We start from the raw sequence: 144,179 nt of genomic DNA, 5'->3' as shown, positions 1-144,179 counted from the left end.
GCTCTTTCAAAGCTGTGTTTTTTGAGCCCTGGAGCTGCCCAAAGAGGGTTTGGGCTTTACTGGGGATGCAAGTATGCTTTAAAAGAGGGAAGTTTGTTTTATTCCCCTGTCCCAAAACTGCCAGGAATATAACAGTATAACTCCTTTGCTAAGTGAATAGTCAAAGATGCCTCTTTCTTGACAAATGTTCTGAAAGGTATGGCACAATAACACTACTTGAATTTATTTCATTTATTAAAAAGAAATATGACTTTGTATGACAGATATGAGTTGATGCTTTAATAATACATGCTACTGGATGCAAACCAGTGAAATATCTCTAGTGAAATATCTCTACTGTAACCTTTTTCATTCCATTGGAAAAATATAACCTTGTGTTGGGGTGATCTCTTTTTTATCATGGCATTGGTCAACTAACCTAATAAAAAGAGAAAGGACAGTCTAGGCTAGATAGTATCTTAGATTAGATTTCTTTGCAGAGGTTTCTAAACTTGCATGACGAATGTCATGGTTACTTTAAAATCTATGCAAGTGCTGATGAACAAATGTATTGTAAAAACCTCTCAGTGTGACTAACTTCTATGTCTTCTATGTGGTCTGTAGCACAAGGTGTGTGGATATGCATTTGTCACTGATTGGACTGATTAGATCTTGTTAACCCTTCTGCATTGTAGAAGCACAAACATTACATGCTGGGCTATAGGGTGTGTATATATACAGGAGTGCATTTCTCTAGGAAAAAAATTATGTCTTAATATTGTAAAAAAAAAGAAAAAAAAGGCACAAAGGTGGTGGTAGACCAAGACAACAGAGAGAAAAATACATAAACCCATGAACCCTCTGCCACTGTGAATTAACTGAGTTAAAATGATGCAGTGTTTTAAACATGTTTTAATTAAACAAAAAACCAACCAATAACAACAAAACAGACACCAAACAAACAAAACAAAAAAAAATCTCCAGTTCCTCATCTACAAGGACTCCTGAGCCATTGCTTCCTGGAACAGTACAGACATGTCAGAACTGGTGCAGAGCTCCAAGGGGAAACACAGGTTGCATGAAATAATAATCTGGGAGAAGAGCCACAGAGTCAGTTTTATGAACATGGATGAAATGTGCACAAAATAAATGCAGCTGTAATGGCTCTATTTATAGTTCTTTTATTAAAGAACTGGTATGTTGTTTTTGGCTGGGGTAGAGTTAATTTTCTTCACGGTGGCTTGTAAGAGGCAATGTTTTGGATTTGTGCTGAATGCTGTGTTGATGATATAGAGATGGTTTTGATATTGCTGAGCAGTTTTTACACAGAACCAAGGCCTTTTCTGCTTTCCATACTGCCACACTGGCAAGGAAGTTGGGGATGCAAGGGAGGAGACATAGCCAGGACAGATGACCCCAACTGTCCAAAGGGATATTCCAGACCATAGGACATCAATCATACTCAGTATATAAAGTGGGGGGAAGAAGGAGAAAGGATTTGGAGTGATGGTGTTTGTGTTCCCAAGGTGATGTTATGCGTGACGGGACCCTGTTCTCTTGAAGATGGTTGAACACCTGCCTGCCCATAGGAAACAGTGAATTAATTCCTTGTTTTGCTTTGCTTGTGCACACAGCTTTTGCTTTCCCTATTAAACTGTCTTTATCTCAAACCATGAGTTTTCTAGCTTTTACCCTTCCTCTTCCCTCCCCAGTCCTACTGGTGGGGGAGTGAATGAGTGGCTGTGTGGGGCTTGGTTGTCAGCTGGGTTTAAACCACGACAACTGGTTTAGTTTGGTAACTATGGAATCCTTGGATTATACTATTATTATACTATTACTTAGTATAGGCAATATTAAAGAGGATAAACCTCTCCTAGATCCAGTAGTCATAGTGTACTATGTGAAACACAGATAACTGTGAAAACTAATCTGAGACTGAAGATCATGTTTTAGCTTGGAAATAAGAAGGGAAATCAGCCCAAGCATTATACAAAACTCAAAATTCCCAGAAAAATTCTAGCTTGAAGTGAGCAGGGATGCTTGATGTTGGGGTGGAATCCAGAGCACTTTCAAGTGAATGGAAAGATTCTTGTTGTCTTCACTGGTGACTGGATTAGGATTTTGAGAAACTATAAAGAGTCTGAGAAAGATAAACCTTTCATTATATTAATTAGATTTCCATTACCAGTTACTGAAATAATTTAAATCTCTGTGTATCAGATACACTTTTTTAAAGTGGCTATAAGAACTTATGATGTCCCTTTTTGTTTTCTGCCCCTATCTGTTGTATCTATTAATGTTTCAAAGTAGTTTATTATTTTACATAGATCCAGTATAAAAACTCAGGAGGACTTTTATGTTGGCCATGACATAGCAACACAGCTGACATGCTGGTATTCTACTCTGTGCAGAGATATAATGCTCAATAAAAATAAAGGAGACAACCTTTATGTGGTCCTATACAAGGGAGTGAAAAGTAGGTACATGCTATATTCCTCACACTGGAAGAGATTAACCTTTAATGCTGGGTGTGACCAATCAATTTCACTGAAGTAGCTTGTGCATTGAAATAAAAACCTTTCAGAAATGTTTGGAGGATAAGAAATCATCTAGTTTCTGAATATGTATTTTCAAATTTTAATTGCATGGTTTACAGTTACTTATTTATGTAATTCTGACAGTAGTCCAGTGCTGTGTAGAACTGAAAGAAATTCCAGGTCTCCATGCCAAATCATTATTTCTAATATGTTTAAGAACTTTGTTTGTCTACTTCCTGGCATCGAAAATCCAGTTGATAAATTAGAAATACGATATTTTATTTCAAATGCTAAGAAAAATAATTTCTGAGAAAAACGAGACAAAATTATCTTTATGGTGTTCAGACTTGCTAGGAGTAAAAATAGATGATTGTCAAATATTCATCGGTGCTCACTGGTTTCCATGGAACCTTTTTCTGGTAGAAGCAAAATTTTTGGTGCCCTGAACACAGTAGCACTACACTTATTGACAAAAGGTGTCACATTTCTGCTTTGCAGTAAACTTGGAGAAAGTCCAGTATGTTGCAAGAAGAGTGGGGTTTATATAAAGTTGTGTTAAATCTGTCTCTGATACTCAGATTTGATGAAGTGTTTTGTTCTTCTAAATTTAATGATCAATTAGGTGGAACTTCCTTTCCTGCTGATACTCTTTTTAATAGGTAGCAAAATTTCTTTAGCCTTGTTTTGTGTATGAACATCTTGGTAACAACATGAAGAAACTCAATACCTGTAAAGGCAAGTTGTCCCCTTGATTATGAGAATTATTTATAGAGATGTTGCAGCAGAAACTCCAAACTTCATGTTGCAACTGAAGCCTTCCCTGCTGCTATCTCTTCTCTTCCCTTTTGTCATGGTTTGAGATAGTCCCAAAATCCAATCCCCTAGCTCCATTCCCCCCTCCCACATCTCAACCTAATGTGAGATGGGTTTTTCCAGACAAAACACACCAGACTCAAAGTGGGGGAAAGGGAAATATATTACAATGACTGTACAAATAAATACCATATCACATTATACACACGATCACAACTATCTCTACCATGACATATAGTATTTACAATGGATCAGATCTCTTCTCCCCTCCAAATAAAAGTCCAGGAGGGAAAGAAGGACAGATCCCTTCCAGTCCTTAAGCAGCAGCATCTTCTGAGGCAGCACTCTGTCTGTCTTCTCCACATGCAGCAGCTGATAGCTGGCTTTCTGCCAGCATCCACGAGGGAGGTATTCAAACCTCTCTCGGCCCCATCGCCTCCAACCGAGGGGTCTTCCGTGGGCTTCGTAACCCCAGACAAGGTCGTATCACCACGTCATATCACGAAGACACAGGGGGGTCTTCGTGACGGTCTGGTATCTCCAGGAGACTCAGCTCCTTGCAGGGCCTCTGTGCCCTGCCTCAGGCTGCCACCGTGGCAGCAGTGCAAGGGGGGGAGAGCCAAGGTCAACTCCCCCCGCATTCCTCTGGCCGTCCCGGTCCAGCTCTGGGACGCTCTGAGCTTCTCAGCTCCTCTCTCTCTCTGGTGCTGCATACTCGAAGGCTCCTCTAAAATAGGAGTCCATCTCCCTCTTTTCTCAGAGGGATCTCAAAGGAGTTTGGGGGTCTGGTACAGTCTTACCCCCAGAACTCTGTCTCTCAGCTGCTGGTTCTCTTTCTCCCGGCTCTCCTTCCAGGAGTCCTTTCTCTGGTGCTGCATGTTGCTTCTGCTGCTCCTTCAGTTCAGGTGTTATCTGCTCTGGCTCTCTGCCACCGTTTCTCCGGCCAGTGCCGGCTGCTGCTCTGTACCCATGGAGAAAACATCTCCCGGCATAACTACAGGCACCTAGCCCAGCTTTATGCTGTTCCAGGTCCCCGCAGCCCCCCAGCCAGGGGCTGGAAGGCCCCAGAGGGCCCAAGGGGCTCAGAGCCCCTTCCTCGTGGCTCTACAACATGGCCACCTCTCCTACAACAACCCAACTACCACTCATCTCTTCCGGTGAGCTTGTGGGATGTTGACATTTTTGCAGGAGCGCCCATTGGCTAGAACTCCAAAACTTCCAGGGGTTTCCACCCCTTGGGGTCTACCACTTTTCTTAGCCCCTGGGGGAACACAAAATTCAAACCACGACACCTTTGCATTTCAAAAACATTGCAGCAATCCTGTTTCTAGAACCGCGTATTTACCTTTTAATTGAAAATTCACTAAAATGTATAACAGATTAGATTAGTATGAAAGTCATTCCATTAACTTCAGCAAACGTATTCCTGCTTTCTATCAATGTGCAAAAGGGCACAATTTAGTTCTGGTTAGAACTGCCCTGTACATGCTGGATAGATCTGTTCTGCTGAAGACATAATGTTTCTTTTTACCCTAGCTATCCAACTTAAAGATGGCAAATATAAAGGAATAGGTTAATACATTACAATGACAGGGTGTGCTTCCCTAAGATGGTAACTATGTTTATTTCTAATTGAGACCATTTAGCTCTTCTGAAAATTAGTCATTATCTTCAGCCATCTAAACACACAGGACTGATTTAAAGACCTATGATATCAGGTATCTGGAGTTCCTATTGATTTAATGTCTGAAAATCTCACCTTTTTATTTAACTGCTAATTGAAGCTAAGCCACTAACTTAAAGATGTCAAGTTTGAGAATTTTGCTTGGGCTCTTGAATACAAATGGTTTTGTAAACTTGAAATGAAAATGGAGAAACTAGGATATCCTGGGTCATTTTACTGGATGTCTCAAGTATTTCTTTTTGATTACTTTCAGTCACAGTCCTGCTCTATTTTAGACAGGTGCACGCGTTGACTTCTCCAAAACATGGCGAAGAAACCAAGGGATACTTTCCAAGGCACAAAACATTGTATGAAAGTTGAAAAGGATCAACATATTTGAAAATACACTGAATAATACACTGTATAATACTGCTCTGGAGGTGTGTTAATATACCACTAATGTCCCAAGGTGTTGTTCTTCACCATAAATTACACATAAAGTTTTCAAAATATCTGTATCTGCTGACTCAAGGTAAAAGTTTTCAGGTACAAAAATGTTGAACAAAGTATGTTGTCTTGAAAAGCTGCCTATAGAAATAATCAAATGAATTACATTAAAAGACTGATCTGCATGTGTTTCAGAAGGTTTATTTGCCAAGTACTGAATATTCATTTAAAAACTGCAATTTGAACTGTGTGTTTTAGATACATGATATTAAATGGAAAGACCTATGTTAATACAACATTCAGGCTGAAATAATTCAGTTGGTGGGTGTGAAAATGAGTGTTTCCCGTAATATCAGCATATACAAAGTTCATGATACAGTAGCTGTATGTCTTAGGGAATAGATTAACAACAGTAGTGAGCAAAACATTTAACCCAAAAGACAGAGAGGGAAAATCGTTGGTGACATGACCTAATACTCAGCCAGATACTTATGCTTGACTACATAAGCAGTTCTTCCTGCTCTAAATGGATGCATATGATGACATACAGACAGAGGCATTTCTCTATCAGGATTCTGCTACGGGGTTTGCCTGTCTTCTCTAGGTAATTACCTATTTTTTAAATTTCCATCTTTACATGTATGACTCTATGAAATCAATCCTACGTAGTAGGGACATGCCATTATTCTTGTAGTCAGGGATAATTTTATTGTTGAAAAACTAAGAAACAGGGAGTCTTTAGGAGGGGAAGAAGGAGAATTCCTCTTTCATCTGAAAATTGTCTGTCTCTGTGGTCTTGTCATCTAGACTTGTACCATGCTTCAGTAGGTTAGGCATTCATCCTGTGACAGGCAGGAATAAATACTATGGAGGCACTGGTCTCTCTTTCCTGATGTTAAAGAAGCACCTAGATGACTTCTGTATACTAGATACTGGAATTTTCAAAATGTTGAGGAGAATCCTTGTCAAATCACTAATCTAAGTCTGCAAAGAAAATTCTGTGGTGCTGGATCTTGTCTGCTAGAAGCTCATGTTCTCCCCTTATGTGTTCTGATCTGTCTTAAGGATGGCCACCTTAAGTGCTGTTCCTTTCATTTAGCATTTACTGAGACATTTAGCATTTACTGAGACTGCCTGTGTTTGTAACTATGCAAATTTCATTGAGGATTTAATAATAGACTAGCCACCTGTGTGGGGGGAGAAGTGCACACAGATTTCTTTTTTTTCCCTAGTGTTGGATGTTTGGGTAACGACTTGCCCAAAAGTTCTTCAGCTTGAAGAACTTGATGGTCTGGTTCTTTCTCTTTTCCAGAGAACTTAAAAGTTTAATAGCTATTCAGCTAGTAAGTGTTATATTTCTGATAGAAAATATGAAAAAATCAAAATATGGAAAGGGCTTTTTGCAAAAGCACTAGTTATTAGTCTTGCCCTACTCCTACTGATGATGAATGCCCGGTAATTTCAATGAGAGAAACATTAATTCATTGTCAGTAAGGATTTTTAGCTGTTCCATGCTTCCAAGTTGAGCATGTAATTTTTGTACCAACATGACTATTACTTTAAAGTGGTATGTGTTTGGGAAAGACATTTTTGTGAATTTGCTTTTTCTTATATAAAAAGACTGATTTGACATTTGGTGATGTAAATAACAATGTTCTGTGCCTAGACAAGTCTATTGCAAACAACCTATCCAGGTTTAGCAAACAATAGGTCCACCACAATCTTCTCTGTTATCTCCACAACAGCAGACTTTTAGTCCACTATGTCTCTGATTCAAAACCGAGTAATATTCTTAAGACAAACATGGGTAACTGTTAAATGCAGTGCACCTGATTTAAAGCTTACTGCAGTTATTGTGGGTATTTCTATTAATTCCCATGGGCTTTGGATTAGGTTGTAGGTTCCGAGAGTTTCAGAAGCACGTGAGTAAAATAACTCACAAATACAAATGTGTTTATTGTATCTTCCTTTTTCCACACAGTTCAACACTCCCTCGTAACTCTTCTCTATAGAGACAGACCACCATCAGGCAGAAATTTAAGAATACGAAGTTTTACTTCAAGAAGTGAGTATTTTCAGAAAGCTGTGAATGCATTAAAGTAGTGTCATAACATGGAAACTGCCTTGCAGTCTGAACCACTGTTGTCAGTGATGTTACCTGCTATAATTTACTTATCAAAGTGAGTTGAAATGCTTATTCACTTGGACACTTCAGAAAAACTGGCTTAAGCATCAGATCAAGTAGTCAAAATAACTTTGCATTTTGTCCTCGTGATGATTTCAATATCACAAAATGGATGACCTGCAGCATGTTTTAATTTCCCTTTTGCATCTGCAAAGTCTTATCCTTTATTAAAGAGTAATCACTTGCCAATTAGATTTGAAGAACATACAAGAACAAATGAGTATCTGAAAAGAAAGTACATAAATGTTGACTTTGAAATAGGTTAACCAAATAAACCCAAAATGACTGAGGTATTTTGTCCATGAAAAGTGTCTGCACTGACATCATGCATATCATAAATAATTCTGAAAAAAACCAAGACCAAAAAGCCATCAAGGTATCATTTGTAGTAACCATGTACTCTCACTACTTGATTCCAATGTGTGTCTTTCGATGTATGTCTATAATTTCGATGTATGTTCTGTAATAGTGATAGGGAAACCTTACCAAATGGACCATTTTTGGGACCATTCACCACTCACATTTAGTGAAAATTCCTAGGACTCTACTGTGGTCATTGCTAGTTTAAGTAGATTTCTTTCAGACGTATTCCCAAGAGGGTTAGCTGAAGCATCAGTATTTTTCCATAAGGTAGAGAAAAGATTACTTAAAGTGGTATGAACTAAAGACACAAAAAGTCATGATGGCAAAGCAAAAAGAAGCAGCAGAGGAAGCAGCAGTTAACATTTGGTTAACCGAATTGCTCAGGTTAGTAAAGCCGGAACGGCAGAGATCTCCTGTAATAGCACCCATGTGTGATGTACATTAGTATTGTTGAGGAGTTTAGCCAACATGCTATTTCAAAGAAAGCTAGCAGAGATCTCTCTTAGCAACCAAGGGTGCAGTTTCACATTACACCTAATACAGTGTGACTGCAGGCTGCTAAGAATATGAGCAGTCCCCATCCATTACCCACAACTGTAACTTCCCACACTCTTCCTCCCTTTCAACCTAGTGATTGTGTGGCCATGGGGCAAAATGCTTCAGCTTTCTGATCTGAGGCAAAACAAATCTTTATCCTTCTTTCTCTTCCCCCCACCCCGCTTTTTCTTTTGTCCTTTTTTTTTCTTTCTCTTTTCTGTGAAGGATGAATATTTGTCAGAGCAGCAAACCAAGCGATCTCCACTTGCAGCTGTGTGACTACAGGAACCAGGGTAAATGTAGGGGTGGAAACCCACAGCTGGGCCAGGAGAGCTCTTTAAAGTGGTCCCAGATAACATACCAGATCTGCCAGTAAGGGAGGAATCAAGTTCAGACCTAGCTTGCAGCTATACCACAATCAGTAGCTATGATGACATCAGATAAAGCTGTATTATACTCAAGCTTAAAGTCAATTTTATTCTCCTTTCAGCACATTTCCACATCAGGCTACTACACACTGCTTCAACTCAGAGAGCATTCTCACGTGAGAGGGCTTGTTATCATATTTGTTACCCCAAAAAGGGGACTGAAATATAGGTCTAAGTGTTTTCTTGAGTCAGGATTTGGAATCACATCCTGCTGTAGCAGGGTTACTTATTGTTCCAAAAATTTGGTTTATCTGTCTTCTCTGATACATCTGCGACCAGTGAGTCAGAATGGCTTTGAGAAGGGGATAAATTTTAAACAATTCAAGTTTTCTTGCTATTAAAATACAAAATAGTTGAGATAACCAAAAATATCTGAATCCCTCCAAATATGAATAGCTCAGCAGATCGGATGGATTTACGATCTCACGCAACGCTTCTGTTTCAATATGAAGTTTGAAATGTGGCCTGAGCATGACTGATTTCTTCTTACTAATATCTAAAATTCCTTTTGGTCTCAACACACTTCTAAGAAAGGATAAAGGATTTATCCAAACTCAGAATCCTTTAAGGAAGACACCATAATGGAAACACAGAAAGAAGTGTGCAGGCAAAGAGGCAAATTGGATGTTTGGTAGGATAAAAGAAATATATCCATTTTTGCAAGTGGAAGAATGCAGGAGAATGAGAATTTACATAGGAAGCCCCAGGAGGAGAAGGAATTGAATCTAGCTATTTTGAATGCCAGCCCAGAGGTTCATCTTTCCATCTTATACAAGGAAAAAAAATGAACAGGGGAAAAAAAATGCAGTTTTGTATAATTTTCTGAGATTTCAAAATGTTTTTCCCATTCCATAAAAGCCAATAGCTTTTGCAAATTTTGAAGTACAAGCCCAAAGATTCTCTTCTGGCATACTGTATTTTTAATGACTTGTACAAACTGAAAGTTTCACCAAGAAAGCCTAACCTCTGATTTTCCTCATTCTGTTGCTTTTCTGTAATCTTCAGGGCGTTTTATGGCTTGTCCCTACGATACTCACCATCCTGCAGGCAGCTTTTAGCACCATCGTATAGCACAGACAGTTAAGCAGTATACTCTCAATAGGTATTGTCCTGATGTAAATGAGCTGTGGCAGCAAATCCCAACTTTTATATCTCACATCCCATGCCAGCAGTCCAATCACTGGACCATACGTTATCCTAGGGCAAATGAATCAGAGATTCTCCTTTCAGTTGAAGGTGTCATCCTTGTCAAAACTAGGAGCACAGTCTCAGTTGTCACAGTGGGGGTAGTAAAAGTGGTTTCTGGGAGTTTTTCGGATACACTCTTTTAAAACTGAAAGATGGAAGATGCCCATCAAGTTGTGTCAATGAACAGATCTTTGTTTCTAATAAAAAGACACTGTTACTGACACTGTGTGCAGGGCATGAGGAGACAGACAGATTGCTGCCTAATTCTCCAGAGTAGATTCGAGCTATGCAGAGTCCATATTAGCCTGGGATACGCAGAGAGAAAAAGCTACACCTGGCCCTGTTGCACGTCCTTCACACCAGGACTTGCCACTTAAGGGCTCCTTTACTTCAGAGGAATTATAGCTGTTTAGGGGCGTGAAATAGCTGTGAACAAGGAAGGAATGTGATACAAATTGTTCGACACAGAACTCAAACTTGGCTTGTCACTGCCTCTGCAAGTGCTTCTGCAACTGCCATTTGCAAAGTCCGGCAACAAAATGCCTGAATTATGAATTTTTACATTCCCTGGGTAGCTAAACTATGCCACTGTCTTCAACCAAAGTAGTGTTGACCTCATGAATACATTACAAATGGTTTGTTAGGGGACCACCAGGGTTTGCAGGAGTAGATGACTGCTCAAACTGGAGCTTTAAGGAAAAACTGTACTATCTCTCCTTCTACTCTCTCACCCTCTCATGAAAAAAAAAAAAAATTACTGGGAGATCTTTGCATAGAAGAGCATGCAATGCCTGTATTACTAGAGGTGGTTGCTGCAGGGAGAAAGAAGGCTTAAAGACCAGAAAAGGGAAAATGACAAAACTAAGCCCAGTTACCAGAGGGACTTTGAGGAGTTAACACCAGGAAGATATCAAAAAACCAGATCTCTGAAAGTCCTCCACAGAGGTGAGGATTTGTGTGGTTAAATCTGATAGAAGGATTTAGTGGAAAGGGTCACTGTCTAAAAAAGTAAGAGGAGCGGAAAATCTTTCAGCAAGGAACAAAGCTGCAAAATAAATCAAGATTAGATCAAGAGTGAAACCAGAAGGAGATTGTAGAGAAAAATAATAAAAGAAAAACTAATATAAGGGTGAGGAGGAGAAGTTCACAGGAGGTGTAAAGAAGGGAGTTCCTATTAAATAATTCAGGTGAGATCTTCACTTCTTTGTGCAACTGGAAACAAATCCAGCAATCACTGTAGACCGAGGCCAGAAAGCTCTCTGTACCTCTGCCAAGAAATTAATAGTATGAAGATTGCACTCTTCTAAACAGAAGGATAAGATTCTGAAGAAGGCTGTAGCATTTTTGCAGAGAGGATATAAACCAGAAATGTTTCAGGGTTTATTTCTGTCTGCTTTAAGGGAACAGGAAGAAGTGAGGAATATTATGGCCTACATTAGGACAGCAAATATAAAATATAGTGTTTTCGTTTCAAATACCTTATTTTATATCAAGGACACATAATAAAAAAAGAAAAAGGAAGAGATTAAATCCCTGAAGTACTGAATGGTTTTGGAAAACTGTGTAGAAATACAATCTGAATCTCATGTAGACATCAAGAGACAGCACCATGGTACTGCATAGCAAACTTATAGTTGAAATTGAGATGAAATTTAAGAAGGCCACAAATTAAAACCCAAAAAGTCACAGATGGATTTGATTAAGACTGCAGAACAATATGAAAGAGAGAATAAAAAGTGGAAGGTGAAACATCCCAGGAAATAATAGAGATTAAACTGAACACCTGGAAATGGATGTGGGAAAAGGGATTTTCTAAGGCTGGATGGAAAGCACTGGGAAGGTGAAAGTGCAATCATAGCAGAGAAGTGAACCAAGATGCCAGTCTTCAACAAATATGTCACAGCCCACAGCTTCACCCATGTTCTCAGTCAAGAACCTCCACTGTTCCCTTGAGAATGGGCTAGCAACCCCTCCCTAGAAGAGGACTCAGGAAATTGAATTTTTATCCTTTTTCTACAGTAAGGAATATAAGCGTTTCTTGGAAGGTGACAAGGGGAATGGATTAAACAGTCAGGAAGTACTGACAGGGAAGTAAATTCAGGCTAATTGTGACTTCCATCAGCAATTTTAGGGCTCTAATATATATTAGAAAATACTTTGGAAAAAAAATGAACAATACATTAACAAGATCTAGAAGAAAGTGAGATTTTCAGTGGTTCTTCTAGAGAATGAAATTATTAATGAACTAAAATCCTTATTGTTGAATATTCAAAGTTTTATCAATATTTGTAAGACTTAAGTTGAGAGAAGAAGAACTGTGCCTTGAAAATAAATTAAAAAAGAGTAAAATAATAATGGTAGAATGATAGAACCAATGAAAATTACTTTTATAAATTTTCAAGGATCTGGCTGAAAGAGGACTTCACAAAAACTAGAGTAGTAGTCTCCTGATATTTTGCCATTACAAGAAAAAAAAATTTAAAAAGCATGAAAACTGAGCTTTGCTCTTTCTTGAATGGGAGAGAGGTGTGGCAATTTTACTGGTTCAATTTATTGTGTGTCTTAAAAATCAGGTTGCTAGATGAAGGATGTAGATGCTTCTGATGAAAAGTTACCTGAAGAGAAAATTAACAAAAACTCTTATCTTAAATATTTCCTCCTTCTTTTTTATTTTCTTTGCCTAGCTTTTTAGTTTTCTTTTAGTATACAGGAAAGAGGAAGTTACCTTCCTGGAGGAATTTTAATGAAGGCCTATGTTCATTTGATGAGCGATCAAGATAGATGAGTACTGTCCAAGGCAGAATATTTAGAAAGGTTACAAATTTGTTAAAAGCACTGGATCTGAGTAATATTTGGAGTGTGATGAATCATGATTTTAGAAACTGCATTTCTTATTTCATACCACATACTACATATATCTTATAATGTCTTGAAGGATAATATATATCCTTTTTGCTATATCAACTTACCACTGAATCTATAGCAGTGATCAGATGGTCTGAACATTTCCTGATAGATCTGATCTGGGAAACCATTTGGATTGAACCAAGCTGATATTCATAGACACTGAAGGTAGTTTCCTTATGTGACTAATTAAAAGTAGAAGAACTAGGGAGTGATTCTCAGAAATATTTCAGAACCAATGGTAGAAGTCGCATAAAAAAATGGAACATGTGCTGGCAAGAACAAGAATCAAGCGGCATTATTGTCTGTAAAGCTTCCTTTCTTTAGAAGCCCGGAATCTAAGAGGGATAATATTTAATAAAGGCCTGTTTTGGAGAGAAAGAAATTTTAAAGAAAGGAGTGAATATGCCTTTAAAAACCTAAGATAACTGAGGAAACAACCCATGAAGGCTTAAAGGCTGAGCTTTACAAAAGCTTTAAGTAGAATTTTCACTCCTATATAAATGGGTATTTAATGTGATCAGGCAAGGAGAAGATGATGCTTCTCTTAGAAAGGAAGCGGGGAGAAACATACCATGTAAAGTGAAGAAAGCGTATGGCAACTCTTTGTTTTACAGGTTTTTGCCAGGACATTAGTGGATTGAGAAATGGGTATTCTACCAGTGACCATACAGTACGAGGTGTTTGTAATCTTACTTGTTAAGATTGTTTTAGACAGATGAGTTGTGTACAGCAAAAGGAATGTCTCAAACAGCTGTATTGCATTGTGTAAAACCAACATTTCTCTGCGCACCCGAAAAAATGTGCACTCAAATGGAAGGGAAGATCAATGAAAATTAGAATCTCAATTGGATATCAATACCAAAAGGAAGATGTATTAAAAAAAATGGTTTTGGAAATACATGAAAGTTTTCTGCTTTACACAAGGACTCTGTAACTTCAGAAAAGGAAGTGGGTCTTACCCTGGATTAATTTAGTGTAACGAAAAAGGAATTACATAAGACAACTTGTACCAAGGTATGCATTGTTGCCATTGTACTTTTTGTATGGGATCAAGTTTTGCCCTGAAAGGCAGTAGATATAATTGAGGTGAGGCAGAAATGCAGACTTTACACATCCAGAAAGATGAATTTGGAATGTTTTGTTAAGTTGGAAGCATTCAAATTGATGGCAATAATAAACAATCGTTAAATGCATGCTACCACTGCAGTACCGTCATATCTTGAATATAATTTTGTGACCTGTTGTTCACAGCCTTGCACAACCCTGGATTTACTGTGACCTGTTGTCCTCCTGAGAGCTGGGATATTGCTATATGTGACCTATCTGCTCCAACAGTGGGGAAGGAGACTGGCTGCTCCAGGCTACACCTCCCCTCTACTCTCCTGACTTGTGACTCTACCAATTCTACTAGGAAAACATCGTCACAGAGCAAAGCTTTTGTGTACATAGTCACTGGGTACCAGTAGGGAAAAGTGGAGTGGAAAGGATGCTCTGGGGAAAGGATTGTTCTCTGCCCCAGCTGGTGGACAGGAGGTAGTTGCTGCACTCCCCTGTAGCTTGAAGAGATGCTTGTTCAGCCCCAACTGAGCTCGGACTACCTAGGCATAAAGGCTACTGAGGGAAGAAAAGACCCGTTCCCACCACCTCTGGAACCCCACTGACTTCCTATTCAAAAAGCTTGACATTACTATGATCTTGTTAATGGGGAGAAGTATTATTCAAATAATCTTGCAGCCTATAATTGAATGTTGCCCTGAGGGAAGTCCACTGCTGGATGGGACAAAAGATGTCAGGTTGAGTTGCTACAGGAGAAGCAAAGAAGAGGAACAGATATTGAGAAATAACAGAACCTGACCTCTGAGACAAGTAAAAGTTCATTATGCAATTTGCCTAATCTAGCCATTTGTTTTATTATTAAAGAAAAAACAAACCCACAACCATACTTAGGAGGTTTTCCTACATGAGATGCTTACATCATAAACATTTCTCCTTACTATTCCTCTTTTAAACCTCTAATACCTTCACTTCCATGTAGTTCCTGTGCACTCACTTCTGTTTGTACACCATTGTGGTTTGCTTGTATTTTAGTCTCCCAACGACTTTTTAAAATGTCAACTTGTATTTCTTCTTTGCATCCTAAAGACAGTGTCCTCCTGCAGTCTATGAGACCCCCGCTTAGGAGGGCGTAAACAGCTACCAATGGCAAGTGATTGCAAAATCAGGATAGCAGTAATTATCCTCGAGAATGGTAATGCCTTGGACCTGTTCCAAACTTGCAGACAAGGAAGCCGAAGTCCCAGCTAGTCATACCCTTTAGAAAAAGACTGTATACGGTTGAGCAAAATCTCTGTATGAGTACTGCAGTGTGGGACAGGTTCTTGGAATAGTTTCCTGTGGAAAATTTGATTGCTAGTGCACACTGTCTTCCATCCAAAGTATCCATGGCAATATAAAATATGTTGCAGCTTGAGTATGGAGAGAGAAGTTGAGGCTGGAGTGAATACAGTTTAAACAGGAAATTCACATTTCAAAATGCTGTATATGTAAAACAACTCCTTTTTCACTGGTTTCTGTCTCAGAGGCTGCTGTTGTTTAGCTTGCCTTCTCATTATTTGCTTTTATAATAGCCTATATATTTACAAAGGATCAGTCTACTACAGGCCTCATTTAATGTCCATTTGCTACCATTTGCACCACATTACAAACTCATTTACGAAGTGAATGTGAAAACAAATGTGAGCCCTATGGAAAGCCTTGCTGAGCCTGTGTGCGATTGCAGCCATACGTAACAGCTCATAAATGGTGTCAGCTAGAGACTGTGCTTAAGTACTACAGCACAGGAGCTTGTCATTTTCTTAACCAGATCGCAGCATCTGTATTTCTCTTGCCCTTTTCCTGGCGCTGTTAAGCCAGAGAATTCTTTCTAGAGCAGTCATCCTAAAAGCCAAATAGCTCCTCTGGAACAGTTCACAATGCTGTCATCTTTAAAATATGCCATTGTGCTCTAAAGCACTCTTAAGGGCTGCATACTAACACTGAGGTACAGAGGAAAATCAAAACCAGAGTCTCTGAAACAGTTGCACTGCCAGATGAACTGTAGTAGCAAAGGCAGAATTTAAGCAAATAAGAAGTTCTTATGTTCTCAACCATCACTCTGGAACCCACCATGTCCCAGCTGTCTGCATCTGTGTCTGCCATCCCTGAGCTCCCTTTCATTACAGTCAGGCATGTACCTCTGGAGGACCGAAGATCACATAACACTTTTGCATGTATGAGTGCATATGATATGCAACAAAGTGCCTGAGTTCAGAGATCCAGCCACACTACCAAGGATTAAGGCCTTTCTTCAAGGTTGTTTCCTTGAAGAAAGGTTGTTTCCAGAGCTTTGCAAAAAAACCATCATTCACCTTGCAAACAAGCAGCCTCAAAAGACAAGTATCAAAACCAACCTCAGTCACTTTTGGATAATCATTCATTTTTTGTTTAAATCTTCAACTCTTTTCATGAAACGTGAGTTCTGAGAGACTTCCATGTGGCTGAGTAGCACTGACTCACCTTGAACACCAAAACTGATGAAGAATATGAAGGATTCAGGAAAAGCTGAACCCATCCCTAGGAGCAGAGCTGCATACAAGTACATGTGTCTTGCTCACTAGAAAGAATCATCTGGAAGAGAAAAAACAAAGCCAAGAGAACACCTAGTGCAATTAAATTAAATTAAACACTTATTCTCTGTTATACAGCTTAACCACAGTGCTTGTATGAATCCTTACTGCTTATTCAACAGATATGAAACATATCCAATGTGCTTAAAGTTGATGAAAGAACTCTTACGAACTTGATTGGGTTGAGACTTGAGGTGTTGTGTGAAAAACAAATTTGCACAATCAAATTAGGGATAATAAACAGAATACTGTCTTTTGTCATAACAGATGCCCTGTGAGTGTCAGTAGCCATTATGCCTGAGATCATCAGATGGGATTTGGACCCCTAGTTTAATGGCATATGCCTTCATTTATCAGGAACCCTCCCACTGAGCAATCCACTAAGTTTTCCCCATTGAGCAACCTGCTAATTTTTCATCTGATGCTTTTCTCATATTCACAGAGAAAATGCAAAGTCAGTCTTGTGGTTTTATGGCTGAATGTAAGTTCTCTGTTTTGCAGCCTTTTGTGCAGGACTCTTTCTTTTCCAGTCAGAAATTTCATTAGGCCCAGTCCTGACAGAGAATGCAGGCAAGACTCCCACTGTCTTCAATGCTAAAATATGATTTAATGCTTACAAAACCTGAAGAAAAGCAAATATATTTCCAGTTATACAAAGAATCATGCAGGAAAACTGCTTTTTTTTTCCCATTTCTGATCATAGATGGGCACGTAAAATAATCTTTATTTGACTGCTACACACAGAAAGGCAAAAAAAATTCTGCCAGAGGATAATATTATACATAAATTTCCACTAAGTATTTGCATAAGGTCTTTCACATAACAGTCTTCAATAGGACTAGGAAAAGTCATAAATCTTTCATTTTCAGTCTGCTGGCTGAATTGTTTCTGCTTTGTTCTTGTTGCTCTGAAATTTTTTAAAAGGTGATGTCTTCTCATCTATCACACACTGGTGGTGAACCTAGTGAAGTTTGAATTTTGCTGTTTGTATTTTTGAAATTTATCTATAGGTTTTGACATTTCCATAGGCATTTTGTCTTCACCTCTTCCAGTGATTGGGATGAAAAATATGGGAATTATTGTGCTGTTGAGTTCAGTTGAAAGAAAGGAATGATTGCTTACATTTCTTCCTAGTTCTCTCTAAAATGAGGATGTATTGAGGTAGCTGAAAATATTTGTGGGTGAGGGAAACATGCCAGGGCTGGCTGAATTTCTTTGAACTTCTTTCTGGTGGTGTTTTGAGGTTAATGTTAAGGGTTAGACCGGTTCTTGCATTATTCAAATAAGTTTGCCTGGTCTCTATAGAGCTCTTGAAGCAGACAGTTCAGTGGGATATGATGACTGTCTAAAATTATTTCAGGATAAGAGAGATTTAATTCTTTGTGAAAGAAGACAAAGGGATGTTTCATGTTTGTAAATGTGAGTTTTTTCTAGAACAACTTCATTTAAAGTTAGGACACTACTTTTTCAAAAGATTAATTCATTTATAATGGGAAAGATAATATCCCATGGGCCAAACTGATGTCAAGTGTTGCATTATAGATCCAAGAGCCACAATGCTGAGACAGAACAGATAATCCTGTGATATGAGAAAATATAGCTGGAACAGATGTATGGCACCCTATGGGAGTGCTCACAGCTATTTGTGAGCCAAAGAAGTACAAGCATTTAACACTGTCTTGCTCTTTTTCTGCATTTTCTTTGCTGCTTTTGAAAAATCAACTACATTTTGAAGCAGCCCTTACCTCCTGCTTGATTAAATGAGATAGAAGGTCTGCTATCAGCTTTTCAAAGACAAAGTTGTAGCCACAATGAACAGATGTGGGACACTTCTTTTAGAAAATATAGTTTGAAAGACTCAAACTTGGAAAGCAAGCAGGAAAAGAATAGTTATTGAAGGAAAATTAAGACTGATGATAGCAGTACTATGTTTTATCACTGAGATCCGTGGGACCCTTTAATGATCTTTTAAACCATAGACTTTAAATGGCACCTGCTTTCCACAGTATGGTTGCAGGTTAAAATGTTTTTTTGGTCAAGCGATGAGTTTTGCATTTTTTGTGATAGGTTCCCTTGTTCTTTATTTATTTTATCAAATGAAATTTAGTAAATACAGGACCTGATGAAGCAAATATTTAATCTTACAAGCAGGTTAACATAAGTAACTGTGTCCAGTTCTTCTGTAGCAGTGCTGATACTCAGACTCCTCCAAATAAATTATTTTAAAAGGTGAGCCTGGAAAATGTCTTCAAACTAAATACATTTTGGGTGGAAAAATGCAAGTGAAAGAAGTTGTACTTTCAATTCACAGAAGAATAAAAAAGACAGCATAGTTGCTCTTCAGAAAGCATTTTCATAGCTGTATTAATAACATTTGGGACAACCACCACATATTTAATATATTAAGAAATCTGAGCACACTCTTCCTGCTTTTTCTGCCAGAGGGAGTGACATAAGAAGAACCTTCAACATAGCTTTCCATTTTAAGCCTAATTTCCATTTTCCTATTTTGTGGTTATGGTCACACACTCTGGCAGTCACAAAAGTAGTAAAATTACATTAATCTGTTAATCAAAATACTTCTGTCTTAGGGTGGGTTGTTTGTGGCTCTCTTTACCATTGTCAGCCTCTCTAATATTTTCAGGGGACACTTATTTCCTCTTCTCAATCCCCTCTAGTTCTACCCCAAATCACATAATTAGTCCATGAGCTCCATCAAGCAAGGACAAGGAGAGAGTACCATCCAAACACCCCATCATCAGTACCAGTCATTTTAATGAAATAACATACTATTGAATTGAATGCATACAACCTATCTAAGAATGGCTGTCTGCTCTCCAGACTACTTGTGCTTTAAAAAAAAAAAAAAAAAGAAAAGCCTTTAACCAGCCTACAGGGTAAAAAGAAAGAAGAAAGGAGAAAATACTAGGAAAGAGCTAGCCAAAAAAAAGGACTTGCCTGAAGAGCTGAATAGATACGGAGACAAATAACCCACCAAATGTGGATGAAAGAACTTCAGTATATGTCAGAGAAAGCAAAGGGGAGGGGGGGCACCACAAAAAAGAAAAGATAGTGATAATGGACAAAACCCCTATGTGCTATTTTTCAGCAAAGTACACCAGGAGTGAAAGTCAAAGCTATACAGGGCCTGTATATAAACTTCTCAAAATCACGGAAAAGAAATATTAGTCTTGCTTTGCATGGTGATAGGGAAAAGTGCTAGAATTTTTGGGTCTACATTTTCACACCTCACTGGATCAAAATAGCAAACTTTATACTATGAAAAACATCATAGCACATGATTGAAAGGCAGGAGGAAAGGTTAAAAGACAGCTGTTAGCATGGGAGAGTTAGAAAGATTGTGTTATGAAGAAAGCTGGGAACATATTTGTTCACACATGCATATGCACCTGCAGGGTTTTTCCAAAACATCCATCCAGACTTCTGACCTGAGATTAAAATGTGTGTCACTGCTGTCATAGTGACTATTAGGTTAAGCAATCACTTTTTGCGAGACTTTGCCCTCTCATGGCACCATTTACCTATGCAATCATGTAATTAATACTGTCTAAATTATTGACTGAGACCCTTAGAGAAAGACTGCCTCTGTAAAGCTTGGGCTGAACCTCATGGCAGGAGTTTCCCAAGCCCTTAAGCATCTGTGGGCTACTGGAGAGATAAAAATAAAAATATGAAAAGGCACCTGCACTAATATCTAGCATATTCTTCTGAATCTTACCAATATGAAAGTCTGTCATCTGACTTTATCTCTGATTCCTTACACTCTTAAAGTGCTTACAGAACAAAATCGTGTCATCTCTATGTAGATAATCCTTTTTCAAACACATCATGAAAGGGAATTAAAGGGACATCATCAATGTATTTTGTGGATACAAAAGGAAAGAAATTCCACAGGACTGCAGAGCAGATGATTGTATAACCAGAAGCAACTGACTCATGCTAAAAAAAAGAAAATTTGGGCTGTATGTTAGGAAAGCTTTTTGTCAGTGATGTTTTTGGATCTTTAAAATAGTCCCTGTTGAGAATAAATGCTGGCCTTGAATGTCCAGTTTCCTGAAAGAAGGAAAGGGTGAGTTCTTCACTTGGCTCTGTGCTCTTTGCTCTTTCAAAAGGCCCTTTCCTCTGGGTGAGGGAGAAAGCCTGGAAGGGCCAAAGCAGGGCAATGGCCAGGTAGGATGGGATGGGACAAAGAGATGCCATCCCTGAGGCACACTACTGCAGGATCCGTGGCAGAGTTCTAGTTGGTGTCGCTGAAAAAATTTCCTCTACACAAAAGCTTTCTGCTGAAGAAATGTGACTTCATTAAACTCACAATAATTTCTGATATAATACATTCGCAATCTGCTTTTCAGTGCCAATGTTTTCTCATGGTTGATACTATTGCCTGACTCGTCCTAAAGTACCTAACATACGTTAAAGCTATTTGCACATTATATCTATAGTTCTTTTGCTCAAACCTGCCTTCACTGGGAAAAAAAGACTCCCATTGTGATTCAAGGACCTGTACTTCTGACCTATATACCATGAAAATTCATGGAATTTATGCTGTAGGATACAAGGGTAAATACTAGGGCTTTTATAGAGGCGTGTCACAACTCATAAATCTGTTAAAACATTCTGAAGGAGGTAGATTCTCTAGTTATCAGCAAAGTAGATTTCATTTGCAAAAATCATTCAACAGAGACTCGCAAATGATTCATATGGAAATGAAGCTCCCACTGAATAGAATCACACAATCACAGAATCAGAGAACCAAATATGTTGGAAGAGTCCTCTGAGATCATCAAAGTACAATCTATGAGTTAACACCACCATGTCAACTAGACCATGGCACCAAGCGCCATGTCCAGTCTTTCCCTAAACACTTCCAGAGACAGTGATTCCACCACCTCCCTTGGCAGCCCATTACAATATCTAATCACCCCTTCCATGAAGAAATTCCTCCTAATGCCCAACCTGGACCTCTCCTGGCACAGCTTGAGGTTATGTCATCTCATCCTATTACTGGTTGCCTGGGAGAAGAGGCCAACTGCCACCTGGTTATAACCTCCTTTCATGTCACCCCTAAGCCTCCTATTCTCCAGTCTCTTCTCTAAACAACCCCAGCTCCCTCAGCTGTTCCTCACAGATTTGTACTCCAAACCTTTCTCCACCTTCATCGCCCTTCTCTGGACCCGCTCCAGCACCTCAATGTCCTTCCTGAATTGAGAGGCCCAGAACTGGCCACGGTACTTGAGGGAAGACTTTTTTGTGTATTAGGAGCTGACTACTAGGTTATCAAAGCAGATATTTAGAATAGTCTGGTGTTTCTGATGGATTTTCCTGAGCATTTGTGTTGGGACCACACAGCTTCTGGAATGATCTGGGAAAGGAGGTAAACAATGAGAAAAGTTGCTTGTAGAAGTACCCTGCAACATCATGTAGCCAGTTTATAGCAGCTGGAGGGAAATATCAACAAAAATATCATTCTTTGTTTGCTCTGTTTCTTTTATTCTTTCTGAAATATCTGCTGTTGGCTACTGTCACAGCTATTGAACTATTGGCCTTTTGACTCAACCGTCATGTTTGTCTGAGTCAGGCAATTTGGAAATGTGTGAGGTTTGTCCTTTGTAGAGTGTGGATTCATTGTGATCTTCAGGTACAAACACTTTTACTTAAAAGCTCCTCATCAAGATTTTACTGTGCTGCCTTGCTTTTTCCCATTACCAGTTTCTTATACTCTTCATTTCTGGAGCAGAATTTTCCTTCTTCCAGCTGGTTTTATCCATTCCAAAATGCAGAATAAATATTTAAGTGGGAAAGGGGAAAAAAAAGCAATCTTCTGTAACAGGGGAAAGGAAATTTTTACTTTCTGAGAGTTTTATAGATCCTTTCACATTTGCAAAGTTACCCACTGACACGTCAGTGTTACACAGAAATAATGCTCACGTGTGTATGTATGTGTGTGTGTGTAAACATAGACATATAAAATGGTGGTGGGATATGTAAAATGATATCATTGTTTGCATCTGCTGTATTGGTTGCATGTATGCTACCTTTGCTCCAGCGTATTAGACAATGAACATTAGATGGAAGTTCCCTCACTGTCAAAAGGTTGTGGTTTTCTTCTGCTTCCTTGGGCCATGGACATTCCACAAAGCTCTTCAGTCCCTCAGGAGTTAGCCAAATCTAGACTGATACAGGCTGTTCACTAATGCCAGCAGTGGTGAATTGTTAATAAGGATGTTTGTCCACTACTCACGTTGATTCACCAGTGGTGACAAACTAAGCTTAAAGATCAGAAGCTGTCGCCACCTCCCTTTATCTGAATCATAGAATGGCCTGGGTTGGAAGGGACCTTAAAGATAGTTTAGTCCCAACCCCTCTGCCATGGATAGGGACACCTTTCACTAGATCATATTGTTCAGAGTCCATCCAGCCTGCTCTGAAATCCTTCCAGGGATGGAGCATCCACAGCTTCTCTGGTCAACCTGTTCCAGTGCATCATCACCCTCACAGTAAAGAATTTCTTCCTGGTATCTAATCTAAACCTACTCTTTCAGTTTGAAGCCGTTCCTCCTTGTCCTATCATTACATCCCCTTGCAAAAGTCTCTCCCCATTTTTCTTGTAGGCTCCCTTCAGGTACTCGAAGGCCACTATTAGATCACATTAGTCTGTACCAGCCCTTCTTCAGTGGGTCCTGTTGGGGGATATACAGCAGAAATAGGTGAAGAGAATAGGCAGCAAAAGAACCTCCAAGGCTGACAATCTTGCAGCAGCTCTGATTTCAATTTACCCTAACCTTCACCTATAAATCATTATAAATGTGAGGGTATAGGAGATGTTATACAGCCTTTGCAACTCTCCTTGCATGTGAAGCAGCAGCCTCCAGCAAAGAGTAAGCAGGCAGCCAGGATCTGTAAGTACTTCAGTCACTCTCATTTAATCTGCTATTGCATGTGAGCTGACATCCTGAGCTCACTGAAATCATTCCACACATAATGCATTCCTAAGCTTTCCAAAGAGCTGTAGTCTCTTCACTGTTATAATATTTTCTGTTTCTTGCTGTCTGTAGGAAAGGGGAAGAATGAAATGAAACTATCCCTTCCTACAGGCTAGAAGCCCACTAACTTTCAATCATTTTAATAGTCAATTACAGTCAAGAATATTTGGTTCTCCCCTTCTCCATATCCTCACATATAGGTTTGCCCTGTCACAAATCATTCACTGTGGTCTTAGGGAAATCGCACACACGACTCCCAGCTTGGCAATTAATGTCATATCATAAGCCATCTATAGCCTTTTCTTAAATGAATATTCAGATAACAGAGAAAAAATGAGCCCTGTCAGTATGTCTTCAGGTCTGTTTCAGGGCTTGTGAGATAAATTACATGTTAAAAGGCTTGTGAATTGTATATGAGCCAGTTGTCACATGAATAATGATATCAAACTTCAGCCTTTGTAAACAAAACCATATCAGTGGATTCTGCTTTGATTTTGTTGTAATTGGTTTTAAACAAATCTGTAACTGCTTAGCATCTGATGGCAGAAATGAAAAGTATTGATGTTAATAACAAAGCAAACCACTCACTGCCAGATCCTGATAAACTATACTGTATCTCACTCCAATGGAGTCACTTAAGGAACAAGGTGCTATTTAAACATAGTAAGAGTTTAAGCATCTGGTCCAAAGTATTTCAAATTTATATTTATAGTTGCCAATCCCTAGAAAATCTCAGGTATAAAAGATTTGTATAGTAAAAACCAAGTTTATGCATAAATAAATTGTGTTCTGGCAGATGTGAAGAAAAAAAAGTCCCTCTATGAAAAATGTTTTTTTTTTATTTTCAAACCAAATTACATGTTACATTAAAACAACCCTTGAAACTCCCTCTGAAAGAACTAATCAAATTCCCCTACTTCAAGAAATATCTCTGTTCCTCAGACTTCTGCTTCCTTTGGAATAGTTATCTGCTTTGACAATTTCCAGTGAGTACCAATTACCAGCAGAAAAAATAACAGAACAAACCACATCCTGATGAGTAGAAGGGTCATTCCTACTCTCTATTCATCTTGATAATTTCCAGTGCTATGCAAATAGTGACAGACATTACCATGATTCATGTGGAAGAAGTTATCAGCTGAACTCTAACTCCAGATAAATTCTTCCTAAATATGTGACATAATTGAAGGTAACGAACAGCAGAAATATGAAGACATTTATTTTCCAGTTCTGTAGTGAACACTCCCTCTAGAATATTGCAAGTGCATACACACATCAATAGAAATACCTGATGTGATCAGACAAATAATCAGACTAGCAATGTAAATATAAGTCTTTATTCACTATCTTAAGAAGTCTTTCCGCTGTGCCATTTGCACCCGGACGTGTCTATCTCGCATTGGCCTCTTTAGCCACCAGCTCACTTGTAGCAAATGTGGGTAGAACCCTTCCCAAATCTTCGTTCGCGAAGCCCAGCCATGATTCACTAACTTATTTCCTCATGTAACTGCTGGCCTCAGTCCAGATGAGGTTAAAGATGTGTGTAATTTTCAGCACATCTGTAGCTCCATTGTAGCCCGTGGAGAGTAAATTACAACTTGTAGTTCTTTTTCCACGTGTACTGTAAATAGTATTATAGTAATGTGAAAGCAGATGATTCATACAAAAGGTTTGTGTGTTTCTTGTTTTAGTTCACCATACTATTAAATATCAGCACAGAGGCCTCTTTCTTCCACTTTCCACCTCTGCAATTGATGCCTGTGTGATTTTGAATGGGGGGACACAGTATGAAGTAGTTAGCACACTGTAAATTGTACAGCAACATCCTTGTATAGATAGGACTCCTGTGGCTCTTCAAAGAGGTAGATATGCTCAATACCTCTGGATTTGAAAATCTACTAAATACATGGAGTGAGACAATGTGGTCACCCAACAGAATGCCTTGCCTATTGGTCAGAGATCAGGGTGACTGATCTGAATGCTACTGTCAAATGAGACTGAGATGTTGACAAACTGGACAGTAATTTTCATCTTTGCACCATAATAATTTCTTCATACTACTACATATGCTCAACCTCTTTGAAAGCATGTTTACCTGACTTCTTTTAGTTGTGTAACATACTCAGTGATAGAGTGGTCATGAAAATAATATTCTAGAGATACTAGTGTACACAAATCTGGTCACATGAAACCTCAGCATTTTCAGAGTCTGGTGCACTTGGACCTCACCTAATTAGGAAATTTATGTTGTATGTTGTGAATCATAGCCTGCACCTGCAGTTCAGATTCTCCTTATGCTGTAACATAATCTGGTTGCAGTATTCTAGCTTTGAGCAATCTGGAAGTATTTTAGGAAGATAACAGTATAAAATATGGCTGTCAAATGGTAGGATTTTCAGCAGTTTGCTGCCAGCAGGCTCTGTGTTTTCTGCTGTCAACATGCCACAGAGTAACAGGGCTGACCATGTGAGATGTCAGAATATTAGGAGAGTTGAACTAAACAGAGGACTAAAGAGAGAGTTTCAAATACAAAAGAAGGTCAGCAAGGTTTTTATATCCATGACCCTTTTGTCTCCAGTGTCTCCAGAATAGAAATCTGGTAGGACATTATTAGTCAGTATGAGTAAAGCAAAATACTGGATGTGATTTGCTGCATGTTGGCTGCTAATGTAGCATGAGGTGAGGAGGTCAAAATTGGAAAACTACACTCCTTCCTGAGTAGCAAAGTGGTAGCAAATGTTTGAAGATTGTGCATGGTAGGTCCAACAACTTTGTCAATAGGTTTTTGCAGGTCTGGACGTTGGCAGCCAGTGTTATAAGCTGGACAGAGATCTACCAAGAGAAACTATGAGTTAGACCACGTATGGACTGTATCCTACTAAGAAACTAAACTTAAATTACAGGAGAAATTACAATAGTGAAATATTCAGCTGCAAATGCCAGTTATGACAGTGTTACTACTGAATCAGTTTTCAAGTTATATTCAAGTTCAGAAAAGTCCTAAGAATTAATGCCCAAACAGATGTCGTCAAGTCAGAGTATTTACAAGCTCAAAATTCAGGGAGATCATTGACATACTTGTTTAAAAGAGCTGGCACTATTTCAGAGCCTAGGTAGTTCTTTGAGTTTAAGGTTTGCTGAGTATCATTCATGAACACTTCTGAGCAGTGGTTATAAAAATAAGCCCTAGATTTAAATGAGCTAATTTAGTCCATTTTACTAGAGAACCAATGAGCCGTGCCATGTTTGTAGGCAGAAGTAAGATGCAGGACAGTATCACATTTTACCTTTTTTGTTAGTTTTCACTGTGGACTGTTGGGGGAAGACAGTACCTACAGCAATCATAGTGAAAATCATCTGTCTCTGCAATGAGAAAGCTGCATATCATTGAGAAGATCCACTGAAGAATAAGATATCCTCATGCTTTGTAGTAAACAACAAGCAATATTACAGCATGATAATTACCTCTCTGGCATAGATGATACCTGCTTTTTACAGTCTGGTCATTCTGTATTTAGCAGTCTGTGTCTAAGTGTAACGGCCAAGATATTTGAGAAATTGTCCTGAAGAGGTAGCAGTTTTTGAGTTCTTGCATGCTTTTTCTAATCTATTCATCAAGATACCTTCTTGAGTATTAATATATGCAGCATTACCATATGGACTAGTTAGATGGATCTTAAACTGTGACTTAGAGGATACCAAGTAATCCCAGCTTTATCTGTGGCCTCTTGGTGACCACCCACTCAGAGGTTTATGCCCTCTACAGGGCTTGTAGAACATTTCTGGTCTGGTTACCAGTGTCCCAGTGTTGAGGAGAATCTCAAAATGTTAGTTTTATTAAAATAAATGTCAGGAACACAGACAGGCAGAGAATTAAAAATAAACAAAATACCAGGGCCAGCATTCATTTTAATTATATTTACTTATCCCCATATGAAAGCAGTAGCACTCACCATCTATTTAAGTCACTTGCTAACTGCATGATTCATAGGGCTAGGTTAACCTTGACTGTGAATTTCCTTTGGAAACTGGATGTCCACATGTTTGAAGTTCCTTTGTTCCCATCTGAATGGCCCTGTAGAGGGAGTGCTTCCAACTTATTTAATGAGATGATCAGTCCTTTCAATTTATTCTAATTTATTTTATAAACAGAGAATACAGTGCAGAATAGACTGATCTGGGATTGTACCAGTAAGAGGATATCATTTGCATGCAAAAGGATTTTTATCTTCTCCTGTCTCGAGTCCACTTATTCCTCAAGAATATAGACCTGTCAGATTGATGTAAGAAGAAACACTCCTGAATAGTTCCTTGAAAGAGGGTAAAAAAGGTAGGAAGGGAAAGAAATGTTTATTGGGGTATTATACTTGTAACTATTTCACATATGGACATATATGACTATATATATATCTTAGGTATTTTCAGTCCATGGTCAGATACTTCTAAGTGGTCCAACAAAGGCAAGTAAAAATCAGTAGGCTGTTGTCAGTTAGTTAGAATTCACTCTTCAGGGATCTGCACTTCCATAAGAAAATACTGATGAATCAAAAACTGGACAAAACTTGCCAACTACTGGTCTAGATAATATTTTCAATGTGAAGACAGGTCAGTCAATCAAAACCTTCTGCTTAGAGAAAAATGGCCCCCAAGGACTCTGCAGTGTAGATGGGATGTTAATATTAATCATTGATGGTTGTCTGAACTTTTTAGAAAATAAATCTAACCAGATTAGCCTAAACCCTATCACCCATGACCTCATCAAACCTCTTATCAAACATAGCCTGAAATAATTTTTTACGAGGAAGATAAGCAACTATCTACTGTGAATCTGCACAGCTTTTTCCAATTTAAAAACAGATTTAAAGGCTTTTCTTCTCACTGGTTGTAATCTTTCTGTATCTTCTCCAAATAACTGCTTACCAGCTCAAAGCTGAGAGTTTTCTTGAGAGTTTGGTGGACTTCTCAAGGTACAGCAACAGAGCTAAGGGCTTTGGCACTGCTCTTTGTCTTCAAAGCCTTGTTTATCTCCTCTGGTTGAGAAGGATAGATAAACCACACCTACAGTTCTGCTGTGAGAATTTGCAGTTGTTACAAAGCCACACATTTCCTCTGTGCTACATGGTGAATCATTTTTGTAAAGTATAAGTCAAAATTTCAGAAACTGCTCAGTGATTGCTTTTTGATTGGTAATAACTCACCTAATGCAAACAACATTGTTTTCAAACCGATTGGGTTCTCATCTTTACTCTCCATGGAGTAATTCTTTTTTTCTCAAAGCCCCACAGGACTGAGCTTAAAAAAAAAAAAAAAAGGAGCAACCTCAGGTTGGACTGAGAGAAACCTATTTGCTTCATGATAGTGCTAAACTGTTTGTGTAAGATTTTGTTTGGAATGTCTCTCAGAGAACTGTGATATAAAGCATTTCCCTAAATCTCTGACCAGATCCCACTGGTCCTCTTCCTCCTTATTGAGAGCAGAACAGTGCCTGATTCTTCTAAACCGTCTTTCGCATGTCCTATACTCTTTCTTTCCAAAAGAAAGAGTGTTAGTCTCCATCTTCCTAGAGGCTGAGTTTTTCCAAAAAAAAAAAAGACAGGATCTTTGATGCACAATAAGATATTGTACTTGGCTTAATACCATTATTAGGTATAAAGTCCATTTCATATTCAGGAATGGTGCAGAGGAAGCTGTCTGTGAGTAGGTAGAAGGGAGAGGGGGGAAGAAAACCAGGTATTTTTAATAGAATACTAACATTCTCAGATAAAACATTTAATGGTTTATAAATATTGTTTTGAACAAGACTTTAGCTTATTAAGTCCACTTGTGAGAGGCGGCTGAACTGAAAAGCTCCTCCAATAGATGGAAATTAGCACTGCATTATTCAGACATGAATTTCCTCGTGAGTTTTCATTTTATACAAATAGGCTGCATGCTTCCAGATTTACAGTAAAGCCCAGTGCTAGAAAAATCGTCGAGGCACAGCGAAATTGCATGAGGAAGGCTGGAGGATGGACTGAAAGTAGTGTGTAGCTGAATTTAAGATATCATCAACTACAGAATTCTTCCTCAATTTTCTGCTAGATATTGCCAGTGCACAGGGATGAAAATAAGGCAGGAATAAGGCAGGTGGAACAGTCAGACTTTTAGTACCACTTTACTGCCGGGAACTGTAAGAAGAAGAAGGGAGAACTCAGGCAAAGCAAGTGTATTCGTGCTGTGGATACTCTGACCCAGTAGCAGCAGCCGCTGAAACCGGTCCTTGTTTTCTCTGTCTGAAACAAAGAGCAAAGATCAAAGTTCAGTCGAAGTCTGCTACTTTTCCCTACCCATTTGCTCTTCCACCTGCTCCCTCTGCTGGTAAAGTCAAGGACACCTAAAGAAAAGAAAATGAGAGTTTAAAGGGAAGACAAAATGGTGGGTTTACCTTTTAAAGTTTGACGACGAACTGAGAATTGAATTGTAGTAACCCATCTCTAAAAAACAGTTGATGTCATCTTGTCTTCATGATCTTCGCAGGGAGGGATTGTCTGTTGTAGTAATACTGGATTTCTTTCAAACGTTTTCATAAAAAAAAAATTATCCTGTTGCCCTTTTTAAGTTTTAAAGTTTCAAAGTTTCAGGAAAGAAAATAGTGTAAACCAGTTTCTGACTTCAGTGATGGTTTTCATACGTTGAATTTCGTCCTCTCTTCCATCATGTTCTTAAAGCACATAATGGAAAATCACCACCACTTGTTTTTATCTATCATAATTGAATCTTACATGTTTTCTTAAGGATGAAATTCTCCTACTGCTGTTTAAAATCGTAAAACCAAATCAAGGTATTTGATGCAAAGGAACATTGTCTTTCCTCTTTTTTAAAGGTGAATTTTCACAGTGCAGCTGTCACAAAATGTATCAGTCCCCCTTGTCCCTTTCTCTCCAACACACTCTCTTATTGCGTGTCTCATTCCTTCCCTTGCGCTGGCTCTGGCATTCCTCCAGCTGCAGACTGAGCCAATTCATCTTCCTAAACAAGCAAAAATTCTGTTTTGGGTTTTGCTAGCTTCATTTTATTCCATTTCAATGAGGTGAATAAGCTGAGCACAAGATCAGAAGACAGCTAGAGACAGCTCCAGAGATGGTGCAGAGTCATGCAATGAATTATGAGATCTGCTCAAGCAGTATGGTGCAACTTTCACACCAAATTCTGCTGGAAAGAGACAGTAAACACTGCTGGTGGGTAAAACTCACTGAAGACTCTCTCCATGTGAGCAACTGGTCCTTTAATAGGCTTGGAATGAAATGTAAGACTCCCTGAACATTTTGATTAAAGCTAGTTGCCAGTAGCATTAGCTGATTAGAAGCCTGACTAAAAAGGCAAAGTGATCTCTTGCCCTCCCTCACTAGCTCCTTCTGCTAGAGTTTGTCAGGCTACATGTTATATTAAAGGTTCAGTACTGATGCTACTGTGTTCTCCTTAATCATTAGCTGAGGTCACAGCTCTCCTTTCTATGCATCCCCTCTTCAAGATCACAATTCTCAAGCTGTTTCTCCCTGATCTTCCCCCAGTTTCATTTTGTCTCAATAATACTCTTTCTGGTGCTGTGTCTGAAGTCTGTGATGCTTCTTTTCACAAGGAGGTTCTATTTTCAGCTTCCCTTGTTCTCAATGACCAACCATGCATGCTCACTTTATTTAACACTTTTTTACCTCAGTGTCATCTTCAGATATTTTCTCAAAGTCATTTTTGTCATGAAGTAATACAAGAGGGTCAGATGCTCCTTGTTCAGCTACCTCAATTACGAGGGAGTGAAAAACAGCCTCTCTTTTTTGTGCTGAATCTGACAAATAAGGAACACTCTCAGTACTCTTAACAGGAAAGGCAAGCACTGCAGAAAAGCATTTGATTGGTGAAAGATGAAGAATATGTGATTTGTATGGATTTTAGAACACAGGGAAGGGAGCTCTTGAGCTCTGCAGTTACTGTCTGCTTTCTATCAAACTACTATGCAATTTCTGAGTATCATGTTAGACTTCAACTAAATAGCCAGGTGAGTGTGGAGGATACTGGAGAGTTTAATGTACAACACAGAACAGAGCATGAGGACAGTGCTTTTAAAATTCACTTTCTGCAGACATTATATCACCTGAATGTTCTTAGACAGCAAACATAAAAGGACATGAGAACAATCAAAGTTAATTCTCTTTTACATTTAAACAAAGTGACTCATGGAAAATATTTTCTGTGTGGAATAGAAGGCTGCCTGGAAAAACGATTTTGTACTGCGAGAAGCCCTGTACAGGATGTGCCTTACTATGGATGAAACTGTCACCCTACATGTTGCCACCTGTGTTAGACACATCCGTGATTTTGTGATAATTGACAACAATAATTTTAAACTAGCCCATAAATTTATGTTTGTTTTCTATGTCTTTTGTTTATAAATAAATATCTGTATCCTTAAGTAGAATCAGAACTGTTACTGAATTACAGGGACTATTAGGGCAAAGTGTTACTCTATCACCTAATTTTGGTTATTTTCAACACTTTTTAAAATTTTTTTAGATAGTCCCAATTCATCTTCATTTCATCAGTGACAGTGGATGTGGATTGTACTGAGTTTCTTTACACCAGTCTTCTTCTGTCTTTAGATTTCCTGTGTGAATGTCTTGTAGTGTATATGCTACCTCTGTCCCCATTAATTCTGTAAAGGTGGGATTCTTTTTTGTTTTTATCTGAGCAGTTTCCCCACATTCTGTCAGTATGTGTTTATAATTTCCGCCTTCATGTCAATCCAGCTACACTATTTGCTATACACACCATACAACTCCTAATTAGTATATGTTTTCTAATACTGAATTCATTGTGATCATGAAGATGAAAGGATGAACCTAACAAAATTATGACCATCTGAGAAGCGATTAAACAGGAAACTCCCCTGCATTGTGATTGAAAGGAAATGAGTGGGTGTCAGCCTACTGAGTTGTTCCATATGAATCAAGCTATGATGGGTCTGTTTTTCATGTGTCTTAAAGGAGGACTCAGATTCATTCTTTAAATCTCTTGTCTGTTGACAATTTAGAGGAAAGTAAGCTCACACCTCTGCATTCCCAGCCATACAGTAGAAGCTGACTTAAGAGTGAAGCAAACTGATGAAAAAGGAGTGAGGGATTTTTCGCGGTCCTTAATACTTCTGCTGTGTTATTGCAGTCTCTGCTTATCAACTGCCCTTTCCTTCCTCTAATTGTCTGATGTAATAGCCTCTTGTCCTAAATTTCTTTTGTAGCTCATCTGTTTCGAACCTACAGTCTGTAGCTGACCTATTTCTCCTTTTTCAATCTTAGGTGGAGAATATTTTCCTTCAGTAATTTTTTTTGAGGTCCTAAATAACACAGCTGGGTTTTGCTATATCTGAGCTTCACCCTTACAGTAATTTTTTTCGCTCTTGCAATCAGATCAGATTGATTAATTTGGTTTCTTTGTGAATTATCTTAACACAGAATATTTAAGGATTTCCCTGGCAAACTGTCTCTATCGTTTAAAAAAAAATGTCCCTTTTTAAATATCTTAGTAATCTAAAGAAGCCCTATGGAGGACATTTGTGTAGGATAGATTCACTTATCTGGAAACCTATACTCTTTCAAATTGAAATGATTGTTGAATGAATGTCATCACTGTGGATGGATGCAGTGTGTAAACATAAAAACTTAGGTGTGAAGAGAGAATCCATGAACAATCCAAAGATTGCTGGAAATGAACACGTTATTAATAAATGGTTAGCTGTTCAGGTCAGTCTATCCTGACCTATGTATCATATGTAATGACTTATGGACTTTTCCTTTTATGTCATCACTGGTCTTTAATCACAATGCTCCATTTCTTTACCTTTCAAGCACCTTCTTTAAACACATCAATTATTTTTATGAGTTACAGAGAAGAGAGTATTCCCAATGAAACATGAAATAAACCATGTGTTGACTATGTTATCAATATCAATATCAGCAATAAATACAGGAACCTAAGTGCAGCTTGTGTAGTCCAGTCAAATGAGAAGAACACATATTTGGTTTTATTTAGCATTCTAAATGTTTAATGTTACAGATTTAAAATTAGATGCTCCTTACTTTTCTTTTTAAGTCTCATTTTATTAGACTCAATTTTTGAAAAAAAGTAGTTCTTCCATTGTCTATAAAAAGCATACATGTTGTGAAATCACTCTCCCTCTGAAAGACAGATGGAGAGAACCTAAATAGCAGGATAAATGCCAGAGGTTCCAACATCTGCAGTTAGTGGAAGACCTGGACAGTGAATTATAAGCAGTGCATTTAAAATGGAATTGTAATTGAGATGGGACATATGTTGGCAGGAGCTGATTCCCAGGGAAAAAAACCCCAAACCTACAGCTATAAGAAAGAAAGAAAAAAAAAGTTTGCCATGGCTCTCTTTGGCTTCACACTTGAAGAAATATCTAAAATATGCCAGTCAAATTCTGTTGTCATATGGTAGGAGTATGTGTGCTTTTATGAAAATGGCCTATGTCCAGGTAGGCCCCAGTAGACAGTGATTTATAGTCAGAATTTTACCTGAATGTGAGCTGGATATTTTAGTAAAAGCAGTCAACTCATGTCTTTGAAGGCAAGATTTCCCAGGCCATAAAGGGAAGAACTGGTTCTACTGGTTCCTGTGGCTGGTGCTCTCAACTCTTATTCGTCCACCACACCCATTTCAGGCTCTCTGCACCTCTGAAACACAAACAGAGATTTTATCTGCTGAAATATTTTCAAAAACTCTGGATTTTTGTCTTTCAAGTTACCGGTCTCTATTACTGGGAAAGTAAGGATTATTTGGACAGCTATTGCTGTCTGCAGAAATGTTCACATACTCAAAATAACCTCCTCTTTTTTAGCGTAGCAATTGTTTGCTCTGAAAATACGGGTGTATTTTTAAAGCACAGTATTCATCTCCAATTTAAAAATTTGGCCTCAAATCACCAAGCAGAAGCAGTGCACTGAAGGATTTGGGCACAGCCTGCCAAATATTGTCACACAAAGTACAAATGCACTTGAAAAACATTTTCACACAGGTTACTCTCCTGATTGGTTTTGTTGATTCATTGTATGTACTGTCATTGCTCATCAACTGCAAAAGTAACCCAAGTAAGATTCAACACGAGTTACAAACTTGTTACAAACTGATTTAAAAATATTTACTATAAAAGGCAAATCACCTTCAAGCAGTTACTGATAAAATCTATACGTTTCACAAACTCTGGGGGAGTGCTGAGTTATAATAAAGACAGAACATCAAGAGAATGACATGGATTATTTGGTAAGACAGCTGCAAGCAAATCAAATGTATTTCACACAGACATCTTAAAGGTTATAGTCCATCCTTACGGAAGGTGGGACAATAGTATGGAAAGTAATGACTGGAAAAATTAAATGTTGTGAGTAATAGTAAACTGAAAACATCTCCATAGTATGATGCATTGCTAATTGAGTTAGCACTGCTGTAACCATTGGTAGACTGTCTACCAAAATGCTTTCTATCCACAATATGGTCCCGTGAAAAATGTTAAATAGTATCTTTGGAAGAAATGCAGATGATTAGAGAAGCATGACTTACAGTGGGAGAAGAGAAAAAGCTCACTGATACAGAGGTACAGGGGTGATTTGATTGCTGTCTGTGAAAAACATGCACTAGAAGGCAGTTCTTATAACTAATAAGCAAAATGTAAGATGATCTGATGTTGAAAGTCACAACTAGAAATAAAATTAAAATATCTCAGGATAAGAAAAATCAGTACCAGAACATCTAAGCAATAATTGTGAGAGGTGTGTCACTGGAAATTTTCAAAGAAAGTATGCTCTTGGAATTGAAGCAGGAATTAACTGTAAGACTTGTAGCCTCTTGTGGTACAGGGAATCAATGGTACAATATTGTGTCTTACAGTATTCTCTTCCATCTTCAAAATCCGTGAAGTTGTGCTGCTAGTAGACAGATCTACTCACAGTCTGATAAACATTTTGGATAGCCTGACAAATACATTACCAAGTATTCATTGAAATAAAAAGTAAGAGGTCTCTAACCACTTTTCTGCATTCACCATTAATTCTCTTTGAGCTTGAGCATATTGAAAAGTGTTTTGAAAACATGTTTTTAAAATTATGACAATATATCTTAAATTACTCATCTGTCACTGCGAATATTACTGAAATGAAGATAATTCATACACAGAAAGATTCTTAAATATTTGTCTTCTAATGAAATACTACCACATAAAAGCACTTGCATAATGCACCAATGACATTAACCTATGCTTACCCAAAACTCAAATGATTAAGCAATAGCTTAGGTGGCAAGGTTATGGTCACAGTATGAGAACCCAAACAACATAAATTCAGCTAGTTAAGCTTGTCATAAGGACTACAGAGATGATGGAAAAGACTATATAGTAAAAGAAATCTATGGCTGGGTCTGATTAATATTTTTGACAGTGTTCAGTTGAAAAATGAGGCTTTGCTGAAATGAGGTTCTTTCTAAAATCTTTTATATTTGTTATGAACCTGGCATGTAGGCAGGCAACTCTTGCACAGATGAAGATTTGGCAACCTTGGAAACCTTGATCACACCGTATTATACCTATAAATGAAGCCAAAAATTTGATAAAAGATTACTCTTCTCAACTGAATAGAAATTGAGGCCTTATCAACAGAATAAATATACTCATGTCAATATGCTCTATCTGCCTTCATTTTCACATTCTAAAAAATAGGAAAAGAGAAATCGCATGGGGAATTCTTAGTCTTTTAGTTTGAATGCAATAGTGTATGAAGTATTGGAAAATATTTGAAAGAAAAAATAATTAAAACCTTGAAGGCAAATGCAAAGTGGGATAATCCTGGCTTTATGAAATGTAGATGGTGTCAGAAAACTTTTCAGATAAGATAATTGACCTTTTACACAGGGACAATGTGATAGCCTGAATTTTCATACACGTTAAAGCAACACTTGTTGTAGTGTCAAGGTGAATTATTACCAAAATGGAAATTATGAGGATTACCTCAAGAACTGATTAGGTCAGAAAGACGCTGACTAATGTGAGACTTCTATGTATGAAAAGAGAAGTTTTCAAGATGAAGATGGAGATCTGTTGACAATTCCTCACAGAACAATCTTGAGACTTTTCCCTCTCCCCTTAATAATTTTCAGCTTAAGGACAAGTAGAATCTGCAGAAACAATAGCAGGTTGAGCGCAACAAAGTCATGCTCACGTAGGCTGCTAAGCCAGCCAGAATTATACAGTGGGTCCACCTAGGCACCCTTCTTATAGTAAGCTCTCCAAAGTAGGAAAGAAATATTTTAATCTTAAAAGACCAGGTTTTACTTGCATGTACAAGAGAAGAGTTTGTGTTTTAAACACAGTTAGTTCACAGGCTAGGTAAGCTACACAGAAATAAGAATGAACTTATAAACCACTTGCCTCCTGCCCGCAGTAACTTTGTTGTCTGGATCCTTCCTTCTAGCTGTGATTTCAGTCCACTGAGAGGCTTTCTAGGTTGCCAAAACTCTATGTGATCGTCTCTTGGACCATCAGAAGAAGGTACAGAGCTCTAGCCTTGGCTCTGTTCCCTGCTACTTAGAGAGCAGTTGAGGAGTGTCATCATCCCTCTGCTGCTCTGCACTTTTTTTTTGTCTTTTCCTCTGCCTGCCCCACCCTGCCCCCATGGAACTGTCTCTCTGCTAGGAATTTGCTCCAGGCTAAGAGCAGTCTCCCCTTCTCCACAAGGCCAATGTGATCAGTTATTTGTTTCTTAAAGGAGCATGACAGAGCAGCAAAAACTGCTTAAACATACCATCCATCACAGGGAATCAAGGGGAGGAAAAAGATCGCAGTGTATTAGTTATTTGCAGGTGGCTGCTGGTGACCATTTTGAAGCAGCTGTGAAATGCAGTATTAGGATACAATGGCTGAGGTATTTCTAGCTGAGCTAGAGATGCAGGAGCTGCATTGTACGAAGCACCAATTAGAACTTTTTTGCAGTATTGCATGCAAGTTTTCATGTGTTCAAGAACAGGAGATTAAAATTGAATAGCTGCAGAGGAAGGAAGACCAAAAACTAATAAAATATATTGTAGTAGATACTAAGAAGGGAGAAAAACTGAATAATAATATCATCACAAAATCAAAGAACTTCAGATCAAAAATGACAGAAAAAGTTCTAACAGATATCTAGGGGATAACTTAAAGTGATCTTGCAAATAATAGTAGTGAGGGTGAGAAGCCAATGATAAACATCAGTGCAGGACTGTAAAATGGGATGAGAAAATTTCTGGGGATAGGAAATTAGGATCCCTTGAGTACCAAAGGTATTTGTGTCTCTAAAAATGACTGATTTGAGAGAGACTGGCTCTCTATTTTTCTACTGTATCCCTGTACAGTAAAAATCTCACCTATTGACTTCCCCTGGTTGCCTATAGAGGTCAGAAAGTTGTGTGTTGTGCTCATGTGCTCAGCAATAAACCACTGGTCAGATTTAGAGTGAAAGAAAAACATTTCATTTAGGAGAGATTGGCAGGGACTGTTAACTTTGGGTTTCTTGCCATTGTCTTTTGTGAGGGCCATTCTCTGCCTTCCAAAACTCTAGAAGTTTTGTTTAGGATCCACTCTGCTAGTGCAGGGTCATAGCACAGTGATAATAATGTTGATTTTTTTTCCTGCAGTACACTATAGCTGTGAACTATCAAGGGTTTTACATTTGTCAGAAGGTTTTAGGAAGTGTTTGTGGTGTATTGTACTTGGAGTTCTACTGTGGAGTTCCTATGGAACTTTATAAAATAGATATGTACTGTATGGTTACTACAGTTATAAGCATGACCATGAAATTCTTGTTGACAGGTGATACTCTGATTTGGGAACAGGAATGTTTACACTGAGAGAAAAACTAGAGGAACTGATATATTGACAAGATATGCTGGTAAGTCTTCCTTGGTGGAATTTGAATCAGTGCAATTTCCAAACTGTGGGTTACATATGGATTCAAACGAACTCAGTAGTCCATTGTCTGCATGTTTAAAACTAAACAGAAATTACATATCTGTGCTTCTGTCTGGAGTGACAATTGCTTCCAACTTGTCTCTCAGCTAGAACAGAGGAATAGCAATAAACTGGAGAATGTAAGTCAGAAAGAAGGAAAGCACTGGAGCCAGAAGCAGTAACATTTGGTACCATATTGGAGGACTAAAAAATACATATTTCTAACTACAGAAATTTAAAAAGAATTGGGACCATCTGCTATTCTCAGGACATTAATAATTAAAACTTACGAGAAACTGAACGTATAATGGCTGATAGATTCTAAATTGTTATAAATCTTATTCATGATCCTTCCTCTTACTCTGTCTGATGTAAACAGCTGATCAGCATGCAGCAAAAAGGATTTCATCAGAAATAGGGTGAATTTAGGGATAAAATTGCAGTTCTTGAAAATAGGCTAAAAGACTTGAAAAATTATTTCAGTATAATTTTGTAGTATCATGCTCACTTACACAAAAAGTTGTATCTGTTTATCCATACATGCATTTTAAAATTTAGTTAAATTCTTACAAAATCCCATGTGGATATTCTTGATTAGATTTTAATCTATCATAAATTAATTAGAATTAAGACAGTTCTTCCAGGGTATTTGGTTTTCAACCATGTGCCCAAAGGAATTTGCACCACTGTCACTAAATTAAATCATTGATTGTGCTTCAATTTGTGCAACATTTATGTAGGGAAAAGCTCTCATTTTATTGATCAGGCTGAGCTGCCAATTGTAGATCCAAGTCCAAGCCTAAGTAAAATGTAGGTATGTTGAAATACTGGTCCAGGCCTAGGTATTTCTGTAAAAATGCATTAAGTCATTCCCTCTGCTAAGCTCTCTTGTGTATTTTTGCAAACTCCTTTAGTGAAAACCACAATTATGTTCAGATCAAATCTGTGGATAACTGTATTTTATACAAATACTATAGTATTGTGTAATGAGTTTGAAAGTACGTATGAAAAGTGTATGTTCAGCCATGCCATTGAATTTAATGGGATGCTGTATATTGCATGGAGACCAGGCTAACAAATCTGACTGTAGGATTTTCACAAATTATAGTGCTAATAAGTTTGTATTAACTGAAGTTCATCTAGACAAAAAGCAATATGCAGGCAAAACCACATAATCTCCGTAAATTGTTATCTTTGTACTATGATACACATTCACTTCTGTAAGGAGAAAAATACTCAGGATTTACAAACTGCTGATATTTATCCATGGATAATGCTAGAAACAGACTGTTGGCATATTAAAGGGATTTATGTATACTAATACTCAGTATCTTTTGAGTCTGTACCACTCATGACAACCAAAATTCAAAATGCAGTCAGTCACATAAAAATGTATCATATTGTTTTTTGTAGCAGATGAAAAGATAAAACATGGGCAAAAAGACATAATTCACAGGTAAAGAATTACAAGTGTAGTTTTAAATTAAACAGTTAATCAAAATAACTGTTAAGCTACCAGAGAAAACAGGAAGAGATTATCAGATATTACAGTATTATAAGCATGAACTTAGAACTTAGATGGAATAGAATATTCTACTGTTCTAGGACATAATCTCACAACTGCATATGACTGAGCAGTAGCTGCTGACAGACAGATGGCACCATCCAGAAAACCCTTCTCAAAGTAGCAGCCAAGGTTAAAAATGGGACTGCACTAGAAGCCAAAAGTTTAAAAAAACCCAAGAAGTTATTTATGAACAGCCATAATTGTGAAGTTAGACATTCAGTATATACTGCAGATATAACTGTGTGTGTAGGAGTAAGGCTTCCTTTTTGGTTACTCGTGGTCAACTAAAGTTTTAGTTCCTCTTTGTAATATATTTAGTATTGTAATAATATTTATTATGCCTGAGCAACTAATTTACTGATATTTGCTACAGAGGCTTTCTCTTTGCCAGCAGCGTGATGTAACTCTCCTATTGGACCAGACTCCTCCCATAAATACTTAAAGCCAATGGGCTTTAAGTGCTTAAGCTCTTCTTCAGAATACGCTGGATGCCTATTTGTATTACTAAATAGCTAAATACCCTCCTAAATCTGTCTTTAAGAGTATTCTATTCTGTAGGTATATTGCTTTGATTAACGAGGATTAGGGCTTGGTTTCCTTTAAACAAAACCTCAACTTGAAATATGTTGGACTTTTAGCAGGAGGCAGCCTTCTCCATCATTCAGTCCTAACAAAAGATTCCGAAAGCAATTTTCTGCCATATGGCACCCCATCTTTGGTAGTGCTTCACTGAACTGGTTGGAGCTCTCAGTTACAAATATGAACATACTGTGGTGAGGGGATGAAGTCTACCATTGATTGTGTAGAACCATTGTTGTCCTACTCTCTGAAAAATATCTTCTGCTCATATAATCTGATACACGTAGTGATTTTCTGTACAGGGCTTGTTTGTTGTTTCCAGAAAAAGAAAACCAACCCAACCCAACCCAAACCCAACAAAGCAAACCAAACCCAAACCAAAACAAAAAACTTCCTGAGGAAAACTTGATGCTAATTTTGATGGTGGGCTTTCATTTGTCTTGAATGAGTGAATTGCTGGCTGTCACCATCTCCAACCACAGACAAATGCTGTGACAGCCTCACATTACTATCCTGTGTAGTTTCAGTACCTTGAGCTGTAGCTGAAATCAGTTCCTGATGCTTTGTAATTGCTTGTGATTACATTACAAGTCAGCCTTGCAAGGTAAACTGATGAAGTTATCTCACTCCAAAGAGTGCAAACAGCAAATGGGAAACTGGATTCAAAAAGCATCAGACACATTCACAGGGCAAGGAACATGTTAAGCACTGTGCTCTGAATGCAGCCTTTGGCACAGAAAGTTCCTAAACGGCTGACAGTCAGAAACCAGAAGATTGTCATAAAGGGAAGACCTCTCTTTATATCCTTATAATATTCTTTATAATCTTCTTTTTCATAGTCTTCCACAAGTAGGTGACAGTTGCTACTCCCAAGCATCCTTCCCCTTTCCGTGGCAGAGCTCTGTTAAACTAGTAATTTATTTGGACATTATCTTTGCATAATGTGATCCTAGGTCTCCTTGGGGATCTGAGAGCTTTGCACGGCTATCAATCTTCAGAAACAGTGTGTCTCTTACATTTTCTTTTTACTTTCAATAGCTATTTTTCTATTCTTCTACATTGCTTGCTGCATCAAAAGAAGAATGACTAGCAGGGTTAGGGAAGTGATACTCCCCCTCCACCCTGTTCTCATGAGACCCTACTTGGAGTACTGCATCCATCTCCGAGGTTCCCAGCACAAGAAGGACACAGACCTGCTGGAGTGAGTCCAGAGGAGACCACAAAGATGGTCAAGTGGCTGGAGCACCTCTCCTATGAAGACAGGCTGAGAGAGTTAGGGTTGTTGAGCCTGGACAAGAGAAGGCTCCAGGGAGATCTTAGTGCAGCCTTCCACTGTCTAAAAGGGTCTGCAAGAGAGCTGGAGAGGGACTTTTTACAAGGGCATGTAGTGACAGGACAAGGGGGAAAGATAGGAAACAGGATAGGTTTAGATTAGATATTAGAAAGAAATTCTTTACTGTGAGGGTGACAAGATACTGGAACAGATCGTTCAGAGAAGTTTTGGATGCCCTATCCCTGGAAGTGTTCAAGGCCAGGTTGGACAGGGCTTGGAGGAACCTGGTCCGGTGGAAGGTGTCCCTGCCCATGGCAGGGGGGTTGGAACTGGATGGTCTTTAAGGTCCCTTGCAACCCAAACCAAGGGTTCATTTCCCTTTGGTAAGTTCCTTTTAGGAGCACAGTTGGTCATCTGGGTTAACTAATTTTTTATCTTATGGACTAAGTGTTTCTGCAAAGTCTCACTTTTCCTTGTGCCTGTATCACCTCATTCACAGCTGGTGACATTGCTATAGGTTGAGAGGACAGCTTATACATGGCATTACAGCCATGTTACAGCTGCCCCCACAATTCTGCTACAGTCAAAGAGGTCACTAATCTCACCTTACATCTGCAAATGAAGCAACTGAGTGCATGTTATTTGCAGCACAAATGGTGGCTTAAAGTTATGCTACCGACAGTCTCTGTTTCATGGCAAGTCTGTACATTTCTACTTGTTGTGTGAACTACTACTTATATTCTTTTTTATTTTTCTTTTCTTTTTTTCAGCTACATCACTGGGATATGAAATTAATCTTATTTTCAACATCCATAACTTCCTTGTCCCCAGGCATATTTCAGTCTTCTTTCTGTACTATTCTCCATAAGAAATCTACTAGACTGTTGTCTCTCTTTCTGGCTGATTTGTTTCTGCTGCCTCTGTTCCTTTGCCTTGAGCTGGCACCTATTGATTACTCCCTTGCAGCAATTTTTTAGGTGATCTGGACTTGTGTCCCATATACTTTTCCTTCAATAATGGATCATTTAATGCTTTAGAAGCAAAATGTGAACAAGCCTCTTAACACTGAAATGCCATGCTTTTGGGGGGGTAAAAAGTCTGTATGCTTCTATAACAGTCAGCAAACACCTTTTCCGAGCACCTCCATCGTAACAGCCAGTTGTCTAACCAGCCAGGCTTTGTGCTTTTCCCATTACTTTTTCTCAGAAAGAGAGAAGAAATAAGTACATTGCTCTTTTGATACCTTTCACCATGTCTGCAGGCTCTGGTTTTGTACCTGCTGGAAACCCTTCCCTCCTGCAGCTTGAGTGTTTCCTCACCAAGTGCCAGGCAAGCAGCTGCCTGGTGAACATGAGATGGAACAGCAAGGGAAGGAGCCAGTGAAAGGCACAGGTTGGGCAATCTCATGCTCTGCTGCAATGACCTCAGCCAACAGCACTGCAGGAGAGGGAGCACACATTGCAAACACTGGGGATTAGGTGGGCAGAAAGAGGAGGAAACCAAACATTCCTCCTGCCCCCAGAGGGGCCCGGGTGCCCTCCCAGCCAGAGCCAAGGTGGACAGCTGTTAGCCAGCTACACACTCTCCTTTCCTCTCTTTCACATGTGAGCTGTCTGCTAAGCCCCCTTTCCTTCCTGCATTGTGCTGGCTTTATTTCTGGTGTGTAAACCTGTCCCAACTAGGGTGAGCCCACAACTGCAATAAGCCTACTCCAAAAAATCAGTTTTCCTTACTGCAATTTTTAAAAAGTGTGGGGAAGAACATCATTACTGAACATCACTAGTAATGCAGTGTAAAAGCTCAAACAAAAACTATAATTGGGCCTTAAGCCACGTAAGTATCACTTAGTTCTTACTTAACGTCTTTGGAATCTACAGTGCCTCTTAACTACTGCTGCAAACAGGATGGATTAAAGATAATTAGGATAAGGTGGAATAATTAGATATGATGTACTCATCAGCAAAAATTCTGTAAGGATTTACAGATGTGTGATCCCAGTTGATTTCAATAAGGTTTAACAGGATTTTATATCACTGTGAAATTGATATGTACAGCTTCAGTGCTCCATATATCACAAATATGCTTAAAAATTCCAATTCTTTCTAGTGTTTTATATAAACATTAATAAATTATATGTATAACCCTAATTCAAGAGCCTAGTAGAACATGTAAGAAGTAAAAAATGGCTATGTGAGTCAAGGGTCAAGTCTGAGTTGCCAAATTTTATCAGTTTTGTTGAAAGGGTACTAGAGATCTTAATTACCAAATTAGAGGAAAAAATACCAAAATTACAGAAAGTGATCTTCTTACCCTTTCCTGCCCCAGATAAAGTTGTTTTCATTGCTGGCCAATGCAGAAATAAACTAAACTCCTTTTTCTGACTTCTGACAAATAGTATGGATTTGCAGTCTGTGTGATCTATTGCTTTTCAGGTGATGAAACCTGAACCTGCCTTATGAATCCTAAAATATAAAACTGTCATGGAGTAATTCTCCTTGTCGTCGTATTCGTTGCCAAGGTCATGGAAGGCAGGAAAAATTCTGGACAATTATTTATGGTGAAACATAATCTGAGAGGATGTCTTTGAATTATTGAAATTGTCATTGTAAATAGTTACAAAATTAGATTAAGTTGATTTTGTTTAAAGTATCAGGCAAGATTTCTTTCAAAATTCACTTTACACTAATGTGTCATCCTGATAATGAAAGTCTCCGCCGTGAGCATAGTATCTGAGGCTACTCTGATCAATGCTTCTGAATAAAGCAAAACATCTCCTAGTACTCTTAGATTCTGTTATTACATATATCTTCAGATGGCAGGGCCATAAAATAGTATTATTCTTTTCCAGTCTCTTAGCTGTGTTGATAAATCGATTAAGTTGTAATAATTTCACCTACATGTGGTACTTAAAGAGAATAACCTGAATTCAGAGCCTGCTTTCAACCTGTGGTTCATACAGGCACCACAGGAGGGATGCCTGAAAAAAGGATGGAAGCTATTTTTTTACTTGTGTAGCTCTATTATATAATACCACTATCCTGGATCTAGACACAAACTGCTGTTTATCACTGCAGAAGAGTGCACTGAGGGAGACTTTTAGGGGCAGTTGTAAAATACGAGATGGAAGATCAGTTCCCAACCTGTACTGAAACAGAAGTGTAAAATTAATAAATAATGAAGTGGCTTGGTTCAAGTTACAGACACAGTTCAAAAGAAAGCAAGAAAATGGACAACCCAGGACTTTCTTTTCAGAAACACTAGTTACTGGGATTCCTTTTTCAGGATGGTGCAGATCAAGTGCCTTCTCCCTCAGCCGCTGTTTCTTGCTTTCCAGCCTATTCTCAGTGAGCAAGAATCTGTTACCTGGTAGAGTGGTCTTACCCCACACTCTTCTAGTTTGTTCACCAATATACTTGGTCATTCCAAGTATATGTTACAGACAAAACAAGGTTACATCTTTATCTCACTTTTCCTAAGTAGAAATGCTCATGATGGGAGATACACCAGCTAAGTGCAGAAGCAGAGCTGATGTTACTTTCAAGAACCACGATTCATATCCATCCTGCTTTTTCCTCTATCAGAGAGATGACACTGCCACAAGGCTGCGTGATATTATCTCTTGACAAGCCCTGCTGTAGTGATGGCCTTCGTATTCTTGTTTGTAAGACTTGTTTTCCCCTCACGTGGTGAGAAGATTAAACCTGTCTGTTGGAGGATTGTCTAGTTTCAATATGCAGGTACAAAAATAGGTGATACAGAGACATCAATAATCAGAAATGAGTTCCTAAATAGTATTATTTTCCAATCTAAGTAATTAGTGCTGATTGATTTAGATTGCCAGGCCTATCCTTCACCAAGAAATTTTTTTCAGGTCTATCTTGAAGATAAGCTGTGCATAGTACTGACCTGCTTTATGGACTTGAAAAATAAACTGTTTTCTAGGGTAAAGCCACTTGCTGTCCAGCAGCAATGTTTTTGGGACAGACTATTTTACTCCTTTAACTTTGTTTCACACTCCATGCAAGCATTTTTCTAGGCAACATTTCTGCCCATCCATTTTCTAGCAACAAACTCACCAGCAGTAGAGCCCTCATAGCCCTTGCCATGGTGCATTGCCTTGGATTATGGCACGTTTACTTTAAGTGATTTTCCTCCAACATCTGGGGTCCAGTCTAAAAAAATTGGCAGAATGCAAATCTGGGGTGTAAATGACATGAAACATCTACACTTTTGAGGAGTGTCACTGGCTAAACTCACTCTGATTTTTTAAAAAGTAGACTTTTTAGCCATTTCATCTGGATTTAAATGTAGTTTGACCATTCCTAGAGGAAAACACCTGCAGTTCTTCTTCATATTAATACTGCTGAACAGTGTCAGATGCAGACACTGTTGTTGTATCTCAGTACCAGGAGCTAATGTGTCCTTTTTCAGCAAGAACAGCTCCAGCACACGTGTTATTTCTGTACATGGTGAATGACATTTGGCATGTATGAATGACACACTGTCTCTTATGGCCACACTGTGACTTATGGCCAAGTTGTGCTCTGAAATCCATGCCATTCTACTTGATTTTTCACTACTATCTGTGAGAACACAGTTTGGTTAGGGATGTTTTTAGAGTCACTGTCTGCCTGTTATTAGATCTGGTTCTCTGTTGTTCTATTCATGCTGATCTGTTGAATTGAGTGAAATTGTCATGCTGTAATACTGCAGACTTGATAATCAGGGCCCACAAAGTACAGAATACCTCCTGCTCTGCTTTTCATCTTTCACTGTTTATACACCATTGGCTTCTTAGTGGTTTCTTTACACTTTCACTTAGATGAGAGAAGAATCAAATCCTGAGACTGAATACAAATCTGTGCTGATTCATATAACTCTCTACTCTGATATTTAAGTGACAACTCTTCAAATACTCCTTGCTGTCATGTTGATTCTGCCTTCAGACTGCTCGATACGTCATCTCCCAAAGAGTCTCACATGGTTAATGGTATCTTGCACAAACAGCTCAGACTTCCAATTCCCTTCAGGGAGTTTTGAGAGATCAATAGAAATAGGAGTCTTTCCACATTTTCAGAATGTCAAAAATGCTCTAGTCACCTTTTTTTGGGGGAGGAAAGTCTGAGCTAGAGTGCATCATAAATCTCAAGTCCAGGCACATGTGTTGGATGCATCCCAACCTTACTTTAGAGTGTATGTAACCTGTCCATCCAGACACGGTCCTTCCCAAATATTGATTTCCCAATGGCAGTGGGAAGGGAATGTGACTGTAATAGCCCAGAATGGAGCATTGCTACCCAACCAAGTCTCTGCTGTGAAAAATGAGGGGATTAGGATTCCAGTACACATTCTGTCCCTCTTCTGCTGCTTAGTCTACATATAAGCAGGTGTCCTCATTACCCAAGCACCAAAAGGCAATGCCTCTGCTGAAAAACTCATTGTAAGGTTCAGCTTGCACTTCATTGGATGTAACAGTAGGATCTTCGTTGGATGCAACAGTAGGATCTTCATTGAATGCAACAGTAGGATATCCCCCTTGTGTCTTCTAAAAGAGGAAGAAAAATTAAGTAAGTAAAATTATCTTCTCGGGGAGATTCTGTATATCTTCATTATTCCTCAGACACTCACTCGAGAGTGAGCCCATAGAAGTCCATGGGACTTTTGTGTAGTGAATCTGGCAGTACTGAGCCTTCTGTGACCAGACTGGCATTGCAGGAAGTTGCATACATCAATGGCTTCTTGAGCATAAAGATTAGAATCACAGTGAGTCAGCAGCACTATCTCACCCTCATATCCCATCCAGGTATAGTTTGCATATAAATTTATGAACTGCAAGGATATACTTTTGTCTGTGTCACTGACTTAGAAGATATGGTCAAAGCCCTGCATTTTATTTCTTTCAGGAGATTCTGATATTTCCTGATTTGCTCTGGTGTGACTCAGAGTGGAAACAGAACAATCTTTGCAAAATGAAATTTAGAACAAAAAAAAAAAATCACTTAAGAGGGTCAAAATATTTGTCTTAAAAAAAGCTGAAAACATTTGCAAAGTTGTGCCACATTGCTTTATATTACAATAGCATGCCAATATGCAACAGGATTTAGACAGTTCAGTAATTATCAGAACAGAACATAGGAGAGGTCACAATAAGAAATTACAGTTTTCCAACTTCAGATATACAAGTGGGCAAGAAAAACATGCCGATAGTATTACTACAGCAGCAGGGAGCATTACAATTTCCTCAGTGAGCCACTGGAAACTCTTATTCTAGGCAAATTGGTACTTCATGTTTACAACTGGTATACTGAACTGTGCATAGGTAGGATATGCCGGTGTACACAGCAACCAAAGCAGCAGAAGACACAAAGAAGGATGGATGAAACCATAGTCTAGACAAGCTTCTAGAATCTGTAAATTGATGGTATAAATGTGAGGGCTGAATTAAAAAAATAGAAAGTCCATGAAGAGCCAGATCATGAATGCCATGCATAGTATCATTTTGGCTCTCTCAGATATATATATATGCATGAAGTCTTATGGTGTTCCCTAAGCTGTCAGACCAAAAACCACATTAAACACATTATTTTTAGTCAAAGATATGACCATGGTGGAATGCTACCATCTGTAGAAGTACAGAGTGTCGTTGTGAGCATGAACTGTTCTGTTCTGTTCTGGGAAAGAGTAAGATGCAGCCCAGGAGGATGATTGGGTGTTGCCATCTCTCTGATTCTTTTTAAGTGCTAAGATAGCTTGGCAAAGGAGACATGCAAGGTGAAGCTGAGAGTGCATTTCGGGCCATTACTTTGGGATGAGGAAGAAATCTCATTATAGCTTGGATAGGAAATATTTGAGAAAATGACACCGAATACTTCAGAGGAAGTTATCGGAAGTCATAAACAAACAAAGATAAGCTGGACAAGCAACAAAATGGAAGGTTACAAGAAAAGCATAAACAGGCCAAGTCTGCTGGCAAAGCAAGACTGTGATCAAAGTAGTGAAGAGATCACAAAGACAGCACAAGCAAAGATTTGGGAGAGAGAAGCTCAGCAACTAGAGAATACCTCAGACTATCTGTGTGTAGTAGGGAGAAGATTGCTTGCAAGGCAGGATGATATGGCTCTCAGAACAGTAAGTATCTCAGCACTGAATCTTCCTTCATCCACAGAAAAAACAGAACCAAGACTGAGGCAACTAACAATACAAAAGCTGGTGGAACACACGATATTGCCACTAAGGTAGCAGAAGCATGAGGAATGCAAAGTATTTAGAAAGCATTCAGAGGAAAGAATGTCTTGCCAATCCAAATAATTATGTAAATAAAATTTATCATCAGTATTCGAAAAGTAATTTTAAGAGTACTTGTGAACAGACTATGACCACTTTTAAAAGAAAGAGGAGAAGTAAAACAGCAGCATGGCCTGGCCAAAACTATATTGATTGAATATTTGTGTTTTAACAGTAGCCTGGGAAAAAAGTAAAGAATAAGGGTTAAAGCCTTGTTTTAAAAAAAAATCCATTTCTTTTTCTTGTACATTTTATAATGGCATTAGGTGCAGCTCAAAAGGGAACATTATGAAAAGCGACTAAAGCAGACTAATTGAGGCCATAGACAAGATCACAACAATGCTAAAAGCTGTGTATAAGGATTCTTGCAGTCTCATAACAACTGATGGGCAACTGAGCAACAGATAAATTCCAAAGACTGATAGAACAGAAAGGGCCATAGAGCTGCTGTTGTTCTTCATCAGTCTCTTTACCTAGCTCTGATGAAGTGTGCAATACTGTTCTTCATTCTGTTGGAAAAGGCCTTATTCCATTTTATGAGGAACACATACCTCAATGCTTCTTCTGCCCTCCATCTGCACGCAGGTCTGTGACATGACCAAAATGGAGATGTTCCTGTGTGTCTTATCCTTAGGACTCTCCAGTTACATGGCTGCTCCTATAAGTAGTCCTGTTCTTTTCTCCAACATTCATGTGTGCTTTTGTCGCGGGTTATGCAAATTATGTGATGCAAAAAAGCTTACACTGTTGCTGTGGGGCAAATAGAGTCCAGTCACTTCAGTCTCAAAAGAATTTTAGAGAAGAGGTTAGAGAGTAACAAACTCAGGACATCTAGGTTCTAGCCTTCTCACAAATTATGTCTGAAGGGCCTATGATAAGTAGATAGCGGGCAATTAACTGCTCGGTTAAAATTGTTCTGACAGGCTGGATCTGGTCCACAAATTTGTTGTTTGATATCCTGTGATGGAGAGTTAAGCTTCCTAGCCTGTGTAGATGATGTCATATAATTGGCAGACACGTTTGAATTGATGAGAGATTCTTGGCTATTTTAGAAAATTGTTATAGTTGCCTTGGATTCCCAATAAATGCCTTGAAGATTAAATGGTTGTATCTAGAAGAAGGAAAATATGTAAAGTGTTGAAATGGAGCAGGGATAATCCAAAAAAATAGTATCTTCTACACACACCTAAAGACCTTGGTGAATGTTGATTATCAAAGATGAGGTTCACAAAGCAGGTGCTTCAGCCACAGAAGCTGCACAGAGATTGATAGAACTCTACATGGGATTAAAACAGTGTGTTCGGAGTGAGCTGCACTACCTAAAGCTGAAGTCAAAATCTGGGAGACAGTAGACATCTGTCATCTCATAAAGTAGCCTTATGGCAACTGATCATGAAGACGTCCTTCCCCAAAGACTACAGGAAGCAGCAAATGGCTGTTCATTCAGAATAAGACTGATGTATTCCATATCCTCGCACAAGATCCACAACATAGTTTTCCTGAGCTCTGGGAAGGCATTTGCAGCACTGTATAGTCAGGAAGCCTGCAGAAGTGCTGTGCACTTGCTTCCCAAACAATCAGGAGAAGACTGAGAAATATAGGAATACTGGAGATATTAAATCCCTGAGATCTAGATTCAGGAAAATTTACTGAATCAGAGCCTTTCCCTGGTACTGACAATGTTTTATCTGTGTAATTGTTTGGACTGGAGAGACATTCTTTCCTCATGAATATTTTTTAAATACAATGCATTCCAGATGCTTGTTCATAGTATCCCTGTTATGTGGGTGGTCCTGTTAGAGAATCTTCTAACAGGTTTTTTGGTAACACTTTCTGTACACCAGCTGGGTCCATTACTCTTCTATGCAGTTGTCTGGATTATTTGTAAGCTGAGGATAGACAGAGAGAGGTCTTCCCTTTGCAGGACTGTATTCCCAGTGGCTGTGGACTAATGTCAAATCCTGAAGTTGTATGACAGCTCTGTTGTCCACTGAAATGAAAAGTCCTATAGGACTTTAAATGTAGGCCTTATTTGCTCTAAGTTCAAAGGAAAACACTAAAATTCATTGGTCTAAAGACAAATGGCTCCTCTGTAGGAGATCCAGTACTTTGCCTTGAAATGACACACATTTCACTTGGCACATCACTTGGCAAACATGGGAGCTTTACCATCTTTCCATGTTGTAAAGGACCACTGAAATAAGAGGCCTGTGAAGATAGCTGTTAAACTGCTCTGAGAGTCAGGCACTTCAAATGCTAAATATTACAACAATGGCCCTGGTGAGAACTGAGGCTGTTTTCAAAATTATCCTTTTTGCATTACAGAAAGTAATTTATTATTAAAATCAACCATTTGTGAAAATAAGATATACAAAGATCTTTTAAAACACCAGCAGCTCTTTCAGAGTAGTGAAGCAAAAGAAAACACACTGGAAGAAAAAAAAAGCAACAAATATAAGTGGGTTTATTAAACAGTCTTATGTAACTTACATAAATCTTATCTAAAAATAACAATAATATGAATAGTTTTAGAAAGATTGAACGACCAATGTGAGACACTGTCTTTTAAGAATATTTAGCTTGGTTTTGGCTTTATATATTTGTATTTGTTCTCACCAAGCTAGTTTGTTTAAAAATACATGAAGGAGATGGGAAAGATCTAAAAGACAATGATGATATTGCACATCACATCTTTAAATCACCCTGATCAGATCATCAGAGGAAAATTTCTATTTTAAACACAAGTCTTGTCTCTTAGAGCTCGGACATTCTCTGAGTGGCTGAATGGGAGAGGATTTTCACCAGCAGAACTGCTGAAGGATTCTTAACATGAGATCTGTCTTCTCCAATTGTAGGAATTAAAAAACTAAGCATTTAGTGTGACCTAATCATTTAAGCTCCCTTCATAGATAGACGTCTTTGAAGTTCAACCTGGCCCACTCTAGAATATGATTTTGAGATAGGTTGGTACCTATGGCCTACTATCAAACAGAGGTGGGGGCATGGAAAGCCAGCATTGACAGAACTGAGGGTGTCATCTCTGGTTACTCAGAAGTGCTCCAGAATTTCTTCTTGCACTTACTGATAAATCTGTTTTAAGCATCATTGAAAATAAATATCAGAAATTTTGAAGGTTTGACATTTTCTTGCCTCTTTGAAATTAGTTTTCCCCGTGACTACTTGCATCTTCAGCACCAATCTCAAAAGAGGGGAAGTAAATTTCTATCATAAATAGTTTCAAGAGAAAGCTTTTTGTTGCCTCATTCTGAGAAGTGGTCCTTTCTCTATTTCTCTTTCTACTTTGGCATGTTAAGGTGTGTGAAAGCCTGTTATTCCTAACTAACTGTAAAGTGTGTTTTTCCTGTCAAGCCACATGAAAAATGGTTTGTAAGTCACAGACGAAAGTCAGTTCCAAATATCAGATATCAAAGGGCTCTCTGTTCCTGAATTCATAGAGTAAAAACTTTTGGATTGTTACAACTTGCAGTATATCTGTAGCTGGTCTCCAAGTTTTACAAGATTGAATATGCTGAGTAGATGATATTTACAGAATTATCCACTTTTGTATATTTTTGTAATTTTTCCACTTCACTTATGGACTCAATTCTGCAGAAGTCCCTGCCTTACCCCCTATACAGGATTGTTGCATGACACACTACACGATAGACATCATGAGTAAACCTTAAAAAAAGCTACTTGTATATTTGTATGATATTCACCACTCTCATAAGGGATGATATTTTGTATATGTTAAAGACAGGAAAAAATTGGAGTATATGAATCTAGATGTCATTTCAGATTTTAAATATCATACAGCTAAAGAATATTTACTGTTACAAGCTTACTTTTAGTCAATACCTGTTAATAAAGAATGCAATAATGGATATTTTCCTTGCAGTTTGGGTGTTTATTCCGAGAAGGTTATCAAGTGTTTCCACATTAGGCTTAGAAGTTCACTTTTTCAGAGTCCCTTTTTCAATAAGAGGTTGAAGGCAGAAGTTTGATTCCCTGACCAAATAAGTATCTTGTCTGAAAGTATACCTTTTCAGAGCTAACACACAGCAGGATAAACTCATTCAAGTTCCAAAAGAAAGCATGGAGACTGATGATAGAACAGGGAAAATATATGATTGTATGACTCAAGTGTATCTGTTCCTTATTTTTTACTGCAGGTCACATCTGAATAGCTTACACTAGCCGTTCAACTGTTTTCTTCTCAGTAGATGTGTTTAAGACTTTATGGACAACATGTAAACACAAGTGGGAATGAGTTGTTAGATGCTTAAGTCTTGGGTTCTCAAAAATTTCCTTCATTTAAGTTCAGGATGTCAAACAAGATATTACTACTGTTGGTAACTAACCCTCCCACCTGTTCTGTACAATCTTATTAATGTTTCTCTTCAAGAAAAAGGAGGTGCAGTTTGATACCATGGTGACAACCATCTCCTGCTAATTCCTTTAGAATCCTTTAGTACAGTTACACGGCACACTTATTAACCTAAGGCAACCACTGGAGGTAATGCTGGGAGGGAAAGAATAAATCAGAAATTATGAGCAGGGAAAATGTTGTATTTCACACTCCAGTCATCCTGTTGAGGGAAACTCTATATTCATTTCTGGAGCTAAGATTCAGACCTGTAGGTTATATATCTATGTGAGCTTGGAAGGAAACATCCATAATTACTATAGTATTAATGCAGTAACAGTGGGCCTCTGGCATAATTTGACTGCCTGCTTGTCTCATGCGTCCTCTGACCTCTACGTTAGTGATAGCAGCAGGGATTTAGAGTAGCTGTTTGAAATTCTCCTAAATAAAATGGAAATGATTATTCATAATTTTTGCTGACAGTTTTACACTGTTGCAGCTTTTTCAAAATCACAGAAGTGTTGAGTATTTGATTTTTCCGATGACATCAATTTCCAGCATTTGCAGATTCATTGGAATATACAGACTCTTCACAAGATACTGGCAGAAGGAAGTCATAGAAAAAAAGATTACAACAGTAAAGATGACAGGTCTTTTAAAACTGGATGAGGATTTTTGACATGCCTTTACATTTCCTCAGTATTTTTTTAATCCTCACATTGATAATACAATCAACCATAGACAATTAATAGAAAGGGCCACTGCATAACAGAAAATTATTTCTGGCTGAATTGCCTTCCTTCTTTATGCAATGGAAATTCCATGCTTTTATCATGTAATGATAAAGGTTCACTTTCAAAATGCACTTTAAAAATGGAAAAACACAGAAATAAAGAAATTCAGAACTATTCCTTAAATGACCTTTTGTATTATGAGTATCTTTTGATCTGGACATAATTGATTTATAACTCTGCTGTGGTTTACTGTTCATTATTCTACTCTTGGCTGATGAATGAAGGCCATACTACACTTACTCTCAGTCATTACTATAAATGTCACACCGACATGTTGCAAGCTATGGTGGTGAAGCTGGGGCTGTGACAGCTGCCATTACTTCTCAAACCTTTAACTAGGTCTTTTTTTCTTTAGTGTTCATGGTCAATTGCATCATGGGACATTTTTTCCCTGCTATCCAAATGTGTTTTGCTGGCAGTCACCAACAATGACAAGAAAATTAACCTTTCTTTCTGCTTGATGACTGTCAGTGAATAGACTGTGATTTCACTGCTTGTTCTCATTATTCTAGAATATTTGACAAATATTAGTGCAGATGTCTTTGACTCTGAGGCTGGAGCACAGTCTTCTACTGATTTTTTTCATATCACATTACAGACTGATTAAAAAAGTCCCATACTGTTGTTTCCATTCTCCCATTTTACAAATATGGAAGTATTTGGGCAATAATACTGTGCCTGAGTTTAAAATTCTACTCCCAAGACTACATTGGATTCAACATTTTCAATGACTAGTTTCTTGTGAACATTTATGTCAGTGAAAGGTCATGAGACTAGCCTAAATATATCGAGTTTAAATTTCAAAGTAGACAAATGGTTGCTTTGCTTTTGTGACAATGATCTGTCATTTTTTAATCTGTCATTTTTTGATAGTATTACAGGTAAGAATTAATATTAATCTTAAGTCTTTGACTACACCTAATCAACATGTAGGCTGTGACAACTGCACCAAAAGTTGATTTTTGGCATGAATTATGCACCACCTTCTATCCTGGTAAGCATGTTCTGCCATACACTTAAACTTCACTCATATTCATTTTCCTCAGCTTCATTCTGCAGTTTGGCTCTTCACCCAAGATCAAATTACCTGATACTGAGAAGTCCAGTGCTGCATGCGCTATAGGGAGTATTCCATAGAACAATTGCAAGTGTTGTTTTCCTGTCTAGTATGTTGGCTTTCTACATTCAATGCAAGAAGCTTCACTGGAAAATATTCATTTTATTAATCTTAATGGATAACCCCTAGAAGTAGCGGCTTTTAGAATAAGGGCAAATGCCACCAGTTTTATGACCAGCAGCAGGAATACTCAGCAGAAATAAAGCTGGCAGAAATTTACTATTGGAAATGCTCAATGGATGCTTTATTTATGGATTTCTGCTGTACAGGATAATGACAAGACTGGTATGAAGAGACAAGCTCCTCATATAATATGGACAGAAAGAAGGTCACTCCTTCTATTATTTAACTCAGAGTTTAATGTATTTACACTGTGTTTCCTGCATGTCTTTCTTTAACTTTATCTGTGTTGTATCCTGCAGAACTGTAAAGTTCTTATTCATTGTGGTGAGTTTACATCGACCAACGGCCAGATGCCTACTCAGCCTCTGTCCTCTCCTGAATGGGACAAGGGGAGGAAATAAGATGGAAAATCTCATAGGTCAAGATAAAACCAGGGAGATCACTTACAATTGCCATCAGACAAAACAGACTTGGGGGAGATCGATTTAATTTCTTGACAATTACATTAGATTAAAATGGTGAGAAATAAAGACAAAACCAAAACTCTTCACCCTCACTCCTTCCCAAGTTCAGCTTCACTCCCTCAGTCCCAGCTCCTCTGCCTTTTGCCTCCTGCCTCCTGAGCAGTGTCGGGGGATGGGGAATGGCAGTCTGTGGTCAGCCTGTCAGCTCCTCTCTGATGCTCCTCCCTCCTCACACTTGGTCCCCTGCTCCAGCGTGGGATTTTCACATACTGCAGTCCTTCAGGATAGACCTGCTCCTCATCACAGGTTGCAGGTCATGCCAGGGCCCTGTTTCAATGTGGGCTATCCATGGACTGCAGCTTCCTTCAGGACATATCAACCTGCTCCACTGTGAGGTCCTCCATGGGCTACCATGTAGATACGTACGTATGTAGCCCCTTCCCACAGACACCCTGTAAGTTTATAACCTCAACTGTTTGCTAAAGGGTTTTTCTTTGATATCTAAGTTATCGTATTGTCCTTGATTTTTCCACTGAAAGGGTGTTCAAGCTCTGGAACAAAATGCCCAGGGAAATGGTGGCATGACCATACTGAAAGTGTTAAAAAAATGTGTGAATGGGGCATGTGGGAACATGGTTTAGGTGAGAGGTTAATGGTTAGACTCAATGATCTTAGAGATCTTTTCCAACCTAAGCCATTCTATGATTCTATACCTTCCTCTAGTTCTCGATCCAAGAGCATGTAGTGACAGGACAAGGGGGAATGGCTTCAAACTGAGAGTAGGTTTGAATTAGATATTAGAAAAAAATTCTTTACTGTGAGGGTGGTGAGGCACTGGAACAGGTTGCCCACAGAAGTTGTGGATGTCCCATGCCTGGAAGTGTTCAAGGCCAGGCTGGAAGGAGCTCTGAGCAACCTGCTCTAGTGAAAAGTGTCCCTGCCTACAGCAGGGGGGTTGAAACTATATGAACTTTAAGGTGTCTTCCAACCCAAACCATTCTATGACTCTGTGATCCCTTCTTTCCAAATTTCACCTTGTCTTTCTCTCTTTCAAAATTGAGAGGACATTATCCAAAAACCAAAAGGTGGCTTCTGGTCTGAGGTGAATTAGATCCGGCCTGTGTCAGAGTCTGGTCTCGGACAAGAGTGGAGCACTAAACAGCTCATACAGCCTTATTCTCTGCCTCATGGGAATGCCTATAATGGTTATAAACAACCAAAGAAAACTTATTTTTCTTCATACAAATGAATGAATCATTAAACATCTTCCTGTCTTAAGGGTCTTGGGCTCTCAGGCACAAAAATGCTTTAAAATGTAAAAATCTCTGTCCTAAATGAAAAGGGGATCTTTGTTTGCTGTGAGAATAATACTTTTTCTCTGCTTAATTGTTGCTTTTTTAATTGGGATTTCCACATGTATTTCATGTTACTTAGCAGCTAGCAGAATATTGGATTTTATGTCTGTTTTCTTTATGCATGCATGCTGCTTTGTCTTACTGTAGTGAACAGAACAGCAAATTAAACATTAAAATGGATAAATTTGAGCAAGTTAGCACACCATTAAGATGAATAGGGCAGTTCTGATTCCCTTTGGTACCATGGAACCATCTCTGCTGTGAGCTTGTGAGGAGGTTGGAAAACTGATTTATGCAACTTTTTGAAGAAGGAAAGCTGTATAAGATACGCCTATTTTAATAGAAAAAAACCCAGGAACCTGTAAAATAGTAACGTGGCACACTTTATGGTACACAGATGTCATAAATTTGTGGAATCAGGACAATTTCCACAGTTGCAAATTCCTGTTGCCAGTGATAATATACACTAGGTTATATTTATTGTATGATATTATTCTCTAAGTACAGTGATGGCAAATTATATTTTATGTACAATATCTCTCTGTCCCAGTATTTATATTTGCAACTCTTGCCTATGTAGAGTACAAAAGGGTGGGAGAATACTTAAGTAGATTACTAAATTGATGAAACTAATGTAGACTGCACCCACTAATAATACAGTATTTATTTTGCTCTCCCATTGTTAGATATCTCTCACTAAAATGGTGTTTTAAAATGCAGGTGACCTCTAATTCTACTGTGAAGAATTAATGGTCCACTTGATCTCTATACTCTGTGTAATTGGCTGATCAGGAAAACCCGTGCGTGAGTGTTAATGATGCAGTATGTCCACTCTGTTTCACTTCACTGCTGTTCTCAGCCTGCCCTTCTGCTACACAGACCTGCAGAATTTTACTCACTGGGCACTTATCTCTGAAGCTATTGAAAATTTTGAAGGGTCCTTCAGAGCCTTGTGAAACTGTGAGAGGGAAGACTATATCTTGTTGAGTTGCCAGGAAAATTTTCATCACCATTGCCAACTTCTTTTCTTAAAACAGAGTACAGGAAAAATGCTCAGCTTTTACTCCATGCATGGTGAGGAAAAAAAGTAGTTTCTGCTGGAGTTTCTGTACTGTCAGCTGGAACATCAAACTGATGTAGGGCATTCTGGAAGCATTCACTCAGATCCACGTGAGCCCAGCTCAGAAATAGCCCAATCAGTACAGTTCTGCAGGATGGTGACATCTGTGGCTTTTTGGCCTGGTTGAAAGCACTGGCTGGTCAGTCAGGAATGTTTTCAAGTCATGAGTTACATGGGGAATGTTTTGCCTGGGAAGAGGAAGGAGACATTTTTTTTATCAGACCAGACCTCCAAGATGAGAGCATTAATCACTAAAAGATTCCCAGTAGCCATTGGCCAGTCCCAACAAAGGTGCTTCGGCATTAGGCAACTACTGACCTGCTGATATGCAAGTATGTGTGGAAATTACAGTGTTCTGAAGAAACATTCAAAATATTTTCACGGGTTTCTCAAGAACTGTTAATGGAATCCTTGTGCCTGCTCTCTTATCCCTTGTTTTTCCCATATAAGCTCAGAAATGTGCCGTAGGAAAGGCATATTAACTAAGAATTAATGCAATTTCATGTTCCAATGTGGTAGCCATGGCAGATTCTGTGCACATGTACAGCAAGAGATAATTCTTCCTCTGAAGAGCTCTCAGTATAAATAACAACAGTGATGATGATGTAAGTCTTAGTGAATCATCACAGGAAGTTGTTGATTTATACATAGGGGTGCCAGGCAAAGTGCATGTTTTCAGTGTTTGCTTCCTTTGGGAAAAGTGGTCTTGGATTCATGTCTGCTAAAACACTGTCATTCACAATGTCTGTTCTGCAGTTCCAAGTGGCCTCACACATTTACCTTTTTTTTTAATTTTATTTTCTGAAGGCATTCCTAGATGACCTTGAAAGACAGTTTCATCCATATAAGAAACAAATACCTGGCAGAATGAGCTGTTAGGTGACTGTAAACTGAAGTGGTTGTCTGACTGCAGTTCAAACTTAATGATTAATTTGCAGCCCCAATATAATGCATTTTTAATCATACACTTGAAAGCAATGATCAAATCTGCAGGAGCAGCAATAAGGAAGCAGCACAGCTATAGAGGCAACATACTGATAACACAGCATGCAGGCGGTTTCTTCCTTGGTTGATAGCTGCTACACGTACCGGCAGTGAGACTACTATACATGTTTCCAGAGTGCTTCTTTCTCAGGAAGCCAGGAAATGTTCAGTCTATAGGAGATACGTTGTATTGCTATTGACTTTCTCATGCAAGAATTGGTGCCGACCAAAGTATTTGACCTACAAATCAATTTATTTTCTCCTTTGTTTTGTGAGCAATGCCCAAGGTGGAATATCAAAGTAGAATTGCTGTCTGCGAAATAAGTATTGGTGTTATACTGGTGAGAGAAGAGATAGGCAATGTGTGTTCTGTATCCACTTCACTTCAAGAACTCAAGTTCATATATAAATACAAACTGAATTTATCTGTGGTTGCACATACATTTTCCCAGCAACTGTGTTTGTATGAACAGCCCTTGGTGTCTCTGTCACTGGCATCTTTTCCATCCACTGACTAATCCCTTATTTATGCTGGAACAACTGCATGTGGGGTCTGCGCTAAGAACCAGATGAAGGAACTCATGCAACCGAAAAAGCCTTTCCACTTTTTCTGAGTAATTTTTTTTTATTTTTAGCCAATATTCTTGTCAAATGTGGCACTTGGATTTTAGCAGCATCAAGTCTGAGTATTTTCTATTTCTCCTAAAGTGACTGTAATGTCCGCGCTGTTACTGCTGTGTATACAGAGAGTGCCAGTGTCAGAACGTGAAGGGGTGATAGTAAAAATTTTAAGCTCATGCACACTCGAAATGATGACAATTATGGAGTGCTCACAGTCATTACTTAAGTTAGCAGTCCCTTTTATTTTAAAGTAGTTTCTTTATAATAGTGGTAGGTTATTATCTATGAATTTTTACCTAATTTATAAGGCAAATGGTGTTATTGAATGTAGGACTGTGGGTTATCAATGAAGTAGTAATTATTATCAGTGCTATGGCAGTACAAAATGTTCCCATGTGTTTTCTACCACATTGTGATGATATTTATTTTTTTTTGTATCTGGAAAGTGTTGGAAATGAGAAAACTTCTGATAGAAATTCTTGGGAAATTTGTTCCCCTTTCAATGGGAAATATTAAGATGCTTACCCAACTCTCTCAGAATTACAGTGCAGTTTAGGGAATTAATTGTTACACTGGCAGCACACAGATTCTCTTTAGAGCTTCCTGCCATGAACCTGCTGTGTTGTGCAAGTGCAGTCAGCGACGCATTTCTGCTTGTTCTTCAAGCCCTTAGTCATAGACCAAAGTGTGTTGATTTGACCTTGCTCAGCTGAATCTGTCTTCATTTGTCTTCCCAGTGGATCACCACTTTTCACATTCCAGATAGTGAAGGAAAAGGAGATGATTAATGATTTAATGCTCCTGCAACTGAGTGCTATGCAAAGAGAGCACGCCATACTTCTTGCATAGGCTATGAGTCATGTTTTCCTCTGTGGTCAGTAGGGGAAGGGATTTTGAGTGTTCATAATGAACTGGCAGAACTGCCCCTCCTACTGTCACTACATTTGTGACTAAGAACACAGTTGTGACATTGTTCATCCAGAGAAAAACAACTACATATAGGGAGGAGTGTTTGTGCAGTTCTTGTGTGCAATGGTACGTACACTGATAGGCAGGATGGCAGGGAAGCTTTGGATGAGATATTCTTCTATGAGTAGATAAAGCCAGTGAGCTATGAAGACACATAACCTTAGTTAGTGTTTATGAATAACTAACACTAGTACTTCCAGAGATGATATTCTGTACAGTTTGGAGATGATTTGTGAGTATATTTTTGAAAGCAAAGTAACACACCTTGCAGCCTAAGGCACGCTCTCATTTTGTGACGGACGTAAGTCATACAGCATTCTTGTTAGTTATATACCAGATTCAGATTTTTGTGGGAAGAATATCCAGCACGCCTGTGTAGGGAACAAAGGTCAGACAGATGGGAAGTGAATGCTGCAGAACCATTGTGAGTTATTTTAAGTCCCATATTTAATTGATTCATATAAGAATATCATAAACACTCCTATAACTTCCATCACAATAATTATGCATACTGCAAGAGTTGCTTAATGAGGCTTACCTAAGTCCCTGCCAGCCCTACCATTCTGCAACAAAAGAAATAATGGAGCGTTGTAATAACTGAGCCTAAAGATGTCTGTTCTGTAAACACAGAAAATTTTTTACGAACAGAGATAATTTCTTTCCACTGGAATGGCAGTGTAGACCTGCATGTGTGCTTGCTTGCACGTATGTGCACAAGGCTTTAAGGGGGGTGCATATGTTCACAAAAGACCAAAAAGTGTTTGTTCTTGTAATGTGCAAGTAATTAAAGTTGCTGAAGCATTATTGGTGTTATGCACTGAAGAGATGCTTATTTGGCAAAAGAAAAAATAAAAAGGTTTCAGTGGAAACAAGGGTACTTAGATATATACATCATGCCTCACAACAGTAATGAAAATAGGACCAGAAGAACAGATCTGGGCCAAGAAACTGCACAAAACTTTGTTTGTTAACTCACGTATGTCAGAACAAAATAATGAGAACAGAGGCCAGTTCTGACTACACTTATGCCTTAATAATTCCATTATACCTTAAATGATATCACAGATGTGACCAAGCAAAAAATTTATACATAAGGGAAGAGGAAAAAAATACTTTCTGAATTTGGAAGCAATGAAAGTGATGGTGATAAAGATTACTAAAAAAAAATTGTTATAAAAATTATTGTAAAGAAATTCTTTGAAGAATTCTGTGTCATCTTCCAAACTGCTGGGTTATCCGAGAAGGCATTGCATGTTCTGAGTAGTCCATTACTGTTGTAGCTGGTGTCACTGGTTTTCAGAAGGGTATTTATCCGCGGCCCAGCTAGCTGACCAGCTGTGTGTTCACTGAGTGTGGGGAAAAGCTATCTCATCAGGCTGTTGACTTCCTCCAGCCTAAGCTGCAGTGGAAGAGGCAGTGGCAAGCTAAGGAGGGATGCCCCCAACCACAGCAATAATAATCAGGTTTCAACGAGAAGCGGCGGTCAGCATGCTTCCAGGGAGCTCTGCTGTGGCTTGTGTAGACAAAGAAACAGCTATAGAACTGTGAAGGAGGGCAGAATATATTCTTGCTGGAGCCAGTCCAAGATTCTCTTATTTCCAGCCCCATTTTTGTTCTCAGGGGAGCACAAAGAGGGTTTCTGATTAGTCTGTATTTAGAAGTGTAAGACAGAAAGACTCCTGATCTCTTTCCTCATTTACACAGCAGAGTAACACAATCTATTATTTGTTGACTTTTAGTGAGTTAACCATGTTGCCTTTAAAGTCTGTTTCTGCTGCAACTGGAAATCAACAGATAACCTCCACCTCAGCTAATTTAATGCTCCTGGGCTCCTTGAGCTTTCCCTTTCAGGCAAATGGAAGGGAGAGGAGTGGCCAACTTACCATCAGGGCTGCTGTGAGCTGCCAACTGGCAAAATCAGGAAACAATCCTTTTTTGCTGATTATTCAGAAAACTTTGACGGTCTAGCACTGTTGAGCATGACAGGAGTCATACACAAAAGCATCAACAGGACTGATCCCTAAGGATTTAAAATGTGAGTAATAATGGGTTAATTTCTTTGGAAATTTCTGAAAGGAATGACTATGTATCAATAAATTGTTCCAGATTACCAAAATGAAGCGTTGGAAAAGCCTCAAGGGACTAATAAGATATTGTCAAGGAGACTCTTTCCCTGTGTTCTTAAAGGTGGCTTGCAATACAATATTTAAAAAAAAAAAGGCTTTACCATTTAGTACTACTTTATGAAGGAAGAATGACATCTGAAAGTTACTTGATTTGTTTTAGTCTATCTCTACCAGGCATTAGTTTCCTTTCTTTAAGAACATCTGCTACTTTCCCTGTTTCTCTTTGCTTTACAGTGAAGGATAGGGTCATGAAGTTAGCCTTTAATTGAAAGTAGCCTTTGAAGGCTACTTTCTTAGCCTTTAATTGAAACTAAGGTTAGTGGACTAGAGCTTGAATCTTTTTTTGTGCCTTTGAGCTCTTTACATAGATATTGTTCAGGTGTTTGAGTTGCAAAGGTGTTAACCAAAACAAAGGATTAGATTACATAGATTTTGCAATGATTTAATTAAATTAATGCAACCCCGATTCAGTTTTGTTGGATCAGCAGAAATACCCATGCATGGGCAGACCCAAAGCATTTCAGAGAACCCAGTGAGAACTTCCTCGCTTTCACATTTTGCTCCGGTTTTATTTCATTGGTTCTTCTGGATGAGGCTACTAGGTCACAAATGGTCATAGAGGCTTCTGGGAACTAGAGTGTAAACAAGACCTGAATAAAGAAAACAATCTGGAAACCACTCATCAGCTTTATCACTGCCCTTTTCACTTTTTTAACAGAGTATTGACCATGTGGGAGAATGCTGTCCTGAAAGCCCAAGACAGCCTTGTAAGCATAAGACATTGGGTCTGGTATGGGACCTGGAAATCAATCTGTGCTACAGTGATGCTTCCCACCCACCTGAAGAACAACAGCTGCCTTCACACAGATGAAGATGACTGGCAGCAGACAGCAGAACCTGCTGTCAGAAAGCCAATACAGGAAATAGTACTGAGACTGTGCTTCAAACTGGCACATCCCACCAACATGGGTTTTATTCCTCCTCACTGTCATTGCATTCCGGGACTCAAACGAACAGAAAATGAAAGCTGTAGTTCTGGGACTTACTTTTATCCTTGGTTAAGGCCGTGGTGACACTTCTTCAGCATGGGAAGCAAAAGTGGTGTGTCTTAAAATTTTAAGGTCTACCATGGAAAGAGATGACCTTGCACATTTGTTCTAGGGATACCTTACATCTGCAATTGCCCCATCCTCTTTTTTTTTTCTTTTTTTCTGTCAATTATTCTATTTTATTGTCCAAATGGAAAAACATAAATATGGCAATTTGGCCAAGGTTTCCGGGCTTCTGGCCTGGATAGTAGAACATGGATAAATAGCGATATACTGGCCTTCCCTTTTATTGCACAGATGGTATGTGCTTGCACAATAACCAGGTTGCATCTCAGATACCTCTCCAGTGTGTCAGACTCACTGTGGTGTGTCATTGTGCATGCTCACACACTTCTGACTGTGAAATATTAGATAGAAATATAACAACTTAAATTACTTTAGACATGTGAGAGTTTTGCATAAGTGAAGCACATCTTTTTGCAGTGAGGCAGAGGCCAAAATATCTCTCCATGAACATAAGCAACTTTGTGTGCTCTGCAGTGCATCCAAAAGCCATCATAAGCAGTATGGCAGTCTACACTCCTTCTGTCTCACTACTTGCGTTATTGGTGACTCGTGATAATAAAGGAATTAAAAATAGGAACAATGCAAAGACTTATATAAGGGAAGTAACTGTTCTGTGCAGAATCTATTATGTGCCTGCTGTAGGATTTTAGTATGCATTTACACTCCTTCCTGAAGTTCACAACTTGGAAATATTATTTGGTTCTTCCCAGAAAAAATCTTTGCTGACAACTCTGTTTCATAAGACTATAGGGTAATTCAAGTTGAAGGAACCTCATGTCTCTAGTCCTACCTCTTTCTCAGGCAGTTTACCTATAAGTTAAGACCAATGTTACTATCAAATTTATCCTGTTAGGTCTTGAAAAGCTCCAAGGATGGGAACTGCATTGCCTCCCTGCTAAGCTGTTTTCTGCTTGACACACAGAAGAGTTTTTCCTTATATCCATCCTGAACATATCTTGTTTCAGTTTATGCCCATTGCCTGCCGTCCTCACACCATGCGCTGCCATGAAGAACCTGGAGCCACCTCCTTGTATGTACTGTAGGGGAGCTAGTTAGGTGCCTCAAAAGCTGTCTCTTCTCCAGACTGAACAATCACCATTTCCTGAGCCTCTCCCTCCTGGACAAGTGCTCCAAAGCACCTTGGTAGCCCTCTACTGAACGTGCTTCAATGTATCAGTGGATTTCTTATGTTGCGGAATCCAAATTTGTAACAGAGCATTTTAGGTGTTGTCTAACAAGCAATGAGTAAAGGGAGATTATCCCTTTCCTTGACTATGCTTCTGCTGAAATAGTCTAGGATGCTGTTGGCTTTCATTGCTGCCAGGCAGAATTCTGGCTCATCTTGAATGGCCCCCATGATTCCTAGGTCCCCTTCTCAACTAGCTGCTCCACAGCTAATCAGTACCCAGCCTGTACCTTCTCAGGTGAAGGATTTTCCATTTCTGTTTGCTAAATTTCATAAGGTTGTGGTTGACCTGTTCCTCCAGCCTATCTAGGTCAGTCTGGTTGGCAGCCCTGCCCTGAAGTGCATCAACTGGTTACCCCTGTTTGGTGTCATCTGCAAACTTGAGAGTTTACTTCATCACCCCTCCAGGTTACAATAAAGGTGCTGAAAGATACTAAGAAAGATGTTACATTATGAAAATGTTATATATGTTCCCATACATAAGAAAGGCTCCTGAAGGAGAGCTTCTTGACAGTTATACCCAACCTCTTCCTGTAACCTAAGGATATTATGTTGTAAAACTAAGGAAGAACCACCACACGAATGATCAGCAGTACACATACTCTTTGGGAAATTCTTCTTTGAAAACATAACAAGAACTTTATAACAAAACTGGTGCATGTGTAACTTTTATAATGCAGAGGCCAATAATCTATATAAACCTTAAACTAAGGCATCTGTGATTAAAATTTCATCTACAACTAGTACAAAAACATTTTAGTTAGGAAAGTTGTTGTTTGCTTAAAAATCACCTTCTGATTTCGCTATATAGACCTACTGCTGAAAATCACAACTACACCTGTTTTTAAGTTCTATGTTTCATTAAGTATGGAAACAAATCCTGGTGTTGAGCCTGACCCCATGCCCTTTCACAACAAAGGAAGAATGAGACTCCTGGTAACTTCAGAGGGCATTGCATCCAGCCCATTGTTTTTAAAAGTCAAAAGCTAACACAGATTGTTCATTTCCTGGCATTGGCATCAGCGGTAAATGGGATTGCCTCACAAAACGTTTGCTCAGTCCTCTGGGGACAAAGGATAAGAGCATGTTACATTGCTCAACAATGATCTCCTCAACCAGCTACACAGCAGCACTGTTTCGTTTCAATAGCTCATTACCTCCTTGTCAGTAAAATGAGTCCATGGAGTTGAAACTATGGGGAGAAGAGTGAAAGCCAGCAAGAAGGGTGGGGCTGAAATACCATTTTTGAACATTCCCTGCTTCCCAATGAAACAAGTGGGAGACAGAAGCTAACATTATGGCAAGGCAGCAAAGTGATAAATTATTCATCTGAGGAAACACAGGGACTGCTTCGTGGCCTTCTTCATATCACTTTAGGGCAGGGAGTATCATTCTGTGTTGTAGGCTTTACAGTATAGGCATCTATACCATTGCCAGTTGTCAAGACTCCTTCCATAGTGAATGAACAGAAATAGGCCTTCCTACTCTATCTGCTAAATGAAGGTGATTCATTTAATCTATTTTAGACATCGGAAATGCGATGAGAGGAGCTCTGCCCTCAGAAGGCCTGTTGCCTTGACTATAAAGGGAGCCTAGACAGTTAACTCAGAGACAGACACCTACAATGCAGAATCTATATTTGGACAGATGAATCCCACTGCTGGTGTTTACTATAAATAGAGAAGTGCACAGTATATTTAAAGCAGAAAATCCATTGGGTACTGCTGAGATTATTGTTAATGCTGCTTAAACTAGTTAATTAAATAACTAGTCAATCACCCCCTAGTGTAGAGAAGACCAGCCATACATATACTGAAGTCAATAGCAAAATTCACGCAGGCAACAGCAAGCACTGATCTGTGTCTATATAAAACCATTCATGAAAGCAAAAGGAAAACCCAATCTTAGTTCTCGATCCACTACTTTTCATTTTTTGAATTATGGTAATTTAAATATTTCCTTCTGCTGGTTTTAGTAAAAGGGAGCACCTGCAAAGCTCAGCCAAACAGCTACTACTTTCCCTGTGGGTGATCTTAGTCTAAGATATTAACAGAACCCTGTTTCAAGGATGTTCACTGTCCTCATCATTTAAGACTGAATTGCCATTTAAGACCCATTACTAGTAAATTTGGGGTAATGGCTTTACAAATGAAATAACTGGCAGTGACAATTTTCTATATCATAACAGTGACAGTACTGAATGTCATTAGTGTAAATCAGATCAAATGAATGATTCTTGCAACTAAACTGCAAAAAATGTGGCACTTGAGAATGCACAATCAACTATAGTTTTATTGACTATAGTAGGAATGTGTTAATTTACTTCTTCATAAATCAATTTGAACTGTATTGTGAAAACAGCATGATAGGCAAGGGAGAAATTTGTGTGGATATTTTTATAATTAAAGGGAAGAAAACTTTTCATAAGACTGATTTCCAGGTGGCTAACTGCCATCTCTGAGAGAATGTGCTATGAAACATTGGGCATGTTTACCATGGAGAAAGACTTATCAGCCTAAAGAGCTGGCTGGATTGTTTTGAACTTTATAGTGATTAGTGAAAATCTTGAAGTCTGTTCTTGGAATGTAAACCAGATTTAGCCATGACAGCTAGAACGGGATCCTTCATTTTCTCCCTGCCTTATTAGGAGATTTAATTTCTCTAGTGGAACCTCACATTTCAGTAAGCATCCTGGCTGATATTAAACACAATTTGTCACTTACTTGTTGATTCTCCATACCTTTGTGATAATTGGAAATTGTATGTCTATTGTAATTGTGAAGTCATGCCTGAAATTAAGAGTTCGTAAATGCTTCAATTTGCTGCAAGAATTAAGGATGGCAGAAGGGTTAAGAAACTGAGACAATATTCACTCATTCAGAGAGATCTTCCTGATCCAATCAAGGGTGGAATGAAGATGAGGCAGATAAGAAATGGGTGAAGTGAAAAATTAGTGGACCCAAACAGGTGAATGAAACACAGAAAGGATGTCCTGTGTGACTTCACATCATCACCTTTTGAATCTTTAAAAAAGGTTTTTTGATCTCTTTTTCTGTCACTCAGCTTTTAACCACACTTTGAGTTGGTCTGTGTTGCTCTATCAAATACAAGATGGAAGGAAAGAGACTGACTTTGCCTGGCAGGGGATATTCCATGCAGGCAAGGCAACTGGGCTCCTGGACAGCAGTTACCAGGACCAGTAACTGGCTACTCCAAATGGTTTTCTGTGACTATTCAGTTGTTTCGTAACCTTAAAAGCTCAGCAACAGCTACATCTCCATTGCTTTCCACTCTCTTATCCTTTCTCCTTTTCCTGTCTATGTTTATTATTAGAAGCAGCAAATCAATCTTTACTCCTATAGCCATGATCAAAGAGATGAATAAGAGAATTAAACCTTTCTTGCTCTGCTGAGAAGGACTTCCAGATAGCATAATGGGTTCTAAATGATTAACCTGTGTCTAGGAAAGGGACTCTGACAGATTTTGATTGTTAGTCTTGTTTAAGCACTTGATTTCAATTTCCAAATGCTTTGTTTTTTGTTTTTGTACATACTAATCAATATACTTCCCAGATTTGGCAGAATTTCTAGTGCAGCTGCCATGTGACTGAGCAGGCTAAACTGTCTGTATTTAAAACCATGAACAATGTTAAATGGTTTAACACTTTAAGTTGGGAAGAACACATCAACACCTATGACTGAAGTCTCACTTATTCCATAGAAACTAACACATGACTCATTACATCTGACTGTTGTTGCTCCTGATGCCGCACTTTATTAGAGATATATTTGTTCAAAACTTCTGAAATCCCTTTCCAACACTGCATAATTTTCATCTAGATTATCAAGTTGAAAGAAAAACCTAGGCTCCTTTATTTTAGCTTATTTGACAGTGTGAGTGACAAAGTAAAATGTCATGAAGGCAGAACCAAGTATTGATGTTTTGGCAAGTCACCAGTGAAGGAAAAAATTAAGTTTCTTACCAGTTATTGCATTTAACATTAATACATTGTGAGAAAAAAGTACATTAAAACAATAGATTACAGAAATAGCAGATTGTGTGCAACCTGCAATACTTTACTTAGGATAAAGGGTCATGTCCTGTTCTCAATGAAAAGGAGCTTGGGAGCTCATGGAATGGCACAAGATGAATCTCTATTTCCTTTTACATGTCCTTTCAAGGTGAAGGAGGTCAAATAAAGCAGTCTCTAAGCTTATAAATCACTCTGCAAGACTTGTTTAAAATATCATTCTACAGAAACATAGGTGACAGGTTTTTAAAATGAAGATAAAAGAAGTTGTTGACAAGTATTTGATTTGTTGAAGGCTTTCAGCAAGAACTTTGGAAAGCAAGAAAAAGGAGAAATTCTGAAGAAAACTGGAAAATCTTTGATGGGTAGAATTGTTAATTATGAAAAACTGAAGAAAGCCTGGTATCCGAGAGCACAGGATTTCTGATGAAAGGCAGGGATGGATGAAGTGTTGTTTAAATCCAGTTACAAATAAAGTGCAAAACATTTCTGGAGGACAAAACCCCAAATTTTCTTTTTCATGAATTTGCCTTTTTTTTAGAATTTCTTATGATCATTATGTGTCTTTACAATTCCTGAGACAAACACTACAAGAACTTTGTGAAAACATCCTGCAAGTTTCCCATGCCTCAAAGATTATTTATATAAACATCACTTGACATGAAGTCAATACAACATGAAAGACATTGAACTAAGTTGTTTTAATAACAACCTTATTAGAGTCAAGCAACTAACAAGTATAGAGCAGACAAGAGACTGTTGTCTGCACATTTTAGACATGAGGCATTTTCCCCACTCTGAAAAAGAACATATGTGTTTTCAGCCATGCTAGAGTTAAGTTTCGAGTAGGAACAGAAAGGGCAACAGTACTTTTATTCATGTTTCTCTTCAGCCAGTTCACAGACTAATTCTGACCAGCAGACAGTTTTAAACAGTACTGTTCTTTCCTGCAGTATGAGCAAAACTGTATTTAACGTTGTGTTAGTTAACACATTTCCTATTGTAATTCGTTTACCCAAACCAAACACAGCAAGAGGGCTTTCATTGGTGAGTCTACACTGGTCTCACCAAAGTGAAGGACAGGCTGGTATGAAATAGGTGTTTGTCCACCCTTCCCAATAACATAGGATAAGATACTAGGAAAGGTATGATGTGTGACCATTTTTTCTAGGAAGTGATCATCTCTGCAAGAATGACTGAGGGATAGAATCATTGGTTGGGTGCCTAGAAGTTAAATGAAGGTAGGTCTGAAGAAATAACTGAGGCTATGGACTTTCTGTCTTTGTTGCTAATAGGAGACTGTAGGGGATTTTATGTACTCATAAAGTGAGTTTGACATGCTCATTTTCTTCTGATATATTGATTTGGGTTTTTATACATACTACAATTCTCCTATACTTCTTTATGAATACTGAATAACTAAAACAATCCAAAATGTTACTGTATAGACAGATATTTATAATTATACGTGGGCATAAAGGTTGAAAAACCTTGTTCCACCCTCCTTGTTTGGTACATATAACCTACTCAAACTGCAGCCATGGTATGTGTGAATCTGTTAGCACAGGAGATTATAGCTACAACAGAGAGGATAGCTTTGAACGCAAAAAAGTCCTTCCCTTGAGCTTCCCTGCTGTCATCCTGTCCCTGTATTTTCTGAGAGAAATTTCCTCACAGTTGCACAGCTGTTCTGACCATTCTTGAGCATTTCCACGTTGTTAGCATTATCCATGTCCAAGGACATACTGACCTGCTGCTTGGCTCTGACTAGCTATCATCTTCATTCACATTGAAAGTTTTTACTGCTAGACATCTTGGGCGTCTTATTCTGCCACCAGCACATGTAGATACTGAAATCATGTAAACAATATCTACAGCCACATCTTTTCATTCCGACAAGTTACTCTGTTTTGGGAAGAGATTGTGGATAACGAAATATTTTGCTAATTAGGAGAGACAATTTCTCATGATAATCACGAAGTTCTCAGGCTGATCCTTGCTTGTCACTCAGTTTAATTATATTTTCTAGAGCATGTTTCACACAGAGCTTCCAGTACCTGGGCAGAATATTTGCTGTATTTGTGCTAGTGGAGCTGTTTCCTCTGCTATTGCTTCAGGGATGGTCTGAGATGATATTTAATGTCTTCAGGAGAAGACACAGTCAGCTGCAGTGCTGCTTCTTTACAGGAAATTGCCAACTGTCTGTCACTGACATCAGAAGGAAAAGAAGAGCATTTTGGTTGAACAAAGCAGAAATACATCCACTCAGTTAAAATCAGATTTTATTTTTTTTTTAAAGTGAGCAAATACTATTTCAGAGCAACAACAAAAAAACCCCAACAATAATAAAACCCAGGATAGAAGAGAGAGCCAAGTTTGCACTTCATATTTTTAAGCACTGCTGATTTGGAAGCCAACCATAAATGCCAATAGTTGCTTATGCACTGCACATGCTGTACTCCAAAAGCATATCCACTACGGCAGGCCAACCAGAAGGGAAGGCATGGAATTTTCCTTTCAAACAGAAAAGGTCTCATTGCTCACAAGCATTTTGCTCTAAAGTTAACTCATTTGTTTCTTCTTTTCTGTATGAGACTGACCTGCACCTGAGCAGTCCAGTAACACTGCTGTCATGGTGTTCAAGGGCCTTGAATTATTCTCTGATGTTTGGTCATTGCTGTAGGATAGTGTTTCTTATTCAATTTTCCATTTCTCAGTTAATAGTCTCGAGACTTCTCACCTTTGCTGAGGACTTTTGCTTTTCTTCTTGTTGCTCTTCCATGGTGATAAACAAACTGAAGGTGAACACGACCTGGTCCATGGCCCGACCTGAAGTCCAGAGGCTCTGGGAGTCTATTGGTCAACGTGAAGGAGTTATTGTGGGAAACTGTTCACAAATAAGAATTGTAATAATCCACATTTAAGGCACCAAAGCAAGTTACATTATCCTGAGAAAATAACAGCATCTTCGTTGTTACATTTCTTGATGCAGACAATTACTGCTCTCTGTCAAGTGCAACCAGAGAACAGCAAGAACTTTCATATCTAGGGAACAGGATCCTGTTCTTCTATTGCCTGAATTTGGTTATCTCAGCTCTTCAGAGTGGACTCCTGGATGTGAGGGGAGAAACTGGGCTAGAAAACACAACCATGGCCCTCTGTATCCTCAAGAAACAGAGGAAAAACACCCCAACAAAACCACTGTGTTTTGGAAACAGAAACTATAAAAGAGATTTTGGAAATAATCCAAGCCAGATCTCAGTAGGAAGATGTGGATACTCAGAAAGAGAAAAAAGAACCATTAACAGATGTTTACCTACAAAATGGAATAACCATAAGAACTGTCTGTTGAATAATTTGGTAATGGGAATATGATTATAGACAGTTTTATTATTTTCCTCTACTATTTTATTTATTAATTATTAGTCAGTTGCAGGAAACTCTAAATACTTTTTTAACACAGAAAAAAGTCTCTGCAACCTCTCTCAATGTCTCCTCTCTGCTTTTACATGCTTTTACATGTGTTCACTTTGTGATGAAATGGTTTTGTTTTGTGCGAGTATTCAGCCACAGCTACTTTGGTATCCTAGAGAAAATAGTATTTTGTGGAGGAGTGCAACTGCTGTATATCAATGCACATATCCCATTATGTATGTTTCCAAGCCCCAGCCCAAAAAAAGGAAGGAAACCAAACGCTTTCCTTACATGAAAATACAGCAATATATTATGCTTGTAAAGGTAACAATCATTCTCCTCATATATTTGAGGGCCAGGACTCCCACACATTTGGCATGTTGCCACGTACACTTAGGTAAGGTAATGTAGCATGCACAGCAGGCTGTTCTTATTCTCCATCTGTTCTAAGTCATACAAATTCAAATTGCATGTCCCTCAAAAGTCCACTTTTCCAGCACCATCCAGTCTGTAGCAAGCACAGAGGCAAGGTTGCCCTTATGTACGAATTCTTTAATACCAGAGCTGTAAAGGCAATGGAGGGAGGTGGGAATTTTTTTGCATTAGGCCTCAATTCACTTACTGCAGAGAGCCATGCTTTGAGCTACAGCTTAACCTCTTGCACCTGAAAAGTGTGTACGTGAAGGGTGGTTGTTCAATTTAGCATGTGAGGTGTTCAGTTGTCATAATTGAACAGTGCCTCGGCCCGTTCATGATGTTGGCAATATAGCAGAATATTTGGTGTTTCTCTGAACTTATCTATCTTACATATGTACTGTTAAAGTATTTGTTATGTTCCAAGCCTTTATAACAAATACATACCAGTTACAACAGCCTTTCCACTGGTACTAAGTTACATGTAAGTGGGGGTAAGGCTTAACAGATAGAACAATGGGAAAAAAATGGACCCGGTGCTCTCAGCAAAAATATCATTTTCTGTATGTCGTAATAGTTTTTTTTTAACTGCCAGAACAGTGGATGTTTCTTAGGGATAAAAATTGATGTATCATTGCTATCCTTCCAATGAAAACCAATAGATCAAAGTACACTGAAAGCAAGTTCTCTTCTCTCGACATTCATAGTTTACTGCAAGCTATTACATTCAGTGGTCGGCTTCTTCTGTAGCATTGCCATAAAATGTCATGTGTATGTTGTGTGACCATAACATGCTGCTGTGAAGAGCAACAGCAGCATAAATAGACAAGGAAGGTGAATTTGCTTTAGGGATCCAAGGCAGATCCTGATTGTATTGGTGTAAATATAGAGCCACTTAACCTGATCCCAGGTTTACAGCACTGCTACTGAAATAAAAATGACACCTCTTAGCTGCATTTTCTTAGTTCTGTGAAATTCTGGTCTGAGTATTTACAGTAGTTAGCATAGTTGCTTCCATTTATATATTCAATATTTCTTTCAGGTTTCTATTGTCTTCCCTTTTTCTTCACTTTCTGTGCAGCTGTCATCATAGCATTTCAACTCAGAAGAGCAAGGCAGATGTCTCCCAGCAGAGGCTCTGCCAACATCACTCCAATGACAGCTGTGAGAGCAGTACTGTGATAACAGCATGACCACCAACGTCAACAGAGAATGACCACATCACATCTGCAAAGCTTTTCAGCTTCCACTGGCTTAGGGCCTGCAGTCTTCAAATCACTTTTATACTTGAGTCTCTCAGCCAACAACACTTAATGCTACTTAGTTCCCTAGTATATTAGATACATTTAAGTCTATTCTGTTGGGTTTATTTTGGTTTTTAAAAATCTGAATTATCACAAAGTATTTTAATACTGGGGTGAGAAGGACTTTAAAACATAGCTCTTCCTGAGTTGACCCCTAGGTCTAGTTATATCTGAAAGTCTAATTGAAAGTGCCAAAACATTATTGTGAACCATAACTTTCAGCTTTCCAAAATTGAAATCAACATGATAGTATAAAGATTTACCTCAATATCTACTAAAAGAGAAAATTTTAAGGTAGTAAATACCAATAGCTTATAAAAAGTTACCTTAAAACCATATTTAGCTTACTAATGTATGTTGGTGTTGTGTTTAAAGCTTTTTATGTATAGTTTTAAAATGCACCAAGGTAAATAATCATGGGTGAAAAGAAACACAATTCAAAAAGAATATGCTTGATATGGAAGCAACCATATAAGTTCAGCGCAGCGCTATTTCCACATGCTCCCTTATATGCCAGGGTCTGTGCAGGGATTTTGTCTGCAATAAAATATTTTGTCAAGTGAAGTCCTAACTTAGTAACAAAGCTCTCTCATACCTCAGCAAGTTGTACCTTTGCTTGCACAGCCTGTGCAGGTACCTCTACAGTGTTCTTGCACCATTCATGAGGAAAGGGAGAGTAGTACCAAGGGCCTCCTCCTCTCCATGTCTACAGTCTCTAGTCAAAGACTAGAGATTACTGCAGACAGTCTTTATTTATTCATTACACAAAACATCATTTGGTCATCTAACTTTTCAGCAAGTAAGACCTCCAGCAGGTATGTAGTTAAAGTTCCTTATAAAGTAGTGAACCTGGTGTCCATGGTTCTTTCTATGGCTGGCAGTGCAGCCCAGGGACATCGTGATTCTCTTGAGCTGTTAAATTGAGCAGAAAGGATGTCCCAAATCCCCCTCTGCAGCTGATAGTTGTGATAACCTTTATCAGTCACCAAACAGACTCAGCTCTAAGTTATGCTGTGCAAACAGGAAGAAAACCATGGTTTTCTTGAAGATATTCCTAACACAAAAATGCCTGAATCATTAAAAACATTCATTGCTCTAAGACTGTCTTCACTTCTCATAGAAGATGACACAAACGTATCTAAGCTCAAGGACAGGTTACAAATCACTGGTTTAGTCCTATGTGGTAATGCTTATCATTGACTATGCTGGAATTTGACAAATAGTATTGGGTTAATCATGCACACCATTTCTACAACAAATCCTGTCATACCTTGAATTATCTGAAGCATTCAGCCTCTTTCCCCCATCCAGAAGGTAGTTCCTCCAGCTGTAGAGCCTCCTCACTTTTCTCGGCTATAGGGTCATTAGAGAAGGTGCTGCCTGGGGATTGGCACAGGCAGCATTTTCATTTTTAAGATTGCGGGAAGTTGGAATCTGTGGAACTTGTAACACCTGATGACAGACTTTGGTCCCATTTCAGGAAATCATTCCTGTGCAAAGTTCATTAACATACATGTAAGCTCTTCAGCAGACAGTGAAAAATATGCACATTCTAAAAGTTAGGCGTGTATTTTCCTGGGAATTTGGAAGTGTAACTTGATATGGCTGCAGGTGCAAGCTTAGGCATGACTGTGTTTGCTGAGATTGGTGAAGCTGGGTTGTGTCTCTCTGTTGCTGCTCTGTAGCACATACAGAAGGAGGGTTTCCTTCCTCCCAAAAAAGAGACATTTTGCAGAAAAATATTTGGGACCCTTATCTTTTTGTATATTTAAAGGAGAAAGTCTGATCTCAATTGCCCTAAAATAATGGTGATTCATTTTTAGTACAAGTAACCCAGCAAGAAAAATGTACTTAACTGAAAGAGGAAATAGTTTTAGTCAGCTTCAAATTCCTTTTGCTTCACATGCTTATTCAGCTCAAATATTTGTATGAAAAGATGCTCTGGTGAAAAATTGAACCCTATGATTAATGGCCAAAGTCTTCCTATCCACACCTGTCCATCTCAGTCATCCAAGAATTTTTTCAAAACCAAAAGAGATTTATTTGAAATCTCTAAGAACACAGCAAGCAAACATAAAGAGTTTTTAAAATACAGATATTTGTAAAGCTTCTGTTTTGTAACAAAATGAAAAATAGCTCAAATAGTTCGTCTTTTTCCACTTACCCATCAACAAATCATATTCTGCTTTTAAAGATCTGCTTGCATTTTTCCACTTTGCCATTGATGATATTTCAGTGTTATCTGAACTTTCTTCCTAGGTCCGTTTCACTTTGCAAACATTCCTGTTAAAGGAACACTTTGGACCTTAGAATATAGGCACTGATGCTCCAAAGGCAGAAGACTGGTGGAAAGCTTTCAGGAGCAGCCTTTTTTTATTACTGTACTCAATGTGTCTGTTAAACATCCCATAAACAGCTAATGCCAAATATACAGGAAATTAATTTGGCTTTGTTTAAATGCAGGACTTTGACTGTCTGTGAGTGCTTTTATTCAGAAAAATGCTGCCCTATTTCTAAAAAATGTACTTCTGAAATCTAAAATCTATGTCGTTTCACAATTGAGCACTGTTGTTCTAAAATTACAGCACTCATGAAGGCCTGAACTACCATAACTGTAAATATAATATATGAGCCATTTTGTTATTTTGGTTCCACTTAACCATGTAGGCAGATCCTTATACTCACATAAAACCAGTTATTTCAGCTTATTTATCTGTGAATTTCCCTGATGCCCTATTTTCTCACTTAGATGATGGGTTCTTTGTACAAGAACTCAGCTGATTGGTGCAAACCCAAGGACAGATGAATGATAGTCCTATGCACTGTCCAAATCTATTTCTAATCAGAATCAGGATACAGACTCACTAGATGTGTGCTACCTCATTGTTAAAATAAAGTATCCATTTTTTCAAAGCCCAATGAAAATAGCACTGATGAAAGAAGTACACTGATTTTCTACAGTGCTTCCAACCTTCTATAATCATCCTGTTCAAGTAAAAAATGCCTTTTCTTTTATAAAATACGGTATCACACCAACCCAACATTTTTAGGCAGGGAGACCATTACAGAAGCTGATATACATGTTACTAAAGCTTAGCAAGGAATGTCAAAATAATAAGTTAAATTGCATGACTGTTACTAAATCAACGTTCCAAGTACTAAGCAGGACAATGTATCATTTTCCTCAAGCTACTTTTTTCACCTAGTCACTGAATAAAAAACAGCTATTCAGCCTTTGGCTCCCAGAAATAATCTGACAAAAAATGGATAGCTTTGAAAGATAAATTATATTGAAGTCAAGCAAAGCAAATTCTCATGTGTACCTTCTGGACATTTATGGTGAAATGTTGTTTATATAGCAGATCCCCGGGAATATTTAGATATTTGGATCCCAAATATAGGCATTCAAAGTCCTCACTTGGATGCTTCTTTCCCTGAAGGCATAGAAAATCTCTAAGCCCCCAGGTTCTCATAGATGATATTTACTGCCTGGTTAAGTTAATGGAATTGGGAGAATTGATATCTGAGCATTGTGTTTCTCAAGGAATACAATCCATCCCTCAGCTTGCATCAAAAATCCAGTCCAGAAAACTCTCTGAGTACAGACATATTGGATTGGGCCATATAGGAAACATGACTGAGGATCTCTCATCACTCTTCCTGTCTTTCTACTTATCAGCTAAAGAGTTCAGCTGAGACATAGAAGACACTATGGTTTTTGTTCATGCCTCTCTTTTGAATAGGCATTTCCCACCTTCCAAGATCATTTTAGCTTGCGGCATAGTCTGCCTTCCAGAGCAAAGGCATTCAACACCCATTCTTTCTATACTTTTCCAATGTGCACAGCTTAGCAAAATATTTACTAGAACAAAGAAAGTGCAGGGAAGAAACCAAAGGAATATAAAAACTATTGTGATAGTGTAGCTTAGTGGTTAGCTCTCTCACCTAAGTAAAGAGAGGACTAAATCCCAGTCCCTGCTCTCATGATTACTTAATATGGGATACTTAAAATTTCATCGGTGCAGGCACTAAGGCCTTTTCTCTTGTAGCCGAGTGCCTCAAATGCTAGACAATACAATATTGCTCTCTTTTGCCTAATGAATATTTAATTATTTTCAGTGAAGTAAAACAGCTTCAACAAGAGGAATTATGGCTCTTCATCTGTCCTCAAAATAATCGCAGCTATTTGATAAAACTGAGCTCCTGGCTTTGATAAAACTGAGCTCCTGGCTAGGTCCCATTTCGAAAACTGTGAGCCCAACCATGAATTCAAGGTGGTTAGTAAACACCAAGAGAAAGAAGCTTCTTGCTATAGCCTGAGATTAAGCTCTTAAATCCTTCAGAGAGATTGGTCTCCATACCCTTACTCTGTTGGTTTTCTTCTCAGAGTGCTCTAGGTCTTTCAGCATTGTAGGCATCTAACTCAGGGCTGGTATATGACACCTGAAAGTCAGATTCTAAAACATACAATGCATAGCTGCCTCTGTTCCACTGGGGTCTAGCTCATAATATCCATACGGCTTAAAAAAACCCATAGAAGATATATAAGGGCCATGTGCATTTAGAATAGTCAGTGTTAAATTATAAAAGTAAAAATGAGAGGAAACAAAACCTTTGAGCCATTTATTTAGGTTAATTTTCTTACTTCTGTTCCTTAGTGCCTGAAAATCCACAGGATTTTCTCCATAAGACAGTCATTTTGCCAAGAGAGGTGTTTCCTGGTAAGGCAGCTCAGGCAGACCCACTCCTCTTGCCTTCCCCTCTCTCCAGTGCTTCTTAGTCTCCTGTAGTCCCCAGCTGATTGTTCTTTGAGACCTGCATCCAGCTCACAGATATCCTGAATTGCTCTGTTAGTATGGGTCTGCTGTACTATTAGCATGTCAGTCAGAAACTCTGTTGCTGGTCCTTCGCAACCACAACAGGTAGTGGCTGGCTCAGAGGGCTGGAGCCAACATGAGTGGACTCATAAAAGAGACAGATTTTGGGATTACCTGTTGCTTTGGGAGAGACACATTGTTGGGAATTTGAAATCAGACACTATCTCCTTAAAGGAGAGAATCATGATGAGGGAAAAGACACTCGAGTTTTTCTGAGGAAAAATAAAAATGTCTTTGCATGAGCATAAACACTAATCTTCAGATTCTCAGGGGCCATAAAGCAGGTAAAAGGCAGCTTGTCAAAAGAAGGCACTTTACCTGCAGGATACCTACCATTTTTCAGTATTCTCAGATGTCAGCTTGACACAGTTCTTTCATAACTGAACTACACAGATGTGATATTTTGGCAAGGAATATATCTTCTGGGAATCAGCTGGCGTGGAAAAACTGCAGAAGATCAAAACACTGACTTTGGCTGACTACATGGGCTAGAACCCATGAACCATGAACTGCAGACAGGGCAGAGTCCTAGCCACCTAACTGTTCTGTAGTAGCTGTTCTTAAATATGCTTTATCAAGTTGCAAATCCTAGTCTGTCACCATACAATCCAATTTCCATAATTATTTCTCAGTTAAATTCCATTTGATTTATTTCTATTCAAATTACTCACCACTACTGATATAAAGATTATCAGACACACACACACTGACAGTGATTCCTGCAGATTTAATCCCATAGAAAGATTGATTCATCCATTGATCTAAAGCTTTGTTTATAACTCATTGATATGGTTTAGTGGTTTAGGGATTACAGTAGTAGTGCTGAGTTGATGGCTGGACTTGATGATCTTGTGGTTCTCTTCCAACCTTGATGATTCTATGGTCCTGTGATGCTATGGTGCCTCATTCCAAAGTGGTTAATTCCCAAGTGAAACACAAAACACACAGAAATGTGATCATCTGTACATTAAGTGAAAAATAGAGACTTGAAGAGAATTTTCTGCCAAGAGCGTATTCTAAATAATGAAAGGAAGGAGCAATAATAAGGAAAGAGCAAGCAGAAAGAAAGTTTGGAATAAACAGAAGTGCTATCCATTTCTGGATGGTATTTTACACTCAAAAAGTGGTGCTACCAAAGCAGCTTTGATGACTTGCTCTAGTTGAATGACCACTAGAAAAAGCTCCATAACTTTCAAGGGAAACTTTACCAGTCTTACAAATAAAAAATTGCATCTCCCGGTGGATATAATAACTAAACTGTATCTTATCCTATCCTCAAAAGATGAGTACAAACAGCTAAGTACACGTAATAAAGACTGTCTAGAAGAGAGAAGCATGACAGAAATTGCCCAGAATGACAGATATGCCCAAACATGACACCTGCCATGAAAAATAAGTCATCTATTGTATATACTTTGCAAAAAACGTGACAGAAAAATGAGAAATCATGAAAGTTTTAACAAAGTTAACACAGGTCTTTTTGAATTAAACCTCAGCATTTAACTGCTATTGATGTAGCCATTATTTCCAAACTTCCAAAATATATTGGTGCAAAAGAACAAATCAGTGCTTAGTTTCTCAGATACTTGTGCCACTGTGAGTAACTGGTGTGTACATTTTTTTAAAGCTACAAATATTTATATTTACCAGAAGTTTTTCTATGTTCACAATTTAATATTAGCTGACCTAATAATATATTTCTGCATACTTACTGAGTATTCCCAAGTGCGATCTAAGTGCCTGTGACATTAACAACACAGTACTTATCCTCTCTGGCTCTAATTATGTGCAGAGTCTTCTTAAAAAGAGTACAGCCTACAAACCACAGAGAGATATCCTTCCACTCTTCTCATAGCTGGCAAGGTCTCAGATGGACCACAATGTCCAGCTCTGGGCATCGCCCTTCAAGAAGGGAGTGGATTAGTCAAGGCAATGCAGAGAACAGCAGCGACAATAATTGCAAGGCAAAGAAAACCACATTCAATGAGTCTAGACTGAACTAACTGTTGTCATGTACCCTGAGAGAAGACTTTTAGAGAGAAGTGTTTTAGACAGAAGTGTCTGATGTTCTACCAGTCCATGAAGACAAGACTTCTTGTGTGACAAGAAGTAGTGGACTTGAATTGCAGGAAGAAAGTATTGGCTCAGCTGTTGGGAAAAACTTGCTGAAGGTAGGGGTACTGTCGCTCTGGAGTAGATTTGTCTCAGGAGATCATAGAGTTGTTCTCACTATTTGTTTAATACAGGTGAAACAAAAAAAAATCTATTGAAACCGCAAAAATGTGGTAGTCATTGTTGATGGCTGGAACTTGATGACCAAACAGCATGCTTCCTAGTCTTTTATTCTGATGGTTTTGTGGTTTCAATTGCCTATGGAAAGTTGTTGAAAGAGTTTTCTTCAAACTATGAAATAATTCATGTTTGGACAGAGGCCAACTGTGGAAAGCATCTGGGACAAAGTAACACCTTCTTAGTAAAAGATACGAACTAGATGAAGTGGCCATGGACCCTTAAGTATGACATTCATTACTACAAATACGTTAATTAGGTGGATAAAAGTGTACCAAGAAATATACTGAACATTAATATCACTGGATTTCCTGCTTAGAAATGTATGATGTCACCTCCACGCATGATGAGCATCTCTGGTGTGCAGAAAACTGCTGGAGTAGCTTTTTGAAGTTGTAGCATGACAGGCTTTTGGCAACTGCTTGGAACAAAGCTGCTCTTATGGTTGTTTGATTAAGCAAATCTGCTGTGGTAAATGTCTGAAGCCAAGCTGTTTCTGCAGCTGTTTGAGCCAGATCTAGTCCTGCAGTTTTAGAAGAAAGAAGGCATTTGTAAAGAATGAAGAGAGAGGTGGAAACAGAAAGAAGGGAAGAGAAAAAGGGTTTGAAGCATTCTAACTGCGTATAGCATTAAAAACAAAAGTATGTTTGTTTTCAGACATCTTTGTAAAACAAAACTATAATGCCATCTTGGGGTTTTGGTGATACTGGCAATCATAATATGCAGGATTCCTAAGGATATGTATGTTTGTGTAAAGCTTATTAAATTATAGGCTTTAAGAATGTCATTAAAGCTGCAAAGTCAAGAAATCAAAAGGTAGGAAATGCCAGAAGTCAGGTTGTATGCAAACTTGACTCATCTGCCTTTAGTTATACATCCACACAGGGTTTTTTCTTCAAGATCTAAGCCTCAGTCAGCACTCAGGGGTGACAAGTAGTTTTTAAAATATATCTGATTTTTTGGTTTCTTGTCCTTGTTTAGTTTGAGTCCCTCTGCCTTTTTTATTTCACAGTGTTAAAATCTTATCTAACAAAAGAAGGGTTAATGTCCACTTGATCTTCTCAGGTGGAGATAAAAGTGTATAACTGTAATCTCTGAGATCCCCACAAGTATGAGTATGTATATTTTTATGGTACACCTTTATTAGTAAAAACGATATTTACTCCTGCTTTTTGCAGAGATGAGGTTAAAACTATCCTGTAGTTTAGAGTGTTCACTTCAAGGTGTGTGATCTTGAGCAATCTATTTATTCAAATTGTAATTTCTGTTGATGTCTCAAGTGTGCAGCACTTCTGTAAGCCAGATCATAGTAATCCAGGTGAATGAGGCACCTAGTAAAAAAACCACCACATATGAAAAGCTTTTCATGTAGATGACTTGCTAAGAACTACATAAGGATTTTGAGAGAGAAGATGTACAGTGCCAGGTAAAATAAATTAAACATGTAATTGAGAAATGTGTCTACCTAAACACAAAGGAGTCAAAATACAGTCTCCATGATTCTACAGCTTTAGTTTTTCTATTTCCCGACTTCTGAGCATTTGATTTAAAGTCTTTAAAATGTTCTGTCTTCCTTATCTATATGTTGATGTTTCTCTTTTTTGTTCCAAACTAGAAAAAAAAATCTCCCTCATGTTCCAGCTGTCATGCCTGAATGTGCAGATTTTATCAATGGATTAGGAAAATGCAGATGCCCTGCATAGTCTCCTGACATTTAAACTAACAGAATAACTAGGAATAATATTTTCTGTCCTATCTGAGGACCAAAAAAATTATAAAACATTTTAATGGACAGTTTATAGACTATTTTTGAACAATGACTGGATTGTTGAAGTCAAGGCTCTTGAGCTCCACTACAAGATCCAGATTGAATGCTCATCCAGATGACATAGGTGCTTGAATTTATTCCTGCAAAGCATAACCACTTTTGGCTTTACAGTCGCTGCCTCAGTCTTATTTTCTTGTTAACCTCAGTCCTCATTCCAACTCCATTTCCATTTCTCAGCGCATTTCAGTTCCTTCCACTAGTTCCTTTCCTTTCTAGCTTTTAATCTGTTCTGTCTCTCCTGAGCCCTTTTCTTTCTCCACCATAGATTTCTCTGTAGACTGATGTCCAGCACCAAACCCTCACCCAGAGTGAGTGGATCCTTCTATCATTCTCACAGTTGCCATTTTAGCAACTTTTTTCTCCACTTCTTGACTTTTTCATTCTTGCTGGCTCTGATCTCTTCAGCTCCTTTTCCATGTGCTATCTCTATCACCATAAATGTCTTGGTTCCCTCTTCTTTCACTCTGTCTCTGTGTTTTGGTATCCTGGTTCCTGTCTGCTCCTCACCTCCAGGCAGATCAGCTTTTTGCAAGCTCTGCTTTTAAATAGTGCAGCTTCCTCCTTCTCACTTCCTGTTTGGAGTAGGTGGAAGAAATAGAGCTTCTGCGCTCTGGTTTGGACTGTAGCCCAGTATGACGTAGAGCTGTAGTTGCAAGGAAAATCCTGCTCAGCCTCAGTCTGGAACAGGTTCTATAATTACAGAATCTTTGAGAAATGTAACTGCTGACACCTGAAACTTCTGTACTGAGCATGTGTGAAGTGCTTTTTTTTTCTTTTTTTCCCTGAAGGACTAGAACTTAGCCAAATCTAACGAATTCTATTTAGAGATGGAGATAGGCACATTCTTGAAATAAAGGCAAGCCTCCACCCAATTTTAAACCCATTCTACAAGTGGTAGTAGCCCTAAAAAAATTAATCAGAATTCTGTTGCATTAAAAAAAAAAAGAAGAAAAAAATATATCTTCCCTTATTCTTGATCTCAGAAATGTCTGCGTTATTTGTTTCAAAAAAAAAAGCAACCAAATTCAGCCTGAGGCAGATGCTCAGTGTGGAAAATTTCAGTGCAAATAATTAAACTTTGGCAAGGTTACAAATAACTGAAAACAGTGTCTCATAATGGGAAATGTTGGATAACCTTGCTAGGCATGTGTGCATCCAGGCCTGTCTATAATATAATGTCCATTAAAATTTGGAGCAAAAATCCTTTTCATAGTCACCAGAGAAAAGCTCGTGGCTTTGCTGTCATTGCAGTGTCAAGTTGCATACCCAAGTTGTTGTAGGAGGGGACAGTGAGACTACTTCGAAAGCACTGTTTTCATTAAAAAGGACATTATTTTAATTATGATGAAATACCTTCAATTATTGACATATGGATAACTCTAGCCATTCAGAGATCCTGAACCAGATCTCACAAAATCAAAAAAGTGATTCAAAAGTTGTGAGATTGAAAGAGGATTGGGGGAAAAGCGGTGATTTCTCTTCCTTTTGAGCTTTGGAGGTTTTTTGCAATATATTGAATTCCTTTTCGTAACTGTAAAGGTAATTCACTTCACTTACATGTTCATAGTTATCCAAGCTATATTCTGGATTTGAACCAGAAGTAGAGACTTTAAGAATACTGCCAAACAATACTGCAGGTTGTCAAGACTTTGGACTCAGAGCCCCATGCCCTTGCTAGTGCCTTTTCCATTTCATTTATTATGGTCTAAGACTCTGGATACCGAGTGCTCAACTGATGCACACCTTCTGCTTCTTGAGATGCAGCAAGTCTCTTGTGTATTTGAGCCTTTTTTTTTCCATTGACTTATCAAGTGGGTTTAAATTCTGTATTTTTTCATACTGCTTTAAAAAAATTATAAAGACAGTTGCAGTGTATATTGTATATACTTGAAAATGGAAGAACTGTGTTGAAGGCTCAGTACAGGGCAAACTTGAAGCAGCACCTGAGCTTTTCTGCTTTGGCTGGTACAAAGAAAGGATTCTAAATCCCAACAGACTATAAAAGCTACAGGATAATTAAAATTTCACATAGGTCAAAGAGTCTATGATTGCAAATTAAAAAGAAATTTTTCTTCAAACTGGATTAATTTAAGCTAATTTCTTTTAGGGGAGCTTTTTCAAAGTAATATTTTTGTGGAATGTTGACTTGTCTTGCAAGGAAAAGTTAAGAGATCCACACAGATACTCCTGAATCACTGAGTACCAAGCACTGTATACTAATGGCATAAAATCTTTGAGGTATCTAAGTTCAAAGAGAGGGAAAAGATTGTTTATTGCTATAAAGGAAGCTATAAGAGGAATGTGCAGATTTAAATTAAATGAGAGGCTATTACATGTAAATATTAGGGTAACATTTCCCTGATGATGAGATTCACAAACATGCCTAGGAAACCAATAGACATTCAGCTTCTTCAAACTTTTAGAGCTAAATTGAGCAAAGCAGCTGCAGAAAGGTTACTGAAATTAATTGCTCTGATCCTTAATTACCAAAATTTTGTTACTGAAATCCAGAAAATGTAGTCTTTCTCTTCCTTTACAGTGCTGAGTTAAGGCAGATACGAATTTTCTGTGGCTTTCTCTTGACACATTGAGATTGATATGAGGTTAACCAGGTAAAGCCTCTAAGGGAATGGGGTGACAGAAGTAGCATAACCAAATAATTGAGTCTCACTACATTTGCTCCTGAATATTTGGATCATAGTACCTTATATGTCATCATCTACAGCTGGACAGAAGGTGACAGCTCCTCAGATGAGATGAATCTCTTAACTTTTGCTGTCAGAAACAAACACCTGCACCTGAGCTAATCACCCTAAGTTCCTTCTGCTGTCAAGGGAAAGAAGTAAGCATCTTACAGAGCACAATATACTTCATGTAATGTAGATGTGCAAAGTAACAAAAAGAATGACACTTGAGATGTCTATTTTTTGATGTGGCCTATAATGGCTGTCTAGGACAAGAAACTAACCTGTGATGACATAGGTGAAATGGCTTCCTCATTTTTTTTTCAAAGGAGGGCATCACTACAGATGCCTTTTCCACATGTGAGTAAAAATGTCTATGATAAATGGAACTACACAAGACAGGCATTTTGACACTTCTGTGAAATGTAGTTGGTCGAGTCACAAACAGGATGGGACAAGATGGCTCCTGACACTGCTTTTCTAAATTCCATCCTAATTTGAAATATGCTTCTTGTGACAAGATGAAGTGACAATGCCTATTTTTAAATCCCTCAGGTCTTTAGGCCTTGTTGTAGCTGCATCCTGCTGCTGACTTAATTAAGGTCTCCCAGCCTGAGACTAGCTCTTCTCAGCAGTCTGCCACAGCCTGCTTTCAGCGTGACAGGTAAGCGTGTGGTGGTACTGTATTCTGTTTGCCTTGTGCTCCACTGCTTTCATTTGTGCATACAGAGGAGGTTGCCAGCTGTCCTTACACCAAACTGCACCATTCTCTCCAGTTAGTTTGGGGGTGAGTTTTCATGCTACAGATGAAGGACTCTATTGATGGCAGCTCCTGGGAAACATGGTCTTGCTTTGAACTTTTCTCCCTCAGCCATTGTTACTAGATGTAAGTCATGCAGCCTCAGTGGGACCTGATGTGGCTGACTGACCCAGTGAGGAAATATTCTTTTTGTTTTGGAGTTAGTTTTCCACTGGATCAGCCAGTTGAATGGACTCACCTTGCAGCTATGTTTTTATCAGGTATGATATGTAGGAAGTAGAGTAGAGTGAGTACATGGCTACAGACTGACTGGGGTACAGGACTTCTTCCACCCCTTCAGCTGTATTGCTGCATCATCTTAGCTGCAATATAAAATCAAAATTACTTCACTATGGACCATTCATTATGGCAGTCATTATTCTGTGTGTACAGAAGGCTTTCAGTGTATATATAATTTTCATTGACGTCTAGTTGATCAGGTTTGGTTTTGCCATTTTATAAATGAGTCTTTATTATTACGGAAAGCCTTGAAAACTTTGTGCTATTTGAGACTGGAAGACAGAGCTAAATGTATTTTAGAACATATCGAGATGCCAAAGTAATAGGTCTCTTTTATAGCTCTGCAATCAGGTTATTTTGTGCCAGAGTAGTGCCAAAGTAGGCTGGGGTTTGGAGGTTTTTTGTCAAGTGAGTGTGAAAAAACACAAGATGGTGGTTCTCACATGTGTTGCAGCACTGTCCTTGCTGTGCTGGGCAAGTTCCAAGCAGTAACAAAATCCAGAATGACTACTGGGACACTCCTTGCTGTTCCAGCTACAAGTTGCTTGTTAACTTCCTGTTCTGAAATAGAGTGGAATGTTGCTATCAGCATCTAAACATTTATTGCTTCCTTTCCCAGCAGTGACTGCAATTCACTGGCAGGTCTCAAAGTATGGAACCTGCCCTCCAAAACTGATAGCACCTCAATAGGTGAAGGGTTTTTAATGATTTCACCCGTAATGCAGACCCTTTTTGTTACAGGAAACGTGCTAATGCAATTTACTATTATCTTTCACAGCAGGAGTTCTCTTCAGGGAAAGACTGATATTTATTGTAATACTTGGATTTCATGAGATGTCTTGAGAAAAGTGAATTATTAGGGGTCAGAATGTCGCGAAAATCTCTATACAGTAAACAATTTGACCATGACTGGCAATACCTGAAAGTTAATCTCTTGTCGGGATTCCTACTTCATGTAGGATTTTCCAATTTTCAGTTTTTCTTCTGGCAGCAATCTCCAAAAGTGGAAGTACTTCAGACATCTCATCTTTAAGTACTCAAAATCACTACTTGCTTTTGAAAGCTTTGGCCTTATGGTAATACCACACATATAAGTGGAAATTAAATGGGTCTGCTGTATTCCGCTGCCACATCATTGTCCCAATGCCAGAACAGCCAGCCACAAATTGATTCCACCAGCACTGAAGGAAGTATTATGTATGAAAAAGGAAATTATGTCTTAAGTTTGTAAAAGAACCTTAACTCAGGATTTCCTGTACTTTTAGTTTTTGCGTTATTTAGGAATGAGAGTCAGCAACCTTAACACCATCTTTATGCAATTTTGTGTGTGTGTGCTGGAATTTCCCTTGTTTTTTTGGAATGTAAGTGATGTGAACACATGGAACCAGCTGAAATACAATTTGAAAAATACTTTTTATGTAAGTAAATACAGTCAATTGTAAATGTTTACATTTTGACTCATGGAAGAAAAATTAATAATACCAAATATCCCAAATGCGTCCTGCCCTGCCTGCCAACAAGGAGCTCAAGCTCTTTTTGGCATCATCTATGAAAAGAGAAGAGCGGGGAATTTCCTCTAAGAAACCTCTTTGCTCTAGTCCACCACCAGTTTCTATAGAGACTGTATTCTCAAAAATCATCCTCATTTATCACTATAAATAACTCCTACAGTTCAGTAAAAAAGTGGAGCTTAGCCATAGAACTTACTGGGCATAAGTTGGACACTATTTTGGAAAAATGGAAGTCCATGGTAGATCCAATGTTTATGTGCAGTTGTTGCTGAGAATTTATACAGGAATTGGGGATGAAAAAGACGTCAGAGGCAGCCTGTTAGTGACACCAGAATATGAATATTGTATCTATTACTCACATTACAGGGAGGAACATTACTGCACTGTGAATGGGGATTTACATGCTGTAAAAAGCTGCTTTAGTAGGAGGACTAGCACTACCTCAGCCTCTCTTTCACTGCTGGCAATACTGCCCCTGCACATGACTGAGTCACGTGCTTCTTGGTTTCTGATTGTTTGGCTCTGAGTTCTGCACAGTTGTTGATATATTTATCTTTATAATGGCCATGTGAGAAAATAATTATTATCTCTATTTTACTGATGGGGAAGCAAGACCTGCAGGAATAAAGAGCTTGATTTTTAGCAAATTTGACACTTCATTTAGAAGCTTAAAACTGTTCAGATACTTAAAGATACAGCGAGGTTTGCAAGAGTGCTTCCTAGTACGTCAGCTGTGTGCAAGTGCAATCTCTGAATCACAGAATCATAGAATATGCTGAGTTGGAAGGGACCCACAGGGATCATTGAGTCCAACCCTTAGCCCTGCACAGGACCATCCCCAAGAGTTACCCCATGTGCCTTAGAGCACTATCCAAACTCTTCTTGAACTCTGTCAGGCTTGGTACTGTGACCACTTCCCTGGGGAGCCTGTTCCAGTGCTCAACCACCCTCTGGGTGAAGAACCTTTCCCTAATATCCAACCTAAACCTCCCCTGACACAACTTTAGGCCATTCCTTCAGGTCCCATCACTGGTCGCCACAGAGAGGGGATCAGTACCTGCCCCTCCTCTACCCCTCATGAGGAAGCTGAAACTGCAGTGAGGTCTCCCCTCAGTCTCCTCTTCTCCAGGCTGAACAGACCAAGTGAACTCAATCACTCCTTGTATGGCTTCTCCTCAAGGCCCTTCTCCATCTTTGTAGCCCTCCTTTGGACACTCTCTAACAGCTTAATATCTTTTTTATATTGTGGTGCCCAAAACTGTTCACAATATTCAAGGTGAGGCCGCTCCAGTGCAGAGCAGAACGGGACAATTACCTGCCACAACCAGCTGGTGATGCTGTGCCTGATGCCCCCCTAGACATGTTTGGCCCTCCTGGCTGCCAGGGCACACTTCTGACTCATAGAGTATCCCTCTCTTCTCACCCTATGCATTGGTTTCCATGGGAAGGAAATCAGTGCACACAAGAAGTAAAACCCTGGAGTACAACTGCTCTGCAGTCTAGACATGGCCATAGACATGTAGACAGGATTTTTTGAAGCGTCAGGTGCCTAATTTCTATTGCTCTCTGGCAAACAGGTTCTTAAGTGCCTCTGAAATCCTGCTGCCTGATTACTACATTTCTTAACAATTCTGCATCTGAGTACCTGCTCAAGATCACAGAAGTAAACTGTGGCTACCATGTTAATCACTGGGATGTTCTTTCTTCTGTGCCAATAAAGATTCACTAGAATGAGCTAAACGGATGCAAGTTACCAGGTAGACTAGACATTTTTCCTTATGGGGCAGAAAGGAGATGTGAACCCTCTGTCAAATGTCAGGAGGGGCTGGGGTTTCAGGCAAGTCCTAGGTACTCAGAAATGTTTCCACAGTATGGAACTTATATTTATAAGCCTGGCTCTGTTATACTGTCCTGTTCTGTAAATCCTGACTGCTGCTAAATACATTTTGTGTTGGTTTCACCACAACAAAATGCTTTAAATTGCTTTGCATATACACAGTAAAACATTTTCATCAATAAATGCATTACTATAAATGAAAAGTTATGAAGGAAATGCAAAGACATAATTGAGGCAATATAAATTCAATATGTGCTCTTTATAATAGACCTTATCAATATATGTATATGGGTAAGTCTGCAGCTTGTAAGTTTTAAATATATTAAACCAAAACTAGTGAACAACAAATAAAAAGAGAACCTTTTTGCTGCTTCTGCTTTTTCTAAACATAAAAAAACAAATAAGTGGTGCTATATTTTTTTATAGGCATACAAAATGGTAAATTTTTATAGGCTTCCTGCAAGAAAATTTCACCTCAGTAAAAAGAAGATCCTTACAGATTAAAAAGAATATAATAATCTTTTTGCACAGAGTTCCACAACAGTTCTTGATTCGCTGGAGATCAGAAGTCCTTACTAGTTTTCTCTTCCAGTCTCTCTAATGAATAGCACATCCAGGAAGGTTAAGATACTGAGTTGATACCTGAAATAGGTTGTACTACCCTATTATTATTGTCTACCAGGACTCAGTCAAGAGTGTCTACGTGGCAAACAATAGTTTGAATATGGTAATAATTTTGGTCATAGCAACACAGGTCTATTCACACTGCTCCGTGGCAGGGAAATTTAGCTTTCAGGAGCTTTGTGCTGCTGAAGTTTGTTTGCTTCTGACCTTCAATGTATCTTTAACACTAGCTTGATAACGCCGCTTAATTACAAAATGCAGTTTAGAAAATGTGCAGTGCTGGAATCCAAGGCGGCTGGTATGGCTCCAATTTTCATATCATGCTTTGGAGCCTGTAAAGGTTCCATTGTTCTGTATAAATTGTGTTTTTATAGGGCACTCATTCATTTGTTCCTCCACATTGTGGCGTGGCTGACTTAGATGCTGCTTCACTTAGACATAGTCTTCAGCTACAAAAATGGCTATGACCAGAACAATCATCTTCATTACCAAATTGAAAACAAGGTGTTATCAGTAGACTGTATGGCTCTGACTTAGCCCCCTTCTGGGGTTAACCCACAATTTACAATATGCAAATACTGCAGAAGACACTGCATGAAAAGCAAAATACTTGGTCTTATGTCTTTATGGTAGTATAGCAACTGATTATGCTGCTCTCAGTGAAGTTCGTCTCCATGAGGAAGGCAGCCTTAGAGAACAGGGTGCCGGTTACACACTCTTTTGGTCAGGTAAACCCAGAACCGAAAAGCATCTTTCTGCTGTTGGCTTCATGATTAAAAACTCTATTGTCTCTAAACTTGAAAAGCTGCTGACAGGTCATTCTGATCGCATTAGCTCCTTACGCCTTCCACTACACAACAAGCAACATGTTGTCCTCTTTAGTATATATGCCCCAACTCTCCAAGCTGACCCTGCTGAAAAAGATAAATTTTACACTGACCTGCGCCGCCTTACCCAAAAAGTTCCCACAGATGATAAGATCATTATCCTTGGTGATTTCAACACCAGAGTAGGAAAGAACTCTGAAGCATGGAAAGGAGTATTAGGCAAGCATGGTGTTGGAAACTGCAATGATAATGGATGCCTTCTGCTAGAGTTTTGTGCAGAGCAGCAGCTCACCATCACCAACACTATCTTTCAGCAGAAAAATAGCTTGAAGACAACCTGGATGCATCCTAGATATAAGCATTGGCACCTCATTGCTTATGTCTGGGTGCAACAGAGAGATGTTCGCAATGTTCATCATACCTACTTGATGCCTAGTGCAGAATGCCAAACACACCATCGACTCGTGCTTTATAAACTTAACTTCAACCTTAAGTTCAAACCTAAAAGGAGCGGTATTCCAAGGAGGAGACTCCAAGTTAACAATCTTCAAACAGCTACAGTGAGAGAGAGCTTCCAGGCAAATCCTCAAACTAGGCTCAAAGATCATTCCATAGATCCCTCTCCTGAAACACTTTGGCAGTATATTAAAAACAGCATCCTGCAGTCTTCTAAAGAATCCTTAGGGTTCTCCTTCAAGAAGAACAAGGACTGGTTTGATGAAAACAATCAAGAGATCCAGGACTTGTTGAGGAAGAAGAGAACTGCTCACCAAGCACACCTTGCTCAGCCATCTTGTCATGTAAGAAAAGCAGCCTTTTGTCTTGCATGCAGCAAGCTCCAACAGAAACTTCATGACATCCAGAACAAGTGGTGGATCAATCTAGCTGAAAAAACTCAATTATGCGCAGATATGGGTGATTACAGAGGATTCTATGAGGCCCTGAAAACAGTGTACAGGCCTACGTACCAGGTCCAAAGCCCTCTACTCAGTGCAGGTGGGCAAATGCTTCTCACAGATAAAATCTCCATTCTGAATCAATGGTCTGAACACTTTCAGACTCTTTTCAGTACTAGCCGTGTAGTTCAAGACTCAGCAATTCAGCTAAAGAATGAATTAGATATTGCCCCTACTATGGGAGAAACCCTTAAGGCCGTACAGCAGGTGAAAATTGGCAAGGCAGCTGGAGTTGAGGGAATTCCACTTGAAGTCTGGAAGCATGGAAGCCAAGCACTCCATGCTAAATTTCACGAGTCTGTGGTGCACTGTTGGGAACTGGGTGGACTACCATCAGACCTTCGTGATGCAGTCATCATCACCTTGTATAAGAAGAAAGAAGTTGAATCAGACTGTTCAAATTACCAGGGTATTACTCTGCTCTCCATTGCTGGTAAAATCCTTGCAAGAATACTTTTGAACACACTAATACCTGCCAGAACAGAAGGAATTCTACCTTAAAGCCAATGTGATTTCAGAGCCAACAGGAGTACCACAGACATGGTATTTGTTCTCAGACAACTGCAAGAGAAGTGTAGGGAAAAGAACAAAGGTCTCTATGTAACCTTTGTTGATCTCACCAAAGCTTTCAATACTGTGAGCAGAAAAGGTCTATGGCAGATTTTGGAATGTTTAGGATGTCCCTCCAAGTTCCTTAAAATGATCATCTCACTCCATGAGGATCAGCACGGCCAAGTCAGATATGGCAATGCACTTTCTGAGCCCTTTCTAATTAAGAATGGTGTGAAACAAGGCTGCGTTCTTGCACCAACCCTATTCACAATCTTTTTCATGATGCTCCAAAGGGCCACGGCAGACCTCGATGATCAGGATGGTATCTACATTCGATATCTTACCGATGGAAGCCTATTCAACCTAAGGCGACTGAAGGCGCATACTAAGACCTTAAATTATCTTGTGCTTTATGCTGACGATGACACCCTCGTCACCCACACAGAAGTAGCTCTGCAGCATTTAACATTCTGCTTTGCAGAGGCTGCTGAGCTCTTTGGGCTGGAAGTCAGCTTAAAGAAGACAGAAGTTCTCTATCAACCTGCACCTCAGGAAGTCTTCCATCATCCCCACATCACCATTGGCCAATCAGAGCTCAAATCAGTCCAGCAGTTTAATTACCTAGGCAGCCTCATCTCCTTGGATGGTAAGATTGACGGAGAGATAGACAATAGGTTAGCAAAGGCATATAGAGCTTTCGGAAAACTCCGTAAAAGAGTTTGGAGGAATAAACACCTGAAGTAAAAAGATCGGTGTTTACAGAGCCATTGTGCTGTCTAGTCTTTTATATGGATCTGAATCATGGGTCATTTACTGCCACCACCAGTGACTCCTAGAACCCTGTCAATCCTAAACATCCACTGGTCCGATTATGTGACTAATACGTCTGTCCTAGAACAGGCAGCAATTACAAGTATTGAGGCCATGTTGCTCACTGCGTTGGGCAGGGCATGTCTCCAGGATGACGGACCACCGCCTCCCCAAGATCATGCTCTACGGTGAACTTGCCACTGGCTGCTGCAAGAGAGGAGCCCCGAAGAGGAGATACAAGGACTCCCTGAAACAACATCTCAACCTTGGCCATAGTGATCATCATCACTGGTCTACTCTGGCCTCCAATCGGGAGGTCTGGAGACACACTATCTATAACAATGCTGCTTGTTTTGAGAACGCACACAGGATCACTCTTGAGGAGAAAAGACAATGCAGAAAGAACCATGTCCTGTCAATACCACCTAAGGAGTCTTTCTGCTGTGCCTTTTGCAACCGGACTCGTCTATCTCACATTGGTTTTTTTAGCCACCAGCGCGCTTGTAGCAAGTGTGGGTAGAGTCCTTCCCAAATCTTCATTCGCGAAGCCTAGCCATGATGATGATGATGATGATGTAAACGGCAGAAGTCTTTTTTCCTACACATTTGTGCATCATGGTTGGATTTTCTGGTGTCTAGGAAGGTGTGACCTCTAATTACCTAAAGGTGAAGTAGTCCTGTTTTTCTCTGATATGTGGATTCTGGATAGGGATGTAGTAGTGGCTGAACTAATTTTCTATACTTTCACCTAGCAAGTGCTTTTTACATTTGTCTTTTTTCATGGAAAGTTCTTAATTTCTGTGAGATCACCCTTCTGATGGTGGAAATCAATCAACATACTCAAGATATATATCAAGAGGAAGAGAGGGACACAGATACATGCACACATGTGGGTCTGGGGACCTCCTTCATTAAGAAACCAGGCTAAAGGTAGTAACAAACTCTCAGCAATCCTTGAAGTCCAGTTTGTTCAAGGCACCAAATGATTGCCGTCACTATTTTATACAAGTCAAAACCAATCACTAACTAAGTATACAGCATAATCTATGAGTGCCTAATATGTCAATGCCTGAAGTGTTTCACATGGAAATATTTTTTACCAATACTGGAAAGATTTAGTTTTCTTGTAGAAGAATTATTGTCATTTTCAACTGTTACAATCAGTTTAAATATTGGCTAGAACCCTGCGGCTTTTTAATTATGCCTTCACAATTGTGATTACTTCACATCTAGTTGTGGGAAGTCTTTCATTCTCATTTATTCTTTTCTTTCAATTTCTAAGAAATGTCTTTCCATTAATAGTATTCCCAGTTTTTCGTTCACAGAAAGATCTTTTCCAGAATCTAAAGGGACACATCTTCAGGGTAACAACACTCTCTCAGAACAGGCCCAGAGCTAACAGCTTGCCAGAGTCATGGTCCTGAGCAACAAATGGCAGTTGTACCACCTCCCTGCTCTGACCATCTTTGGGTGCAATGATTTTCAGCAGGCAAGTGATGCGAATAGGTAGGACACTGATGTAGCACTGGCAAGCACCAGACCACTGTCTCCATCAAAGTCTGTAGTAAGTGGTTGTGGTATGACTTTTCACCTCATGAATTTACAATATTCTCTCTTTTATATAGAAAAAGCGTCTGTTTTCTACACCTTAACTGTAGCCCCCTTTTTTATTGGTCTCATGATGAAACAGAAATTCCTAGGAAAACTAAGTCAAATGAACTGAAGATTTAATATTAATTAACATAAATTCAAAACCTCATGTCTGGATAATCTGTGGAAGAAGTATATTTAAGATTTAAAATTTTAAATTTAAAATAAAATTCACCATCAAATGTAGTCAATCTAGCAGCTCACTGCTGTTACCCTGTTGGTTAACATGTGTTCACCACTCCCTCGGGAGAACCCTGGTGCTCATAAGACATGTACTGAACTAATTCCACTGAGTAACCCACTAAAAAACTCCAGAGAAGCAAATGATTTTTTTTTAGCATTGGTGAGCTGAACCCATAGCACGATGGCTGGGATATGACAGGATGGTCGGAAACATGGGCACGGGATGGGAGGATCAAGGAGTAGGAATGCCCCTTTCCCTAGCAGTGAAACATTAGATTTGCCCAGACATATTATTGCACTATTTGGTTTGAGGCACCACAGAGAAGTGAGACATTTGGCGGAAAGAGGGAGAACAAAGACTGATCAACTAACAGGTAGCTCTGTGAACAACAAATACAAACGAGATTTTCTTTGGATCTCAAGATTGCTCTTGGATGTGTGTCCTGCCTAGTCTGCCAAAGTTTCAACTCACATTGCACCTTTCCTGCAACAGAGGGAATTAAAAGGTTCTCTGTCACAAGGATCTCTCTATTTTACTTGGTCAAAAATTTTTACAAACTTTGTAGCAACTTAGTATCTGTGAAATGTCCATCCCTTGCAAAACTTGAATTAAATTAGTTAACAGGATATAAGTAATTCTAGGACAAGAAGCACCTGTCAAACTGAGACGGGAAGTGCAGTAGCATAGAATATATTTTCTAACAAAAAGAAGAGGGAAAAGTGTCACATCATTAATTTTTCTTTTGGGGGGGATTGGTTTGGGGGATTTTTATTTTAGAATTCAAAAAAAAAAGACTAAAATCTCAACATTGAAAAAAGAAAAAATTATTGCCATTTTATAAATCATTATTCAACATGTGTTGGGCAGTCTAATAAGACTACAATTCAACATATATTTTACAGCTTCAGGGATCCTAGAGCCTCCCAGAGAACACTAGCACATACTTTACTTATACATTAAGTGCAAGAAACAGAAATATTTCATAATATGCACACCTTTTCAGGAAGGCAGCTTTGTAAAGACAACCCAAGATTAGAGAGACAATTCCACCATGGACCTGTCACCATATGGGTTATAATTATAATTTACAGCAGCAATAGTACACCTTGCATGAGCCTCACTTGATTCAATAACATTCTATTTTTGTAAGAGCAGTAGAGTGAACCTTTATCAATCTCTGCATACTAAATATATCAAGATGTGACAATCACTCCTTTCCGTATGGATTAAATAACAATTTGAAATGTCATATTTGGATTTACTGAGCAATATGCCTTATGCCAGCCATTGACAGAAAACCACAGTAGTTAATTTGACCCTATGGAACATTTGAAAGCAGGCGAGCTTGAAGCACAAGCTTGAAGCGTGTTTCAGGTTTCACTTATGTATTTCTGCAAATTGATCATATATTTCTATTAATATTTCAGTTATTTTTATTCAGAAGTACCTTCACACATGGTAAAACATAGCAGAAAGGGATGTTTAGAGATCCTGTTGTTAATCAAATGTCCCCAGTTGAAATTCCTCTCACAAATATCCTTTCCTAGAAGAAATATTTTTCCCCTCGTAAACTTCACTCCCATTAGAAAACATTTTATATATTGACTACAAAATAGGATATTCTCAAAGCCTTACAAGCCTTTTTCTGATTAAGGTAAACAATTTATTACCTATCTAAACTGTTTGTGTGCTTCAATAGGCTAAGTGTCAGTTCTCACTCCTAATAGACTGCTTTACTGTCCACCTAGCCTAAATCTTGTGCTATGCTTTAAATTTGTTATGAACAAAAGCCCAGTCATCTATGTGAAAATTATCCATGCCAATTAATTAGGATCCTTCTTGCTTGGATGCTTTCATGAGGACCTTGAAGCACAATCATAAAGTTGGTATCGACTCTGACCGTTTGGTTAAGAACACTGTCGAGTCGGATGCTGTCAGGTGAATTGCACATACCAACAGGGTTAGAAGGGACATGAGAGACAGCAAAAGGGATCCCCACTTGGTAGAAATAGCCAAAGGATGGGAACTGCAGGCTATTTTACACAAGAGAATTGTGTAGAAAAAAATTAAATTAAACACAGAACTTCATGGCAAAGAGGGTGGACATACAGAAGCCAATGGAGACAAGACCTCTGCTGGTGCTGACAAGGGTCTCCCTGGTTCTTACTGTGTATTAATTGATCTGGCCTTCTCCAGATGCCCTGCTGTACACAGTGGCCAACGTGAGGCACATAAGCCTCACATTTCTCTGTTTGCACAACAGAAATGGCAGCTTTGGCTGAAACTGCACTAAGTCTTTCCTGGAGGTTAGTACACACATAACTAAGTCAGCAAAAGGGAATGGATTTTCATGGCTCAGGCAATTCCCTACAAAACTTAGTGTAGGGATGGTAGCTTCAAGGAGAAAGGCTGAACAGAGAGCTGGGGGCAGTAATTTCTCACACTGTGAAAGCAAATGCAGGATTTGTCAGAGCTTGTCTGACCATGCCCTAACTCCCCCTTTTTGAAGTGCACAGCTTACCTAAGAACAAGCACTGCCCATTAAAAAGTCTTTGAAGATACCTTTAAAAACTAAGCTGACTTGATTATATGATTATACATTTGTGTGAGATTATAGTTGATTTCATCTCTAAAATTACAAGGGTATCCCAACTGTGATAGTTTTCTATATCAGAAGCAAATGCTGATTTGGCAAAACAATGGTTTGCAAATTGCTAAGAGAGCCAGTAATGGGAACAAGGTCCTTTGCATTGTAAGTCACCAACTGAAACCCACCATAAGTGAGTAACAGGAGCCCTTAGGAACTTCAGTTGATTTGATGTGTTCTAGAACCAAATACGAAATAAGCTAGTCATTTCAGTTCAGATCCTAGGAAGCAGATATTATGAAACCCAGCTCCATTCCTTCAGCCCCAAATAAACAGAAAAGTGCCAGCTGCTGTTATATCAGAGAGTAAAAAAACTATATTTCTCATCTGAATGTTTTCTGTTTTTCCTTCTGGGGGCCTGTTCATAGAATCAGATGAAAAGATGTCATCAGTACTGCACAGAAAGTTCCTGTTCTTTAGATGAATAATTCAATTTCCAATGTCGGTAATTCAGAGCCTTTCAGAAGCATTAAATTAAGTTTCAATTAGGTATGTCTGAAGTCATTTGACTGTTTATCATTTTGTTTTCTACTTTATTAAACCACTCAATCTATGAGAAATACATGGAAAGAAAAATTCAGTGTGTAAAGACAAACAGGGAGCTCTCTTTTGAATTACTGGAGAACTCTTTTGCAATACAGTAAACATGGTTTTTCTTACACTTATAATTGTTGGGTTTGGCTGTTTTTTTTTTTAATAGAAGCTATTTTTTTCAGTTTCCTCACACTATAAATAGGCATCCTTTTTCAAAATCTTGTACAAGTAGTAGTGTTCTCTGCGTAAATGTTAATCAGCTTATACTGTGTATCATCCTCATGTCCCCTTAATGAGATTAAACTCTTCTTGCTGAGCGTGAGATTTCCTGAAGTGCTCTATTCTTCTTGTCATTTCTATCAGAGGAAGACCCCACCCTTCCTGTTTCGAGTACTTTACAAACACATTAAAAAGATAATCCTGCCCTGACAGAAAAATTCCCTTTTTGCACTCTTTAACACTGAAGGGTGAGTTTTATAGTGCATCTTGAACTAGCAGTGCCTACCACTGCCAAAACGGAGAAATCTCCTTCCTGGCCATTCATTCATCTTCTTTTGGGACCACCACTGGCTGTGGGACATCACTTGTAAACTAAGACGCCAAAGATAAATTTGAGTGTCCTTGCCTACTTTAGCACAGCTAAGTGTTTCTTTGGACCACTGGAGCCATCTGGAGTAGTCCCTTGTGGCTCCTCAGCTATGCCACTGTAACTGTTCCTGGAGCTGCAAGGTGATCTAGATTTGAAGCTTAATACAATGAAAAACAGCATTCTTTCTTCACCAATGTTTTTTGTTTGGTTTGTTTTTTTTTTTTTTTTTTTTTTTTTTGCCAAGTGACATAATGTAACTCCAGCAAAAGTCCTATTAACACAAGTGAGTGTGCAGTAGCAGGGAGAAGCAGAGGATTCTTAGGCTACTGCTGTGATTGAAGAAAAGTCAAATCCCCTGATATTATCCCCATAAACTATTTATCTGATAATTAAAGCAGAATATCTAGTCCTCACAATTCAACTGGCAATTAGATGTGATAATTTTTTTTTAAGTATTAAAAAAAGAAAGACTAAAACTGTGATGAAGCAATCCAGTAGTGACACCACAGTGTGTGCCCATGTGTAAGTCTACTTTCAAATATGCATACGCACACATGAAAAAATACTTGTCCCCTTGGAACAGGCAGTAGTCTAATTTTTAGCTATTAGCAGTTCTCTACTGATTATTTTGAAGGTCTGAAATACCAGGAAGCTTCAAGCCATGCTCTACAGTTTCCTAGTGCCCTTGGGTGTCTTACACCAGGAATGAGAAAAAAGAATGTGCTGCTCCCACTGCCGCCTCTCAGTTGGATTACCTCCTCATACCTCAGCCTGTCTCTCCTGCTCCTCTCCTCAGCTGGCTGTAGCAGAGCTGAATGTTCTTCACCTCTAAAGCACTCACAGAAACGGTACAAGCACAATATCAGAGAATATTTTGAGTTGGAAGGGACCCACAAGGATCATCAAGTCCAACTCTTAAGTAAATGGCTCATAGAGGCCATTACAGGGTCATAGAGCCATAGAGTTGTACCGACAAGCTTGGTATTATTAGCACCAGACTCTAACCAACTGAGCTAGTAACAGTCCTTTCTAAGCTAATCCCCTTCTTCTTTAGTCCAGGAAAGGCAGTGAAGACAGATCCTTAAACCCTTTATCTAAATAACAGTATTTTGGGACCAACTTTGAAGGCTGATGACATGCCAACATATCTCTGCATATGGAAAACTCCCAACATTTTACCCTAGTGTCTTCTTTGTTGCAGAGTTTGACACATCAGGAACTTCCTGTCTTTTCCTCAGATGTTGAGGAATCTTTTATCAGAATGGGGAAGTCCCTGAAGCTATAAAGCACTTTGCCATGTCATCCATCTTCATTGTCTTTTATGGGAGTCACAGAAACAGGGGAGACACCCAATCTGAGAACCAAAACCACCTAGCAACTGCAGACTCAACGAGGGCTTGGAATGCTCTTCCATTTCATTTATATCCTCTGACCCTCCTGGCAACAAGAGAAACAGCAGTTGAAGGCACACCCCATTTGGAAAACAGACTCCCAGCACTAGACCCTGAGTAAAACTGAAAGAGATTCTTCCCACCCACCTCCTGGTTCCCACCTGCCATACTCTATCTGACAAAGGAAACAAATGCCATCACATCCTCTGCAACTCAGGAAAATGACGTAAGTTCTCCATGCTGACGAGAAGCAGTCTGCCTTGTGTACTTCCCTTTGCAGCATGAGTCAAGCTACAACCTCATGTCCCTACAAGTGTCTGTACAAATGCACCCCATTTGTGGTGTGTCAAAAATCTAGGTTGTGTGCAGCTTTGACACTGGTAATTGAAATGAGGCAAGAGGCATTCCATTAGGCAGTGTTGGTGGGAGAGGGGAAATCTATTCCCTCCAAACTCCCTATTAAAAACACTGGAGTCCACTCAAGTGTATCGTCTTGCATGATGTCTAATCATCTGGCACTTTATTTATCCTCAAAATGTGCAAACTGGGAGGATGGAGTTTCTAGATATTCTCACGCAGGAAATATAAGGTAAAGAGCTTTTTTCGAGTAATAAAAGCAAAATCTTGAGCTGATCTAGAAAGTGTACTAAAGTACAGATTAAAGATGCAACTGTACTTCTCCAGGCAATGAATATACATCAGTGGATCTGATACTAAATGTTCCTCACCTCACCAAGAGGTGTATTCCAAGTATTGGAAAGAAAAGATAAACTGCTTTATGTATATAGGAATAGATTTCAATCACACTATTCAGAAAAACAAGGGTCTTAGACTGCAATTCTACCCAGTTCATGGACAGTGGTTCTGGTTTTGTTTTATTTCAGAAACTATCTATTTTTCTTTAGTTTACCAAATAATAAACTTCTGTATTCTTACTTTTAGGAAATTTGGCTTTATTTTTAAAGTTACTTTCTATTTTCCTTTGCTATTTTTGCATATGTATCTTTAACCTAATGTTAAAATTAGTCCCTGCAAATTTTTCACCACACTTATTAGAGTCTTTTTAAATTGAGCTGATAATTTTCTCATTAAACAAAAAAAAAAAGAAGAGAGTGTCAAATCAGTCTGACAGCATGACTGCTTTCCAGTATTATAGAGAGGACTAGCAAGCCATCTTCAGTTCCTATGGTCTGCAAGCACTAAAACCAAGAATTAATTTGGTGGCAGCGAAAGCACAATTCATTTTATCATATACTGAAAAGATCCACCAGTCTACATTGTGTAACTTGCCGATAGGGATCAGAGGTTGTCCATCACACTATCTGCCTTTAATTCAACAGGCTTCTAATTTCCTACAGACAGTAGAGCAGCTGGGAACAAGCCAGCCTTGAGGCACAGAGCTGGGTGCTGTCAGCGTATTGCTGGCATTGTAGCTCAGGGCATTGCACATTCTTTCCCAGAGGTCTTGCTGAAGTGCTCTTGAATAGGAATGGCGAAAGGTCAGGAGTCAAAGGAGTAACTGCTGTTCTACCAGGGATGATCAAAACTGTCTTAACTGCTCATCCTGGTGAGGTTTTGCAGACCACAGCCAGGTCTGCAAAACCTCCTCCCAAATCAATGGCATTGAAAGCAGCAAAGATCTTGAGTATTGCTGGTTGACGATTCTGACTCAATTAATGCCAACAGCAGGAAATTCCTTGTGTGGCTTCCATTACATCAAGTGCTCATTAGTTTCTAACAGAATAATGGAAAGGTTTGTCAAAAATTTTGCCTCTGCAAACTCCTCCTATCAGTACTGGTAAACAAATCAGTTACACACAAAGGCATTTTTAAATTTAATTCCCAAACCATTTTCGAAACATGTTAGTTCATTTGATTTTACAAGACTTGAAAACTTTGGGTAAAACTTTTCATGATTTTTAATTAAAAATGCTTAGAAAATTGCAAAATAACTCAATTTCAAATATTTCTAAACCAAGAACAGAAATGTTTTGAAATTTTTTAAAAACCAAATTTTCAGCTTCTGATGAATCAAAATACTGATATAAAATTTGGTCTCCCAGAAGGGCCTTGTTCTTTAACTGGGAATTTTGTTGACATTTTATCCTTGGGTCAGTGCTTCCATTGTTGCTGCAGCTAAGACAACTGGAAATTGGAAACCCATTCATCATGTTAAGTTACTTACTAGAATAAAAATTCAAGGAATACTATGACCATTCTTTCCATCTCCCCAGTGAAAGTGAGCTCATTGATCTCTCGATGGAAGTGAATGTCAAAGACCAGTATTATTCAGTGGTTAGGGTATGAAACTGGAAATGAAACTACATTTTCCCCTCACAGACCTGTCTTAGGTAAGTTCTATTTGGCAAGAAGTATGGTGTGTCCATTCCTCAATGTGCCCACCTGCAAAAACTTCAATAACTTCATGATAACCATATATACCAAAACAATTGGAACACCTAAACATATATGTGAAGCAGGTGCAAAGTATCTTTCCCTAAGGCTGAGATGTTTTTAATTTCACACTTGTTTTTTTACTCAATCAGCAACTTTAAACTAAATTAGAAGGAAACTAAGACTATTTGTAATTCTTAAATTACAAAAATTTCCTGAAAATTGTCAAATAAGCTGAGAGAGAGCCGAATCAGCACCCCCACTCCCTCCTCACTGCCCCTTCAATGAGATGTTACAGTGTACATGATCCCAACAGTTACATGTTCTGCCTGTCCTTCTGATATGGCAACTGTTGTGTACATCAGACCTGAGCCACCTACACGTAGGGAGCTACGTCTCAGCCACTGCCTATGCTGTTTCTTCTCATCCTGTAGAGGGATATAGGAGAAAGCTAGGGATGTAAGAGGACAACTCAAGAGAGTCACATAAGGGTGCTGGGATTTCTGTCCTTAATTATTAAAGGACCGAATTATTAATTATTGTGTAAGAGAGCAGACTTTGTTGGTTCTTCTGCTGATGGAATAGTTTATTAGTAGTAATTGTCCATGAAATATCACTAACTTTAAACCAAAAATCAATTTCGTTATGTTCCCCTGCTCTTATATAGCAGGACTAGATAAGAGCCTTCAGATAGAAGTCATGTCCCCATCAATGATGTGTTTTCATTTAATTTTTTCTATGTCGTGTTTGTGGTAGGGCATCCAGTTCAGTTATCATACTTCAACTAAACAGGCAGTAACCTCCAATTGAAGGGTGGTAGTTCATTACATTACATAGTTCTATTACTTAATATTGTCAGGCTTACCCTAAGAAAGAAAGCAATGTTTTAGGAAGAACCTGTCAAGAAAGTCAGTCCAATTTAAATTAAGATAGTGCAACATTTGTGTAAATGCTAGCTTAATCTCCTGTTGTTTCAGTTGATTTTAAGCCAATTGGAATTGGCATATACCTGACTGAAATAAAGTGTCCTTGTAGTGGTTTGCACTCAATTAAATTGGTTTTAAACTGACTTGATCTAAGCAGTGAAGCTTTGTTAATGTACACAGATACTGAGTATTTTCTAGCATTTAAACTAGAAGAACAAAGTACCTTGTCTAAATTTGTCCTCCTTGAAAATAGAAAGCTAATGGACTACAAAAGAGGTATTTTCTAAGCTTTAAACAAAGAAGAGCTACAATGCTAAAGAAACAAATAGTTGTAGCTCAGTTTGTTTGTTATTTCCAGGAGAGAGAGATTATTTTAGTAGTGATACCTCCAATTTTCTTTATTGTTCTTTTTTCCAGCACTGTTTCTATTTTTAAAATTCCATGACTTTTCCTATTTTTACAGCCTTTTACATTTTCATAATAATATTTTAAAGATTTTACATGTAATCTTTGGATGTTGGAGATGATTATTGGTGGTGTTGGCTGATGAGAAGCTCAACACGAGCCAGCAATGTGCACTTGCAGCCCAGAAAGCCAAATGTATCCTGCAGCAAAGCAGTGTGGCCAGCAGGTTAAGGGAGGTGATTCTGACCCTCTACTCTGCTCTGGTGAGACCTGACTTGGAGTGCTGCATCCGGCTCTGAGGTCCCCAGCAAAGGAAAGACATGGACATGTTGGAGTGAGTCCAGAGGAGCGCCATGAAGATGATAGAGTGATGGAGCACATATCCTGCAAAGATGGACTGAGAGAGTTGGGGTTGCTCAGCCTGGAGAGGAGAAGGCTCCAGGGAGACCTTAGAACAGCATTCCAGTGCAAAGGTGTCTTACAAGAACACTGGAGAGGGACTTTTTACAAGGACATGTAGTGACAGGATAAGGGGATTGGCTTTAAACTGAAAGAAGAGAGGTTTAGATTAGGTATTAAGAACACATTTTTTGCCACGAGAGTGGTGAGGCACTGGAACAGGTTGTCCAGAGAAGCCATGGGTGCCTTGTTCCCGGAAGTGTTAAGCCCAGGTTGGATGGCGCTTTGAGCAACCTGGTCTAGTGGAAGGGGTCCCTGTCCATGGCAGAGAGGTTGGAACTAGGTGATCTTTAAAGTCCCTTCCAACCCAAAGCATTCTATGATTATTTTTAAATTCTCTGAAAATACATTAAATGGTAGGAAAGAATGCAGCAATGTCAAGACAGGAGCCCAATTCTCCATGTTTCAGCAGGAATACAAGCAAAATATTTTAACATGAGACACTTCAACTACATCTTAATCTAATGGCAGTGAAATAATCTCTCAATTACAGTATCTGACTGGGGTCTTCCAAGTTGTAACACAATGCAATAATAATTGAATTTAGAAATTCTGGTAAAACTATTGCATTTTTTTAATAAATTTCTTTTTCTGAACTAGTGTATATTCAGCACCAGGCCAGTCATAAATGAAACTGTTTAGAGGTTTCTGTGCTTTCATGTCCATCGATCATCGCTTACCTTGGAATTTACATTGCATGTTTTATTGGTTTTTCTCAACCCCTCACAACATAATGAGGTAGCTATTTTGACAGCAGCATTGTTAAGTTGCATTAGGAATAAAGATCTAAAGAAATTACATTGAATGTCATTGTTATGTTGCATTAGGAATGAAGATGTAGAGAAACTGAACACTTTGTCACCCACAGTCTGTAACAGGACAGTGTGAATGGCTGAAACTGGTGAATGAAGGCTGAAGAATTGAATCCGAATCACTATCATCATAGGCTAGTCCCTTAACTCTGAAAACTCTTCTTCTTTTATTGTCTGCAGTCAGTTTGAAACATCAATAATGAACCAACCAAATCATCTCATGTCGTTCCCTGAAACCGTTTATTTGTGAAATGAGATGATACTGTTTCAAGGGGTTCAGTTGTCATTTCCCCAAAGTAAATAACCCCAAAATGCTTAGGATTACTAAGGAAATGGCTGTTCAAATCAGTAGCTCTCAGTCTTTTCAGGTCAGAACTGTCTTTTCTTGCAGTCCACTCTTGAAAGACTGCATTATGCTACCCATTCTTTGCACCTTAGCCTCCAGTAAAAGACTCCCCCGTGCAAACCTTTTCTCCTAATCCTACACCTAACCTAGCGAAATATCCTGTCATTCTCCTACTCTTAGCAAGTTTTCTCCCTTCTTAGTTGAGCCCACTGAAAACTCCTGTATTTCGTGATGTGTCCCACTGGTGTTGCTACCTGGTCCTCCAACTCAACAGACAAACTCTGAGAAAGTCATATTTCTGTCTCACAACTATTAACAGCAAAGTCTTTTAGTTGTCTTTAGTCAGTCAGTCTCTGCTCCCACAGGAAAGACAGCTCTGTTGCTGGATGCTGATTCTATCACCATGGGGAATCCCCCAAACTCAGTACAAGTCACTGTCATACCAAGATGGTGAAGGAAGAATGGACAGAAAGAGCCAGCCATCACTGGATCTAAAGTCACAGTATTTGTCTCCCTCTCATTTACAAGGAGAGGAGAGGAGAGGAGAGGAGAGGAGAGGGGAGGGAAGGGGAGGGGAGGAATTTGCTTTTTTTTCCTCTAATTTCTTTCCCATTGCAGTGTGAATAGCATTGCTTCTGAGAAGTTCCTTTTTTTCCAACTTCTTTTAGTTGTGCTGATGAACAGGATTGTTAGAAATCACTACATTTAGTGCCATGTTGTGATTACCTTTAAAGACATAACAGCAGTCCAGAAACATGCCCCATGTCCTCATCAGCAGAGAAGTGAAAATGCAATTTTTATTTCTAAAACCGTATCTGTTCATCCCTTATCCTCTAACAGCTGAGAGTTAAATACCAGCAGAATAACCTGCAGTGCAAGTTCTTCACTTATGATAATGTTTAACATCTTATCACTTGCCTTGATGTTTCTGCCTGCTGTAGGTTGTCTCAGCTCTCTCCTACAGCTTTCATTGAGTGGTTTACATTTCATTCCCCTAGCCTTGGTTTTAGCCCTGTTTTCTAAGATTTTCTAACCATATGCAATTACACCATCTATCAATCCCTACTTTTTTCCTCCCTTTCTCCCTCTAGTAACTTTAGAATTTGTCCAAAGTCAATCATTTTTGACAGTCTGCATGCACACAGCTTAGAGCTCACCACAGTGTGTTCATCTTCTTGCCAAGTTGGTGGGTTAGTTCTCACTGAAGTGCTATGTGTAGGGAACTGTGCAAGACAAAGACAAAGTATTGCTGGGTGTTATGGGAGGTAGCAGTTTTGTAGGGAGAGCATAAAGTAACATATGGGAGAATTTTCTTGTACATTATCGGATTATTTAGATATATATTTTGTAGGAAGAATATTAATAGAGATATATATACTTATATATACACATATATCTCAAAATCAGGAAAAAAGTGTATATATAATATAAATACATCACAAGGGAAATGCATTTTCCATATAATGATGGTAATTTCCTAATACAAAGAGGTAATTTCCTTATACAAGCAAGCTGGCAAACCTTTGTAACAGACAATAAAGCTATCAGGATGAAACAGTTTTTTAGCAGTAGCAGTTGCTGGAATAAAAGGCAGCCTCTTTGGACCCTTTGATGATATAGCATGCATTATAGGAAATTTGTTTAATATTCTTAATTCATCAAAAACAAGGCTGACAATAAGTATACAAAGCCACACCAAGTTAAATTTGTGTCAGAATACTGAAACGCAGTTCCATTCTGCTTCTGCTCCCACAGGAGTAGTAATAGAGCTTTGCCATACCATCTGACCTGGAAATACTTGCCCTTCAGTTGCCAAACCAGTAGCTTGGACTGGCTTGTGACTATGTCTACGGGGAATAACACAAAGATGTCCAGGTGCAGTCATACAATGGCAATGTGGCTTAATGAAAATAGTGCACAGGGAATTCAGCGTAACAATGTAAATATAACCCAACCAGCAGAGAGAACATTCTAAAGGCAGCTAAGATATATTTTCTGCTGTGTTACAGGTTCACTATTATTTCTAGAATGTGAAGAGATAAAGTAAAAGAGCTGAGAATTGCTAGGACTGATTTTAAATTAGTTAGCTGAGATTCTGGTAAGAGCGTAGCTGTGGCAACCCGAGATACTATTGGCTAGAGTTGCCAGGAGCTGGGCATACTAGGTAATTTCAGCTCCATCCTGCCAAGATAACGTCATGCAATGCACCTACCAGATTGCTGTGGTCCTCGTACAAAGGAGGCTGAACTGTGTTATATGATGTTATATGATATACATATATATGTTTTATATATATACATATATATTTTTATATATACATGTGTGTGTGTATTATATATATATATATATATATATATATATATACAGTTATATGTATATATGGGTAAGCAAATACTGGTAGATAGGATAATGTAGGAGACCCTTAAGGATTTGCTCCCTCCAAAGTGGTAGATTAAAGAAAGTAAGTAACTGAAGAGCTTTCCAGTTTTAGAACTGATCTCTTAAGCAACCACTGCTAAGTACAAAGTCATTTTATTGAAACTAAGTGAGAACTTGCTATGATATAATGGCATTGATAATGTAACATTATGAGAGTTTTGAAAACCTGCCTTAATCTGTGACAGGATAAAAAAGACGAGAACCTATGCTATGAACTCTTCTGTCTCTGTATTCAGGCACTGCTGCTGCACCCTCTCTGTTTTACATTTCCTCTTTCCAGTGTCTATTTTTCCAGCTTTTCCTCAGATCTCCTAGGTACCTGTGGCTACATTTTTTTTTTACTTAAAATGTGTTTCTATCTTCCACAAATCATTTGAGGGGCATCAGTATAAGAGGTACTACAACATTAGGCAATACAATTTTTACAAAAACAGATCAAGTATGTTATTTTCTTCAGGGTTTAATGTATGTTGAAATGCATAATATTATTGCCAAGGTTTTGTGTTTTAGTTAAAAAATGAAATAATTCCAGACATGCTGCTTTTCTCTTTGTTCTTATGTTCTTCTCTATTTGGCTTTTCAGCAAGCCTTTGCCTTTTACTGTACTATATACATTTAATTCCCCTTTATTTCTCACTTCTAGGTGTACTTTAACATGCTATCATTAATAGTAAAGTACATATACCGTAGGGCTTTACCAGAAATCAGGAAACCAGTCAGAGGAGATTTAGTTAACTTTTTGTGACATTGATAGGTTTCATAACTGACTGACAGGGTTTTGGAAACTTGTGAATCTCTTTTGGGGCAAATAATGTAATTGAGAAGTCTCTGCTTATTCTCAGTAAAGGATTAATGAATGGCAAAGATGTCTCATTTTTATTCTTTCAACTCAACTTTGGAATTCTAAATTTATAACATAAACAGATTTTACTGGCATAGTTTTTGGCTTTACAGAAAGCACAGCCAGAAACAAAGCTGAAATAGGTGCACAGTAAGTCTTTAGTTCCAAGTGGTAAAAAACCCCACACATATGCAGCTTTCCAGTTCTGATTCTCCAGCCCAGATGAGCACAGAGGAATGTGGGTGGAACTTGCCCTTCTGCCAAGGGTATTACCTAAGCCCTATTTTGATGAGGATTTAAGTGGTGCATAGGCCTTGTGCTGCATGGTGGTGAAATGGAAAATCACAGAAGCCTCTGTAGACCTTCCTTCAAAGCAAGGCAGCAGAGCAACATGTGTTGATTTCCACGATTGGGAGTCAGCAAATAAACTGCACCTCTGTCCCAAAAAGAAAGCAGTTGAATGATCGCAGAATTATTTCATGCCCCTGTGATCATCACATTGATGGGACTGGTGCAGATGCATCTTATTCTTATCTATTTGGCTCTGAGAGGGTCTTCACTTAAAGGAAATCCCAGTTTTGCTTTTTCTCAGCAGCTGTAGCCTAAAAAGGTGTGTCTGTGTTTTGGTATAATTCTTAATGAATCCCAGAAACTGTTTTAATGCTACTTTGCAAAAGATTAAAAGAGAATGTCTGAAGGGGATAATGTGAGCATGGGAGGATTATATTTTAATAAAATTAATCCCACCTATAAAGGAGGCCTGTAACAGTGTCCATCTGGACAAATCCAATTTAACTCTCTGAGAAGCAGTGCTGAATTTGTTCTATGCATTTGGTTAAGAGAGAGACTGAAAGCTCAGTAAAATCCTTCACACACTAGGGGAAAAGGCTTGGAGGATTGATGATTTCTTAGGATACAAATTACAAAATGCCTCTCATTTGCTGAAAAAAGGATCTTAAATCCTGAAGTTTTAACCAAAAACTGTCACTGATCATCCTAGATAGACAAACACAATGGGGTGGTTGGTGGCACTGCTGATTTAAGTGTTTCCCAGAGACCAAAGATGAGCTGGGAGGAGCAGGGAGGAAGGAGTAGAGAGGGCATCCTTGCTATGCATTTCCTCCAGAAAAGGAGCAAAAATGTGGTGAAACCCCACTGCTTAAATATCTGATCAAAAGCCTCAAGATCTTTGTTTCAACCACAAAGAAAATACTCTCATCCTAACAGACCATTACACATGCAGACAGGTTTTAGAGCCTTCTAATAGCTCCAGCCTTCAGAATAGATGCTGAGGAAGAAAATAGCTCTCTCTCTCATGCACTCTCCCTCACCCTCTTTTTTATAAAAAATAAAAGGAAATGTTGTTTCTTGCCAAGGAAGGAGGTTAGTCAGCTGAAAATGAAGCTTTCCAGGCTGCGCCCTCACATGTTGCTGCTTGCACAGCCCAAGAACCTGTGGACTCAGCCGTCAGAGGCTTCCAGAAGGAAGTGGCCCTTGTCCACCCCCTCCAGGACTGTGCCCCATAGACCACTTCTCACCCTCCCTGCCTCCCCTGCCATGGCAGGCTGGGTTCACACATGGTTGGGCAGACAGCTAGTCCTGCTCATGACTGGGAGCAGAAGACATTGGTTTTACCCAGGGTTTTCAGCTCCACATGCTCCAGCTGCTAGTGCTGCTCTTCAAGCCTGATGAGTTATATTCAACTGCCCAAAAGAGTAAACATGCCTAAGGAATAAGGCCCCTGGACCTGTCCTGTAGAGTCCACCTATCTGCCAGAGAGGTTAGGATCTGGTGGTCCCTGAAGGATCTAGAGGTGAAAAGCCCACATGGCAGTAGCCCAACTCAGCTCTGCAGGAGGACATCTAACTGTTGCCTCTCACTCTTGTAATGCCAGAGGATGCCCAAGGACAAATGTTTTCCAGGGAGCAGGAAGCAGTACTCATTGTAGGTATTCTGTGTTGCTTGTTCTTACATTAAAATCCCAGACAACTTTTCTCTTGTCGATGAGTAAGTGGTAGCCAATAAGCATATCACCCGTAGAAAATGCACACACATAACATATGCCAAAGCCTTTAACAGAACACTTCTGCTACTGAAAGAAAACCTTGTCTCAAGGGTGTGTCAATACGTCATGTCTCCCTGGCACGTGAGACATTAGCTCTGTGCAGTGAGGGAAATGAATTTCATGAGAAGAAAATTTCTCTGACACAACTGGGTAATGATAGCTTGACGGACACACGGCTCCCATTATGCTGTCCATCGGAATTGAGATCAACTTTGATGTCACAAAGAACCAACTCTTGTGCAGAAAAGAAATCTCAGCTCCAATACTTTAATTTGGAGTCACATCTTCCACAGGGACAACAAAGCTGAGAATGATTAAGAGCTGACATGAATAAATCGGTTCGTAGTAAGCACAGACTTTCTGCAACCTGTTCTTTCTATCATTGACTATATAGAGTATCTCTTTAGAGATAATGACCATTTCTTTAGGTATATTAAATGAAGAAAAAATAAACTTACTATAGTCCTGACTACCAGATTGATCCTCTTATAAACAAAATGCCTATTTCTATGCCCCATATGTCTACATTTTGATAATCTAACAATTAGCAGAAACATTTAAGATAAACACACATCCTTCAGAGATTAGCTCCAGTGACAGACCTTTTTGCACCAAAATGGAGTAAGAGTTGAAGAATTATGTCCAGTGTCATGAGCCCCCACTACTGATTTTAGCTTCTGATGTTCTTTTACATGTAGGTGAACACAGTGGTGCTAAGTTAATGATTGGACTCGGTGATCTCGGAGGTCTTTTCCAACCTTAACAATTCTACGATTCTATGTAGTACGTTTATTCTTTTAAGAGCATTAGATAGCTTTATATCTCCTCATTCTTGCAGTCTGGGCTGTGTACCATGGCTAACACACAGTTCTTTTGTCTCAGCTTTTCCTCCTGCTTGTCTGTCCAGGTCCTTAGCTGAATTTTAGCATCTGAGCAGGAGAACAGCTTCCAAATCATGTGGATTTGGTCATAAGATGGATGACATACTTTGAGACCAATTAGTGAAAAATACTGTTTATATGTGCTTTTGTGAAAGACTGCTACTTGAACCAAACCTTACATATTCAAGGAGGGTTCTTGTTCTACCAAGCAAAATTGAGATGATTATTAATAATGCAAGGATGGTTACTGAGGGAAATACTTAGCTCATATGAATGATCCTCATTAGGAGAGACTGGAAAAGAAAAATTCAAATGGGATAAGTGCAGCTTAGTGCTTCTGCTTAAAGTATTGCCATTGCAAACAGAAATCTCCCAGATTATATTTGTGTTTTCTTTTATTTGCCTGCAGACACACCACTTAGGTCTAAGTTCTCATCAAATCGTACAATATAAGCAGAGTCCAGAGAGGATAGAACTTAAGACTAACAAGAAATGATGCTTCTGGGTTTTTTTAGAGACAACTTTTATATTCTGGTAGAACTGATTCTATGGAGTTTTTTGATAGCAATGGCACTGAGCTGCAGGTGATGCCAAATAACAAAGAGTTCCTAATTATATATAATTATTGTTATTAAGATTGTTAGTTTTGTTGTTGTTGTTATTATTATTGAAAATCCCAAGATTATTCCATGGCAGATATTGGCTTTCAATAGGCAGATGAGACTCTGCTAATATAGTTGCTATGTAGAAAGGAGGGGATTATGTCCTTGTACCCCTTAGAGGGCACAGAGCAGAAGATGCAGCCCTGCAATAGAAGGTGTGCGTTTTTGCATTCAGGGCTATGGGGAAAAAAATAAGAAAGGGCCTTGAGATAAACCTTTGAATGAAGGCTAACAAAACAAGTGGATAAATATTTCAGACAGAAATCAAAGTAAGCAGTACAATAACCAGTCACACCTGGGGTCTCTTCTTTCTTTGTCAGCATTGCAAACACTTACTAATTTCACAGTCATTAGATACTAGGACTGTGCTTGAATTTCTTTAGTCAATTAAAAAATATGGATATGTCTGCATATGTGTTCTAATCAACAGTATATTGTCCTTTAAAAGCAGGATACATATATGATTTTCAGTGTATTTTCAAGTAACTCAAGTTACTTAAACCAATACCAGTTATTTTATACTCCTTTGATTTAGATAAGTCTCGAATTCAAACAGTGCCTGTCTGAAAGTTTTATCCTATGCTGAAAGAATCTACTGAGTTTCAACACTGATTTAGTTTGAATGGGAATAAACCCTAAATGCAACTGTGCTCATTGTAGCACTGTTAGACAAGAAGGGCACTTCAGGTCAAAGTGGGTGATATGTACAAAACTGCAAGCTAAAAATGCAAACTCACAGTATCCTACCCCTAACTATTTCTCTTGCCAGAGTATAGGGAACAGATATTTTACTATAGTTGCACGACAGTTTCAATTTTCAAATGGCCAATGCCTCCCGCTTTCTGAAAACATGGTTCCCTCAAGCAGGTAGAAACTTCAAAAAGTGAATAAGAGTTCAGTTTATAGTTCCCATATCTCTCCCTTACATTCAGATTCTCAGGATTAATATTCTAAAAATCTTCTAACCACTAAGGAGCTACCCCATGAGGTGTATCATTCTCAAAGGCAGATCATATGCTTTTCTGGAAAATAAATATTTCCATATAGCTCGTGGAGGAATGGACAAGTCAGACTGAAAAGAAATGACACTTTAATGGCAGCTGTAAAGACAGGTATCTCTTTATGACTGTTCACATACAGGTTTTATCAAAAAAGGGGTTTTAGGTTATTTTAGTGGCACAGAGATGTGCTGTCATAAAATTTCATCTCACTTCTGCTGGTGTAATACAGAAATAATACCACTGAAATCAGTAAGGTTACTCTGTCTGTACATATAAAAAAATTGCCCAGTCACAAAAATGTTTATTTCTTTTTTCCTCTGTGTACAGGTGATAGGATTAAAATAGAAAGGAAAAAACCCCGTAAACATAGAAATATTAAGCAACAGTTAAGAATTTGATTTGTCTTCATCTTTCTGACAATGAAAAGCCCAGAATGAAGTGCTTTGAGGATGACTGGCACACAAGAGTAGAACTTGACTCAATTTTAGGGGAAAAACATTAATTTCCTGTATCAGTGGCATCTCAATAATTATAATCCAAATTCCAATAACTTACTTCAATGTTTTTCAGAGTTTTGCTACAGGAATAAGTTACCACACAGTAAGCAAGGGTTATAATTTACTTCATGACAGTAAAAACGTCTGATTTGTATATCATTATTGTGTTTATGCATTTTATATCATTAAGCAAGGTAATTTACCTCTTTCACTGAAGTATAGATTACCTCACATTTACTAAATAATGCAAGTGTACACCCTGACATGCAGTAATAGAAAGACTTTAGGTTCATATCATTGTTTCTTCTATGGTAACATTCTCTGGACTGTTTTTTGCAGCCTCTTCACTAATTTACTGTCCATTCTTCAGCAAAGTGTCCTCTCATATAAGCACATGAAGGAACAAATGTTTCTGATTCCTTTCCTCTTCCTTCCTCCTTCCCTCAAGGATAATTTCTGACGTTTATTTTCCCTTCGCTTTCCTATATTTACATCATCTTCCACTTCATTATTTGCAAATGTTAACACTATATATTTTTTCTTCAAAGCATCAGTGTAGATGTTATGTGACCTAAGACAGGCAATCATCCTTGGCTTTATTTTTGTAAATATAGATTTCAGCTGTCTTGGTTTTTTGGGGCTTGTGTTACTCAAGGTCTAATCTATCTGAACTCCTACATGTTACTGCTCTTGACCTCCATAAGGGTATTGGACTAACGGTATAGCCGTATAGTGTATTTCAGATGCACGTGCCTCCTATATTTATCCTTTATGCTGGAGATATTATAAAGCACTGTAAGTCTAGTGCTAAGCCCAGTTTGCTATATCCTGCTGTTCAGCAGAGTGTCAGGCACAGAACTGCAGTAACCACAGCTACCCAACATCCAACCTATAGCTGGTTAACTCAGGCTGTAAGCAAGACTTGTGGAGACTTATCTCAGCAGGATTAAGAAGAGTTTAGGTATCATTTTGTTTTCATATTTTCATGAAGTTTTACTTTTGATTCAGTGCTCTAACCCCAATGAAACTCATTTTACACTCACATTATTGAATTTAAGCTTGACTGTCCCCTAGCTCACTCCTCCAAACCTGCCAACCTGTAAAGCTCCATTTATCGAGACAAGTTAGGGTTCAGACTTATGTGTGACAAGTATGTGTCTTTTGGGAATGGATGGAAGTAAAAGGTCATTGTAACCAAAGGAATTTCTCTTTCCCCCATATCAGCTTCTTGTACCAGCTGAGGCAGTATTTTCTGCTGATCCCAAGGTCCTACCTCTCCAGGCAGGAGAAACAGCTCTTCAGACCCAAATACAGTTTTCCCTATCAATGTGCTTCTTCCCAGTATCTTGGTAATACTTGCACTTAATGCTGCTCAGCTATCAGGAAGAGTAGGAACTGAATAAATGAAAACTTCATGTAGCTCTAGAGTTCTCCTTCTCTTTCAATTGTGGAAGAAATTTCCCAATGCTAGCCATGTAGCAACACCTAATTGTTGTTTCAGTCCTGCTGGCCTCCCAGAAAGAAAAAAGAGAACTTCTTAAGCAAGTTCTCATATCACCTTAGAGGGGTCATGGAAATTACTGTCCCCACTCACCTCACTCTTCCTTGTCTTCTCACCTTCAACCAATGCCAGAGTAGACACCGTGGTGACTGTCCAGTGGACTGGCTGTTCCTGGTTTAAAGTACAGTGCAAAAATCATTGGCCAGGAGTCACACAGAATACTAGAATCAGCTTCACATCCATCATCTGCAGTCATTCTCTAATTCTCTAATTAAAAATCCATTTCCTAGACTCTGAGGAATGCCAACCTGTTTGATTCTCAGAGGTGAAAATATTAAAAGTTAAATAAATAGTAGATAAATAATGAGGTTGAAATACCTTATGCAGTATTCCCCTGTCACAGAAAAAGTTTTCAATTTATATTTGTCAAGAGGCTGGAAACTGTGGGAAAAGAACTGAAACTGAAATATCTCCTCTCAGACATTGTTCTCATTATACAAACAATCTGCAGCAGAGGAAGACACACTAGAGGAGGCTCAGTCTGCTATTGAGCTGCAAAATGATTAAGTCAAGGTATTCCTCATCTACTTAGTGTACAACTTGCCCACTGGCTCTATGATTTTTATTTAGGTTATTTGTGCTGGTTACATATCTTCCAAAACCAAGTGACATCTAAATTTTCACAACAGTACCTCTGTTGTTGAATTATCTCTATTTATTAGAATCATTTTGTTTTCATATTATTCTATCATTTAATGCCCTGGCTTTTTTTCTCCCTTCCCAAAATTTATCATACTTGCGTAAAACTCAGATGATTTTAACTGTTTTGAAATGATTCCAAGTATAGAGCTTAAGTTTTAAGACAGTTTCAGATCAAGGGGAGATGAGAGAACATTGCTTCAAATACAGTATATGTTTTGTCTGTGCAGAGTAAAGAAGATTACATGGAGCTGCCAATTTAAAGAAGTGGGAGATGAGAAAGGTACCTGTAAAATGGGGACTACTGATGCTGTGTCTGCATTAGCAATTAGTGTGGACATGTAGACTGGAAGAGTTAGAGATGAGAAGCCAGTATGTGCATTGTACAGATTACAGGGTTTATAGATCATGGTGTAAGCTGGGCAAGATAGCTCTGATATTTCTGGACCCATTTCTGCAGTCTTCTTTATTCCACTGGTTGTTTATGAGGTACAACTGCTAGAAAGGCCTGCCTGGGCGTGCTATGCAAAAGGTGCTGAGGGCAGCTTCTTCTTTATCAGATGAGGTGTTTCCACCATCCTTTCTGCAGAGTCCCGTGCCTAGAGTAAGTTCAGCAGTGTGAAATACAGGAATAAGAAGACCCTTTGCTTTGTTGCTCTGAGTAGAATTTTTGGGAGGACCAAAAACTGATGAACTGGATGGGTTTGCAGTCCAGTTTCTATGCTCAAAATAATATAAGAAAGAGTAAGATTTAATGAGACAGGACATCTTCTATTAATAATTCAGACTTTTGGACTATCTCCAGAAGTCATTACTTTGACAACAAAAGTCCATACATTTTAAATTGTAAATACATTTAAAAATACATTTAATATTTTCTGCTATGTTTTTACTAGCCCTAGTAAACATTTGGAAGTCTGTGCTTTATGATATATTGTTAGCATTTTCATCACATAATTTCTTAATCAGCACTTGTTTGGAGAGGTTTTGACACTTGCTTTTGGTTTGCCCATCGATCTTACTGGTTTGCAGAACAATAAAAAAACACAATCAAAATAATACAAAAAATTACCCATGTCTTTGCAGCTTTTGATGTGTATTATGCTTTTACGAACAACACCAAATCTCCTAAAATATCATTTTGAATGGAAGAAACAGAGAAAAAGAACAATCAATCAAGGCTTGATTCAGAAAGTCATGTGTTAACCAGATTTTTTCAGCCTAAAAGCAGTCATGAAATTGAGCATGGAGCTAAAAAAGAGTCTGTGTATGCAAAAAAAAAATCATTGTGTGTTCAGCCTAGGGTAGAATCAAAGTGAGCACGTGTTAAAAGGTCTGACATAAACTCTGTCAAATAGGAAACTGTTCTTTCACATTTTCTGTGGTTTTGTCATTCATTCATTATGAAAAAAAGACATGATTTGCTGCAACACAAACATTGCCTAGCTCAACAACAGTACATTAGGAGACTCGAATTTTGCTTGCAACATAGTTTTTCTAGAGGATAGCTCAATTAGCACGCAAGCAAAGATAGGACGACTACTCAGCATCAAAAAGATTGAGTTAAAAAACAATTATGAGAAACACCTAGCAAGAATTTCAGCAGTTCCAAATCAAGTATTATCTTAAAAGGCAAAGGAACAAAAGAAGTAATTCAGTTTGCATATCTGGTCTGGGCAGAAATCCAAGTGTATGAGCATGGTTGTACTGGATCTGTGTAGCTCAGTATCCTGTTTCGGATGGTTGCCAAGAGCAGGTGGAGGTATTAGGCTCAAAGGTATAAGTTTTTCTGTAGCATATTTTCTGGTTTTTTTGTGGAGGGGTTTCTGTCCTACGCTTGACATCAGAATTTAACAGACGTAATCCCTCCTACTAGTGGCAGTTCTATAGGTACACACCAAGGTCAGTGATGAAAAGCAGATGTCCGGGGAAGAGTACAAAAATGGAACAAGCATATGATGACACTTTTCCAAATTTTCTCCCAGCAGCCAGCAATTTGAGGAAGTGTCTGGGACACAACATGAGTGGGGAGGCTATCACACTCCTTTTTTGAAAGCAGCATGACTAGAGGCCCACCTCAGTGCCTGTATGTGTAAATGCACACAGCCTGGGAGCAAACAAGAAGAGTTAGCAGTTCATGCAGTTGTAGACCTGTGATCTCATTGGGATTACAGAGACATGGTGGCATAGCTCATGGGATGGGAATGCTGCTGTAAATGGATACAGGTTTTTCAGGAAAGACAGGTTGAGAAAGCAAGGAGGAGGGTTTACAGTCTATGCAAAGAAGTGGCTAAAGTACATGGAGCTTTACCTTGGAATAGGTGAAGAACCAGGTGAAACCTTATGACTAAGAACCAGAGGACAGGCCAGCAAAGCTGATACTGTTATAAGCGTGCTACAGACTGCCTAACCAAGAAGAGGTGATAAAGGTTTCTTTAGACATCCAGAAACCTTGTAGTTGCATATCTAGGTACTCAACCACCATAATGTCTGCTGGAAGGACAATAAGGCTATTGCAAGCAACCCAGGAGGTTTCTGGCACAGGTCAATTACAATTTCTTGAGGTTATAATGGAGTTGCTCAGAGAAGGTGGTGTCCTGGACCTTGTACTCACTTGCAAGTCACCCATGTAAAAGTGAACTGATTCGGCTTCCATGACTATTAGATCATGGAGATAAAAATCCTGAGAGGAGATAGACAGAAGGATCCCAATCCTGGACTTCAGAAGTTTTGAGTTATTCAGGGATCTACTCAGTAGAATCCGAGAGGAGACTACCTTAAAGGGAAAAGGGACCCAAACCAATTGTTCGTCTTTTAGTAGAATTTCATCAAATGCAAGAAAGGTCCATTCCAATGAGCAGAAAGTTGAACAGCTATGACAGAAGGTAGCTTGAGTGTTTGGAGAACTCCTGATCTAGCTCAAATACAAAAAAAAAAATTAGAAAAAAGAAGGCTAACCAGGAAGATTCCAGAGACATTTCTTGAGTACAGAGAAAGGAATTAGGAAAACCAAAACTCAACTGGAGTTGAAAGTAGTGAGGGATGTGAAGGGAAAAGAAAAAGGACTTGCACAACTATGTTGTTGTGGAGAAGCATAAACAAGGCTGAAGAAAATGGGGCCCTGGTGCTTAATGAGGGAGAAGACTTAGTGAAAAAGGATATGGAACAGTCAGAGATATTCAAATTTCTTTTATTCTTGTTTTCATTGGTTAAGTCTTCCCTCTGATAGCCCAGTTCCCATTGCCTAATTATTGAGACAGTGGGAGTGTAGAGGGAGATACAGTTAAGGAGCTCTTGAGCCAATTGAGCACATACAAGTCTATGGGACCAGACCAGCTGCATCTAAGGATATTGAGAAGTGGTAAACATCATACCCATCTTTAAGAAGAGAAAGAAGTACAGGGAAGTACAGACTTGTCAGCCTTACCTCAGTCCTTGGGAAGGTAAAGAAGCAAGTCTTCTTGAGAACTATTTCCAGCCACAAGAAGGAGAATGTGGTGACTGGACTAGCCAGAATGTATTTACCAAGGGCTAGTCATGCCTGGCCAACACATTTTCTACGATGAGATGGCTGTGTGGATAGTGGAACAGCAGTGAGTGTTCTACACCTTGCCTTTAGCATGTTTTTGACATGGTGTTCCATAGTATCCTTAAGGCAAATGAGTAATATATGTACTGGACAAGTGCATGATAAGGTGGTAAAATTTAGCTGAACCCTGGGCTTGAAGCTCAGTGACCAGCAGTAAGAAGTCTCAACAGACAGTCAGTTACTAGAGATTATCACTCAGGGGCAAATACTAGCAGTAAGAACATCCAGCATTTTCATTAACAAGCTGGATGATGGCCTGAAGTGCCACAGCAACTTTGCAGGTAGTAAACTAGAGATGGTGAATAATATGCCTGCCTCCTGTGTAATTTTATAGGTATGCAAGCTCTAACAACGGGCTGAAAGGAACCTCATGAATTTCAGTAAAGTCTAAGGCAAAGTCCTGTACCAAGAATGGAATAACCCTATGCAGCAGCACAGGCTGGGAGCCAATGGTTAACAGCTGGAGACGAGCTCGCCTACAAGTTATCTCAGGCAGGGACTCTCTTCTTAAAGGTGCACAGTGGAAGGACAAGAGGTAACAAACACAGCATGAAACTCAGGAAATTCTCATTCAGTACAGGGAAAAGAATTTTTACTGTGAGGATGTTCAGACACTGGAACAGGTGCCCAGAGCAGTTGTGGAATCTCCATGTTGGAGACTTATGAGACCCATCTAGACACAGCCCAAGACAATATTCTCTATCTGGGCCTGCAGAGTGTTGGACTAGATGATGGTTGTTTCCAAGCTATGTGATATTTCTCTAATTTGTAGCTTAGAGACACTGAACCCAAGACAGTTTTAATATAAACAGTAATTCTCACTGTTTCACAGCTCTGGGACTAAACTACATTCTTAGCAAAGAAGCACTCCTTCTTCCTTAAATTGACTTTGCCACCTTCTTTGTTGGCTTCTAATTCTATATCAGAAGAGATAATGTTTAATTAACAATTTCCTATCTTGTCTGTACCACTCAGGATCTTATCAGGCTGACATTTCCTCTTCAAACACCTTTTCCAGGATAAAGAGCACTAACCTACCTATTTGGTCCTTCTATAGAAGCCACTTCCATGTTCTTCAGACTTTTTGTACACCTTTTGCAGTTTTAGTCTCCCCTTTTTTAGGGGATACTGGCCAAAGGGATCAGCAAGTCCTCACACAGTATCCTAGAAACAAGTTCATCATGGAGGCATACAGTGTTTTCTGTTGTATTCTCTAGTATTTCCCTAAGAATTCAAAATATTCGATTTACTTTTTTACTCTTCTTAAGCATTGAGCTAACATATCCATGCAAGATAAGAGAACATCCAAAAGGATGGTTTGAAATGTTATCATTTATATTTACAAGTTTAAACAAGATTTAGTTGTCAAGAACCTGGAGGTTAAGAAACTACCTAACCTTTTTTCAGGTGAAAATTTATTCCACCACAATGTATGTATGTGAAAGCTTGAAAGCCAAAAGGGGTAAAAGCAAACACCTCAGCCTCTTCAAAATCAAATATCTGAATAGAGTACTAACTGTCACATGCCCACATTCATCAGAAAGTTTGGCAGACCTATCCTTCCAAAACGATCCAGAAAGAAAAACACAAATATTTAGGGCACATGTTAAGTATGACGTCAAAGCATATACCATAACCTTGTCATTGAGAAGCTGGAGGAACCCACATAAGAGTCCAAACAAAAAAAAATCACAAATTTTACTCAGTGACAGAAAATTTATGGGACTGAACAACACCAAGTACATAAGAAGGCCAACAAGGAACACTTGATGGCCATTTTGTGAACCTTTAGTCATTTCTAACTTTGCAGGAAGGCTTCAAAATTTGGCTGATGACACAGCATGTAGTACTGTAGTAGGAAGGTAACATAAATAGCAGCCAGCAAAACTCCCCTTGTTTACATTTTTTCATGATCAGATTTTACACCAGTCTCATGGTTTTCTATTTTAAGATTCCATTCTTGCTAATGGTCAATTGCAAATGGTAGTCTGCTGTACCTGTTAAATATGTTAAATTCCACCTACATCAAGGACATGTAAAAATGGAAAAAAGTGTTATCTGCATCCTTCACAACTGCTTCTGTAATTAAAACACAGGCTACCTGCTGTCTTCAAAAAAAATTGGATCTTATTTCTTATTTTAATACAAATGCAAACTATTTGCATTGTTTTTGCCCTCAGAATGGCTAGCTTTTCCCAGTTTTCCCAGCAGAGTAGCAGGAACATTCCACGTAATGTCCCCTCCTGCTGTGCTTTTTGTTTGTATAGTAGGAGGTAACAGTGAAATAGCAAAAAGGCAGGAAAAAAACCCCCATATTAGAAACGCAACCTCTTCACATTCCAACAAAGCCAGAGGGAGTATCACATACAGGTATCTGCAGTTTCACACCCACACTCCAAAGGAGATCAAGTGTTTGGCCTATCAGTTTTCAGACGGCACTTCAAAATCCTGTGGTCAGTAGGTAAGTCCGTGGAAAAAAGACTGTTGGAAGAGTCTGTTCAAATGATTTTTAGAAGTCACTACATTTATTAATACAAAGTGAACATGACTTGTAGAATGTACATCTTGCTTAAAAAATATAACTTTTTTAGGAATTACAAGCTTTGTTGACAATGATAAGACGAGAATACCATAAGTTGAGATTTCTGCAGGGAATTTAACTTAGTCATGTATGAACACTCATTGAAGCAATTTGTGCTCAAAATAAAAAAATCAAAGAATCTTACGTTAAGTAGATTAAAAACAGATGATCTTTAAGGTCCAGTCCAACCCAAAACATTCTATGATTCTATGATTCTATGATCCTATGGTAACAGTACATCATTGTAAATGGTGAGCTGTCACCCTATTGTGGAGGTTACTTGTGTATTCAGCCAGGAGCTACGTTCAGACCAATAATGGTCAATATTTTTTAAACCCTTCTGGTAGTGTCACAGAAGACATGATCTGCCACAGGATATCAACTCCTTGTCCAGACTCATTATCTGCTTCCCCTGTTCATGCTGTATTGGATCTTCAGTGGAAAGGTCTGGGAACAGTCTGACTTTTATCTTACAAGTGATTTTTCACTCTTCAGTTTTGCTGTCTTCAAATGGAGCAACTCTACTTCTCCAACAGATTTCCCCTCCCATATTCTTTATTCTATAGCTTGCTTCTTAAGCCTTTCTTCAGTTGTTTTTCCTTGTTTCTCTGTGATGGAAATGACTGGTTTAATCCAAAAGAAAATTTACAAACTATGGGATACTATTTCCCTTATTTTGGTTTGTCTGTTCTTCCTCTGCTTCAGTTACATCTTTTTCATAATAAGATTTCTCATCTGATGACCTCCTCTGGCCCATTACAAAAAAAAAAAAAATCCAGTTTTTCCCCTCTATTTCCACTAAGATCACACTACAAGTGCTGTCATGTGTCTCATGCCCTGATTCTATCCTCCTATCAGTTCAACTGAGCTTTCAGAACCTTTCTGTTCACCTTTTCATTCAATTGAACCTATAGTCAGTATTACCATATTGACCTACATTAATGCTCTAAATGGGTACCCTCTCCTCACCATCCTCCCCTGTCTCTTGCCCTTAACACAATAGCCATAATCCTCTTTTGAATTCTTTTCCTTTCTTAGCTTCAGTGACTTCAGCAGCTTTGTCCTTTCAGGATTCTCTTGACACTCACTCTGTTAGTCTGTATGTTTAAGGATCCTCTGTCTTCATAGATGATTGTATGCAGTTCTGATTTTGGCTCCATTCTCTTCTTTGTGTCTGCCTGTCTCAGTAGTCTCATCCCCAAGTGCAATTACCATCTTCATGTAGAGATACAAATTTGTATCTCTGCGTCATCCATAACATCTTGGCTTGTCTCTCAACTTCAGCATCTCCTGATAGCTACTAGCTCAAATGCAGTATGACTAAAGCATGTCACACACTGCTCTCTTCCCTAGTCAGTCCTTACAATTTCCCCCATTTACAACTGCTGTGAATAATGTGATCACCAGATTTGTCAGACAGACAGGTGATGCAAACAACTTTTTAGGTCTGAAAATCAGATTAAGTTTCTATTTTGCATCTTATTTCTGGAGCTAGAAAGTCCTAAGTCTTTACCAAAGTCTTATAACCTTTTTCTTCAAATTCTACAACAATTTTCTGCTGCTCTTGAGAGAAATAATATTCACAATATTGTTGCAAAGATCATTTTTCTAGGCTTCTTTCTTTTGACTTTCTCCACTAACTCCTTTTTTGCTATCACATAAAGAATTAGTTATTTTTTTTTAAATAATACCTTTCAGGCATGTTCCCACTTTTCAAGCCATTTCATTCATTCTTGGTATATCAGTTTCTATCTGCAACTGACTAATTATTCCAACCTTTTCTTCCATATCTCGTACATAAATTACCTACCTGAGTTTTCTTGAGTTTTCTTTTACTACTTCATAGGTTTGAAAGGATAGACTTGCAAATGACTGTCCTTCCTGCCCTAGTGGCTGTGCTAAGTATAGGAGTCCTTGGTGCTACACAGTCCCGTGCACAAAGCATACCCAGGTGAAGCAGATTTCCCTGGACTGTGTCCAGATGGGTCTTGTATCCCTCCAAGGTGGGAGGATGGACCACCTTGTCTGCTCTGGACTTCTTCTTCACTGTCGAATCATTTTCATAGTATCTTATCCTTCTACAGTGTACCTCCAAGAGTGTAGCTTCCTCTTTTGTACAACCTCCAGTCAGGTATCTGTAAATAGCAATAAGATGTTCAACTTTCTCTTCTTAGAAACAAAACTGTAGGCTGAATGAGTTAATAGAAATCTAGAGTTTAAAGTCAGTACAAGAAACATTCAGGTAGGAAAGGGTGTGTTCTTTTTGTTTTTAACTGAATGGAAATTAATAAGTTAGAAGGCTACGTTTGATTTTTGTCACTTGTGGCCTAAGTTAAAACTGGATGTTTTTCTCTATGATGAATCTCAAAAAAAATTTAAGGTTTTGGTGAAGAAATTACAAGATGAGATTCTTTGACTTGTGTTATGCAAAATCAAACATTAGGTCATTGAAATGCTCATTTCTTTTTTTATATCATTTACCCAATAACATCTGAAAGAAAGAAGGAAGTGACCTTGAAGCCAATAGACTTATCTAAATGTACAATGCTACAGGTAATTCCCTAATATTCCTGTTCCAGACATCTGGTTTTACAACAGTGGAACTGTTCAGTCCCTATCAAACTTAAGATATAACTTCAGGTAACTCATATGGAAGTGTTCATCAGCTCTAAAACAGTGGTATTGTCATAAAATTTTTAAAGGAACATTTAGACTATTGGGGTTTCTTAGTTAAGAAGTAAATGGGAAAGGAAGACAAAGCCACATTCTTTAACTTCTTGTTGTGGGTTAACTCTGGCTGGATGCCAAGTGGCCACCAAGCTGCTTTATCACTTTTCCTCTTCAACTGGACAGGGGAGATAAAATATAAAGAAAGGCTTGTGGGTCAAGATAAGCACAGGACTACCAGGCTGCAGGGGAATCTCTGCTCTGGCACCTGGAGCACCACCTCCCCCTCCTTCTTCACTGACCTTGGTGTTTGCAGAGTTGGTTCTCTCACTTCTTCTCTCTCCTGTCTCCTGGTTGTTGTTGTGCAGCAGTTTCCCCCCCTTGTTAAATATGTTTATCCCAGAGGCGCAACCACTGTTACTGGCGGGCTGGGTCTTGGCCAGCAGTGGGTCTGTCTTGGAGCTGGCTGGCAATGGCTCTCAGTAGCTGCAGGAAGCTTCTGGCAACTTCTCGCAGAAGCCACCCCTGTAGCCTTCCAGCCACCAAAACCTTGCCACACAAACCCAGTCACTTCTGCTCTGGACAATGTTGTTTATATCAAAGTAATGTTAATAACACAGGAATTAGTCCTGATGTTCCCATACACATGGTACAGATTTTAACATAATGTAGGAAAAATTCCAGTTGCTTGTGAAAGATGGACTAAATATACTTCGAGTTATTCCTTTGTTATAATTAATTCAATGTGAATTATGTTTAATATATTTAAAAACAATTACAACCAATTTTCTTACTGCCTTTCTTTCTTATATGCAATCTCATACACGCATTTCACAGATACCTCTGTGTCACCAAAATGGACCAAATTCAAACTCTTTGCAAATCCTTTGGCATGTTAAGTTTAAGATAAAATGACATAGAGTAAAATAATGTTGAATCTGTCTTTACTGACCAATACTTCCATGTCTGTCTCTGTAAACACAACAAAATCTGTTCACTGACATACTATTCTCTGTTTCATGACTCACTATTGTCATCCAATCTGTGACAGGCTTCTCCTTTGTCAGTAACCAACAGTCCTTTTGAGGTGTATGGAGAGGTACACAAAGAATATGAAAGACATATAAAATAGAAAGGTCTACTCAGAAGCTGAATAAAACAAAAAATTTGGTAGGTGTCTTGCCATTAAGAAATCTTTCTACATGTCATCATCTCATCAAAAGATTCTGACACTGGTTCTGTGCTCCAGAGAGCCCCCACTTCAGTGCTGAGTGATTGAATTAGCTTGTCAGGGGCTAACAAGACTTAATGTTCCTCCCATTGCCTTAACACAGACAAGCTTCTCTCAAAATCCCACCTTTAATAATGAAACAGTAATGCTTCAGGAACATTTATGATCAATCTAACCTAATTCTACCTCATAAGCTTTTCTATCTGAGCTAGTCATATTGGGCTCACTCAAGTCAAAAAAGACGGAGAATTTATAGGGAATGATTCATGTCACCTGTTTTAGATATCTACCTAATGTTTAAGTAAATCATGTCTAGGAGTGTCATTTTCTCTCTCATTGATCATAAAAGAAATCTAGACAAAAAGTTCAAAGATAGACACTATTGACATCTGCTTCTGGTCAGACAAATCCTACCTCTGCTTCCATTTGAACTTTTACAGAGACATCAGTGATAAAAGTAAAATGTCTCTTTCTAACATATTAGATCCAAGCATAATTTATTGGTATGGTGGGCCTTTTATATATTATTATTTCACAATGTTATTCATATATATAAATGTATTGAATAATAATGCATCCCTTCATAGGGTGCCTAAATCAAAGTTTAGGCATCTCTGTGTCACCATTTTAGGAGATGAGAATGGATCAGCAGTGTATGATAGTTTTCAGATGTACAGAATCGTTAAGAAAAATGGATACTTCAGTTAACATTCCCAGAGATTTGAAATGGTCTGTTCTATATATTGTTCAAATGCATAGTTAATACTCTTTAAACACAACTCTTGAAGGTAAACTGGAATCATCTCATTATTTGATATAAAAACATCTGTGAGAGCAGCAAGGTTTCTGGTTATGGATATTTTTTTAATGCTATTTTTATTTTTTGAAGTTACACAGTTAGAATACATAAGAGGGTCATGGAACCATTGGAGCAAGCCCAGGGGAGGGCCACAAGGTTGGTAAGAGGATCAGAGCACCTCCCCTATGAAGACATGCTGAGAAAGTTAGGGCTGTTCAGTCTGGAGAAGAGAAGGTTGTGTGGAGCAACCTTCTAGTATCTGAGGGGGGCCTACAGGGAAGCTGGAGAGGGACATTTTGTAGGGAACTGTAGTGATAGGACAGGGAGTAATGGGTACAAACAGAGAGGGGAAATTTAGGTTAGATATTAGGAACAAATTCTTTACTGTGAGGGTGGTTAGACATGGAACATGTTGCCCAAGGAGGTTGCATGCCCCAACCCTGGCAGTGTTCAAGGTCAGACTGGATAAGACCTTGAACAACCTGGTCTAGTGGAAGTAGTGGAAGGCGTCCCGCCCATGGCTGGAGGGTTAGGACTAGATGATATTTAAGGTGCCTTCCAGTCCTTAGTATTCTATAATCCTATGATTCTAATATGCTTGTGTGACTTCCATCAAAGGATTAGAAGCAAAAGCATTAAAAAGCATCAGACTGCTGTTTTTCTGATCTCTGTAAGGGTGGGATTCAGCTCACTAATACTAATCACATAAAAGCTAGACTCTTCCTATCTAAGTGAGTTGTCAAGGCTCCCTCTATAGTCAACATAGAGAGAGACTGGAACTTCCTAACTATGATTAATCAAAATGTAGAATAAATGTCTGAAGGGCATCAGCTGAGTCCTTTCTGAAGTTCCTAACTCTATCCACTGACCGTAATGGAGATCTATCTGACTAGCTCAGAGTAAATAAATATTTTTTAGATCACTGGAATAAGAAGAAATTAAGTCAGATCAAATTTTATCTTACTCATGTAGTTGTTAACTTGTAATGGCTACCAGCCCTTGGCCAAGGATAAATACGATGAAAACATTTTGGTAGTACTGGTAGTATTTAAAAAAATCACATTACAGCAGCCATCTGGATGTTAGGGAAATCTCCACAGACTTAGCAATTCACCATGCTTATTGTAGAAAATGTTCAAAAAATTTAACCAAGCAACCTATAAAGTATCTTGAATTAATTTGTTTGAGGCAGAAAATAGAGAGTGTAATCATCATGCATGAATCTTAAATCCTATTTTCAGAAAAAAAACTTTTTGAAATATACCCTGCTATCTTCAGCTAGAGATACTTTATCTGAAATGTTAGGGCATTATAAGAGAAACGTGAACCATTTTGTGCATTTTTAATAAGCAACTTTCCATTGGCTTCTTAGTTAGAGCTTTCTCAAAGGAGTCTTACTCTATGAATATGCCAATTTAGTTGCAACTTGATATTAAAGGTCTGATAAGGGAGGGTTCTCAAAACACACCTACCTTTGATCCAGATCACTGTTAGAACAGTGACCTAATAATCAGGACAGGGGAATGGAAGAACTATTTGCAGCTCTGATATTGCATAAGTCACAATTCTGCAAAGTCAGAGTAAATGACTAAGCTGAGGGGGAGGGGAGGAAGTTTCTATCCACTTTCAAAAGCACAGCCTCCACTCCCTCTGGAAAGTGGAAAGATGGAATATAGAATTCAATCCTCACAATGAGTCTGGCCTCTCATGAAAATCATATTCCCCCTAATTAAAGATTGAAATAGTACAAACATATTTTCTCTCTCAGCACTACTGAAATGGCACACCCATGACCCGTTAGCTTTTTTTAAAACTGTATTTCAGTTCATCTCTATAATTGTTTGTGATGTCACTGGTTTAGCTTTTATAACTGGCATTAGGAATCAACATGTTCCAGTGGATGGATTGGAATTCTCCAAAGAATGTAGAAAATGTTATTATATGTAGGATAAATACATACTTGGTTGCTAAAAAATAAGTTTTTCAACAATGATCTTTACTGCTGACTACTGGGCAGATTCTCTGGAGACAATTCTTACATCTGCACAAAATCCTGTTGATGTTAATGGGGCTTCATGTGTTATCAAGAATCGACTCACCAGATGAGCTTGCAAAATTAGAGCTTTAAAGCAGTCATTTTTAAAGCTCTGTGACCTCGAGCAGACTGCCAAACAAGTAGATCATAGAAACAAGCTCTGTTTAATCAATAAAGGCTACTTACTGCCAAGTTCTCACCCTGTTTCTCTCCTTTTCCTCCTGCAGTGAATACAATATTGACCACTACCAAGAATATCCTCCTAATTAATTTCTAGACTCAGTCCCTACTGGACAGATTAGGAACCAGCTAAACTGGTAGGTATCCAAGAGCAATATGGACTAATGAAGTAGGTAGGATCTTCCCCAGAGTTAGCACTTCACTTTTGAACAGTTCTTTACCCTCCTTTGCCACTTCTGGTTTTTGTTTTTTTTTCTGAAGAAGAGGAAGAAGGAGAAATAAATTATTTTTTGCTTAGCTGAACCAGGTGCCAAAGTAGCTACATAATTGGGTCACTTACATTGACAAGTCAGAGGACTTCTACCCTCATTTTAAATTTCTTACTTCATTGTAAAATGAAATCAGGAAATTGCTGTTGTAATCAAATGGTGATTATAACCATTTTCTCATTCACTTACAGAAAGAGTGTTTTCTGTGACCAGAAACTCCACCAAATCTTCAAAGTAACTAAAAGGTTGGGACAAGCACATATCATTAATCATTATGTTAATTTGCCAAGGAAAAGTGTCTGTTATCCTCCTAAGATTAGAGTATTAGAAAAGTGTGGATAGCAAATAAGTGGGGCAGAGAAAGTAAAGCAGTTAGGACAAGTTGGGGAGGAGCATATTTCCTCAGCAAAAGAAGTGAAGAGACTCTGGAGGAAGAAGACAGCTTCTGTTTGTGATTCAAAAGGTGAGAAAGATAGAAGAAACTACAAAATAGGAGGGGACTGGAAGAAAGGTAGTCAGAGAATATAACTCAGAGGTTATACCTGTAGTTCTGTAGTAGATGAAGTGTGTCAGAGCAAATTTGAACATGCTCAAGGCCATCAGTCCTGACTTGACATCAACTCTTTTCTCTTTTTTCTTTTTTTTTTTTTTTTGTCATGATGACATCATGCCCATGACATAAAGGACACATGCTTCCTCAGTGCCTCTAGGGTTATGACTGCACTTAGAACACTCCAGCTTATGGTGTTATCTATTTGCTATTTATTTACTACAATCATAAGTATTTTTACCATAAGAATAAGGAAGTTTCCCATTAAATTGCATGCTACCCGTGGTCCTGGAACCTGTGGATCACTTACCTAAGAGATGTAGAAATCTACATCAAAGGGTATAGAAGCTGATTCAGTGAATATGGAAACTATCTATGACACATACCTGATACTCATGCATATGGTGGTGACTATCTTGGGCTTAGGCCTTAACTTCTGCTTTGTCCTCCCAAATGTGTCATCATTGTGAAATTTGCAGAGGTATGCTTACTAAAATGGATTACACATTATTTCAAGATAATCCTGTTTTACTGCAAACACAGATCATTCCATATCAGGCTTTTTTCAAGTACCTCTAAGTTTTGTATAATGGAGATGTAGAAGTAAACATGGATTAGGTGGTGTGAGACCGAAGAAATACCAGGAAAGAAATACGACATGGTTCAGAAGCAAACAGATAACTGCTTTGCCAAAAAATCTATATGGTATAGAGAATGTACCTATCTTTGTCCTTGGCTTTAGTCACATATTATTCGGGAGAGAAAGTAAATCTAATCATCGCAAACAAATCATGTGACTGATCTGGAGACTGCGTGTGTTATGATGCTACTCTGGGAAATTGCTAGCCAAGGGCAAAAGACTGATCATAAGCAGAAGTGTTTGTGCTCATCAGAGACATAAACAGGCAAAAACAACCATTCCTCCCACTCAGTTTGATATCACTCACACTTAAAGAGTCATCTACAGGGTCTAGCCAGTTTGTGCACTCTTATGCATATTTTCTTTCCAGGTGCACATTTCTTCACAGTCTGCTGGGGAACTCAAGTGTCTAAAGTATTTTTCTCTCTCATTGGCTCCTGATCCATCTCATCCACAATTGTGTTCTGGATTCAAGGGATGAAGTCTTGAAGAGTCTCCTTTATATTCAGAGATAGAAGTATTTCACTACTTCTGCAGAATCACAGAATATGCTCAGTTGGAAGGGACCCACAAGGATCATCAAGTCCAACCCTTAGCCCTGCACAGGACCAGCCCCAAGAGTCACATCGTGTGCCTGAGAGTATTGTCCAAACTTCTTGATCTCTGTCAGGTTTTGTGGTGTGACCACTTCCCTGGGGAGCCTGTTCCAGTGCTCAACCACCTTCTGAGTGAAGAACCTTTTTTGCTGTGGTCTGAGAAGGGGGGTGGGACCGTGGCACTGCACGAGTCCGAGACACGAGGATGGGATGCAGGTAGAATGCTTTATTCACGCGTGCACCCGGTCTTTTATCACCTCGGGAGGGGAAAGGGCCAGAACATAGGGCGGAGCATGAGACAGACAAGCAGGGGGAGAAACCAGGATAGGGGCACGGGCAAAAGAGGGAGGAACATGGGAGGAACCGGAGAGAGAAGGGGCGAATGGAGGCTGTCCCCTCTCTGCAGCTTCTCCAGCCAATCGGCAGAGAAACAGAGGAGCAGGGAGGTGAACAGGCCAGGACATGCCCGGGAAATACAAATTCTGGGGAAGCATACAATGTGTATATACATAACAACTGTAAAGTCTGTATCATAAAGTCCTTTCAATCACTGTACATCTTTTTCCACTTCTGAGATTTTCCCCATTCTGATTCCTGGTCCTTCACACTTTTTCTAATATCCAATCTAAACCACCTCTGGCACAGCTTCAGACCATTCCCTCAGGTCCTGTCCCCGGTCGCCACAGAGTAGAGATCAGTGCCTGCCCCTCCTCTTCCCTTCACAAGGAATTGAAGACTGCGATGAGGTCTCCTCTCAGCTTCCTCTTCTCCGGGCTGAACAGACCAAGTGACCTCAGCCACTCCTCATAAAGCTTCCCCTCAAAGCCCTTCACTGTCTTCATTGCCCTCCTTTGGCCACACTCTAATAGCTTAATGTCTTTCTTACACTGTGGTGCCCAAAACTGCCACAATATTCAAGGTGAGGCCGCACCAGTACAGAGCAAAGCAGGACAATCCCCTTCCTCAGCTGGCTGGCAATGCTTTGCCTGATGCCCCCCAGGATATGGTTGACCCTTCTGGCTGCCAGGGCACTGCTCACTCATATTCAACTTGCTGTCGACCAGGACTCTCAGGTCCCTTTCTGTGGGGCTGCTCTCCAGCCTCTCATTCCTCAGTCTGTCTGTACATCCAGGGTTGCCCCATCCCAAGTATAGAATCTGGCACTTTCCCTTGTTGAATTTCACATGGTTGGTGATTGTCCATTCCTCTAATTTGTCGGGGTCTCTGCAGGGCCTCCCGGCCTTTGAGGGAGTCAAGAGCTCCTCCCAGTTTTGTGTCATCTGCAAACTTGCTTAGTATGCCTTGCAGTCCTGCACCCAAGTACTTAATGAAGATGTGAAAGAACACAGGGCCCAAGATGGACCCCTGTGGAACCCTAGGTTGCCAATCTGATGTCTGATTCACTATAACCCTCTGTGCCTGACCCATGAGCCAATTGCTCACCCACCACATGATGTGTTTATCCAGCTGTGCTGGACATTTTGTCCAGAAGGGATCCTGTGTGAGACAGTATCGAAAGCTTTACTGAAGGCCAAAAAGATGACATCAACTGGCTTTCCTTGATCACCTAGGTGGCTTACCTTGTCATAAAAGGAAATCAGGTTGGATAAGCAGGACTTTCCTCTCACGAAGCCATGCTATTTGTGATCAATGACACTGTTGTCTTTCAGGTGTTTTTCAATACTTCCCCGAATAATCTTCTCCATAATTTTACCAGGCAATGAAGTGAGATTGACAGGCCTGTAGTTTTCGGGTTCCTGCTTCTTGCCCTTCTTGAAAACTGGGACAACTTTTGCCAGCTTCCAGTCATCTGGAACCATTCCAGATTCCCAAGGCTGCTCAAAAATCATTGGGAGAGGTTGTGCAGTGCCATCACCCAGCTCCTTGAGGATTCTGGGATCAATCCCATCAGACCCCATAGATTTGCAGGAATCCAGCTGGAGCAGCTGATCCCACACAATTTCAGGGTCCACTGGGAGTTGGTCTTTCTCGCAGTCATGGTCCTCCAGCTCAGGGTGCCAAGACCCCCTTGGTCCATCATCCATGTTGAAGACAGAGGCAAAGAAAGTGTTAAACATCTCTGCCTTGTCTCTGTCCGTGCTTGTGAGGTGACCATCCTCATCCTGGAACAGGATGATGATATTTCTATACTGCCTATTGCCATTAATGTATTTGAAAAAACTCTTTTTGTTGCCTCCCACATTTCTGGCAACTTCAGCTCCAGTTGAGCTTTGGCCTCATGGATTTTCTCCCTACAGTGCAAGCAGCATCTCTGAATTCTTCCCACGTCACTTGACCTTGCTTCCATCAGGCATACACCTTCCTACTTTGCCTTATTTCCAAGAGAAGATTCCTGCTCAGCCAAGCCACCCTCCAGCCTTGCCTACTTGACTTCTGACATTTGGGAATTGCCTGCTCCTGTGCCTTAGGAGGTGATGTTTGAAAAGTGACCAGCACTGATGGACCCCAGCACCTGCAAAAATATTTTCCCAGGGGACCTTACTTACTAATTCGTTGAGCAGCCTGAAGTCTGTTCTCCTCATGTCCAAAGTTGAAGTTTTGCTGGCACTTTTCCTCCTGTCAACAGAGATTTTAAACTCAATCACTTTGTGGTCACTGTGGCCAAGATGGCCATCAATCTCCACTTCGCTTAGGAGATCCACTCTGTTGACAAGTAACAGATCAAGGAGGGCATCTTTCCAAATTGAGTCCCTTAGGCCTGTTTCACAAAGTTGTCGTCCATGTCTTTTAGGAATCTTCTGGCCCAGGTTGTACCAGCTGTGTGATGCCCCTGGTTAATTTCTGACAAGCTAAAGTCCCCCATAAGGACAAGGGCAGTTGACTTAGAAGTGTCCCTTAGTTCCTCAAAGAATAATTTGTTGGTGTCATCCTCCTGGCCTGGAGGCCTATAGCAGACTCCCACAATGACATCTGCGTTACTTGTTTGCCCCTTGATTCTCACCCAGAGGCTCTCAACTGTGCCATTGCCAACTGTGAGCTCCGTACATCCTAACCCTTCTATTACATACAGTGCCACCCCTCCACCTCTTCTGCCCTGCCCATCCCTCCTGAAGAGCCTGTAACCATTCAACAGGGCATTCCAGTCACAGACTTCTGCAATGGAAGTTCATTGCAGGGAGGTGTGATACACTGCAAAGGTGCTGCTGATATTCAGGGATAATCTCTAGACATGAGACAGCATCATGGGAATAGGCTGAGAAACTGAAAGAATGTCATTCTGATGGCTGCTAAAACCTGATAAGACCAAGCATACATCTGAAGATAGATAATTTTCTTCATAACTGAAAGACACTTAGTATTAGAAAAATACTGGAATAAAATGGTGCTGCACTTACAGACCTGAGCTTGCATCTCATTGTTTTGTCACAGACAATGTAGACTACTACATTATTCCCCAGGAAAAGAAGAGTCTGAGGGAGCATGTCAGTGGAAACTGTCCTACCAGACAACAGTTAGAAAGTTTCTCCCTACCATTTGCTCATGTCACATCAAGTTATAAGTTATGCATGTAATGTAACTGTATAAATTACATATGTCCTTAATGTGGTTGGATCTAATGAGCATATATAACAAATCTAGATGTTGGTGATTGTATGTGTCTGTTGCGTTCTGTGTTGCAGTACTAGAGTTCTAACCTACCAAGGAATCCAGCTAAAGTTTATGGTAAAAACCTGGAACTGAACAAGACTCTCTAAAAACACAGTTCTCCTAAAAAACTCATGTAACATCAAACTCCATAGATATTTTCATATTTTTATACATTTTGGCCCAAACTTTAGTGCTGATCATTCTTATAATAATTATATTTCAAAACTGGCAAAATTCCACAGGGAAAGCAGTATGTTAAAAGATCCTGAGAAGAAATAAGGGGGAGTCAAGTACAGGTAATGATCCAAATAAAACCATTTGTACAACAGGAGTAGGAGTACAGTTACAAGCCTGTTCGCATGACAGGCTACTACCAGAATAAACACATGACTTACAGTAACATCCTGAAGTCATCAAACCCCAACAGCACTTGGACAGTGTGAATTCAAGTCTTGAGAGTTATACATTTCCCCTTTTGCTCAATTACATGCACGTCTGTAGGCTTCCTCTTCACTTCGCTCCACAGTTATTACAGTTTTGTTGTAAAATTGTGATATAATAGGTGTATACGTTAAACTGTATGAAAGCTAACTGACATCATGTAAATAACAGCAGCATAACAGCATAAATAACAGCAATTTTGACATCCGGTTTTCATCAGACCAACTGTCTTCTCATTGGGCTAATTTTCCAGGAATTGCCCAGGTGGAAAAGTTATCACACACAAAAAGTTTACTCAGACAATTTACTCAACTATCTGATTCAAATGCTGGTGTGCCAGGTGAGGCCATTATTTTCCAGACAAAACCATCCACTGTCTATCAGGAATCTTTCATGTGACAATCCCACATGTAAGTCCCAGATGTACATCCTCATTAACAACACTTTTCTGAAAAGAAGGGAAACTGATTGCCATGAAACTTAACTACTGAAGTTCAGCCTAAACAGTGGTTTTTTACTGTGAGCTGCACTTAAAATCCATGAAAATCAATAATACTAATAAAGCCCTTAAATTTGAAGGGACTGAAAAATAAAGAATTGAAGTTAAAGCTACAGAAACACCAACAGCAAAGGAGTGATTGTTTTTCTGCTATCAGTATTTCTATGTGTAGAAATATATAACACATACCACAACAAGGAGCAGTAGCTTCATTTAGTATTTACATTTTCCTTAAAATTTGGGCAGGAGTGTGCCAAGCTGCTTCGGAGGGGAAGTTGTACAAAACAGAAGTATGTGAAACAGAAGAGTGTTATCATATTTAGCTAGCAATTCTCTCTAGGCTTGCCCAAAGAATGCTGTTTGGCCTAATAATTACTGAGTGAATTTTTCAAGAAGGAGTCATAACCTTGCCAAATTCAATTCTTTATCCAAAATTACTGGAATGTAACAACTAGTCAGTTAGTTTTATTCTAACACAGGGGAAGAAAAACCCACAAAAGTTCTATATTTCATTTCAGAAGAAACCTCCCCCAAGAAGCTCAAACTGAAACAAATCTTCTGGAAAAGGGTAAGTCCAAATTTGAGTCCAGATGGCTTTTAAGTTTTTTTAAATAACAGGCAAGTGAAAATAAACACATAATGGAACACGTCAAGCAACTACTGAGGCTGTCTATAACAAAAATGACTTTTTAGTTTGCCTAGCTTGAGATGGGGGTTAAGCTATGTAGAAATAGATTCTTTTGTGAGCAGAAAGAGTACTCAGGAAGTCCGCTTTTCTATTGCTTTCAGTCCTTTATCCCTAAACATCCACGTTACAGTGACATATCTTTCCCTCAGTGGTAACACAATGGGATTTGTTACCTTGCTACTGATTTCCACTACATTTTAGGGAACTCTGAGATCTTTACCCTTCTGTTAATTTTGTTTGAAATTATATAACAAATTTATAGGTCATTATAGAGACTCTAATATGTCATATGAGCTATAATTTATCAGGCTGCCAAAAAAACACTCATTTCCAAAATGAGGAATTTCCTTATAAGAGAGTGTCTTATAACACACAGCTATGCAACTGATATAATTCATATAAAGGGCAATTTTCTTCCTGTCCTGGGTTACACAAAGACTAGTATCCACCTTTTCTTTTCTCTTTTCTCCAAATATGCCTACTAATTTAGACTTCGGGGAGGGACTTAAAGGTGGTACTCTCCTAGGAGAAGAATGTATCCACAAGTGTGAAAAGACTGGAAGGCTGATGACTCAGAGGGCGTGCACGCCTGCCACCTCAGGCTACAAGCTGGGTATTGTTTCTTTGTCCTTACATAAATAACTCATTGGTGATAACTCCCCTCAGGGAGACATCAGGACAATTCAGTCACATGGCCTGAAGATATTCATCTCTGCTGATGAATAATGGCCATAATGGATCCACCTGTGCTTGGAAGGTGTCAAAGACTCTTGAAATGCCCCGTGATCCAGTATTAATCATCCAGTGACGATCTCCCCTCCCCAGGGAAGGCACCAGAGCACAATAAAAGACCACATTCGGACTTCACTGGGTTGGTTGAGGGTCTCCTTACCTCACTCCATGGGACTTCTACCACCCAGGCCTCTACCACTACCTCAGCAGATCAGGACTACAACCACCATCGGAGTTGCAGTGACCAGGTCTCAGCACTGGATCTGGTGGGTGTCTTGTGGGTCCTTCCAGTCCCAGCCCTGCTCCAACCAGCTGTGCCAGCATTGCAGACTCACTCCGGCACTGACTCTCCAAACTATTCCTGCCAGGTTTTAACAGGTGGGGGGAGGCTGGCCACCATCTTGTTTTGGTCCCCTGGGCAGGAGCTTGGGAATTTTAGCTTAACCCAGTTTTATGAGTATTGTTTAGCATTATTCTTGATAAAGAGTTATTTTTTCACTTATATCTGGGAGTATTTGATCTCTCTCTCCCCCTTTCTCTCTGTATTGGAGAGAATCAGAGAGGTATTGAATCAGAGGAAGGAGACTTCCATCTGAGGTCTCTGCCCCTCCAAATTGTCTCAAACCGAGACACTCCATATGGGCAAACAATTAGAATTCAAGCAAATAACAAGAATCTAGTGGACAAGACCTGGAAAAAGCCAGGATGCTTCTCAAGAAACCAGTTCTCATATAAAAAGCGGTAGCTGACAATCTGTATATTCTCAGCTATACAAATGTAAATAAAATAAGCTAGCATGTAACTCTTTTAAAATAGAAATAAAACTGTTGTGACAAACAGTTATACAGTATTTCCAATGTAAAATAATTATTCATTAGTGACTAATGAAATGTCTTCCTCTCACCACTATAGTAAAAAATGTTAGATGATTACAAGCAGTTTTTTTTCTAAACCTCACTGGAAAATAATATATTATGTATTTTTTTCTTCACTTTCTTCTGAGTAATAAATAGATTACTGGTTGTTAAGTGATGCTTTCTTCTCAATGCATTTATTTTAAATTGTTGTGACCTGCTTAAAATACTAAAATTATATATATGAGATGCTCATATGTATTTCTTATATGGTTGAGGGACTCAAAATTTGGCAGCAAAATAGTTTTTGTGTCAGGGACGAGCCTTTTGTAATCTCCCTGATGAATTGCCACAATGATAAGCCTTTTATGAGAACCACACTTTGCACATGCCCAGCAGTGCCTTGCCACAATTTGACAGCTACAGTCTCTTAAGAGCCCTTCTGTACTGAGATGCTGAGCTGGACGATCCCTGTCACTGCTGCTCCAGGTTGCTAGAGAGCATTGCAGGAGCAGACATCAGAGCTGAAAAGGCTCTTCTCTGTGGTTTTGGTGTTCTTATACTGCCAAGCCAGTAGCAGAGAAGGAACCTGAATGAAATACAGAAAAAGAAAAAAAAAGGAAAAAAGAAAAATCAATCTCTCTGAAATGCCAAACCGTAGCGAAAGCTCGTACTAAGGGAGTCTGGAAAGACTTCGAGGATGAGGCAACTTGTTATTGTTACTGGCAAATTAAGAAAAGGATATCAGCTTTAGGAAAGGGAGATTTGGGACTAAGATATCTAGTGGATGAGAACGCTGAAGCAGAACAGGAATTTAAAGAGAATCCTGAGATTAACTAAATGAAGAAACTGGAGTAAGAAGTCTGAGTTGAAGGAATGAAAGACAGTGAAATGGGAAGTGGCAAGGATAACAAAACAGGCAAAAAGCTTGTGGAAACTGATAGCAGGACTGAGAGAAGAGACTGTGATTGTGTGTGTATGTGTGTGTGTGTTTGAAGCAAATTGTACTGAACAGGGAGCAGGGAGCAAGGGCATCCTGAGAGTTGCTAAGCACTCTGACCAGAGGAGGAAATCAGTGATGAGCCACAGCCAAAAATATAGAATGGGGAGTGCGGGGCTGGAGCTGCCAGAAGAATCCTGCAACTGAAGTCATACTAGTTTGGCGGTAACTCAACGACAGAGAGAACATACTGAAACTTTAAAGAAAAAAAAAAGAGGACCAGCAAGACAGATTTGAGTGGTTGAGGATTGTAAACCTCTACCTGTTGTGAAATAAAGTCCTCTGTCTACACTGGCAGCAATTAGACCTGAACCCAGGTTTCTTGACCGCTAACAATCTTCTGCTGTCGACAAACATTTGTGAGAGTCACTATGGTGACTCTTCACTGGATTTAAGATCACACTGCCACAGAAAAGCATGAACATGCATTCTTTCCTGCCTCTTGCTGTCCTTTTCTTGCTTAAGGATTAATGAGTATGGACCCACGGGAAGAGTTGATGCAACTCACACATCTAATCAGACACTGAATACTATTTCGCAGAGATAGCTTTTAATAACATCAGCAAGCTGATCTGATTTACTGTGTTGCCACTCAAATTGATGAAAGAAATGGTGAAAGCTACAGGAGAGGCAGATGGGAACATCAGGGAAATTCAGGGAATATTTCCACTCTCAATTTTTTTGGACAGTCTGGTCCTACATCCACTTCTACCAACCCTGAAATGACACCCTCTTTCCCTGCTATTGATGGACCATATGGAGGTGGATAATTTGCTGATATTAGCTGTTACCCACTAACTGAAATTTTAGGAACCTCCTTTCTCTCTAACTAAAAATTTTAACTCTGCTAATGAACAATAATACTGCAATCTGCATGGTGCCACACAAAGAGGTCTTGGAGTTTTGTTTGCTTCTTTAATTCTCTGAAAAAAATAAAAATTAAAAAAATCTGTGCTAGCAGATTAGGAAACTTGTAAAATAAGCATCCTTAGATAAGGAATCAAAGTTGCCTTGTGGAAAAACAAAATGTAATTGTGTAACTGAAGTCAGTATCATAACACCTATAAAATAGAGCTCCATTAAAGCAACTGTGGAGTTTTTGACTTTGCAACTTTCATAATGTACCTTCAATTTTTCCTGTGCAGACGTAGTAGTATACAAGATATTTTGAATATCTGATTAAGTGGTTTAGAAAGACTGAGAAAAAATGAGAAAGAGGCACGTGTGTTTTATATGTATAAGCAAGCAACTAAAGGCACCATAGCTGAAAGAGAATGAAGTGAAAGGCACTTACATCATCCAGTTTTCCTGCAATAAAACTCTAAACACGTCAAGGATTTTTGAATATTCCCTTGAGGTTGCTTATTGGCACCTGCAAAGCAAAAAGAACTCTTTGTATTGTATTAATTATAATGTCTCAGTACCATTACAAGTAATGCAATAGTACTTTCTTTTTCACTCTGAGGGAGAAGGGGAATAGTCAGTACTAGTCAGCTTGTTTAAATAACTATTATAGTAATTACTTGATATTTCATATACAGAATTCATATTGCTGCCCTCAGAATTTGTTTGAATTGTATAAATTGTAATAAAATTTTAATAGTTGATAAGGGAAAATGTGTAAGGTTTACAAAAGATGACCCCAAGTCACAGAATCACTCTGCCTTTATAGGAAGTGGATTTTGGTTTGGTAATTAAATTCAAAATCAACAAACTCAAAGAGGAAACATTTCCTTTGTATATCTACTTGGAGATTGTGTACCTGTATAAAGTGAGTTTGACTGAAGCAGTCTGGCAGCTGTATTTGCAGAGTGGACTTCTGAGAATTATCAGGCTTGTCACCAAAGGGGCTGAGAGATGATGGCCATACTGTCATGTTGGTCACAGCCTGGTTCATAGCAGAATACTGAATTAGCTAGTTGCACAGATAAGGCAGTCTTTACAGAACTGATTTTCTTTAGATTGGACCAGAAAACAAGAAGCTCTCCCTCTGCTACTCTTGGTATCACCAAAACCAAGGAGATTGATGAGTAGGATGACTTCTATTTGCACTTCTGAGATCGATCATATGTATAATGGAATGATTTTATGATGTTTGTACGATTTATTATTCTCAGTTTTCTCCAGATAAAAGACAGTTGTATCCATGCTCTCAAAGGATATTGTAGATGCAAAAAAATTAATTTGTAGTGATAACTAACAAGGTTTAGTTTCAATTTCCAGAGCCAAAAATTAACTGTATGAACTGGAAGTGAGATACTCTAGGCCTTAGTGATGTATTGCTTTTAAGACAGAGCAATGGGATTAATTTGCTTCAGCCTCTGTTGCTAGCAGTGGCATCGAGCAAAAGAGACGTATCTTAGGACTTAGTCAAGACTGTGGATTAGCAGCTCTTTCCATCAGAGATTTGTGCTAGTGAGTTAATTGTGGGAGATGCACTTTTTGTTGTGTTTTGAAACTGTTACACGTGATATATAAGATTTATGTGATGCATGATCTTTTTAGCTTGCAGCAGACTTCACTTTAGAGGATAACTGCAACTGAATGTGTATTCATCAAAAGAACACCCTCTAAAATATTATTACAGAAACTTACAACAAAAAACCAACCAAAACGATTTTGTGGAAGTTGTAAATGGGTTGAGCAAAAGGCAGACTTCTCTGTGGATGAGAAGAAAAATATTTATACCAACTTTCATGGGCTATCAGCATTACTGGAGGCTCTCTGAAATGAGAATAGAAATACCTGTGAATGTTGGTAAGTCTTAGAAAATGGTTTCACCGTTAGAGTAGTTGCTCCAAGTGAGTAAAAGCCCACTTAATTAGAAGAGAAAACACTCGACACTGATACATTTAAAAGGCTTGTTGAGCTGTAACTCAAAAACATATTCTGTGGGTAGTGCTCTATCACAGAATGAGTTAGAAAAGGCTTCAGGGAAAGTGTCAGAACAAACTGTACAGGCTTTTTTGCCAAGTGTCATTATTTTCTAGGAATGCATTGCATTATCTAGTAAAATAGTCTGAATGTGTCACCAGGTATGTCATGCCCACCTGCACTTGGAGATTATGTCTGAAAAGATCAACAGAAAATCTCTAAAGAGCAAATTTCACATTATTCACACTTTGAAAACCACAAATGCCAAGGCTTTTTGGCACAAGTGTATAGCAGCTTGGTAGTACAGAAAGTGATGGGAATCTCTATTACATATTTCTCGATTCACTCTATACATAGCACAAGTATAAAAAAGCCAGTGTGAAAAGAGTCTTAGCAGCAAATGATCTATATTAGACTGGATTTCAAAGGGATTTTTTTTTTACAATTAATTCTTTGGTTAGGTTTGTAAAAAGAACAACACTTATGTACTCATGTGCATTTATAAATTAAACTAAATTAAAATAGCAAAATCATATAAAGTGGTGGCAGTGTGGAGTTCCACTGCATTGTTAATGAATACTGAAGTGTAACTGAATTGCTCTAGAATTTAATGGACTGAGTTCCTCAAATCAGAAAAACTATCACCTA

At 38.9% G+C, this 144,179-nt stretch overlaps 1 long non-coding RNA gene across 1 annotated transcript; it reads left to right on the top strand.

Moving 5' to 3' along the window:
• Positions 1 to 87,104: 87,104 nt before the first annotated feature.
• Positions 87,105 to 138,546, top strand: LOC127476327 (uncharacterized). The gene is made up of 3 exons (XR_007906564.1): positions 87,105 to 87,282; positions 130,827 to 130,916; positions 137,902 to 138,546. It is a non-coding gene; the product is annotated as an uncharacterized LOC127476327 (long non-coding RNA).
• Positions 138,547 to 144,179: the final 5,633 nt, after the last annotated feature.

This window comes from Manacus candei, unplaced genomic scaffold, assembly GCF_025592945.1.
Source record: "Manacus candei isolate 608988 ecotype Guabito, Panama unplaced genomic scaffold, ASM2559294v1 h1tg000049l, whole genome shotgun sequence".
Taxonomy (NCBI): Eukaryota; Metazoa; Chordata; class Aves; order Passeriformes; family Pipridae; genus Manacus; species Manacus candei.
The sequence above is the reverse complement of the archived record's forward strand: the minus strand, read 5'-3'. Positions and strand labels throughout refer to the sequence as shown.